This window comes from Platichthys flesus, chromosome 7 (genome assembly GCF_949316205.1).
Source record: "Platichthys flesus chromosome 7, fPlaFle2.1, whole genome shotgun sequence".
NCBI classification, from domain to species: domain Eukaryota; kingdom Metazoa; phylum Chordata; class Actinopteri; order Pleuronectiformes; family Pleuronectidae; genus Platichthys; species Platichthys flesus.
In genome coordinates this window covers 11,567,496-11,689,391 of record NC_084951.1, presented here as the reverse complement: position 1 = coordinate 11,689,391, position 121,896 = coordinate 11,567,496, and the positions used below count along the sequence as shown (strand labels likewise).

General features: G+C 40.5%; 5 protein-coding genes across 12 annotated transcripts; 3 read left to right on the top strand and 2 right to left on the bottom strand.

Annotated features, from left to right (window-relative positions):
• Positions 1 to 3,383: 3,383 nt before the first annotated feature.
• On the top strand, positions 3,384 to 13,244 carry LOC133957018 (ERBB receptor feedback inhibitor 1). The gene is made up of 4 exons (XM_062392421.1): positions 3,384 to 3,573; positions 9,120 to 9,248; positions 10,292 to 10,371; positions 11,089 to 13,244. The coding sequence occupies exons 2-4, from the start codon at positions 9,208 to 9,210 to the stop codon at positions 12,096 to 12,098; spliced, it is 1,131 nt and encodes a 376-aa protein (XP_062248405.1). The 5' UTR covers positions 3,384 to 3,573; positions 9,120 to 9,207; the 3' UTR covers positions 12,099 to 13,244.
• A 927-nt stretch (positions 13,245 to 14,171) lies between these two features.
• On the bottom strand, positions 14,172 to 24,231 carry emc1 (ER membrane protein complex subunit 1). The gene is made up of 22 exons (XM_062392420.1): positions 24,087 to 24,231; positions 23,686 to 23,813; positions 23,508 to 23,573; positions 23,341 to 23,434; positions 23,121 to 23,249; positions 22,796 to 22,922; positions 22,439 to 22,588; positions 22,127 to 22,294; positions 21,621 to 21,692; positions 21,316 to 21,414; positions 21,064 to 21,160; positions 20,352 to 20,468; positions 19,345 to 19,544; positions 18,752 to 18,901; positions 18,264 to 18,425; positions 17,885 to 18,004; positions 17,344 to 17,481; positions 16,428 to 16,601; positions 15,966 to 16,176; positions 15,778 to 15,862; positions 15,566 to 15,695; positions 14,172 to 15,374 (listed from the first exon to the last, which is right to left on the bottom strand). Exons 1-22 carry the CDS (start codon positions 24,176 to 24,178, stop codon positions 15,195 to 15,197), a joined length of 2,889 nt encoding a protein of 962 aa, XP_062248404.1. The 5' UTR covers positions 24,179 to 24,231; the 3' UTR covers positions 14,172 to 15,194.
• Positions 24,232 to 24,825: 594 nt separating this feature from the next.
• On the top strand, positions 24,826 to 70,770 carry ubr4 (ubiquitin protein ligase E3 component n-recognin 4). Of its 7 annotated transcripts, none has more exons than XM_062391783.1 (106): positions 24,826 to 24,951; positions 27,451 to 27,548; positions 27,673 to 27,776; positions 28,062 to 28,191; positions 28,471 to 28,616; positions 28,766 to 28,865; positions 28,971 to 29,112; positions 29,290 to 29,414; positions 29,543 to 29,667; positions 29,952 to 30,011; positions 30,199 to 30,389; positions 30,659 to 30,758; positions 31,083 to 31,220; positions 31,488 to 31,605; positions 33,026 to 33,064; positions 34,843 to 35,030; positions 35,217 to 35,373; positions 35,516 to 35,601; positions 35,750 to 35,919; positions 36,241 to 36,520; positions 36,931 to 37,060; positions 37,396 to 37,475; positions 37,748 to 37,876; positions 38,143 to 38,325; positions 38,563 to 38,685; positions 38,781 to 39,010; positions 39,529 to 39,647; positions 39,758 to 39,855; positions 40,305 to 40,462; positions 40,573 to 40,779; positions 41,310 to 41,411; positions 41,496 to 41,596; positions 41,789 to 42,176; positions 42,412 to 42,475; positions 42,649 to 42,840; positions 43,145 to 43,215; positions 43,712 to 43,859; positions 44,599 to 44,832; positions 44,980 to 45,150; positions 45,254 to 45,436; positions 45,683 to 45,841; positions 46,101 to 46,253; positions 46,443 to 46,670; positions 46,800 to 46,957; positions 47,066 to 47,240; positions 47,533 to 47,734; positions 48,202 to 48,365; positions 48,666 to 48,882; positions 49,364 to 49,580; positions 50,085 to 50,117; positions 50,399 to 50,462; positions 50,562 to 50,696; positions 50,939 to 51,113; positions 51,265 to 51,396; positions 51,510 to 51,631; positions 51,828 to 51,939; positions 52,207 to 52,337; positions 52,720 to 52,897; positions 53,281 to 53,385; positions 53,736 to 53,873; positions 54,206 to 54,374; positions 54,611 to 54,815; positions 54,898 to 55,011; positions 55,382 to 55,591; positions 55,691 to 55,840; positions 55,933 to 56,160; positions 56,297 to 56,375; positions 56,495 to 56,728; positions 56,879 to 57,047; positions 57,224 to 57,368; positions 57,704 to 57,789; positions 57,882 to 57,969; positions 58,391 to 58,584; positions 58,705 to 58,944; positions 59,034 to 59,172; positions 59,353 to 59,478; positions 59,741 to 59,869; positions 59,972 to 60,321; positions 60,423 to 60,513; positions 60,701 to 60,785; positions 60,997 to 61,124; positions 61,387 to 61,516; positions 61,648 to 61,808; positions 62,028 to 62,137; positions 62,446 to 62,587; positions 62,828 to 62,909; positions 63,071 to 63,244; positions 63,772 to 63,893; positions 64,016 to 64,213; positions 64,376 to 64,456; positions 64,585 to 64,672; positions 64,874 to 65,001; positions 65,456 to 65,563; positions 65,657 to 65,773; positions 65,869 to 66,059; positions 66,185 to 66,358; positions 66,450 to 66,549; positions 66,683 to 66,901; positions 67,002 to 67,115; positions 67,310 to 67,452; positions 67,547 to 67,672; positions 67,761 to 67,955; positions 68,075 to 68,299; positions 68,514 to 68,604; positions 68,923 to 69,085; positions 69,303 to 70,770. In XM_062391783.1, exons 1-106 carry the CDS (start codon positions 24,827 to 24,829, stop codon positions 69,365 to 69,367), a joined length of 15,537 nt encoding a protein of 5,178 aa, XP_062247767.1. In that variant the 5' UTR covers position 24,826; the 3' UTR covers positions 69,368 to 70,770. The 7 variants fall into 7 exon arrangements, with proteins under 7 accessions (XP_062247767.1, XP_062247764.1, XP_062247763.1 ...); XM_062391780.1 differs by having other exon boundaries at positions 43,712 to 43,904; positions 52,207 to 52,334; XM_062391779.1 differs by having other exon boundaries at positions 43,712 to 43,904.
• A 1,046-nt stretch (positions 70,771 to 71,816) lies between these two features.
• On the top strand, positions 71,817 to 78,615 carry LOC133956603 (kinesin heavy chain-like). Of its 2 annotated transcripts, none has more exons than XM_062391788.1 (12): positions 71,817 to 72,083; positions 72,356 to 72,465; positions 72,589 to 72,690; positions 73,342 to 73,402; positions 73,586 to 73,657; positions 74,061 to 74,165; positions 74,554 to 74,770; positions 74,901 to 75,075; positions 75,338 to 75,417; positions 75,618 to 75,657; positions 75,938 to 76,020; positions 76,683 to 78,615. In XM_062391788.1, exons 3-11 carry the CDS (start codon positions 72,602 to 72,604, stop codon positions 76,011 to 76,013), a joined length of 915 nt encoding a protein of 304 aa, XP_062247772.1. In that variant the 5' UTR covers positions 71,817 to 72,083; positions 72,356 to 72,465; positions 72,589 to 72,601; the 3' UTR covers positions 76,014 to 76,020; positions 76,683 to 78,615. The 2 variants fall into 2 exon arrangements, with proteins under 2 accessions (XP_062247772.1, XP_062247771.1); XM_062391787.1 differs by having other exon boundaries at positions 71,819 to 72,083; positions 75,935 to 76,020.
• A 602-nt stretch (positions 78,616 to 79,217) lies between these two features.
• On the bottom strand, positions 79,218 to 85,991 carry LOC133957034 (homeodomain-interacting protein kinase 1-like). The gene is made up of 11 exons (XM_062392457.1): positions 85,981 to 85,991; positions 85,441 to 85,674; positions 84,795 to 84,975; positions 82,017 to 82,066; positions 81,429 to 81,801; positions 81,102 to 81,283; positions 80,810 to 80,933; positions 80,455 to 80,553; positions 80,035 to 80,194; positions 79,822 to 79,876; positions 79,218 to 79,539 (listed from the first exon to the last, which is right to left on the bottom strand). The coding sequence occupies exons 1-11, from the start codon at positions 85,989 to 85,991 to the stop codon at positions 79,218 to 79,220; spliced, it is 1,791 nt and encodes a 596-aa protein (XP_062248441.1).
• Between the last annotated feature and the right edge of the window lie 35,905 nt (positions 85,992 to 121,896).

Genomic DNA, 121,896 nt, shown 5'->3' with positions numbered 1-121,896 from the left:
GACATTGTACCAGTAATGCAATTGGCTCCATTACAAAATCAGTTTTGCATTAGAATAGATTTCACATTTTCTTTGGCAGTTGCTGAGCTGTGCAACAGTTAAAGCAGCAGCAGCACTAGCACCATTCTTCAGCTCATCCTCCTCTTCCTCCCAGTGGCTGTGGCTTCTGTGATAACTGAGCTGTCTCCTCACAGGATGAGGTCAAAGGCTGCGGTGCGACGCCCACTCAGACATTTGAGGAGCACGATTCCTTCCTGACGCCTCCAACTTGTCAGACCCGACCGCATATCCATTAAATTAAAAACGATTAAATGAAGGGGTTGTTTTTCACAGCGCACACAACTCAGTAGGCAGCAGCGACACATTTATGAATGGTACTGATCCAGAACTAGACAGGTCAGAACTTGTGGAAGCCTCTTTGCCCCTTATTTAAAACACATCCTCTGTTTGGCAGTGCACTTTGAAATGAAAACGTCAAACATGACTGCTCCACGTCAGGCTGGAGGAAGTGGTGGGTGGTAACAGAGAAGCAAACATAAAGAACAAAAACGTGACGGCATAGAATCGGAGAGTTTCCTGATCATTTCTCTGGATGACAATGCCCCAGTGCCCCACCACGAGGGTTACTCATCCATTGACAAACTTCTGATTTAACAGATAGGAATTTCACTCCTTATACATGTAGCAGCTGTAACTGAGGCACTTTACCATGTGATTATTTGTTAAATGAATACATCTAACAGTATTTCAGCCTCACAGGGACAACGGCAACGCAATTAAAGAAGAAACGTGAAACTCAAACATAAGCCTGGTCGACCGTGACTTTGAAAACAGCCCCAGGCCTTGTCTGTCAAGTCTGTAACGGCGCTCTAATTGCTATTACATGTTTGTACACAGCTGGTTCCTCTATAAGAGAATTCCCTGTGTCACCATGTCAGCACACCAACCTACACAAATGCACTTACCATAGAACACATATGTTAACACCTACTTACTTCATTTCATATTCCAGCTTGAGAGGTTGTTAGATAGGTGGTGGGCAGAGATCAATCTTCAAAAATGTTTCTCATCGCAGGGATTATCTGCTGGTCACAGCGTTTTCATGGAGGGGCCGTGGAAACTGATCTGCTCCCTCTATCCAGCTTGATATTTCCTGAACTGTCACTGGTGCGTATTTCCTGCTTTGACCTTGAGGTTTCGCGTCTTTAATCAGGCTGAGCTCGTGAAAAAAAAAGAGAGCGATGATGAAAAGAGCCCCTTGATGTGAGGGACTTCCTTCAGAGCCATCCATCACATCTTTGTAAAAAGGAAAAGCACAAGGGAGGGGATGGGAGGGTGGGTGGGTGGTGGTGTTTGGGGGGGGGGGGGGGGGTACAGATGTGGGAGGTGGGCTTCTGACTGCACTGACATCTGTGAGGGACGGAGGTCTCTCAGAGCAGGAAATGACTTGACCTTCCCTGTGGGAGACTGGCCCGGCCCGACAACAACCCCCACAGCTCTGTGCATCCTGGGTCACTGCGGGCGCCCACCGAGGGCCGTGGATCACCAGCAGAGAGGCAGGGCCGAGACTCTCTGCTGGTCCAGGTGGCAACACATCAGGGTTTTTGGGATGTCACTGTCTGACTTTCAATAGAACAAATGAGCTAACTCAGACATTTAACAGGGATTGATTGTATTTGGAGCCATGTCTCAAAATCAAGACGAGAGCTGCAGCATTACCCTTTAAGGGCAAAGCCTGACGTCACACGTGACAGCAGTTACTCTTCTTTATATGTCCACACTCGACCCACATGTGCTACCAATCACTTCATTGCACAACAGGAAGTTGATCAAACTGCGTATTTGCTCAAAAGTATGAGTATTCCTTTAAGCAAACAAGTTACGGGGGATGGAGACTGGATGATTGCAGCAATATGAGCACAGCCGAACATCACACGTGATGTATTTCTTTTGTGGGTTTTTGATTTACTTTGGGTATACGCCACTCCTTGGTCCATATATGACCCTATATGGATTTTATTGGTGTATTCTGGTACGAGTTAACAGTAGGAAGGAAGGTCAAAGGGTCATTAGTTATCTCTGACACTTTTATGGGGTGGTTATATTATTCAGCACATTAAAACATTAAATATGTATTTTCCGGAAGACTTCTTCAGATTGTGGTTCCAATAAAAAGTTATGTGATAGGTTGGTGGAAGACTGTTGGCTCAGTGTGGTCTGGACTCTGTGGTCAAAACAAGAACGGCCTGCATTCACTTCCCTGTGATGTTCTGGTTAACGGCCCTCGTGCATTGTCCCTGTGCCTCTCAGCGTGAGTGAAGACAAACACAGACAGTGAACTCTGATGTGACATGCAGGCTTCATCCACCACGATCCGGCTGCTGCTCTCTATCAGTCAAATATATTGTCCTCACGCCAGAAGCCACCCACACACTCTTTCGGACTCCCACTCGGGTCAAACCAAAATTGTCTATGAAGGGCAATTTCCCATACACCCATTGGATTGAATTCTGATTCTCGAGGCGATTTTTTCATTTCACCTATATGGAGATCATTTGCATAGATGAAACATTGTTCTGGACTTGAAGTAAAGTCACATGTCTCTCGCTGATTTCAACACACTTTGGACAATTTTCTTTGCACTTATACAAACTTCTTCCACTTGAATATTGAGCTGATAACCCACCAGGCCGACAACTTCTTCTCTGATTTGAAGTGATCGAAGGTTCAGATCTTTTAAATCCATTACTAATAAAAAAATATATATTATCACGAATTGAATTATTACAAATAAAAGTACTTAGTATGCTGAATAACCCCATTCAGAGTGTAATTGGACTATAATTGTTAACACTTTTAATATCCATGTTTAATTTGAAATGTGTGGCTTAAATGGTCAATACACAATGTGGTCGATTAAGATCAGATTAAAAATGTTGGTGGGGGACTGCTTGTTTAGGAACATTTTATTTTTATGTGGCATTGATTTGTTCAACGTCTCATAAAACATATGCTATATTATCTCTCATTGTTTATACTCAATTTAAAATCAAATTTAAATTTAGATATATACGCTTACTCCACCTGGGAGCGCCCCAAAGATGAACACCACTCTACACACTTTTAATTTGAAATTATTTAACAAGATTAAACAATCGAGAGACAACTTTAGTCGGTCAAGTGTAGTGTATAAAAAATAGCCCGAAAGGTTTTCCTTAAAAAAAAAAAAAAATCAACTTTTAAGTCCACCAACAGCCCAGGATGCAGTTATCTCCCTTATATTGAGCTGAGTCTGTTTTTTCCCTGTCAGGGAGGTTTTCTGCCTCTCAGGCGGCTGCTGCTGCTGCAGGGTGGAGTTACAGTTACGTGCTCGATGCATTTATAAGGAGATGTGGAAACCCACGTCACCCTGTCATGATGAGTCTCTGCCGCTGGTGACAGGGGAGGATGTTTTGGCACATGGGTCCCATCTGACCTGGAGTCTGTACCGACACACACTGACAGAGATTACATCGCTGGACACGAGCGGCAGCAGCGGCTCTACGTGATGGAGGAGTAACCCGCTTCTTCACGGTAGGACTTCTCTTCCATTTAGCCATGGAAATAATAATACCGAGGCGAGAGAGAGGGAACTGAGTTTATAGTCTAGTGGAGTAGTGTTTTGTGAGAAGTTATTTAAACACAGAAGAAAGCCGCAGTGTTTGATTCACTGTCTCTCCGGGAACTTCAACGTAAAAAGTAACGACAGACGCGGTCAGTCTACATATCTGCATAGTGTTTTATATATTAATACACACAGTATTGTAGTTGTTTCTCTGAGGATGGTCTTTAGTTGGACTGGGTGTGGACTGGTACCGCTCGTCTACGGGTCGTTATTCAGTGAGCAGCGGGGCAGTGGGCTCCCCTGAGCCGCTGCATGTCGCCCTGATGTCCGCCCCGAGGATCCACACAGGCGGGCTGTTTGTGGGACTGTCCCCGCTGAGCCACTAGTGGGCGCTGGAGAGGGACTCTTGTCTAAGAAATGTAGCCCAAGGAGAGAGGGGGGAAATTAAGACACCTCAGAATGTTTGTTTTAATCCATCTTTATTTTATGTAAAGAAAAAAGTATTGTTATTTAACAATATACATCTTTTGGAAAGTGTAGTAGCATTAAATAGATAGTTAGGCTCCTCCAACCCTGAATGTAAAATTTCAATCAAATTGTATAAACAAACATTGTTATGCATAAGACCGAATTGCTGCTGCTTTAAGATTGTTCCCTTTCCATCACATTTATGACGGGTTAAATATTGCTCGCTCGAGTAATTACATTTTTCATATTTATTCAGTAACACATTTTTTGCTTTCTATTTCCTACTCTTTATGGAAATGTTGGGCCACATGTGTTGTAATTTATGTTGCTGATTTAGGGGGTATTTTTTGTATTTTTGTTTTCAACAAAGGTATTTTTATTTTACCTTTTAAAAAGCGTTCCAAATAAACTAAACTACACATTTTTTAAGCAAATTATTGTGATAAATGTCGCATGATCATTTCTTTTAATGACTGATTTTTGCTACTGAGTGCAGGTCATAATTTGTTACTCTTCTTGATGGGAAGAGAAACAGTTAAACATTTTTTTTAAATGATGTAAATCAATAATGTGTTACCTCCTCAATGTGTTTACTCAATACATATCCATGACATTAATATAGTCTGGACTTTAGTTGATCGTTATTGATGAAAATTGAATTGCATTCATTATTGACTGTGTTTTATTGCCAAGCCCAAGTCAAAATGACTGCCCGCAGCTGTCATTAAACTATCCTCAAGGGTAACTTCCACACCTGCCTGCTGAATCAGCCTCTACAGTCAAATATGGCTCTTAATTATCTCAACAATCTGAAAGGTAAAAATGATTCACATCATAATGAGTTGCATGAGTAAACTAACAGTATAGTTCATGAATTGAGCCGATCCCAGAGACTAATGATTCACCAGCATCAGTTGCAACGTCAGGAGGATTTAAGTGAGACTTTACTTTTCACACGGTAACACCAACCTTTCTGTAGTGTGGTATAATGAACACAGTATGAAAAACAGTAAAGAGTATGATTTTAAGGAAGAAGAATTTAAATAGAGTCAAACAGTATATTAGTATTAGCATAATACAAAATGTATTTGAAAAAAATAAAATATTAATCTATTTTATATATAATTATTATTGAAATGCTAGAGCGTATTGGTTCAGTATGGTGGCATTTAATGGCCAGGAAGATTTTGCAATTTGTACAATGTATAATAACATACATTACTCCGTAGCATCAGCACGTATTAGAGATACCACCCTTTGCACAGTGTAAAATGTCCTCATGTCATAGTTGAAAAAGAAAACTGTGAAATACTATTTTGCACACACACACACACACACACACACTAAAGATTAAGGTTGGCTCATGTGGTGTGTATCTCACAAGACCTTAAAACTTAGAGGCTGTAAATCCTGGTGTTGAAAACAGTTAATTTCTTTCTGTCACATACTACGGCACCATTTGTTGTTGAGGTGGAAGTATTTACATCAAGACCTCGGTTCAGAACATTAGGCTGCATATTATTTGGGCAATAGAGTTTAAAACAAGTTAATTAAATCCTATAGAGGTCGAGTCCATAGACTGGACGATGATGGATGATGTGTCCTGACTTCCTCCCACTTTCCAGAAATAAAGGGGGGTGTGGCCTAGTGGTTAGAGTGATGGTTCTTTAACAAGAAGGTTGCCGGTTCAAACCCCACTCTCTCCCATCTGCATGACGAATTGTCCTTGGCAAGATACTGAACCCCTAAATGGCCCCTCATGAATGTTGAGTGTACTAATTGTAAGTTGCTTTGGACAAAAGCGTCAGCCAAATGACATGTAATGTAATAATAATGTAAGGCCGAAATATCACAGATATGAAAAAACTGTCATTGTGCATTTGGAGCCCGAGTCTGTGCAGTAGTGATCGCGAGTGAGATCGCGTCGATACATGCGTTCAACTAATCGTGAGCCAGTCTGTTATGATAAGACCTAGGTGAAATGACAGAAGCCACCTTTTCAAAATGTATTTGACATGTACTTTTTAGTTTAACTGATTTCCCTGTCATTAACATGGAGGAGATGGCATCACTGAGCTATACCACAGCCAGCCACCAGGTGACAATCCAGACACTTTTGCTTCAGTTTTTGGAGAGCTGTCAGGTTCTTCATCTTTACATAAGCTGGATAAAAATTGCATCAGTGTAAAACTGTCACTTCCTGTCTCTGTCTACTGCGCCCGGCTGCTCCACCTCTCACCTGAATAAGGTAGAGGATTTGTTGCTGTTGAGAACGTGTCTGTGCAGAACCCCCCCCCCGCTGTGTTTTAACCTAGAGGTAATGTCTGGAAACGGCTTCACTTGGACATTCTCACACGCACCGCCTCCTTCCGGAACATGTGGAGGAACTGCGGAGTCCAGTGCATGTCTGAACGCAGCTATACCCTCTATGGTCCAGTCAGTGAATGGCTTCTAGCCTGGATAAAGTGAGATGGAAACAGCCAATAACAACACCTCTAGGCTTTCGCATTAGCTAAACAAACAGTGTTTTGGAGTCTTTGGTTTGTTCTTCCAACACACGGTTCTCCTGCAGGGGATTTGTGGTGCGGGCCCATACCTTGGCCCTGTCTGCTTGTCTCCATGGCGTATCTTCAGTCCTAACCTCATGGGAGAGTTCACTTGGATTTTCAGGCTTGTTTCGCTGCACACTAAAGTGACACAAAGGCCCATTCATGCCTGAGAGTGGCCCCATTCATGGAGACTGAGTAATTGCCGGTAGAATTCATAATTGTTCAGCGTCTTCCATCGCCGAGGTTCACTGGCGGATATGACGCCACAGTCGGTTGTTTTAAGGATCACATGAATATGCAAATAGATGCACGACTCACTGTGTTTTGTTTGTGGAGTGTTTCTTTTTTGTTGTTGCATTATGCATGCGCGGCATTGTTCGCTTCCTACGTCAACTGTAGACCTATTAGGGACATGAGACAAAGCATGACTTTGAAGAGCAGGATGGGAGTGTGGTATAAAATGGAGACCTTTAAGGCCTCCAGGCATGTGTGTGAGTGAGTGTGTGTGGGGTAGGGTGGGTGGATTGCTAATTAGTGGTTTTGCAGGTGAGTTGCCTCAGGGTTATATAGACAGGAAAGAGATTATCAAGTGAGCAGTACCTGAAATATAATATTTTATTGTGAAATGTAGCTGTTAGTGTAGTTATCAGGGACACTAAATTGTTTTCAACCCCCCGTCAGTTGTCAGATGACGTGGTTAATCTAAGCTGCTGCTCTGGTTTTCCACTTCGATGCGAAGGGAGCGAGGCGGATGTTAGCACCTCTCGTATAAAAGCAGGATGATCCTCACCTCACCCAGAATACACATCCATCTCCAATTGGAAAAGTGAAACAGCTGGTTTCTTATCAGGAAACAAGTCATCACTCACGTACCAGTAGTTAAACATTAAAATCACGAGCATCGGAATTAAATAACATGGAGGTTGGGATTTGACTCTGTGGCTTGACTTGTCCGTATTTAGTTTCTTTTACCACTCTTAGTAGTAGGAGTAGTAAAGTTTTTCCTTGTTATTTGCTGTGTGGTGTTTTCAATGTCCATTTTCTTTAAAAGATAAATAAATGAACAAAATGGCACTTAGTAGAGCGCCTACCTCCACCGATCCCAACAACAGTCCCTTTGAATTCAATCAAGCTGCACCATATTTCACACACTCATAGATATCAGTCCCCTAAATATTTCATCATGATCCATGAATTATTCCCTGCAGAATCAGTGAAATGGCTGAAAAGCACCATATCTCCAATGTCAAGTTCACCCTAAAATTTTATGGATTATTTCTTCATTGAAATCTGTTCAGTAGTTTACATCTGACAAACAAACAAACAGACAGGGGTTAAAACATAACCTCCTTCAGTTAATCAAAGTATAGTAGGACCCACAGCCAAATTTGAATGAAATTAATGTGTGTTAATGTGTGTGTGGGTGTGAGTGTGTGTGTGTGTGTGTGTGTGTGTGTGTGTGTGTGTGTGTGTGTGTGTATGTGTGTGTATGTGTGTGTATGTGTGTGCGGTGTGCGTGGGTGCGTGCATGTGTGTGTGTGTGTATGTGTGTGAGGACTGGCAGGGTTGGTCATTCAGCATCACAGGAATTCTGCACAATTAGCCCCTGTTGTGAGGGTGGATACTGCAGGGTTTCATGGTCACCGAGAGGGAGGAGGGTGAGGAGCGCTGCCTGCTGCCCTCCCACATCTGACCCAGAGGTTGTGCAATAGCCTGCTCATCAGAGAGATGGCTTTAAGCTGGAACCACAAAGAGATACACATGGCAGCTGCCCAAGCAGACTGAAGTCATTTACTGAGCTTTTGTTGTGACTGTTGTTTTCCTGGAGGCTCACCTAAACTATGCAGCCAGTGTAATGTTGTTATTTACTGTAACCCAGCAAATAATCAGGACAAGATGACGATGTATTCGTCTTTCACAAAATGCTTTGGATGCACTATTAGAATGGAACTCAGTGGAGCATATTCCTCCACCAAGGCTCAACAGTTCCCTCATGCACAACAGTTAAATTCACTGCATTCTGATTTTTATTTGGATCCGCACCAAATGACATACACTCATAAACATTTTTCCACTACCAAGATGCGTGGTAGTTTTAGCGTAATCATGCAAACTAACAGACAAAGAAATAAGCAGAAATGGACAGAGGCTGAAAACATGACCTCATTGGCAGAGGTAATTATTCAATAGAGAAGTGATGTACGGGTCCGTGCTTTGAGAGGATCTGCCGTGACCTTTGACCTGCCTGGCAGGATAACGGCGTGCAGCTGGGTGCGCTGGATGGTGCTGTGTTCCAGATGTACACGGTTTATGTGGCCTGTTTATGAGCATTTCACACTCCAGATGAAGGTGTGACCAGAACATCTGGAAGGAGTCCTGTAATGCAAAAAACAAATGTGGAGGATTCATGTTTTTTAGAATTTAAAGCTTCATTCTGACTCACCTGATGTAACACGGTGTGGATGTTTCAGCTCTCTGTTCTCTCTCCCCCTAACCAGAATGAAGAGGTGATGGGTTGGACGAAGCTGAATTGTGCCGGAACTCTACCGATACAGACCTTGAGGATATTAAACAACACGACTGACCATGAGTCAGAAACACTGTTGGGGACAGGAGGACCTCAACAGGTACAAAACCACCCCACACTGACCAGAACAAACCATAGACCTTATATAAAGATGGACGAAAGAGCAACTCAGTAAAAGTGAAGCTAAAGCATCTTGACAGCTGACCCTGACTCGTGATTGGTTGAGCATGTTAATCGGTGGGACCTCACTTCTGCGGCTCCATCCCATGATCACTTCTGTGCAGACTCAGGCTCCAAATAAACAGGATGACACCGTTCTTATCGGGGATATTTTGGCTTCATTTCTGGATAGTGTGAGGAAGTGGCGATGCATCATCCGTCTTTATATACAGTCTATGGAACAAGCTGTGGACAGGAATCAGTTATTATTACACAGTATGAACATGTCATCGGTATGTTTACATTATCATATCAGGGGTATGATTCCAATCTACCCATTTTGTCATTGCTTTTCATATCATTTTACCTCGTTTGACGTAAGAAAAGACACAACACTAACTAATACAATTTGAAAAGTTCAGCAACTCAACAGTAAATCCTTAAGATGTTATTTAAATAAGAACACACGCTTTCATTTAAACGCCAACTGACTTTCACTTGCACTTTAAATTACCTGACATATTTCAGAATGTCAATTTTAATAGAACAAAATAATGAACTTGCCTTTACAATCTATAAACTATACAGCATCCTCTATCGTTAGACTGTTGAGTTTGATCAAAACAGACCAAAATTACTGGAGGAGGAAAAACAACAGAGGACTGATCCCTCTTCCAGGACGGATAAACAACCAGAGATTTTGTATGCATAACAAAGCCAGTGCGAGGAAAGGCAATATGAAATATAAGAAAATAAATAAACTAAATGACATCGGGTAAACAAAGTGCAAACGTACGCGAAGGACACGGTTCAGTGAAGATGCTGAGTTACATAATGTAAATAAAGATGAATGGAACATATATTCTGTTAAAGCATATGTCAAGCATGCTTTCTCACATATAATGACTTACTATGTGCAGTAATGATTTACACACACACACTCACACACACTGTATGGATTTCTCAACCTCTCTTGCTTTGCAGCGTGTGCTCGGGCCTGAGTGCTGACATGGAACAAAACCTGACGGAGCTTCAACAACAGCAAATGGACAAGGAATTAAAATGTGAGTCTTCTACACATGAATTGTGTTATATTGACATTTTTGTGATAATAAATTTAGAATGGTTATTTTTTATACATTTTCCACTAGAATCGATTTTTGTTCCAAACTTTTTTGTGGCCAGTCAAACTAGAGTGTAAACCCTGGCTGACTAATAAAACAGCATGTAGCCCGGCGAGTGTATGCGAGCTTGTCATCAGTGGACTGAGCACTGTAGCAGAGAAGCAGAGTGAAGATGGAGGGGAAGCTATCGCTCCCTGGCCACCAGCTGTTCCTTCAGTCTGGGGCACATCGGATGTTTCCACAGAGAAGGTTATGGGAAGCTCGGTTAAGATTGCGGCCTGTCCTGCAGATAATGACGATTCCTGTGTTAATCAGGGTGTTGTGGCTGATGTTCGACAAAGAGGGGGATAGGTCAAGCGGTTGTTTTCGACATATTCTTGCTCCAGTTTCCTGTACGATACCTCAATTAAAAACAAGGAGTTTTTTTCTAAGAGTGGGCAGCCCGCTCCATCTGGTATTTTTCCCTCCTACACCATCACTTCTCTCTAGTTTTCTCACTGCAAGTTGTTTTCCATGTTTCTTCCTGTGAGAGTTGTTTCCCCTCTTCAGGAAACAACAGTGATAGCAAAACCGTGTCTAGAAAACAGTGCTTTCTTGGTGTTCAAGATGTCATGAGGACATTGGTTTGATGTGTGATTCTTTTTTGCTCTTTTTCAGCCAATATCTCAGGCCCCCAGTCTCCTTTCTACTCTGATACTTATTGCCTAATGTCAAATAACTTACTGCGGACCCATGACGGAGACCAGGTCGTCCCTTCTTCCCAGAGAAGACCAGTGTCCGGGGGCTTCCAGAGAGGTCCCAAGCCCCTGCCACCTCTCCCTGACCCCGAGGAACTCATGTCGGACGAAGCAGCTGATAACGAGGTGGAGTTTTTTACCAGTGACCGATGCCGCCTTTTGCCCAAAAGCTGCCCCAAGGCCATAACCAGGGGCAGCTACAGAGAGAGTGGACAAGTGAATCATGCCTACCAGGAGAGGCTGGTGGAGCCAGTCCCAGCAGGTGGAGCTGGAATCGGCTCCATGGCTTTCTCCTGGCCTGGCAGAGAGGACAGACCAACAGGTAGAGGAGGGTTCGGAGCAAACAACTGGGCACCTGCTCCCAGCAGAGAGGAGCACCATAATGTGGCATCAGCAGCTGGGGATTCTTTGTGTAGCAAACAGTCGGATCCCCACCAGTCAGCCAGATTTCGCTTTTCCTTCTCAGGCCAAGCATTCCAGCCACACAGCAGCATCGCAACCTGCCCCACCGAAAAACCACTGATCCCTCCTCGCATCCCCATCCCGCGAAAACCTCCCGCCCTCGTAAAGACTGTGAGGGCCAACGAGGAGGACAGGCCTCCCAGGATTCCTCCGAGGGTCCCTTTAGTGCCGCCCTGCCCGCCACGCACCCCTAGCCCCAAACGCCTTCCGATCTATATCAACGGTGTGATGCCCGCCACCCAGAGTTTTGCTGCTAACCCTAAATATGTGAGCAAGGCCGTACAGAGACACCACAGTGAGAGGTCGCCCCCCGCAGCTCAGTCTACTCCCTGCATCGTTCCCATCTTGAAGGACGGGAGACAGGCCAGCGCCACCCACTACATCCTCCTGCCACCGGGCCGACCGCCGCGCACAGACCGACGGGAGAGAGTCCTCGGGGAAACGTCGCGGATGTGGCAGAACAGATAAAAGCCCTCACACTGTGAGAGTGTTAACTGAACATTTTACCAGCCAGTATTTTAGCAGCATGTTTTCCTCTGGTTCAACTCGGAAACACATCATAACATTCCAGTGATTTCACTAACAGGGGAGAAGTATTCACCTCATATTCCCTTTTTTACTTTTGTTTGCTGGGAAACTGCGTTTATCTCACAGGGAAGAAAAGCCTCTGTCAGTCACTCGCTCACATCACGAAAAGAAAGAGTTCACGACATTTCTTATATGTGAGTAAATAATTACTGTATGTATGAGCTGGGCTTGTACGTGAATTTTTATTTGACAATGCTGCTTTATATCTTAAGTATAATATTGTTGATGGATTTAATGTTTTGCTGAATCATTCTCACACCAAGATAATTATGATTCATAGTTAATTAGACAGTGAACTCATGTTATTTTGAAAACTTCATAATATAAAAACTTTATTTTATAAGGTTCAATGGATTCTAGTCAATTTCAATGCTAATTATTTTTGCCACTTTAGTGTGAGTGTGCAGTTCTCAATCCAAAAGCTGGTTTCACTTCAAACAACAAACCACATCCCGCTGCTATACACTCACATTTATAATCTCATTGATTGATTTCATATTTCATATTTCATTATTATATGATCAGTGTTTAATTTATTTAAAAGTATGTTCAGTGATCCAACTAATTTAAACTTGCCATCACACTTGATAATGATTGACAGGCCCTTTGATACACATATATAGAACAGCAGCAAGTCATTCATGTTTTTAAGATTTTACATCAGCTGTGTTTATAAACCTATTTGTATGTAAGAGGCCTTTTAAAGAAAATATTATGATCAGTTGACAAACACTAAATATTGATAATTTTAAAGCAAAATATTTAACAATGTGTATGAATTTAACTCAAATGCTGCATTCATGGTCACAAGCGTAAAGATCTGGATGAATGTCTGTGCGGAGAATAGAAATCCTGTTACATTAGTGCAGACCCACATTTACAGCCTCTGTTACACCAGTGAGTTGAAAAGTTCTCATGAAGGTTCTGTGGCTGTTGTTAGTTCATCATGTTGCCGTGTCGAAAGTGAATCATTGTAAAATTATGTTTTTAATATATTTATAGAAATAAAATAACTTATTCATTCTATGACTGGTTCATTGTGCAGTGTTTCGTTTTCTTTCTATGCCTGGATTATAACAGAAACAGATTTTCTTATAGAAAACCGAGGGAAACCAACTGTTCCTTATCTTCCCAGTTTTATTGTGTCATAGATATTTAATAAAAACTATAATTAAGGGAGTATATATGTACCTTACAAACGATGTCATTTTTAACATGTGATAACATTAAAGTTTTCCATGTCTTTGGCTGCTTCTGCTGGTTTAATGGATAAACACATTACCTTCAGCAAGGAGATAATGTTTTCACCCAAATCCAACCAAACCCCTGATTACTATGCTACTCGTTTGAAGGATTCTGTATTAGTCAGAAATTGACCCATTCAATTTTGGTTTAGATCTGCATCAGGTGGTGGATCCAGGAATTGTTGAGGGAACTGATATTTATGGGTGTTCACAATTGGTTCATATCCTAAGAAATTACAAAGCTAGTGAACATAAATGCATGTTAGATGTAAGCAAGATTACACAAAAATAACTAAAAGGATTTCCATGAAACCTGGCGGAAGGATGTGATATTAGTCAGGGAAGATCTCATAACATTTTGATGCAGTCAGAATGAGGTGCGTAATTTGTTTCCTACTTTTTCACACTATGAAACCGGATGTTTTTCAACATTTTTGTGGATTTCTCAGAGAATATTTCATGGATCTTGATAGGGGGGAAAAAAAAAGGCACATTTAGGGAATTAATATGTTAAAGTGTGGGAAATGTGGTGCAGCTTGATTGGACTAAGGAGACTGTTGGGTCTTGGTGAAGATATTTGCTCTACTGAGTCACATTCTATTTGGAAACTGCATCGCAACCTATTCATTGTAAGATCAAGTCAACACATTACATGTATAATGTCTAACCTTAATCAAACACTTCTTTTGTAGATCAAAAAAACATTAACTAGAGATCTGAAACTAATTTTAATGGAGCATCAACAACCGCGGCTTGAACACCGCTCACAAACATGAGCTGCAGGATGACTGAAACACACATTAAAGCAAATGTACTGTCGATCATTTTCCTTGGTCAACCACGTGATGGTAGACAGAGTGACAATGTCTTTGTTGGGAGTGTCTTCAAGAAAGCACAAATAACCATTTCTTGTCCATGCTACAAATCTCCTCACACCAAATATTCACAGTTCATTCGCCATCAAAACAAATGGCATTAAGATATCTCAGCAGGACAAAGGTATAAACCATGGAACTAGGGTTTTGTACCAAATCATTCTCACATGTTGCATGTCTTCTGTCTCTTTTCATCTGATCTCAACATTTATTATCACTCTCCATTAGAGCTGTCTAACAAAGCAGAAACATGACAAAACAAATCTGGAAAAAACAGGAACATCATTGCTAAACTTCACAAAAGCACTAAAGTTCAGCTGTGTGCTCTGCCTCCAAAGAAAAGGCAGTGTCTAGATTCTTCAGGACCAAGTCAGGAAAAACAGCATAGTAAAAAAACAGTTATTTATTCGGTTTGTTTTCAGCCTATTCATGGTTAATAAATTCATCTAAAAAATGTTTTGTCCTGTCTGGGTTCTAGAGAATTTAAACAAAAAAAACTAAATACACACACGTTGGACTTTCCATGATTTATTAGATCCAACAACGTTGCATTCATTTCAAATTAGTTAGGTGTTAAAAAATTTCATCAAATCGTCATGGCACAAACACAATTATTCTATTATGGAATTATTCCTTGTGGTTGCAAAATAAGTTAAAAAATTAACACATAAAACATTTTCTACCCCCTCTCGTCACCCCCACCCTCTCGTCCCCTCACCCATGCAGTTGCTTATGGGCCTTATTGAACTTGGACCTTGGTTCTTCTACAGAAACGGCCTCAGCCACCTCATCTCCTCGGGCTGAGGTCCTCCGTGCAGCCTCTGGGCTAGTCAGAGACGGGACTTCTGACGGTCACTTTACCGCCAGGCCCGGTTGAGCAGTTTGACTTCTGCCAGGCGTTTGCTGATCATGGTGGCGAAGAAAAGGGCAAAGAGTACGCTGCTGATCAACATGTAGTCGTAGTCGTCTTTCAGCACGTCAAACTGCTTCGAGGGATAGACGCGTGTCTGATAGATGTCCAGACCATACGCTACCACCTGCCAGGACAAGAGTAACAGTCCGATTTAACAGCAGACATTTGGTTCCAAAAAAAAAAAAAAAATAGGAATACAATTCTGTATGTCAACACATTTCATAATAAAGCAGGCAACTGCTTGAACCTATAGAGACATATATCTTCATAATCTGCATCTACTATGTTTCCTTGGTATTGTGATGGAGGACTCACCAGGCAGGTCGACTCAAGCCCAGAGGGGGCAGTGTGAATTCCTCGCACCCTTGACACACTCTGATTGTAGTTGATGAACCACTCAGAACGGATCAGCAATTCTGGTGCGTATGGAATCAGATTCTCTTCTCTGGAGATCAAGTGAAGAGGTTAGACAGGTAGAAAAATACGTCTAATAAATGTTTCAAGCCAAATCTGACTCAAGTACTTACCGGATTTGCTCAGACACTATTTCTGGCCGCCGAGGGTCAAGGAACATCTTGGGTAATGACAAAATCCCTCCAGATGGCAAACCAACTGTGAGATAGCAAAGAACAAGAGACATTTTGTGTTATTATTCTAACGACTGTATCTATCTGGGAAACATATAAGTGGCAAACAGGAAAACATTGAAACATACTGAGCAGATGGCGGCTGGTGATTCCCTTCTCAGTCAGAGTGGCCTCCATGGTAGAAATGGCGGAGGGGAAAATGTAAGACTGCTGAAGTACTTGAGGAGCATGTGGTCGATCCAGTGAGCTGAACACGGTGCTGTTGTACAGCTCCATTCCTTCATACAGCTCAATTACAGAGAACTCGTTCCTGCGGGACTTGGTGCTCCAGTATTCGTACTGTGGAGTCAGAGGAGACGTTCACAGGTCAGATAACACGGCTACTCGAGGCTCTGCCTGTGTTTCAAGGCAAAGTCTCTCTGTTGAATATGTTCAATGTTCAAATACAATGTGGCTGCTGAGTCATTGTTATACATCTGCCATGAGCCAACACAACATTCTTACTGTAGCCAAGCAACGCAACAACACATCTTTATTTCTCTTTTCTGCCAATAAGAGGGTAACAGACTATAGCGGTCACTGATATTTACCACCACCCAGTTCTCAGAGTGCACCACATGCACTGGTCCTTTGGCCTTTTTCTGAACCGTCTCCTGGAAGATGCGACCAGTCACACCATCGATCAACATGATCCCGATAAAGCTGCGCTCCGGATGCAAGTCTGTGCTCTCAGTCACCACCGCCAGGAGATTGGGATTCAAGTACTGTAAAAGAAAATAGTATACATTTAGCATATCTAGCTTGAAAAATGGATAAAAATACATTTAGTGAAAACCTTTAAGTCAAAGACTAAAACATACAATTCCCAAGATTCAAGCAGTAGTGTCTTTTAGTTTGCCATTTCTATACATATTGAATATGAACATCACTGATAAGCTTTGATGTATAATTGTATCTGTCTTCATCTAGTGGGAACAAATTATTTTCAAAACTACTGTCAAAGCTCAAAGAGTACATAGGAAACCAGTATGTTGTTCGTTCTATACAAGAAAGGGTGGGGGACCTTTGTATTGGGAGATTGTATGAACAGATATTCAGGCTTTTGGAGTTTGTGTTATTGTTCATTTTAAGCATGTACATGAAAGTCTGATGATAAGCGGAGATGTAGAATGATTAATATAATACGTCACAAAGATTATAAACAAGAACTATGACACACAGTGCATGAATCCTTGTGTTGATTCTTATTCCAAGTCGGTGGGAGAGAACATGATTCACTGGGGAAACAGTGATGTGACGTTCAGTGTTTCTCGGAACGATGAATTCTCCATTTACATCAGAATACAGGGAGTGACCGTCTTAGTGACTGAAGTGGGAAAGACGAGGCAGAGCACTGACCCAATCCAGTACAAATAACAGGAGTATGATTTAAAAAATAAAAAAAATTCCAACACTCTTTCCACACCACAGTGTAAGTAAATTTTAATTTAGATCAAATTATTGTACCTTATACAGGACACTGCGGTCTCCCATTACTCTGCCCTGGGAGTGCACATGCTCATTGGGTCTCTTCCCTTTGATGGAGACGATCTTCTGTACCTCGGTTGGGACGACAACCTCCCAGATCAGCTCAGTGGACAAATCCTGAGAACCCCCCAAAAAATATTCAGTTCAGTCGTGCTTGATCTAACTATCATGTAGTGGCACTTCAGAGTGAAAAGGAACAATGAACAGAGCCTCAGGATATAATTGTCATTCTAGAATATTTTGCACATTATTTGCTACATCCACTTGCTAGTCACACTTTAAGTATTGTATTGATTTCCTTCATTCCAAGTAAATACAAATTAGCTCTGTTCTATTACATTGTCATGTAAAATATATATTTTAATGTTTTGATCTTTTTTCCATTACTGTAATATGGAGGGAAATTATCACTTCAGTTCTAAACAATAAAAATATTGCAACCATCATCAGCTTTGGCAACAATCTGCCACCTGCTGGAGGCTAATACTTGAAATAATGCAGCAAAGATTTGTTGACTTGCCGTTCGTAGCCTGTAACCAGAGAGTGTTCCCTGACTGGAGTCAACCAGGTAGAAGAATATGGATGAGGCCATGTCCTGGAGCTGCTGCAGTACATTTTTTGTCGAAGGAAAGGCAGAAACCTGAGGGAAAACCAATACAAAAAATACACTTTTTACAGGATATTTCTTGATAGCCAATATCACTCACCCAATACACTTAATGTCACTATAATTCAAATTCTATATTTTTCTGTGGATAGATAGAATGAAGCTAAGAAGAACACAAGAAAGATCTGGGATGTTGCGTGGTTGCCTGATGGCTTGAAGACACCCTACACACCCTACAGTACATTTAATGGCTCATTCGTGATGTTGATCTGGTTTACAGTTTGGCACTGACCTTGTACTGGTCATCAACAAGCAGTAAAACCTTTGCGTAATCCTGGTCCATGACAGGCAGGATGAGAGACTGTAGTATTGGCTGGGGCAGTGTGGGTGGAGTGATGTGACTCTTCTTTCCAAAGATGGGGTTAAATACATGAAAAGTAGCCAGCCCTGTGTCCTGAGGAAAAAAAACAGAACAAAAATTACAAGAGAAGTGATGAGATATATTTACACTGCTTCTAAAGTTACTCAGGTTCAACCAAGTATTTTCATTAAAGTGCTGTTAACTGGTAGACAACATAAGTACTGCACTTTTACTGGGTTTATAAAGACAAGATGAGTAGCAATGCTTTTAAAGCCCCCCCACTCTTTGTGACTCACAAATCTTCCGATTTCACAGCCGAGTCATTTCGCTTTGCTCATGGTTATTTGGCCCACAAGCTAATGAAACTATATTCATAAAGTTATTAAACCACAGAGCTCAGAAGCCTTGCTATTAAATACCTTGTCTTTGATGAGCAGTGTGCACTGTGGGGGATGAGGAAAGTGAGCAGTGGTCCGCTGCACCATTAGTTTGAAGGCGGCATTAGATGGAATGTTGTCCAGGTAGTGCCTCCATAAAATAGTACCAGTTTTGCTGTCGATCCCAAAGAGCTGAACAGAAAAGAAGCAGAGGATGAAATGAAAAAGGGGAAAGTGAGTTTCACGGAAATCTCCTTAGGTATGTCCGGTAAAATAGACCCAATCAGAAACAATATACTGACCAAAACCCAAATACAAGGTTAAATATTGAAAATATTGAAATTGTAAACTTGACCTAGTTGGATGACGTGGTCAAGCTGTGTGGGATGATCGCTGATCTCACATTACATAATAAACAGCGGAAAAATAATAGTGACCAATAAAAACAGTGCAAGGAAAATACAGCTTGCTAAATGGCTGGCTTGTTTTTCCTCCGTCATACGCCCAGGTAATTGCAGCAGTGACGGGCGAAAAGTGGTAAAGTAGATGTAATGTTATTAGAAGGTGACCAAAACGAAACGTCCCGCTACCTTGATTTCTTTAAATATACATCATCAAATATTTTAGTTTCTTACTTTCCCAGATGCAGTAACCATAACCATCATCTTCTGCAGGTTGAACTCATCCCTTGAGAGGTTCTCGATGGTCACATCATTTTTGACCTGACTGCGAGGCTTCCGCGCTTCGTAGAACAGCTTCCAGAGGTGGGTTACCCAGGCCTGCAGCAAGATGATCTGAGAGGAGAGCCTCTTCAGCACCATGGACAACAATCCATCTAGTCAAAAAACAGCGAGGCAAATAAGCTGCTGAATGGCTCTCAGTGGATTCACTTCACATTATGTGAATCATGTCAGGATCAGAATTTAGAAGATCTGTGTTGTAGTGTACATATTGTCGTTGCAAGCAAATCACAAGTGAACGTCACAAAATTAAAAGGATGTATTGATCACAGAATAATTCTAAAATACAGTACAATAGTACATGCTAGGCTGCAGAATATTGTTTGAATCATTGATTAAACTGTGACTTAAACCGAGGAGGTGCAAATTTACATGCACAATCTGCAGGTGTATAATACAAGACTACTCATAAAAGTGAAATCAAGTGTTGGTAGAGGTTGACATAGAGAGGATAGAGCAGGAGACCGTGAAGTAAAGGAAATCAAGAGTTACTGAATAAGAGCAGATAAGTCTGTTACCTTGAATGGCTGAATCCAAAACGCAGCAATAAAAACAGGACAAAGCAGAAGAAGGTGAAGCCAAAAGCAACCAAGTGATTCATTATCTCGACATACTCAAGAATTATTGTTTACTGGCCACCAGCATAAAGCACCAGCATGAATTTAAAAAAAGGCAAATTTGGGGCAACTGCAATGAGGATAAAGTAAAAGCAACAATTCACAGATTTAAGTTTAACTATCAATTCTAAATCATAAATATCCTAAGAATGAAACAAGCAGGAGAATTTGAGAACTGGAAATAACAGATGAAATACTGAATACTAATCTACTGCAGGGATCAGCTGTTAATGAAGGAATCTCTGGAGTAAAATATAAAAAGGAGGGATTTTGGTTGACATTTACCGGCCTTTTTGCCGAACTCTCCTTCCAGCTCTGCCTGCGTTCCTGTGAGGGGCAGATCCACCATTTCCATTGTCACCACATCTGACAGGGCCTCTTCTCTTATCCATATCACACGCCCTGGAAAACAAGACTCATTATTGTTCTCTACTCGTTCCACACCCTGTGACAGTATGCAGTTCGTGCTGACGCTTTTTGTGAAATATGACATGACACATTTTGAATCCTCCTCGTGTCTGTGGAGGCGGCCAGGTTTGTGTGGGTATTATGAAATCTGAGAACATGTCTGACTACTCAGTGGTTGGCATAAGAAAATATACCACAGTGCTGTCACAAGGCAAAGCAAGACTCACTTGTCTCTTTGAACTTGCGAAAGATGTAATGGATCTCAAAAGTAATCACCAAGAGAGAACAACTCTTCAGAGAAATCTAAAGTTCCACCAATTTTTGATATCAACAAACCACAAGTAGAAAAATATAATGTCCAAACATAAGCATAGTTGTGGGATCTGGTCAAACTAAATTCCTGGAAAAATTCTGTCTGCTTATTTATTTATTTTTACTAAAAGAAGGATTTACTTAATTTTTTTACTTTAGCGCCTCTCAGTGGTATAATAAAAACTGGCACTGTTGCAGGCACTACAACCAATATTTCAGATGACAAACTGATAACTATTTTTAATACTGATAAAGCAGTTTGTTCTACCATCCATACCTGGCTGTTGTAGGAAAGTGAGTGTGTGGTCTTCTGTCTGCACCATGACCCTGTAGCCCACTGAGTCATCTTTCTTGAGAAATGTCTGCACATAAAGCTGGAAGACAGAATGAAAACCATGTCAAGTGGAAACCCATTGTTAACCCCAGGAAAGCTTACTCCAAGAGTAAATATTTTTCTCCGCTTCAAAGACTTTGTATAAACATCATGGTTGCCTGATGAGCCACAGACTCTGGAACAAAACAGTCATACCTTCTCTGGTTTCCCACCATTAGGATCCATATTGAAAATCAGTGTTGTGTCTAGAAGTCTGCGTCCGGTTTCTGCACTGAAGAGGTTCAGACTGGAAGCCTATAGGGAGGAACCAGACAGTTATATATTTTACACTGGTTCAAAAAGAAAGTGATATTTGTAATTGACTTTTATGTGATCATCTTAATCTGTAGAGCTTAACATCCAGTTGCTGATCTTCAGTGCAACTACTTTGATTTCTTAATCAATCAATCTCCAATGTCAGTCATGTACCAAGCCCAAGAGGGAACAAATCATTAACTCACAGTTTGATTCTTGGGTGACAACACGGCAGCAACAGTCTTCTCTCCAGTGGTAGCAAATGAAACCAGCATTGCCTATAAAACAAATAAATTGAATGCATCATCAATACTTTACACAAACTTTCTCTTAAGCGAACAACTGCAATATCACAGAATGGCAGACTGAGATTTGCGCATTATGGAAAACTTATATCTACGTATAAGGACATATTTATTATTTAGACATATAGAACATACAAAATCAATGAGAACTCTTTATATATTGGGTATACCCAAAATGTACTTCTGGAGATGCTATCCACTCATATGCTTTTGACAATCAAATTCTTGAAGCAGAAATGTAACATTTACATTTTAGGCATATAATCAAATGCTTTTATCAAGAGTGATGTACAGTACAATAATAAGGGCTCTAGAAAAGAAAACCGAAAAACAATAAGTAATTGGTTTTTAAATATCAGAATCTCATGTATGAAATGTAAGTGCAGAGTAGGGAAACGGTTATGTACCGGCTTAAAATCCCTCAGTGTAACTATCTGATCATTGCTGAGCTGAAGGAGCAGGTGGTGGTCAGGCCCGAGCTGGATGAAGAACTCCGACAGTGGTGGACGCGCTTGGTTGGGCTGAGTGGACACCAGTGTTGGATGGAAGCCAGGGGCAGCTTCCAGTCCCAGTGTCTAGTGGAAGAAATTCCAGGACGAGACAGGGAGAGACAAAGAGATATTGAGGAGATGTATGAAGACAGAAATGCACCAAACAAAAATATATTTGTTTCATCGTGCGGAACATTTGTATTATTTGTGTTAGATTTCGGTGGTTACCTGCAGGGGGATCTGGGTCATCTGGGTTTGTTCATGCAGGTCAAGCATGTACAAGGACACAGTTGCAGAGTCCACACATGTCAAAATCCCCTGGCCAACCACTGCACAGCTGGCCTGTATGTCGGACAGCCATGGAGCTTCAACTGAGATCTAGAGACAACACAAGCAGAGGCGTACCAAACATTATTTTGTGTATAAAAAATGAAGTTTCCATTTTATTTGAGTAACCAAGAATCATAGTAGTTATATATTACAAATGTATTAAGATTTGACATGGCAGGACAAAACAATAGCATAGAAGGTGTTAGCACATGGAAAGCACTAATACCATGTATGGCTACTTTTACTAAGGATTACCTGTTTGATAATCTCTCCGTCCTCCACACTGTAAACAACAATAGTAATGTGGGAATGGGAAACGACTCCCAGTGCATACACTTCACCGTTTCCACCAGAATACACAGCCTGGTAATCCACGGTTTCACTGGTAGGATTACAGACAGACAGACAGATACACAATGTTATAACAAAAACCTTTCGTTATTAAGTTTCTACACATCAAATTTTTTCATAATTTTGGATTTGTCACTTAAATATCAGCAGAAATCAGAAATGTTAAAAACAGAAAAAAGTATAATCAGCTTTTGTAATGAAATACATTCAATATATTTTTTTAATTTACCTTTCTGGAAGATTCTCTATCCATTTTTGATGACCATTGGAGAGGTAATGGAGAGAGAGGGCAGTTTTCTTCAAGACCGCCACATGTTTCACTGTGTCATGCTGTCCAACTAAACATGCTGACTGGAAACTAAAACAGACAACAAAACTCCTTAATGCCTGATCAAAATAAATGCAGTTGTTGTATATTCTCAGTCACGGCCAATCAAAGGGGTAATCACCTGCCAGAGTCCAGCACAGCCTCCCAATTCAAACCACCGACATTTATCTCCCAGGAGCGCAGCAGACGGCCGTTGCCTACGACCATCACCGCATCTAGGAAACAACTGAATGAGTCATCTGCTCCCAATAGAGGAACTAAGAGCTCAACTGCGATGACAATATTTACCTTGTCCATGCTGCAGGTAAGCGTCAATGGTTCCCTCGGGCCCCATCTTATCCACATGTCGCCATACTGTGACAAACATTGAAAAGCAGCAGTTTAAAACCATTGATATCATTGTTATTATTACGGAGCTGGCCAAATAGGACCGGGTGTTCTCGAGACGGATTAACCAAATACTCACATAACTCTCCAGTCCTGGTGTTAAGTGCAGCGAAGACGTTGTTCTCTGTTGCCAGGAGCACTTTTTTGGACGACTGCGCGTGTGTGTCGTAGTGAGAAAAACGAACTTTGCCCACATACTGTTGCCTCCTGTGAACCACAAAGGAAAGATGCTGTCAGGGGGGGATGGAGCTTCTTTATAATTATAGCTCAAGCCAATGCTTGTATTGCCACAGGATCCAAACACCAGTGTCACTTTGACAGCTGAGTGGAAAATAAATAGAAAATATTTTGGCCTGTTCTCTCGCACAGAGTCCAGCACTAGCACACCGGGTCGTAGCTAATGGCTGTGACAGGTGCTAGCATTTCCATCCCCACATTAAAAAACGTCTCTAAACAGCTGAAGAGTGCGGATCCTCTTACCAGTCAAATTTCCCCACTTGATCCTCAAACACGGCCTCGACGGTGCTGCACAAAATAAGACATTTTAGCCACAACAAAATTAGCTTCTCCATTGCAGCAGTAGCTTCGACTTGCTCTTCATGGGAAGGAGGAAGTCGGAAGTCGACGAGCCTCCTTTTTGTGTGGTGCTGCGAAAGGTGCTGCCCCCTATAGGCAAGCAAAGCACATAGCTCCATTAGCCATTATTAGGTACAACAGTCCTTCAATAAATTCTACCTCCATGACTGTTAAAATGTAAAACTTTAATTAAATAAATAGATAAATATTATCTCCTCCAATTTGAATTAAATTTTCTGGCCCTTGATACTTTGATGAATCCTACATCAAATCATAATAAAACCTCAGGGAGCTTATGGTGTAACTATAATACACCAGATTTAAATTAAATCTTTCCAATCTGCTAAACATACACTATTTTGGTAGCAATAGGTTTTATGCAATCAAACAACCATTTCCAATGGGAACAACAGAAAGGAATAAGTGACTTCTATGAGCTGTTAGTGTTATTCTTGTATGGAAAGAGTAATTATAATTTTTGCAAAATACGAACTGCGCGATCTACAACCATGGATTGTAATATTATTCGTTGGAGGCCCCTCGAAGTTCCGTTTTTGCCCCGACTCGAGAGTTGCGAGCGCCCCCTACGATTAACTCTCACAGCTTCCTCCTCCAGTGGCTGTTTTTTTCTACGGGAGTTCAAGATGGCGTCGAGCGAAGGAGATGGGGAACCCGAATGGACAGCTGCAGTACGGCCGCTTCTATCGGCGTCGTACACCGCGTTTGAAACTAAAGAGCTACCTCAGCTTGTTGGGTCTATAATCAACAGGTAACCAGTTACATGTCAGTGAATCACGGGCCTCTGTTACCTCGAATACCAGCCGTGTCCACCCAGATGTTAGCTGGCTGGCTAACTTGCTAACTTAGCTCAGGTAGTTGATTTCAATGGGAAAGAGCTACCCACTTAGCTAACTTTTACGGCTAGGAAGCTATCGCAGCTTAACTTGCACTGGCATCGAATCGGGTTTCCTGACGTTAGCTAAAATGCTAACGTCAGTCTACTTACTCCAAACGTTGAATAGTTTATGCTAATAATCTTACATGTGACGTTATTGCGATGTGAACCATATCCATGTCGCATTGTAGCGTAAAGGAAATGTGCTTCATCATTAGCTAGCTAACACAAACAAGCGAACTGATGGGCCTTCCAAACGTACAGGACAACGCAGCGTTGAAATGTCCACAGTTGTGTTTGACCACGTCAGATAACTTAGCAAAATGTGATTCGGCTGGTGTACAGAGCTTGCCACATAGTCGGGGCAGTTCCATATTCTGTTGATGCGTTAGCTGGCTAACACCCAGTTAGCGTATCGTTATGTGTGTGGTTGAGCTGGAAGAGGGCGGAGATCCTGCTCTCGCCACTCACTTTTGACGAGGTGGTGATGGATCCCTGATGTAAATGTCGCTACGCCATTAAACGTAGGGCCAGCGGTTAAATGGGAAACGCGACACTTGTGCCCCATGTCAACCTGCTGTAGTGGCTCTTACGCAGGAGGAAGGAGATGAGTTGTACAGGCAGGTAAACCTTCAGCAGGGGTCAGACTATACAGTTTGTGCACATGTCGTCCTAAGTGATTATTACGTAGCTTGATGTCAATGGGTCTGTGCGTTGGCCAGGTTGTCACTTGACTCTGTTCAGTGGTTACATCAGCTGATCCGTCCGGCATCCAAGCGAAGAGGTTGAGGCTGTGTGAATAAGTTTCGTTTTCCCGAGCAAACCCCAACCTGCCAATATGAGCACAACTACTACTACTGCTGCTGTAGGTTTCTTTTTTCAAGTTAAACAAGCAACCAGCAAGGATCAAAGGTGTTAGGGTTGTATGTGTGATTTTTTTTTTACGATCCTCTCATTAGAACTGCTTGAGTTAAAGTAGTAGTTTTTATATGAGTAATATAAAGTAAGTATTTTTATCACTAGTTTCTAGATCTTAATGAGTAGAAAAGGAAAAGTTCAACCTACACTAAAAGAAAACACCAAAAAGACATATTCTACTAATATCAGCATTGGTGGGCAGATTTGATCAGTAATTTGATATTTCCATAGGACAGGAGTGATCTTTAACTTTGTTGACAAGGAAGTAGGCTTGTGTTGGTCAAGTTATAAATGATAAACCTACACATGAGGTTTTTATTGTTTTATTCTGTGTATTACACATCATTGTTTGCTGTTAATTTTTTTATTTAATGTTTATTTACACAGGATATCTCTTGCCACATTTGCCGTCTAAAATAGGTATCAAGCAGCTACATAAACACATCAACAATTGACTGAACTTATATATAGCACTCAAGAAAAATGAAGGTATTTCCAGATTTAAGAAATTGTATTGATTGGAAGTTTATTTGAATATCACAGTGTCATACAAAAGTACTAATTGGGAGCACTAGAAAACGGGTATTACAATTCTAAAGACAGACAGCATGCAAACATGAAAACACTATCAAATTGACACAATCTTGCAGCAAACAAGTTAAAGTTAAAACTCAATAGGAGCTTAGTTTTGTAAGGAGATGGTGTTTCGTGCAAAACTCAATTCACCGGGTTGATATTTAATATACTAGCGAGGAAAAATACTGAAAGCTCCGACATCCAGGTTTTGATTGCACTGGAGGAAACGGCTGTCTTGTGACCTGAGTGATCTGGGGGGTTGATAAACTGGTCAAACTAACGCACCAAGGAGTTGAATGAAAGCTGATTGTTTTATCGATTCAGAAAGCAGAGTATTTTCACTGTAGTCATTGTTTTTTGGGAATTGATGATACTGAGGCTGTTTTTTGTATTGAACAGTGAAGTAGTTTTGCACTGTTGGGCAGATGAATGCATTGGAGGCTGCAGAGAAAGGATTTATGCAGACAGTATGTTGGCCACACAGTTTGGGCTGCAGCTTTAATGGCATCTCTCCCTCTGCATGGAAGTATGCTGATATAAGTAATTGCATATCCATATAATGATACAGGTATGACAAGTACTCTGTTCTGTGTCACATTAGCTCTCATCCATTTTTGTTTGTTTGAACTTTATTCAAATTTCCAGCTTCTATTTGTGCCAGGTGGAAGAACAGAAAGATTTTTGCTGCAAAATACGAAACGATGGATTTTTTCTGTTGTCCTAATATGTATCATCATTTTCGCATAGCCGCATTGTGAAGACAGCCTCCGTAGTTCATGTTTGAAAATTGCTTTTTATTGAACCATGATGTCTGTCTGTTCCTTCTTTGTCATCTGTTTTGATCAGAAATCAATTGATGATATTTGCTTTCATTTACAGTGAATCTGACATTCTTCACCATGACAAACAGTATGAGCCTTTCTACTCATCATTCGTGGCCCTCTCTGCACATTACATCACCACAGTATGTGGACAAAGTATGTATTTTCTAAAAAAATTTCTTTGGTGTAATAGATTTAATATGACTGCTGGGAGTCAGCTAGAGTTGGATGTTGTAAGTAAAGTTTCAGTCAGTTAATTACTTTTGCTCTTTCTCTTTAGTACCGAGAAATCAGTTGCTGTCGGTTGCTGCGGCGTGCAAAGTATTGATTGAGTTCTCCTTGCTACGCCTGGAGAACCCAGATGAGGCATGCGCCGTATCACAGGTAAGACAAATCTGCCTTCTACACTTTAGTTGTAGGATCTAGTCAGTGGATAATTGCAAGTCACTTTTAACAAGACAATATTGACATCATTCACATATAAATGCTGCTGAATTTGTCCAAGTCAGCTACATTGGCTCAATTCTTGGATATTTAATTTAGCATTTTATTACATTTACATTCTCTGTTTTTTTCCTGCTCATGTCTGCCGATTGTCTTTTTAGAAACGACATTGTATACTGCATAAACCCACCAATAAAATAAAATAATGCTGTTGCTTTTCCTCAGAAACACCTGATTCTTCTTATAAAAGGACTTTGCACTGGCTGCAGCAGACTAGATCGTACAGAGATCATTACTTTCACAGCTATGATGAAGTCTGCCAAGTTGCCTCAAACTGTCAAGACTCTTTCAGATGGTAAGTGTCCAATTTGAGATGTAAATTACAGAATGTGGCACTGAATTTACTATTTTTGACTGTAGCTATACTCTGTATTTGTCTCCATGTTAATTGAAATAAATATTCTTTAATTCTTTATTCACTGGTTTCAGATGGATGTATTGGTTTTTCAATGAAATTCACTCATGTTGGTACTTACGCAGGATCTGATAAGAGCAAAATATTCCCACCGGCCTTTGTTCAAAACAATGAAAGTTCAGAGAATGACTCACAAAATTGTCATTGTTTATTCTCTAGTGGAAGATCAGAAGGAGACACCCAGTGCTGTGAATCCAGAGCTTCGACACAAAGAAGTGCAGATGAACTTCTTCAATCAACTGACTTCAGTTTTTAACCCTGACCTTACGACCATCCTGGCCTCTCCATCAGCAGCACAAATGCAGGTAAGTGTTGTTGAACAGGCCTTTTGAATTAATAATTGATACACCAAATGTTTATATATATATTAATTGGATGTGGTCTTCAGTGATATTCACGCTCACATAATTTTCATCAATAGTTGTTGATTCTCCTAAACTTTCCCCAATCATAGGCTGAGAGTGATTGCGAAGACCAAACCACAGATCAGGCTCTTCAGGCCAAAATGAAACATGCCTTTGTATCTCAGAATGTGTCAAGCTTACAGGATCTTGGTGAGTAGCAACTTTTTGCTTTATTTTTCTGGAGTTTTTCTTGATTTTTCTTGTTTTCTCTAATATCTCCCCCCCCCCCCCCCCCCCCATGACTTGTATTTCAAGGTGGGTCTGAGAAGTTGTTGCGAGTGTGCCTCAACCTACCCTACTTTCTCCGCTACATCAACCGTTTCCAAGACGCTGTATCAGCCAACTCTTTCTTCATCATGCCTGCCACAGTGGCTGATGCCACTGCTGTCCGCAATGGGTATTTTGTTTTTTAGTTACTTAGGTCACAATTTACAATACTGTATATTATTATACTGTTATTTATTTGAAAGGGGCAACAATAATCTGTGTAAGTTTATGTATGAGATAGCTAGTGTGTACGTTTTTTTTCTTCCAGCCATTCCTCTAACTTTTTATATTTAAAACCTGTGCCCAGATTTCATTCATTGGTGATCGACGTGACCATGGCTTTGGATACACTCTCCCTGCCTGTTCTGGAACCCCTGACACCAGGGAGATTAACAGATATGACCGTGCTAGCTTTGAGCTGTCTCTATGCTGGTAGGTTGTAACTCTCTGAGGTTAAGTAAAATGACTGGGTTCTCTCCACCTACAACTGTCTCAAAAGACCATTTAACAGCGTTGAAAGTCACATTAGTAAATATAAAAACTATCTTGTACCCCTTCAGGTGTGAGTGTGGCTACTTGCATGGCCATTCTGCAGGTAGGAAGTGGCTTGCAGCTTCGATCTGCCTCCACTGGGACTAAAGAGGAGGACTATGAAAATGACGCAGCAACAATTGTCCAGAAATGTGTGAGTATTCCGAGTACAACTTTCTCAATGTTTGGTCATATGCTAAATATGACCCATGATCACCTTTGCCAGATTTATTACAAACTGGTTTTTATAGATGCATTATTTACTGATATCAAACTGTCAGAGAATTGTGTTAATGAGGGGAATTTAGTTGTTTCCTAAAAATGTCTTAACAGGTTTTGTATAACTGCATGTAAGTGATTCTTAGAGTGCATACCAAGACCAATTCTAGCACATTCAAAATATATATATAACAAGTACAACATTTGTGTTTGCAACAGCTGGAGATTTATGAAATGATTGGACAAGCTATCAGCCACTCCCGCAGAGCTGGAGGAGAGGTGAGTACCAGGACTATACTAGAATAGAAGAATAATATTATATGAGCACTGTTTCATTTCTATAGATTGTGGCACTTAATAGATTTTCTGTTTTTTAAGCCAAGTGCAGTTAAGAAATGTGTTACAGGGGTCTATGAATACATTTTTTATTGATTTATTTTCTTTTTTTACTTGTTTGTTTATACAGCACTATCAGAACTTCCAGCTGCTTGGAGCCTGGTGCCTTTTAAACAGCCTGTACCTGATTCTTAACCTGAGCCCGACTGCCCTGGCTGATAAAGGGAAGGAGAAAGATCCTCTGGCTGCCCTGCGTGTCCGGGATATTGCCGCTCGCTCCAAGGATGGCGCGGGATCGCCTAAACTTGGTCCCGGCAAAGGGTAATTTCCAGTTAATTTGAAATAAATAAATATGATCTTTCTATTTATTTGTATAAATGAAGCCTCTAAAAGGTCTTCATTTTGTACAGGAGCCCTTGTATCTGGCAGCAAAGTTCTATATTTAAAATTAGACTATTCTAGGCAAAGAGGCTCATTTGCAAATTAAATGCACCATTAAGTTATTTCAGACATATAATTTTTTACATTTTACTTTTGTCCCTTTTGAAAATTGATTTGTTGATTTTTATAATTTCTTTTTTTCTCTCAAGACACCAAGGGTTTGGAGTTCTGTCTGTTGTCCTGGCTAATCACGCCATCAGTCTTTTGACTTCGCTTTTCCAGGATCTGCAGGTTGAGGCTCTCCAACGGGTAAGTGATGCATTTATGTACTTTGTTTAATACATTTACATTCTCTTTTATAAAAATAAAAAATCTATTATAACACCACATTTTTCTTAATAATGAACTTGTGGCCAATATCCATTAAAGCACAATGGTGACTTGTGACCACTATTTTAGAGACTGTTTTGACATAGATTGACATAAACCCTCTGCTGTTGGGGACAATGTGCTTTAACACCATGTTTTTAAAATAAAAAGTATTTAGACATGTGCAAGGGAACACCTTAGGATGAATCTAGTATTCCTTGATCCCGTGTTTCTTATTCCATCCCTCCATCCCTCTACCTGCAGGGTTGGGAGAGTGACGGGCCACCAGCTGAGCTCAACATCATGGCACAGAGCACTTCCATCCAGAGAGTCCAAAGGCTCATTGACTCTGTGCCTCTGACCAATCTACTCTTCACCCTACTTTCCACTTCATACAAAAAGGTCCTATCATTTATATCCACATATCTGTATTTAGTGTAATAATGTGATGTTTTAATATTCATGTACATGTGTTAAAGTGCGATTTGAATTAACACAGGTGACATAAACACAAAAAAGGGATAACAGATGAATAATGGGCTTTGTCTATTCTCAACATTCAGTTTTTCTAACAAAGTGGTGGCTGATTGACAAACATGTGAAAAGGTGAACGAAAGATTGCAATGTGTGATCATCTTTTAAGACTGCTGTTGTCTTTGCTGCTCTCAGGCCTGTGTTCTCCAGCGACAGAGGAAGGGTTCAGTCAGCAGCGATGCCAGCGCCTCTACAGATTCAAACACCTACTATGAGGATGATTTTAGCAGTACAGAGGAGGATAGCAGTCAAGGTACTTTCTCCCTCTGGATTTTAGCTATTACACCACTACTTCAGAAAGCTCCCTTGAAATGAAAGTTCATGCTAACACATGCACCCACATAGCAGCATTAGGTTGGTCAATGTTTGGACATCAGTTTAACTTGAATGTGTAGGAACACTGATGAAATAAGAAACGGTGCACCTTTTTTTTTAAACAGCATTGATAATATGATGACATGAACATTAACTGTAAATTAAATTGAAATATTTTATTCTGAGAGAAGAAGTATAGGAGTTGGATTGTCACAATAGAGGAAATAGAAGCTTATCTAAAGTTAATTCATAATTTCTTTAGATCTCATTGTCATAAAAAAGTTTTGTAGTTACAAATCATTGAGACGGGTGTTTATTGGGGAATTTAGGTAACGTTTGATAATAAGAAAGAACTTCCTACAGTCCATTTATCCAAACGTGTCATGATCAGTTTTGTAATATTGTATATTACATCCATATACTGTGTATACTGTGTGCGTGTGTATATATACACACACACACAGATGGACATTGTGAGGTGCCATGTCCATCTCTCTGTGATGTTATATATATATATATATATACACACACACAGAGATGGACATGGCACTTCACTATCCAGAAATGAAGCCAAACTATCCCGGGAAACAAATGCTACTATATTGCTCCGGCAACTTCTTAAGGAGCCAGAGTCTGTGTGGTAGCGGGAGGGAGGATACGGCCATTCACACACTTGACAAAGTGCAAGTTTGTCTCTGCTGTCAATCATTACATTTAAAAGCAAAGATAAATGGAGACATGGACACTTGAACAAACACCCGTTTGATAAGAATTATCTAAAATGACAGGAACCATCCTGAAGAATGTATTTGACGTGTATGTTGACACTTGTATTCTTTTTTGACGAGACTTGGTTTGGCCCTGGTCCCATTCACTAACATGGAGGATGTGACATTTTTTACCCATGTTGCAGCCACCCACTATGGGGCTGTACTTTTGGGGAGCTGTCATGCCTTCCAGCTTTATAGACAGTGTATGGTTACATCGAGAAGTTTTATATAATAGACCATTAAATGAAAGTATAGTAAAAGCACAAACAATGTTTTCATCACTCAATGCCTAACCTGACCCGGAAGCCAGTATCCCAACAGCAATGTATCATGCTTTCAAGTTGCCTCAGTTTTCACAGTGGGGATGCAGGTGCTGTATACAGTCATGTGTGTGTTTGATCTCCAAGGTAGCGTCAGTGTTGAGCTGTATCTGTAAGGTTTTGAAATGCTGTCAGTGGATCAGTCAGTCAGGTTATGGCAGCTGGGAGAAGGGTAAACACGTTCTCATGCACGCAGATGAGTAAGTAACTTTGTTTGTCCCCCATCACATGATGACAGTGTAGTTGACAGTGTCTACTATTTCACCAGAGAGAAGACAGGAGAAGACAAGTGCAGCTTGTGTTTCAGGTCAGCAGTTTTCTGTCCTCAGGTCAAAGACTTGGTGTCCACTTCACTGTCCTAGATTCATTTTGTTATTGTATGTCTCACAATATAAGCTTTGAGCTGTGGTCCTAATAGCTTAGCAAATGAAAGAGCCACAGGTGAAAAGGCTTTGGCAAAAAAGCTCCTACTCTAATTCATGCCTTGTGCTGTAATTGATTTTAACTATATTTAAATTCTTTCTGCCGAAGAGATTCAGCTGTGGCTCAGTGTGGGTCAAAGGATCATACCAGTGGTGTTGACATGTGGGTGCTCATAGTCTTTACAAGCATTAATATCTTTAAAAAAAACCGGCAGGCTTCTGAATAGTAAGTCACTGATGACCAACATTGGCAGTAATCAACCAAATGTTCCCACAGTATTTTGAGTATAAGATTTCCCAGGTGCCTCTGCCTCATCTTGTAGTTGTTCTCTAAAGTCATTGCAAATAATCTAGCAGCAGACATGAGGACCATGAATATTAATGATCTCAACATGATCTTTCTGCAGATGCTTTATTGCAGACCTCAATCACAGATATCTGATAATTTGCAGACAAAAATATTGTAGCACCTACATGGAAACCTTGGTATTATTCTTAAATACAACAAATTCAACTTTTACTTGTAAACTATGGGCTTAAACACACTATGCTACGTCTTGCTGTCACCTTGATAGTTATATTTGTATGTTGCATGCAAATGTGAATATCAACCTAAAGTGATATTCTAAAAAACTTAATAGCTGTTTCTTGTTTTTGTTTTTGAATTAATTTGTGTACATTCTTCAACTGACAACGCCTGCAGTCAAATGCTTTTCTGGTCTAATCATAATGTTGGTTAAGTATTTCATTGATTCATATCCATTAAATTGAAATGGTAGCCACCACCCTTGAGGATGAGCTTGATCTGAGGGTCTGAACCCTCAGATCAAGCAACCTGAACCTGGTTGGCTATTTGGGTGTCAAATGAAGGCGGGGACCTTGCAGGACCAAAAGCTGGCTGTGAGGAGTAGCTTATATAATGCAACATCTATGATGGGGAAGGACCTAGGGCTGGTGAGGAGGTCAGGCATGATCTCTTTTTGACTTGACCTGTTCATAGAGAGATGGAGAGACAGCTGGGGAGATAGCGAGAATAAGAGATGGCTATAGAGACAGTTAGATGGAGAGACGGATAGAGAGATACACAGATGGATACATGCATAGATAATCACTTACTCACTATTTACTTACTTACATACTTACTTACTTTATTTATTTATCCAGAGGGAAATTCTGGACAGATACTTGATTTTATTGGTACTTTGAGCCTTGGGACATTATATTTTCCCATCATTCACTCATTTTCAGCCTCACAAGGTGTAAGCTGTCACAGTGATTGAAAACACACCAATGGGTGTGTCTCACATTTAGGTGTCAAAGACTCTGAGTGCCCATATTAATGATTTTTATGGCATTCTTAGTGAAACAATAAAAAGTCGATTTCTTCTCAGAAAATGAGTCAGAAGAAGAAATCGGTTGTATTCTCCTTTAAGTGGATATTCACCAACAAAACATCAGTTTATGTTCACTCTTTTACTGCAGTGATTGCCTCTTGTCCACCACCTGCACTGTGTTGTAGGTGTCATGAACTCGTTTGAAGCTTTTTACATTTTGCCTGTTTGATGACACCGCTACCACGCCACACATATCTTGTCAGTCTTTGCCAGTTTCTCATCTCCACTTAAAGAAATTCATATGTCTTATTTCGACTCTCTTGTTATAGATGATGACAGTGAACCCATCTTGGGACTTTGGTTTGAAGAGACAATTTCACCCACCAAAGACAAAGTAGCTCCCCCACCGCCGCCTCCACCCCCACCACTGGAGATCTCTCCAAGACTGAAGAGCCCCAGCAAGCAGAATCCCAGTGAGAATGGCAACATCTTAGCTGGGCGTAAAGACCCAGAGCTGGTGAGGACTCATTTGTTTGCATCAGACAATATACTGAATTAATCGGCTGCAAGTCCATATTAAGCAGTACATGTATTATTATTTTGTTATGCTTGCATACCTGTCATTAAAAACTGTTTATCCAGGTATTTATATTTAAATATGTGACAGCACTAGCAACTCCTATTTGTTTGTTTGTTCTTGTAGTTCCTCAGTTTGGCCTCCAGCATTTTGAACTTCATCACCACCTCGATGCTCAAGTCCAGGAACAACTTCATCAGAAACTACCTGAGTGTGTCTCTTACAGAGCAGCACATGGCTACACTAGCCAGTATCATCAAAGACGTGGACAAAGATGTAAAAGGTACGACTGAAGAAAATCAAAGATTGTCTATCATACCAATAATGTCACATTTTTACCCTAATTTCCCCCCCATGTCATGTAGCCAGTGATAGTTGTACCACATGCACTCCACTAGGTCTAATGCATGTTTTTTTCCATACAGGCTCCTCAGATGAAGTGTTTTCTTTAGCACTGTATCACTTCAACCACACTCTGGTAACATCAGATCTTCCATCCCCTGCCTTGCAGGTAAGAGCAATACTAAAGGTTATTTACCAATCCCTTGACAGAAAAATAGTCTTTTGAACAAACTTTTCTACAATGAACTACACTGGTAATAATGAGAAATCGTTATTCAGTGCGGGCATCTTATAATTGTACCTCTTGTCCTTCCCAGAGCACTCTTCTCCAGCAGTTAGGTGTTGCACCATTTTCGGAGGGTCCCTGGCCTCTGTACATTCATCCACAATCATTATCAGTCCTCTCAAGACTCCTCCTTATATGGCAGCACAAAGCCAGTTTGCAAGGGGAACCAGATGTGCCTGAATGTATGAAAGTCTGGGAGAGGTATGGCAACCATCGTTTCTGGCTGTTATGTTCCGCAGTTTCTATTTAATTAGTTTTGTTGCTAACTTCCCGAGCTGTTTTACTTTTTATACCAATAATTTAATTTAGCTACTTGAGCCCATAGACAATGTACTGCTTCACTTTCACATCCAGGTTAAGTTACAAGACTTTAGGCTTAAGTGTGAAATGGCATTTAGTGTAAACTACCAGTGAGCTATAGCTTGTAAAACCACACCTGATTTTTAGTACTGTTTAGACTATGTATTACTTAAAGAATATTCTATCTTACACTCACAAATTCTTTCTCCTTTATGCCGTCAGGTTTTTGGGAACATTGAAGCAGCACACCATCCAGGGTTCAGTTCAGGGTGAAGACGACCTTAATGTGGAGCACCTCCAGCTCCTACTGCTCCTTTTCCATAATCTGTCAGAGCGCGGTCGGCGGTCTGTCCTCACCCAGGTCACCCAGGCCATCACTGAGGTCGCACAGGGCAGAGAGTCTCAGCTGAAGGCTGTGCCCCTCAACCTGGCACGCCTGCTGCTGATCTTTGACTACCTGCTGCGCCATTACTCCAAGGCTCCGGTGTACCTTTTCGAACAGGTTAATGCTCATTTTCTATTCGTCAACGTCTTTGCCTGATATTAAATTGCACAGATAATCCTTGGATGTATGTATTCGATAGGTATATTTGTGATTAGATTTTTAGCTTAAACAAGTAAAATACCACTTAGAAAAAACACTGATCAATATTAAACTAATCCATAGCAAACTAAAAGAACCCTTCTGGACATGTGGTTTCAAAATAATTATATTCTTAGTAAGTTTCTTTGGCTTATGTTCGGTTTTCACCTCTTGATGGTAACACAGAGTCAGATCTGTGGTTTCCAGATTTGATACTTTTTCGTTTTGAGGGCTTTCGATTACATTAGTTACAATATGTCAGCCAAAAGTTATTGTATCGGACTATGATGACTGGAAATTTTGCTTCTCTTCTCCATGAATATTTATAGGTGCAGTACAACCTCCTAACTCCACCATCCACTGGGCCTAGTTCAATTCAGGACGGCAAACGCAGCAGTCTCCCACTTTACTATGGGTTCAAAGAGGTGGAGGAGAACTGGGCTAAACATTGTTCAGGAGGTAAAACCATTTAAGGAATTTTTGTTTTTTAGTTACTGGCAAGAACACGTCACCATCTACACAAACTCAGAAGCTACTTCGACCAGTTTTGCTTTCTACATTTTTTTATTATAAGTATTATATGATAGCATGTTGTCTTCCAACCAACTGGTAGAATAGAAAAACTGAATTAGCCACAGCGATTGCCATTATTTACATGGCTGGCAACTACCCTCTTACCCAAACCTAGTTTCAAGCTGTCTGTGATCATATTACTTATCTGTGAAGAGGGTGCTGGTGTTTTTATGGGTGTTGAATGAGAAAATAAAATGTTCATGTATTTAATCAATTTTTAGATTCAAATGGTCAGCCCAAATTCTACTGTGTTCTGTCCCCTGAGGCGTCTGAAGATGATATCAGCCGACTAGATGGCAAGGTAAGAACTTTGTAATGGTATTTGTGTTTACATATATGTTAAGTATAGTAAAGTTTCATTCAACAGCAAGAAAATACACGAGGCAGGCACAAATGCATTGATTAATCAGAATGAAAAAGTATGTGTGTATGGCATTAGGGTGGGAAGTAACAATTGTTAATAATTAATAACAATAAATAATAATTGCTTAAAAAGACACTGTGAGCATTATATGTAAATATATAAAATATATCCCTGTTCCTCACTGTGGTCAATCTCCATCATTTTCAAAGGTCTTTCCGAAGCTGTTCGGTGGAGCAGTAAAATATGAAGAACTGTATGGGTGGCTGGTCTCACTCCTGGCAGCAGGGTCCCAGTTTGACACAGCCAGAAGACAGGAGAATAAACCCATCTCTCCAATGGTGAGAAAAAACCCCACTAACTGTGCCAACAGTTTAAACAAGTTAACAAGCTCATGACACAGGTGGAATCCCAGTTAACAGATTTAATGAGCCAATCGCAGTTTCACTGTACCGACCGTGTGTACTTAGACTTGCATGGCTTAATCTTTGAGACAAGGATTTGCTAATTGTTGTTTATTAATTGAAGCTGAACAGCAGCAGACTTCAGCTCTGACAGCAATAAGTGTAGTTTGTTTAACAGTGTACATTGATATTACTCATCACAGGAGGCCTGCTCCCTTCAGTACTACTTCCTAGTTTTGTGGAGGATCCTGGGGGTTTTACCTCCCTCAAAAGCCTACATGGAGCAGCTAAAGTCTGGGTGCAGCGATCCCAGTGAGAGTGACATCCTACATACACTGCGATGGTCCTCACGTCTCCGAGTATCTACCTACGTGAACTGGATCAAGGTCTGTTGACAGCTTAAAGTAACGCAATATATCTTATAGATTTACAAAGATATTAACTTTTTTTAAATTTATTATGAATTTGTTGAAACTGGATGGGATTAATATTACCATCTTTGAATCTGTGATTTCAAATCTGCACTATTTCCTGTACGTCTGTCCTCTAATGTAATGTGTTTAATCCTTTTTCATTGGAGTTCATTTTTTGATGTCTGACTATATCTATGCTATCACTGACAGGAACACTTGGTGAAGCAGGGAATGAAAGCAGACCAAGCAGCCTCACTAGTTGAGATGACATCTGCTAAGTGCAGTACCGTGAAATATGATGTGGAGCTAGCAGAAGAGTACATTGCCAGACAGGTAATGAATACAACGTAGTTACTGATGTGTGTATCAACTGTTCTTCAAAGTTTTGAATTTCTTTATCAGTCTTTGACGACTTTATTCCATTGCAGATTTCCACTTTCTCCAGTGTAGACCCGAACTCCATTCTTCCACTTAATCAGTTACCCTCTCTACAAGCCATCTATACACTGGATGCTGTCATCTCTAAAGTCCAGGTTTCCTTAGATGAACATATGTCCAAGGTTGCCATTGAAGCAGATACCAACAAGTCTTCTGAAATCACAAAGAACCTGTTGCCTGCCACGCTACAGCTCACTGACGTTTACACAGCCTTCACAAGGTGAGAAGGACTTTAATTCTGAAAAGCTCTTTATTTTCGGCACAATTGTCTGTATATAAACAAACATTAAAACAGCCTGACTTAAAATCATTGATGTACAATAAAATGAAAAGTACCATGTTGAGCTCCTTTCCTGTTTTTCATATCTAATCATCTCTGTTTTAAGAATTTTATTTCAAATATTTATAATAAGAACTATGGAATATATGATTCCGTGGAATTGTTCAATTTAGACCTTGACTGTTTCCTCTTTTGGGTTTTCTTTTTGTAATTTCATCACTTTCATTTTGCAAGCAGCACCACATTGTAATGTGGTTACAGCACCACATTGTAATGTGGTGCTGTAATGTAACCAGGCCAAACTATTTTCAAAATTTTAAATACAATAAGCGACCAAATGTGTATTAATCATTTCATTTCAAAGAGTTAAACCTAAAACATCTGTTTTAGAAAAGTAAGGAAATCAGCCATCTGTTTGGAAATCTCTTAACCTAATCGAATAATCAAACAATGTCCAGGTCCTACCTGCTGATGAACATCCCAGAGGAAGGGGAGAACAAGCTGACGGATGCAAAGCTCCAAGGTTATGCTGCAGTTCTGTCTATTGGCTCTACTCGCTGCAAAGCCAACATTCTGGGTATGTGGAAGAATCACTCAAGAATAAATTAGTTGAGCGGAACATAAGCTTTCACAACTTTCCAGTAAACTCACTGTTTTAAACTGAACTATTCAAATGACACTTTACAGGTCAGAGCATTATGCAGAACTTGCCATCAGCAGTCCAGACAATATGCGAGACTTGGAACAACATCCACACCAATGAATTCCCCAACATTGGCTCATGGGTACGTGACTGAAGATGATACTTTTAGCTCTGTTTAACCTGTTCCATCTTTTTAAACACCTTTTAATATAGGAAATAGTGAATTTACCCACCATTTATTTTGATGATGCATTTAATGTTTCTGTACCACTCGATCCTATTTTAATCCTCTGTCTATAAATATGCCCACAACATGCTAAATCTTTATAATAGGCTATTGGCTCTGGCTAATTCATGCTCAGATTACTTGTGTTCTTTCAATATTTTTGTGTTTGTCATTTTATTTATTCATTTATTCAATTCAATATCTAAATTTATTTAATATCTAGTTGAATTTATTATAGTATCGTCATTTTGAATTGTAAATTTCACTAAGCTATTTAATACCTTAAAGCATCTAATAGATATCAATATAAAGGTAATTGTATCAGCATTGGTTAGAGTAATAATCTGGGTTGTTCTCTTTCTCAGCGCAATGCATTTGCAAATGATACCATTCCATCGGAGAGTTACATCAGTGCTATCCAAGCAGCTCACCTGGGCACACTGAGTTGTCAGTCCTTGCCTCTGGCCTCTTCTCTTAAACACATCTTACTCTCGCTGGTTCGCCTCACTGGGGACCTCATTGTGTAAGTGTTTGTCCATTCTTGTTTGAGATCCGAATCCTTTAACATATAACAAATACCATGTGATGAATAAAGTTAATTGATTTTATTTTGGTGCATGTTTGTCTCCCCAGCACAGAGGAGCTGAATCCATCGCAGGCTGTGCGCAGTCTGCTGCCCCTCCTCCTGGAGAGCAGCACAGAGAGTGTGGCTGAGATTAGTAGCACATCACTGGAGCGCATCCTCGGCCCATCGGAGTCAGACGCCTTTTTAGCTCGCATCTATGAGCGTTTGGTGACTGGGTGTTACAACATCATTGCCATTCACTCAGACCCTAGCAGGTATAGCTTGTTAAACCTGAATTAAAGTACCAGTGTGTAGGATGGAGGGGGGGTTGTGCAGAAATTGAATATAATGTCCGTAATTATCAATTCTTATCGCCTGAACCTAAGAATTATTGTGTTTTTTTTAGTTTAGAATGCATCCTGTACTGTATGTGCATATGGAGCGTGTCCTCCCTCATGGAGTCCGCCATGTTACATCTTCAAGTTTCCACTGTAGCCTACAACAAGCAAACACAGCACTGGCTCTTGGGTCTTTCACTTTTTTATGTTACCTGAAGGCCACTGTAGGTCCTACATGCATGAAAGGTGAGGGGTTTCACCTGTTTGCATTCTGCTGTCAACCACTAGAAGCTACACCCTACACATTTGTAATGATAAACATTGAATCATAACACTTTGTTGTCTGATATTGGTGTTGAAGGAGACTGTACGCACTCAGAATAATTCATCATTGTCTGGCTCTTTGTAGCTTGTTGCTCACTTTTTATGTTTACATGCTTCTAAATTTATTGTTTGTGTTTTCCTAGTGGTTTGGATGAGTCTGTTCTAGAGGAATGTCTTCAGTATCTTGAAAAACAGCTGGAGAGCAGTCAAGTCCGCAAGGCCATGGAAGAGTTCTTCTCATTCAGGTATCTGCTCATCTGATAATTCATGAAGCTTTATTACACATTTATTCATGTACCATAATAATTCTTTGCTCTTTTTTTTTCCAGTGGTGAGCTCGTCCAGATTATGATGGCAACAGCCAATGAAAGCCTGTCAGCGAAGTTCTGCAACAGGGTGCTAAAGTTCTTCACCAAGCTTTTCCAGCTCAGTAAGTCTACTGTCGTCAACTCATTTTAATCCAGAAAAGTACTCAAAAGTCTTGTGTTGATGGTAGAAAGAAATGGGGGTGGTATCCAACACACATTTAAATTGTTTAGTCAGAAATCATGACATCTGCAACATGCAGATGCATTGGATGTCTCTATAAACCTAAATCTCATCATTGTGCTGTCGTTTCCAGCGGAGAAGAGCCCAAACCCCAGCCTGTTGTGTCTGTGTGGCTCCCTGGCCCAGCTGGCCTGTGTGGAGCCCTCTCGTCTGCAGGCCTGGCTGACACGCATGACGGCTGCGCCACCAAAGGACTCGGAGCAGCTGGAAATAGTGCAGGAAAACCGACAGCTATTGCAAGTGCTCACCACTCATATTGTACGTGACAACAGCCAGGTGGGAGAGGGAGTGTGCACCGTCCTGCTCAGCACGCTCATTCCCATGGCAACAGACATGCTGGCCCATGGAGATGGTACTGGCTTTCCCGAGCTCATGGTCATAATGGCCACTCTTGCCAGTGCTGGGCAGGGGGCCGGCCACCTTCAACTACACAGGGCAGCTATCGACTGGCTGACCAGATGGTAAGAAATCAGTTTCACAGACACATAGATTGTATTTACATCAGGGAACTGCCTGCTTATTTTCAGCATCAGCACTCAATTTAAAATCTCCATGGAAATTGTTTGGTAATAGGACGTAAATATTTAGGGAGCGTCTTTTGCATTAATTTACCTTACTCCTTAACCATGATCAAGAAGAGTTCGTATATAGATTTTCAAATACATATATTTAAATTGATTTATGATTTCTCTGCAGCAAAAAGTATTTGACCCAGAAGAATGTGGTGGAAAAAGTGAGCACAAACGTGTCGCAAGGAAAGGTACGTTTTTACAGTTATCAGTTTATTGCACCCCTTTATAAATATTTCTATCTCCATCCAGGTGTAGTTGTGTTTAAAGACTAAACTTAATTGTTTTCCTTTAACTTTTCTAAATGGAGGCTTTAGCTTTTTCTCCATCTCTGTCGTGATTTGAACCTGTGCCTTTATTTCAGCACGCAAGCATGCTGGAGTGCTCATGCCATATCATCTCCTATCTGGCTGATGTGATGAATGCCTTGCGTCAGAGCAGTGGACAAGGCACCTCAGCACTGCTGATGGAGGGAGAAGAGAAGGCCATGGAAGTGGACTCAGACTGGGTGGAGGAGCTTGCAGTGGAGGAGGATGATTCCCAGGCAGAGGACTCTGTGAGAATTCAGCTGTTTAAATCTGTCCTCCTTAAACAGGGTCAAAGTTGAAATATTTGCCGTAAAGAATAAAGAATATTTATTAAGATTACTACAGAGAAAACATTTATGCAGGGTTGGCCAAGTGTACTCTTTGTAATTCGTTTTTTTTGTATTAGGAAACAGACAAATGTAGTAACACTTGTTTCAGAGAACGTATTTAGTAATCATTTTTTCTCTCAAAGCATTTTGTTGGCTGGACTGAATTTTTTCCTACAGTTGTCAAATAGAACCCTCACTTTAACAAGTTGTCATTGTTTAACAGGATGAAGACTCCTTGTGCAACAAACTCTGCACCTTCACCATCACTCAGAAGGAATTCATGAACCAGCACTGGTAAAAACAAAAGAAGTTGGTTGTTTCCTGTGATTTCAGTTTCAATCTTGAATGAGATCATGGGTCATTTTAGTCTTCTTAAACGTTGTCAAATTAAGGGGATTTTTGAAGGCAATTTATAAAAAGTAAAATCAACAAAGTGGACATTTGTTAAATCAGTGGAAACATGATTGAGCCACAGCATTTTGAAAGTGAAGAAACAACGCCCAAAATATTACTAATCAGTATGGTGTAAGTGACAGGAAGATGTAATCTATAATCAAACCTAACATGTGAGCAGCACATTTTAAGGAATTGTTAAATGTACTCGTGTTGATTTTCTTTACATCTGTCATGTACATACACAAAGGAGCTTAAGATGTGGGCATGACAAAAGTCATTTTTGTTTCCTGGTATATGTGCTTCAAGACTTAATATAGAACAAGACTGCAAATTACATTCCGTACCAAAACCAACATATTATACACAGCCTGCCATGTCCCTTTTCATTCTGCAGGTACCACTGTCACACCTGTAAAATGGTGGATGGGGTAGGTGTGTGCACAGTGTGCGCCAAGGTCTGTCACAAAGACCATGAGATCTCCTATGCCAAATATGGCTCTTTCTTCTGTGACTGCGGTGCCAAAGAGGATGGCAGCTGCCAGGTGAGACCGAATACCTCAGGTCATCATGGGAAGAGAACAACAGCGGTAACTTTGGCTTGCAAGTCATTCCCCCATTGACTTCCATCCAGTCATTTCATTTGATCAGGGTCATAGCTAGCCCACACATGTGGCCAGAAATCATGATACAAATGTATGTTGTGTAAAGAAAAGGCAAGCTTTCCTAGTTAATGTTAAATGAGAGATCTCTGAATGTGCATGTGATAAAGAACAAACCATCAACTACATATAACCTTCAGTTTAGTCTGATAAGAAGTATGTTGTATTTTGCATCTTTTTTTGTGTTTGTGATTGCAACATTTTCTTCTGTGTCATAATAGCGTGGTTCACCTTTTGTAAATCAGCTTTTTTTCACCTTACACATTATGAGTTGAACTATCCCACAAGGGCATAATGAAGTAAATTGTATTGATATTCAGAAAATACCTAGTTAATAATTGTTCCAGTGCAACCAAGGGTTTGTGATTTTAGTTTTCCTGTGAAAGCAGTTTAGATAAAATGTGTCTCCATGCAACAGAATCTTAGTAACAATCTTTATAACTTTAGACTCTGCATTGTGGAGAAGCTAGTGAAAACTAAATCAAGTAATTCCAATTGTAAAGATGTTAAACAATGATAATGCTATAATGTCAATATTATTATATAATACAATAGTATTCATCATTGTGTATGGAAAATGTTGCTCTTCTGACTTCTCTACTTTGCGTTGTATCACCTACAGGCTTTGGTTAAACGCAGCCCCAGCAGTGGCATGGGCTCCACTCTCAAAGAGTCTTCTGCGTTCCAGAGCGAGATGCGTATGCCGGAGAGCGCCATCCGCCACCAGAATGCTTCACCTTCCGACAAGGGCAAGGTCACAATCTGCGACGGCAAACCTGGTGATGAGGACAAACCTAAAAAGAGCAGTGTGTGCAAAAGCATTGAGGGCTGTCAGGAAGAGTTGCTAGCACAAGTGGTGAGAGATATTTTTCTTCTCTGTGTTAATTTCTGTTCCAATCTGTGTCTGATGTCTCTTAAAGCAGTGGCCATTCTAAGATTCCTTCTACATGCTAAGCACAGTATATTCGGTGACTCACATCTTGGCTCTTGTTTTCCACGACAGATTGGATCATCCACTGCAGCAGTCATACTGGAGATGCTCATGTTTCTCATGGAAGCCATCCAGACCAACTTCCAGCAGGCATCAGCAGTGGGAAGCAGCAGCCGGGCTCAGCAGGCTCTCAATGAACTGCACACTCAAGACAAAAACGTGGAGATGACAGATCAGTTAATGGTATGATGGTTTTCAGAGTTGGATGGAGTTATGAAAATTGCCTTGTTTTGGGAATTTTACCCCCTGTTGTTTTGTGTTAATTATCAATCGCTCTTTTTCTCAGGTACCCACACTCGGCTCTCAGGAAGGGGCTTTTGAGAATGTGAGGATGAACTACAGTGGCGACCAGGGACAGACAATACGGCAACTCATCAGTGCACACGTCCTGCGGCGTGTTGCCATGTGCGTCTTATCCTCTCCCCATGGCCGGCGCCAGCACCTTGCAGTCAGCCATGAAAAGGGAAAGGTAAGCTACACGGTCTAGTTAATGAAATCCCATTTTTAATCAATGCATCAGGCTTACAAATAATTTCTATTTCTGCCCACTTTTATGTGCAAATGTGCTTAGTTTTTTTGCTATTTAGACTTTTGTTATTAGTTCATATACAAATAAGCATTAAAGTTGATTTTTCTCAAGGTTTATCGCCAATTTGCATTGTTTTCCCTTTTGCAACACCCCAAAATGTATTTATCTGTATTTCCAATTTGACAGATCACAGTTCTGCAGCTGTCCACTCTCCTGAAGCAAGCTGACTCGAGCAAGAGGAAGCTAACACTGACCCGTCTGGCCTCTGCCCCAGTCCCGTTCACTGTCCTCAGTCTTACAGGCAACCCCTGTAATGAAGATTACTTGGCTGTGTGTGGCCTCAAGGTCAGAAGTGGATTTAATTGTTGTCTCAAGTATTATTATTTAATCAGGGTTAATTTCTACACAGAATTGGAAAGCATACAAACAAAGGAACAGTGTAGGTGTGGTTTTGCAGAGAAGAAGAATCCTTAATAATTGTAGATTCCATCGTAGATGGACATGTAGGTTATGCAAGAATATCAAATACAGTATTTTGTATTTGTGTGACTGCCTAAGAGACCTGGTGTTTGACTTTCTTGTCTTTGTTATTTTTTTACTCCAGGACTGCCATGTGTTAACTTTCAGTAGCACAGGATCTGTGTCGGACCATCTGGTGCTGCACCCACAACTGGCTACTGGCAACTTTATCATCAAAGCTGTCTGGTTACCAGGATCGCAGACAGAACTTGCCATCATCACCGCTGACTTTGTAAAGGTATGTTTTAAGAGAAAAGGCAAGTGTTTACTTGTAATGAGCTGTTGGTATTATCGTTGATGTGTTTTTCAAATGTACTGTTGAGTTGGAAATGATCACTATTGTTAAACTTGATGACTACATCATACTGATTTTGCAGGATAAGAAAAATCCTACTTTCTTGATATAAATGTCTCTGTTGCTTCACAGATATACGACCTGTCAGTGGATGCCCTGAGTCCAATGTACTACTTCCTGCTTCCAAGTTCCAAGATCCGTGATGCTACATTCCTTTTCAATGAAGAGGGGAAGAACATTATCGTCATTATGTCTTCAGCCGGTTATCTGTACACACAGATCATGGACGAATCAAGCAGTGCCCAACACGGGCCTTTCTACGTCACAAATGTTTTGGAGATCAACCACGAAGACTTGAAGGTAAGTTGGCCAAGAAATTGTACATTCAAAATTATAAGATGTTCTGAATGTTGTCAAATCAGTAGCTGAAGATATCACTGTGCGATAAAAGGATCTTCAGCAATATATTTTCTTTCTGTGTGACTCCAGGATAGCAACGGGCAGGTCGCTGGGGGCGGTGTGTCAGTCTACTACTCCCATGTGCTTCAGATGCTTTTCTTCAGCTACAGTCAGGGAAAGTCCTTCGCTGCCACGGTGAGCCGCAGCACATCCGAGGTGCAGAGGCTTTTCACCATCAACGTCAAAGGGTAGCTACTCTTCTTCACAAAACACAGTCTCATGCTATTGCACTGGATATGGATATTGTAATTGGCAAGTATGTAACCATATCTGTCTTTTCCTCCTGTCCTCTTAAGCTCTAACGGTGGTAGCAGTAAGATGTCACCGGCTCTGTGCCAATGGTCCGAGGTCATGAACCACCCAGGTCTGGTGTGCTGTGTGCAGCAGACGACAGGCATACCGCTGGTGATCATGGTCAAACCGGACACTTTCCTCATCCAAGAGATCAAAACTCTGCCAGCCAAAGCTAAGGTAATGTGAAATGGGCTGTGCTTGCATGGAACTGTCACTAGCAGTTTAAAACATCATCGTAAGAGAGTGATATAATAGAAGAAGGAAAGAACCTGTTTTTCTGAACTAAGTGGTCCAATTCTGTTAGCTTTTTATATCTGCTTCATACTATGAAGTACATAAAGTTTTGGCAAACTGGTAATATTTAACTTAGACGTTGATAAAACAATGTACCAATAAGTGATAAATGGTAAGTAATTGTGAAACTATTTGTATTTTTCCCAAAAATGTATTTATTCCCTGTCTTCACCAGATTCAAGACATGGTAGCTATTCGACACACAGCCAGTAACGAGCAGCAGCGCACAACCATGATCCTTCTCTGTGAAGATGGAAGCCTGCGAATCTACATGGCCAATGTGGACAACACCTCTCACTGGCTCCAGCCCTCCCTGCAGCCCAGCTGTGGCATCAGTATTATGAAGCCGGTCCGCAAGCGCAAAGCAGCTGCTACCAGTGAGTCTGAGAGCAATGAAGAACAATTCTTGTTATTCATCGGAATCATAAGCAAATTGATCTCAACAGTGGAGAATAACACACAGAACGTTTATCAGAATCAGAATAAGTCCTCATCACAAACAGACAATGTCTGATTAATTGCTAAAATGCCACTGCTGCCATTTATATGTGAACTCTAACCCACAACTCAGCTCAATAATGTATTAGTCTGTTGTTATGATTGCGCTTCTTTTTCCCCCCAAACAATCCATATAAATCAAAGGAGCTATTATGATTGAAAGTTTTATAAATACATATATTGCTTTTCTCAGTGTACCCAGTAGACAGCCTGATGCTTAAGTGTTGTTTCAAAAAACAGCTGATAGACAGTTGAGGGCTTGTTGTCGCAAGAAAAGGCTAACTTACATAATGTCTGCTGTGTCCCTGGAAAATGTTCATATTTTATTGTAATGGTTTACTTTCAGCCACCCGGACTTCCAGTCAGGTGACATTTCCAGTGGACTTCTTTGAACACAACCAGCAGCTGACAGAGGTGGAATTTGGGGGCAATGACTTGCTGCAGGTCTACAATGGACAGCAGATCAAACACAGGCTCAACTCCACTGGGATGTATGTGGCCAACACAAAGGTAACAACGTCTTACGATTCTGTCTTAGAAAAACTGAAAGAGAATGCTTGTTTCTTATGGAGTGAATTACTACCGTCAGTTATCTGTGTGCTACATTTTTGCTATTTTTAAATAAAGCCACAGATAATATGCTGCAAGTAAAAACATTTACAGCATCAATTTTAGGTAAACTAAATAAATAACAAATGTTAACCTCTATTTCACAGTGGGGCTGTGAAGAATGAGGTGTCATGCGTGCTTGGATAGAATCATTAGCTGCACTTAAACAGGTTGTCTTAAAACTGTTTTTTTCTCTTTTAGCCTGGGGGATTTACAGTGGAAGCTGTCAACAACAACACTTCAATGGTGATGACAGGCATGCGGGTGCAATTGGGCACCCAGGCCATTGAGAGGGCTCCCTCCTACGTGGAGGTCTTTGGCCGCACCATGCAGATAAACCTGACAAGAGCCCGATGGTTTGACTTCCCCTTCATTAGAGAGGAGGCCCTGCAGGCGGACAAAAAGCTGTCCATCTTTAGTAAGTGCAAGACTGGGCTGGGACGATGATATCTTTCTGCCACTTGTATAGACTCATTCATATGCACTGCCTGTTACTCCAGAGATTATTTTAGTCATTTTTGCAGCTTCTTGACGCAGGTTACAAGCATTTCACAAATAAACTAGAAGGTTACCTTACTGTGAATGTTAGTATTTTATCACATGTCTGTGTTCTTTACATTTCTTTACATATGATTTTGTGTGATACTTGGACTATATTTACGACTCCATTGATTTACCTTAAAATATGCTGTATTTGTACTTTCCTCCTTCCTTGGCTTCCCTCAAAAAAGAGCAAAATGTAAAATGAAAAGTTATTTCTTATTTGTCCAAAAAGAGCACATATTGTTTAAGTTATGAATCGGTTTACACCGCTGCTCCCTTGAACTTGGTCACCTTTTCTGTTGACTTTTTAGAATCCATCTATTAATTCAGATTCATCTTCCTGTGTGTTGTTACAGTTGGGGCGTCCGTTGACCCAGCTGGAGTCACCATGCTCGATTCAATCAAGATCTATGGTAAAACCAAGGAGCAGTTTGGCTGGCCTGAGGAACCACCTGAGGACTTTTCCTCTGCTTCAGTGAACAATGTCTGCAGCCCTAACCTCAACCAAGGCAATGGTGCTGCTGATGGAGACATAGCCACCCCAACTACCACTAGCGGCAGTGTGCTGGAAAGGTATGTGCTTTACATTTTAGGGTTCATAGGGTCAACCCAAACAGTTAATTTTCAGATCTCAATACCCTGTCGTTCAGTTAATCAGCTAATCATGATCTGTTGAGAGATTTTTTTTTTGATTTTATAATAAACACATTTTTCACTTTTAAACTACGGTTAGTCTACAGATTTTGATATATCGTATATACGTCTGTCCTTTGTCTGTCTTGTGGCTGTATAAGCTGTACTGATGTGTTTATAATATATATGAATGTTGCGATTAAAACATTTGTATTGTTCATACCGACCACTATTTCTTTACCCTTCATGGGTGCAGTTATGTGGGGCAGGAGTTGTTGTGGATGAGCAGGTGTTAGTTGTATTTAGTGCATGGCTATCGTGATGTCATCTTTTCTTGCATGCTTCTCTTTTGTTCAACTGAATCATTTAATTTCACTTGTTTCTTTCTGTGAACCTCACACTTTTTTGTTCTTTTTCTTTTGCTCCCAAAAATACAATAAAAAGTTGTGAAACTGAGTCCTTATCAACCTTGGACCGGTTAGTAACTGCCCTTTCTCTGCTTGTTTGTCTGGTTTTGTGCATGTGTGCCAGTTTGTGTGTCCTTGCCTGAGACTGTGAACATGCCACGCACCATCTCCATGCTTGTACAACAAAAAACTTTTTTTTGGCCTTAAAGCTTTTATTCTTGCATTCAGTGTTGTTGTGGCATTTAGAATAGCACAGACTGCAGCAAGTTGAGATTTTGATTTTGTTTGATTGTTAGGTCATTTAAGGTAAAACCATCAGGAGCCGTCTGTTGATCTTGCTTCTTGTTTCAGGTTGGTGGTCAGTTCCCTGGAGTCTTTGGAAAGTTGCTTTGCAGTAGGTTCCTCCAGCGAAAAGGTAAACGTATGAAGATTGTAATAGCATTTTTGAAAGAAATCTGTAAATCTGTCTTGTGCTGAATTGCTAAATGCAAGTATTGTTGTTGCCTCTTTGTAGGAGAAGAATAAGGCTGCAGCTTTGGAGTTAGCCACTCTGCTCCTGTCCATGCCGACCCCTGCAGGGGTGCAGCAGCAGACCAAGGGACTTCTTGCCAGCCTGCACACCAGTCGAACTGCTTACCACAACCACAAGGTGTATACATAATCACTTTGTATAATTACACACATTAATTATCATTCTGAATAATATTTGAATCAATGCTTGTTCATAATTTATCAACAATTCATCCTTAAAATCTATAAACAGTTTGTTCAGACACCACACTCTCAGAAGTCTGTTGTGATGCACTGAAGTATTTCGTGGGGATTTAACTGCCTATCCTCTAAATCACTTGTGAAGAATTATTGTAATGCTTGCATGCTTCTTTCCATCAGGACCAATCCTTGTTGAGTAACGCAGTGCAATGCCTAAATGGCTGCAGTCGCGAGGGGAGGGAGCTCGACCCTGATGTCTTCCAGAGGCTTGTAATCACTGCCCGCTCCATTGCAATCATGAGACCCAACAACTTGGTGCATTTTACTGAAACAAAGTCATTACACCATGACTCTGGTAAGATAATATTCAGCTGATGACAAATGTTGCCCAATATTAAGGAATAGCAATGTAGTGTAAGCTGCTAGTTAAATGGTTGTGTAGTAGGAGACTAAGTTATCCAAAAGTGCCCAATAAGTCATTCACTTTTCTCTTTTTCCTAATCCAGAAGTGACTGAAGATGGACAAAAACGTGTGGATGGTGAAAGCTGTAGTTTCATCACGCAGCTCATGAATAATTTCTGGAAGCTTCATGCCCTCAAACCAAAGAACGCCTTCCTTGCCCCTGCGTGTCTCCCTGGTAAATGCAAACATTTATACACCAACGTTTTTTGTTTTTGTTATAAATAAGTAATGAGACAATAATGTGTAGACCGTTGCAAGATCGTAAACAGGTTTTCTTCTCCTACAAAGGCCTCACTCATGTGGACGCAACGGTAAATGCCTTGGTGGACATAATCCATGCGTACTGCACATGTGAATTGGATTACATCAACGTTGCCTCCAAAATCTACATGCAGATGTTACTATGTCCAGTAAGTACCAAACTTTTATCTGTGGAATTATGATTTGAAGGAAAGAAAAACACCAAAGTTGCAGTTGCGCCTCACAGATATAAAACTGAATTTACTTTCTTATTAACATTTTTGTTTAGAATAAGGATAGTAAGTGTTCAAAGCACTATGGACCGATTATCATCAGGTAACTTATGTGTATTTAAACCTATTCCAGGACACCTCTGTCAGCTTTGCTTGTAAGCAGGCTCTGATCCGAGTGCTTAGACCAAGAAATAAACGCCGACATGTGACCCTCCCGTCTCCCCCACGCTCCAACACACCCATCGGTAAGTTTGCACATTGTTTTATAGAAACATCAATTAACAATATCAACTGAAAATTACTAGATGTGAGTGAAGGCATTTTTGTGGAGTAAAGTGTTACAATTTTGCAGTTTTTCTGGTATCGATATTACAAGGTACAAGATATGTTCAGTAAAAAACAAATCTGTATTCTCATTTCATACCAATAATAAAACAAATTATCTGCTGATGCTCCTATTATCACATATGGAGTCAATTCAGTAAAACTTTTTGGATTATTTATTTTACCAGGAGACAAGGATGATGATGACGATGATGATGCAGATGACAAAATGCAGTCATCAGTGCTGACCGGAGGAGAAGAAGGTAGACAGGAGAGTCAGGAGCAGCATGAAGTGGACCACGGAGACTTCGAGATGGTGGTGAGGGGCATTTTATTCTGTGGGTTGTGTCCGACATGACTCCTGCATTGTTTTCACTGTGTGAGGAATCTGATTTGCACTTGAGTCTTCACACAGAGGAAAATACATAATTTGGAATATAGAGCCAAGTAGACCTTTTTGGAATTGTCATTTAGTCAGTAGGGATGCAACATCAGGTTTTAATTTATTAAACCTGATTGAACAACAATGTCCATGAACAGCCATGTCGGCCTTAATGACATAAATCAACCAGCTGCATCCCTGTTGTCTGGTTTATGAGTTTATTGTATCTTAAGATATACATCTTAGTTACAAAAATGTTTTTGTTGAGAAACATGGCACAGAAACAAATGCTACAATGTTTGTTGTTCTACCTCTTTAGTCTGAGTCCATGGTCCTGGACACAGCGGAGAATGTCAACAATGGAAATCCCTCTCCTCTGGAGGCTCTGCTGGCTGGAGCCGAGGGTTTCCCCCCCATGCTGGACATCCCCCCTGATGCAGATGACGAAACTATGGTAGAGCTCGCCATTGCTCTCAGCCTTCAGCAGGACCAACAAGGTACGAGGCCACACATGTCAATGAACAATTTCAGTTTTAACCAGACCGTCTGGTAGTCCCACTTCACATTCAACACACTGCACTACATGGGTGTGTGGTCGTCAGTCATTTTGGCTGAGTTTGGAGGATCCTATAGCTGTTACTAATATGGACCTTGAAATAAAGCTAAATAAGGATAATAGTGCATAATAATAACAATTTAGCACTTGCCACGCAACTAAAGCTGTGAAATCTTTAGATTTAACCATAGCTTACTTAGATTTCTTGAACTTGGGTTAAACTGAATTCCTGACATTTGATGTAGGTCACATATTTCCAAAGTGACTTATTATCTTTGAGATTGGTATGTTGGATAAGCTTTTCTATCTTTTGACATTTTTTAGGCAGTAGCAGCAGTGCCCTCGGCCTGCAGAGCCTTGGCCTGTCTGGCCAGGCTCCAAGCTCCTCTTCACTTGATGCTGGCACTCTTTCAGACACCACTGCATCAGGTAATAAGACCATCTCTCTGATCGTATGTGATCATATGCAAATATTTTATACCAGTAAGCTCACAGTGGCGAGGAATTCCTGACCACAAGATGCCTACTTTTATTGTCTTGGATACAATTCTATGTATAAAAGGACAAAGTGCAACTGAATGTGAATGGCCACTGTTCACATCCAAACTTAACCCTCATAATCTGAATCTGTTGCACAGGTTGTGATCTTAGTAATTTTTACCGTTTACACTCAGCTATAGTTTCCCTAGAAAAGTGGCTTTTTCTTGTAAGTGCACAAGCGTAAACAAAGATCATGTATCCTGGCGAGATGAGCTAAAAAGCTGTTGTTTTGATTTCAGCCCCGGCATCAGATGACGAGGGCAGCACAGCTGCTACTGACGGTTCCACACTGCGGACCTCCCCAGCAGAGCACGGGGGCAGTGTGGGCTCAGAGAGTGGAGGGTCTGCAATAGACTCTGTTGCAGGGGAGCACAGCGGTGGGTGTTTTAATTGCAAACATAAATTAATGCAAGATACAGTTTTTCTTGATGTCCGACTTATATTGAAAATGTTATCTAGAATGAGTTGAGGACTATTTAATCTCTATAGACTAGTTTTCAGACCTTGCCCTAACAATCTTATCAATACAGTCTTTAGTTTACTTATCATTACACATGGTACCTCCCACTCACCTCCTTTTCCCAGTACCCAGTAACCTCAGTTTGAGGTTATGGCATCCCCATAATCTGGCATGAAGCTTATGACTTACGTGTTATATTCAACTATGTTTCCAGTTAACTAAGCTGCATTTGTGCATGCATTTGTTCAGTGTCAGGACGCAGCAGTGCATATGGTGACACGACAGTGGAGGGCCATCCTGCCGGTCCAGGCAGTGTGAGTTCCAGCACTGGAGCCATCAGTACCACCACAGCCCAGCAGGAAGGCGAAGGCTCTGAGGGAGAAGGGGAAACCGAGGGAGACATCCACACAAGCAACAGGTAAGATATCCCAAACGTAAATAAGGAGTTATGACTAAATAGAAAGGTTCAATCTCTGCTGGCAGCCAACCTCTGCCTGCTTAAGTGTAAAGAGACATCCTCTCAACATTGATGGGTATCAATAGGTTTGAGGGTAGGAAAGAGATGTCAGATTATCTATTAGCGTTTGATAAAAAGATCAACATGGTATATTCAGACGCAAAACTGTTTTCCCCTTTTGTTTTCTTTTTCATTAGGCTGCACATGGTTCGTCTTATGCTCCTGGAGCGCTTGCTTCAGCAACTTTCTCAGCTCCACAATGTGGGTGGAGTCCAAGCAATACCTTACATGCAGGTCATCCTCATGTTGACCTCTGACCTGGATGGCGAGGATGAGAAGGATAAGGGCGCCTTGGATGACCTGCTTGCACAGCTCATTGCCGAGCTTGGCATGCACAAGAAGGTAACCAAGGTCTTATTATGAAGAATCTGTTTATGATGAATTTGTTTTTCTGTTTTACTGAATCCATGTTATTCTTCTGCAGGACGTGTCCAAGAAGAATGAGCGTAGTTCCATCAATGAAGTTCACCTGGTCATCATGAGACTGCTCAGCGTCTTTATGTCTCGAACCAAGTCTGGATCTAAATCTTCCTCTGAGGTGAGTTTATTTCCTTAGAACTGAATAACCAATTAAATATATTATTTTAAACCAGTATCAGCTCAGTACCGAAATAAACTGGATTCAGATGTGAGTTACAGCAATTGCTTTGGTCTCCTGGACTCGTCACTACACTTTGCATAATGGAAACACCAGCCAATAGAAAAGAAAAAACATACCCACACGTATCAATTCAGGTGGTGTTTCTTAAGAATACCTACTGTTGTAGTTGCAGATTACAATACTCGAATGTAGTTTTCTTTGGGCAACAATTTGTGCTTAACACACACAGTTTCCTGGTTATTTAGAATAAAGTTTATAGCACTGCTTGTATTTTGACAGCTGCTGTATACCCCTCTCTCTCTTCTAGTCATCCTCCCTGATTTCCAACGCCACAGCGACGGCCTTGCTTAGCCTGGGTTCCATTGACTACTGTCTCCATGTGCTGAAGTCGCTCCTGGAGTTCTGGAAGAGCCAACAGGGCGAAGAGGAGCCTGTGACCGCCAGCCAGCTCCTCCGCCCACACACAGCTTCCTCTCCTCCAGACATGAGCCCTTTCTTTCTACGCCAATATGTCAAGGTATCAAGCCACAGGAATCCTTTTAATCACAATGACTTAAAAGCTTATTGGTTTGTACGTTAAGTTGATGTAAACTAACTGTGTTGTTCTTGCCACCAGGGTCATGCTGCTGATGTGTTTGAAGCCTACTCTCAACTGTTGACGGAAATGGTGCTGCGGCTGCCATATCAGATCAAAAAGATTGCAGACACCAACCCTCGTATCCCTCCTCCCGTCTTTGACCACTCCTGGTTCTACTATCTGTCTGAAGTAAGTTATGGAATGTTTTACTCAAATTTTCCTTTCAGTGTCTGTCGTCAGATAAGAAATATACCTTTAACTCTCTGACCTTTTTTCCTCAGTATCTGATGATCCAGCAGACTCCATTTGTCAGAAGGCAAGTGAGAAAGCTGTTGCTTTTCATTTGTGGATCCAAGGAAAAATATCGTCAGCTGCGAGATCTGCACACTCTTGACTCCCACGTGCGCAGCATCAAGAAGCTTCTGGAGGAACAGGGCATCTTCCTTCGGGCCGGCGTGGTCACAGCCACGTCTGGCTCAGCTCTGCAGTACGACACTCTAATCAATCTGGTGAGTGTCCTGTGAACAGTTGTTAGAAAAACTTGGGAAGAGCTGCTTTTTGATTCTATGCTCGTTAATACTCCCCTTAGACTGTTATTAGAACTGGGATTCTCATCTTAAATGTAATATGTTTCTCTTGTTTCAGATGGAACATCTGAAAGCTTGCGCTGAAATTGCCACTCAGAGGACAATCAACTGGCAGAAGTTCTGCATGAAGGACGACTGTAAGTTCTTTCAAATCAGTTTTGATACTGGAAACAAACAAATGTTTAAGGACAGTACTGTTAACATTGTTTGTCTCTTTTCTCTCTTTTCATCTGTTACCCTTCTCTTCTTTGTCCAGCTGTTCTGTACTTCCTGCTCCAGGTCAGCTTCCTTGTGGATGAGGGAGTTTCCCCAGTACTTCTGCAGCTGCTCTCATGTGCCCTGTGTGGCAGTAAGGTGGTGGCCAATTCCTCCTCTTCATCATTCGCTGGAGGTTCCAGTAATGCTGGACAGACAGGAGGGTCTCAGTCCTCTCAGAGCAAGTCCTCCAGTAAAAAGAGCAAAAAAGAAGACAAGGAGAAGGACAAAGAGGGTGAATGCTCATACTACATCCTGCTTGTTAACATGTGGCACACTGAAGGCTGAGGCTCAAGCCATATTCTGAACCTGCATAGGATATTTAAAAAATGGTCAATAGATGCTAGTGTCCTGACTGTGTTGTATCTTTGTGGCCTGACCACAGGTGATGGTGTTGGCAGCCAGGAGGATCAGCTGTGTATGGGTCTAGTCAGTCAGCTGAACAAGTTTGCAGACAAGGAGACACTCATCCAGTTCTTGCGCTGCTTTCTGTTGGAGTCAAACTCATCTGCTGTGCGCTGGCAGGCTCACTGCCTGGCTCTTCACATCTACAGGTACTGTTAAAACACATGACAGACAGCCTTATTGAATTTTCTCTCTTAAATGTTGACTAGTTTAACTACAATACAAAGGTTAAAGCACCCATAAATATACGTTTAATATGCATGAATAAATTACTAAATATTTGAATCATAACCTGGGCCGCTGTCTGAAATCTGAATCTCTGCAGGAATTCCAATAAATCTCAGCAAGAGCTTCTGCTGGAACTGACCTGGGCCATCTGGCCTGAGCTCCCTGCATATGGCCGGAAAGCTGCCCAGTTTGTCGACCTGCTCGGATACTTCTCGCTCAAAACTCCTCAGACAGAAAAAAAGGTTTGTTTAAAGGTCTCACAAGCTGGATATTATTTTCAGATCATATCATTTTAAATTGTAACCACCTGACAGCAGTCACATAGCCATTTGGTTAAACTGTTTATTAAAGTGTATTGTCTCTGCTAAATAAACCCCTTCGATAACATGGACTATGTTTCTTCACGTTGCCTTAGTGTAATTTTTTCGAAAATGTAATTTTCAAGCCTTGTTTTGCCCACAATTAATTGAACCGGTTAATTGTTACAAAGCCAGATTGTGGACATGGTTGTGTTTCGTAATGTACAGGTTAAAGTAAATGTGTTTTCATAATTTTTTTAATAATTTCCCTGTTCCAGCTGAAGGAATATTCCCAGAAAGCTGTTGAGATTCTGAGGACGCAGAACCATATCCTGACAAATCACCCCAACTCCAACATCTACAAGTATGTCTATACAAACTATCTATCTTGAATAAAACAATATCAAGCAGTGGACATCTACACAAATCTCTTTTGTATTGTGTTCTCTCCTATAGCACTCTGTCAGGTTTAGTGGAGTTTGATGGTTTTTTCCTGGAGAGTGACCCCTGCTTGGTGTGCAACAATCCAGAGGTTCCCTTCTCGGTATGTTCAACACAACTTCCTCTAGTGGACTCGATGTGTTTTAAAACTTTTTCACAACAGGTCTTGTTAAAAGAATCCTAATGCAAGTTTCTACATACTTGTAAATATGCATTGCTTTTGCACTGTTTCTTGGCTTAGTAATTTGAGCAGCTAATATACAGTGTGGCAGGTTTATGATGCTAATTTCTCTATCTATAATAATAAACTTTATTGGTACAGCACTATTCATGTATAAAATGCAACACAAAGAAAAGAACATATAAAAGCTACTTGTTAGATTAAATAATTACTACAACTTAAATGATTATATGGAAAGAAAAAAGACAAGAGGGAAAAAAGGCCATCTAAGATTAGACTCTACTTTCATAATCACAGTTTATTATAGTTTTCAAAGTTTGTGTGTTTTGTATTCTTCCTCTAGAATATAAAACTGTCATCGATCAAAGTGGACACCCGCTACACCACCACACAGCAAGTGGTCAAGCTCATTGGTAGCCACACCATCAGCAAAGTCACCGTGAAGATCGGTGACCTCAAGCGCACCAAAATGGTCCGCACCATCAATCTGTACTACAACAACCGAACTGTACAGGCTATCGTAGAGCTGAAGAACAAGTATGTTGCAACAAAGAACTGCTGGTCTTATCGAGCAATGACATTAACATACTAAGATTCCACAATAACTGCACTCACGTTAACAATATAAAATGAACGCTCTCTGCTGTGTATTTGTAGGCCTGCTCGTTGGCACAAAGCCAAGAAAGTCCAACTGACACCGGGACAAACAGAGGTGAAGATCGACCTCCCCTTACCCATTGTTGCTTCCAACCTGATGATTGAGTTCTCGGACTTTTACGAGAACTACCAAGCCTCCACTGAGACCCTGCAGTGTCCCCGCTGCAGTGCTTCTGTGCCCGCCAACCCCGGGGTGTGTGGCAACTGCGGTGAGAACGTGTATCAGTGCCACAAGTGCAGGTGAGTGACGCGTTTCCTTTGGTGTTCTGAAAAGATAATTGGAGAAAGTGAAGTTAAATTATTTTAACTTGCTGGTTGTCTCCGATTAGGTCCATCAACTACGATGAAAAAGATCCCTTCTTGTGCAATGCCTGTGGTTTCTGCAAATATGCCCGATTTGACTTCATGCTTTATGCTAAGCCATGCTGTGCTGTGGATCCCATCGAGAACGAGGAAGACAGGAAAAAGGTAAGCAGTTATTTGCTGAGAAAGACATGAAAGTGATAAAGAAAGGAGGCAAAACCATTCCAAAACACCAGTTTACATGCCAGAGTCCCCATTTATTTATTGAGGAAAGATGAGTGAAGTACAATTTGCCTTCATCTTTTACTGCCCCCATTCATTATTGTGTCTTTGTTGTTTCTGTAGGCTGTGACCAACATCAACACTCTGCTGGACAAAGCTGACAGGGTCTACCACCAGCTGATGGGACACCGTCCCCAGTTAGAAAGCCTCCTGTCTAAAGTCAATGAAGCAGCACCAGAAAAGCCACAGGTAGGTCCTCACATGGAGAGCATGAATAGCTCATGTGCTTATTCCAACTTATGATAGATGTTGTATCAAAGGGGCCATGAGTATTATTTAGGCCACTTGGCAAACATTGGAAATAACTGAGCTATTTTTGTGTTTTAATTTTTTTAAAACATCCCATTTCCTTTGTAATACATGGTAGTGAATGAAAAATATTTGAAGACCTTTCAGTAGAAAATAAAGTTAACAGCCTGTTTTTTAATGTTAACAATTTGAATCCTTCCAGGATGACACAGGAGCAGGTGCAGGACTTGGTGCGTCCTCTGCTAATGTCAACCGGTACATTCAGCAGCTGGCTCAAGAATACAGCGGAGACTGCAAGACATCATTTGATGAACTCTCAAAGATTATACAGGTTAGAGAGGAAAACATTTATTCAGTAACTGGTTTCATTTGTTTTTACCTTTTTATTTTCTTCTCCTGCTCACATGCAACTCCATGTTCTCCATGTTTACAGAAAGTGCTTGCATCTCGTAAAGAGCTCCTAGAGTACGATCTGCAGCAAAGAGAGGCCGCTACCAAGTCATCTCGAAGCAGTAGCAGCCACCAGCCAACCTTCACCGCCAGTCAGTACCGCGCCCTCTCTGTGCTGGGCTGCGGCCACACGTCCTCTAACAAGTGCTATGGCTGTGCCTCAGCTGTCACGGGTCACTGTATCACGCTGCTCCGCGCACTGGCCACTAACCCGGCACTTCGGCAGATCCTGGTCCTCCAGGGGCTCATCAGGGAGCTTTTTGAATATAACCTGCGACGTGGTACAGCATCCATGAGGGAGGAAGTGCGCCAGCTGGTCTGTCTCCTCACCAGGTATGTCCCTCCCTCACATGTCCAGTTATAGAACAAGATTTTAGTGATGGAGTGATTAATTGAATGTTTTTCTCTGTTTCTTTGATGTTTTTCTGCTTCAGAGATCATCCGGAGGCCACTCAGCAGATGAATGACCTCATCATTGCTAAGGTGTCATCAGCCCTCAAAGGTCACTGGGCGAATCCTGACCTGGTATGTCCTCTTAGTGTCTCAATATATAGACTGAAGAAATTAATCTAAAGATACCGTATGATTTTGTTCCTGAAAGAACTATATCTGGCTTTAATTTTTTGAAGATCACACATTCCAGAGCCTCTGGGTTGAGCATTTAAGAAATTTCAGTTTTCATATGTACATCAACATCTTGTTTTCCCAACAGGTTAGCAATCTTCAGTATGAGATGCTGCTACTGACGGACTCAATTTCAAAAGAGGGAGGATGCTGGGAGTTGCGGTTACGTTGTGGTAAGCTTACTTTATTAACGCACCTGGACTTTTTTAACTGACTTTGAACTCGCAACTTTCTTCTACATGATTCCCTGATGTGAAAAAATATATCTGGAACAATCTATTATTCAAGTTTTATTTAACCGTATTTGAACTCCGCTGTCCTACAGCCTGCACTGTGTTTGGAATCGTGCTTACTCATCAAAACTAATGTTTTTTTTGTTCACAGCTCTCAGTCTGTTCCTCATGTCGGTGAATATAAAGACACCTGTCGTGGTGGAGAACATCACCCTCATGTGTCTGAGAATCCTGCAAAAGCTGATCAAGCCCCCTGTCCCCACTAGCAAGAAGAACAAGGTATTATTTGAATTATTTTATTTAATTCACTCCTTTCTTGTGGTTTTAATCTTCCTATACATGATTTTGGTGGCAGCTGTGTAGTTTAGATTAGAAGATGATAGTTTGAGGACATTCTGATCACACAGCAGACATAAGGACAAAAATAATCATGTAGCCCATTTTGTAGGCTAATAATAATTATAAATTAATAATATTTTATTTATGACTGTTGGTTATTTCATGTTCCCTTACACAATACTTTGTTTGCTTTTCTTCAAAGGATGCTGCTACTGAGTCCCTGACCACAGTCAGGCCCTACAGTAATGAAATCCATGCCCAGGCCCAACTCTGGCTCAAGAAGGACCCTAAAGCGTCTTATGAGGCCTGGAAAAAATGCCTCCCAGCCAGATGTAAGCACTGTGTCCCAACAAAAAAGCAACCTATATCATTGTTGCAAAATGCTCATATTTATATTTGCTAAGAAATTATGAAAACTTGTGATCTCAATCTTTTCCTTTTTAATGTATCTTGATGCCAAAAGGCCAAGAGTCTGGGTCCAAACCTCAAGGGAAGGCTGAGTTGCGGAAGCAGTATCTGCTTGAGAAGTATGCGTGGAAATGGAAGCAATTCATGAGGTCCAGAAAAGGGGAAGGCCTTTTCCCTCGCCTGCTCAAACTGAGTCACAACAACTGGCTGCGACAGGTAAAAAAAACTGTTAATGTAGTGTTTCGAATGTCGTATTGTTGTTATTGCTATATCGGTAATTGGTCACAAAAAGTCATGTGAAGATACTTTCGAATTTTTCACATTACATATTTTCAAACTGGGCAATACTAATTAAGTTTTGGGGTGCTTGTTATTTCATTAACTTAACAATTGTATTTTAAGTGGATGCATTAATAACTGTTATTTCTGTTGCAGGTCCTTTTCACACCTGCCACTCAGGCAGCGAGACAGGCTGCCTGCACTATTGTGGAGGCTCTTACAACAATCCCCAGTCGCAAGCAGCAGGTCTTGGATCTGCTCACCAGGTAATGAGCCTCAAACAGTAAAACAAATGATAATTTTGTGTGACATTTATTATGTAAGTAAGTAGATAACAATAAGACTTCCTCAGTAGAAAAAGTTGAATTTTTATGTGATAGTAAATATACAACTCTATGTAGCTTTAATAAGTGTCAACAATGATAGTAAAAGGTCACAGGAATTAATATGCAGCTGTACAAAAAGTGCTACTCGTACCAACAAGTGGAAAATGTGGTTAGGAGACTGAAAATAGGTTTTAACGCAAATTTCGGCTGTAAACTTGAAAGTTACCTTTTTGCTGTGTGTCTGTCAGTTATCTGGATGAGTTGAGTGTAGCTGGAGAGTGTGCAGCAGAGTATCTGGGTCTGTACCAGAAGCTGATCAAACCTACGCATTGGAAAGTCTACCTGGCTGCCCGGGGAGTCCTGCCCTACATCGGTAACCTGATCACCAAGGTAACCCTCTCAAGTTCAAGAACATCTGTATGTGCCACCAGTTTCCTTGAACTAAAATAAACTGTGATTTAATTGGATACAGTGAAATACATCAGCAGTTGCCATTCTGGAAAACCACATTTTTCTTTGAAATGTATTATTGCTTTTAAAACATATCATTTCTATACTGGTAATAAAAATGTACTAGTATTCCTACTTATACTGTGATAGTGAAACGTAATCTCTTAATCCTCTGTTTAGGAAATAGCCAATCTGCTTTCTCTGGAGGAGGCTACACTGAGCACAGACCTGCAACAAGGCTACGCCCTCAAGAGCTTGACTGGTATGTTTGTTGTAGCACAACTGTTGATCTGACAAAGTAGTGTGGACTGCAAAGTAAACTTTAATATCAAATACACTAACAATGCTGTATTTTTATTTTGTTACTAGGTCTGTTTCAAGTACTTAAATGATTTGTTTAATTGTTTTTGTTTGTCATGGCAGGATTGCTCTCATCTTTCGTGGAGGTGGAGTCTATTAAGCGGCATTTTAAAAGTAGATTGGTCGGCACAGTGCTCAACGGTTATCTGTGTCTGAGAAAGCTGGTGGTGCAGCGCACCAAACTCATCGATGAGACTCAGGACATGCTGCTTGAGATGCTGGAGGACATGACGACAGGTGTGCACCCGCAACTTTGATCCAATCATTTTTAAGAAGAGATTGAATTGCTTGCAGTCATTTAAATCTTTCTTTACCCGTTTCAGCACTGAAATATAGTTATAACACAAAGTATAAGTTCTAAATCTACCTCTGCTATCGGCAGAATTAATAACCCACCAACATTTTCACGGAGCAACAAAGGTTGCAGACCAAAAAGCAAATTAATCGGATGTTACATTTTAAAATTATACTCTGACCAAATACCATCTGTTGTAAGGCAAACACACCTTCACAACAAGCTTATTTCAGACAGGTTATATTGTCCAGTTTGTTTAATACTGTCACATCTCTCCACATTGGCAGCAGCCGTCTTGGTTGTTGAAAGGCTTCAGTCACAGCCCTCTTTCTTCATTAACCCATTTTAGATAAATAGTTGTGATTGCCCTGGACAGTTTCAGATGTTATGGTCTGGTTTCCAGGCAGAGGTTGTTTTATTTTGTTGAATTGTTTAAAACACTTTGTAAATCTTGTTGCATTGTTTGTAGGTACTGAGTCTGAAACCAAAGCCTTCATGGCAGTGTGCATAGAGACTGCAAAACGATACAACCTGGATGACTACAGGACACCCGTGTTCATTTTTGAGAGACTGTGCAGCATCATCTATCCAGTGAGTGAACCTTGACCCTTATTTATTTCATGTACATGTACTACATGCTTTATTGTTATAAAAGTCAGTGTAGCTGTGAGTTGGTCTTCATCTGTAACTTGTGATTCATCCTCTGTGTCTAGGAGGAGAACGAGGTGACAGAGTTCTTTGTGACCCTCGAGAAGGATCCCCAGCAGGAGGACTTCCTGCAGGGCCGCATGCCAGGAAACCCCTACAGCAGCAACGAGCCTGGCATCGGCCCACTCATGAGGGACATCAAGAACAAGATCTGTCAAGACTGCGACCTGGTGGCACTTCTTGAAGATGACAGTGGCATGGAGGTAAAGTGACCCTGGACTTCCGCCACACTCTTATTCTGAAGTTTTCATCCACTTAGTTCATTTTATAATAATTTTTTAATCAATCCCTTCTCTGTTTCTCATGGAATTCTGAACACTGACTTGTTAGAAGTTATTGATTTAATGCCGCCCTGTTCCCTTTAGCTTCTGGTAAACAACAAAATCATCAGCTTGGATCTGTCAGTGGCCGAGGTCTACAAGAAGGTGTGGTGCCCGACGAACGAGGTGAGAGTCCTCTTCAGTTTGAATGAGTAACACTTTGGAAGACATTTGACATTGGGCCATTAAACTGTCATTAAATGGTGGCCGGACTCTGAAGATCCACAAGTAACAAGCTTCCTTTCTTTTTCAAGGGAGAACCAATGAGAATCATCTATCGAATGAGAGGCCTGCTGGGGGACGCAACTGAGGAGTTCATAGAGTCACTGGACTCAACCACAGGTTTGATATACTATAAATATACTTATTGTTCGTGATTCTGAACCATTTAATCAAAACTTATATCACGTTTATTAGAGCTGGTCACTTATACTTGAGCCATTTTATTTGTACATACCATTGCACTTGTAATCAGTACATTCCTGGAAGAAGTGGAAAAGATGTATCTTATCTCTATTGACAAAACATTTTTCCATTTTACAGATGAAGAGGAGGATGATGAGGAAGTTTACAAGATGGCAGGAGTGATGGCACAGTGCGGAGGACTGGAGTGTATGCTCAGCCGGCTGTCTGGAATCAAAGATTTCAAACAAGGAAGGCATCTGCTCACTGTAAGATGATAGTTTTTTTACTTTAAGATTTTTAATTTTTAACCCAGTTAAATAGCTACAACTGTATTAATTCTTGACTAATCAGCTGGTTATTTTCTCAGTTTGGTATATAAAACATCAGAAAAAATACGAATCACAATTTCCCATGAACACTTGATGATGCCTCTTGTCTGACCCAGTAGTGCAAACGCTAAACAATTCAGATTTCTTTTTAGATCCACACTTAAGAACCCCCAAATCATACAATTTTGCCTCAAAAGTAAACAAATCATTTTTTCTCATTTAATGTTTTTAAGCCTTAAAGAAAAACATTGATACTGTCTTTTTTTAACATAATATAAACATACCTTTACTTTTAAAGGTCTCGTTATTCTGATAACAGTAAAACCACAGCAACCACTCTACAGAAATGCCAAAGCTGCATAATTGACCAGTGTGTATGTGTCTTTTTCAGGTTTTACTGAAGCTGTTCAGTTATTGTGTGAAGGTCAAGATCAACCGACAGCAGTTGGTCAAACCAGAAATGAACACGCTCAACGTCATGCTGGGAACTCTAAACCTGGTGAGTGCTCCTCTGACAGTGTAACATGGTGCTGTGTCGTCTGGTTTGTGGGCAGGAGAGTGAAAATTCATCAACTATTTTATATCACTTCAGGCTCTAGTGGCGGAACAAGAGAGTAAGGACAGTGGAGGAGCCTCCATAGCAGAGCAGGTCCTGAGCATCATGGAAATCATTCTGGATGAAGCCAACGCAGAGATCTCTGAGGACAAGGTAAGAATTCTAATTTCAGGGACAATGTTATAAAACCTCGACCTCAGGAAGTCTTAATGTTTAAATTTAAATGGGAATTGTTTTGTCTTTTGCAGGGTAACCTGCTGCTCACAGGAGACAAAGATCAGCTGGTCATGTTATTAGACCAGATCAACACCCCGTTTGTGCGCTCCAACCCCAGCGTGCTGCAGGGTCTTCTACGCATCATCCCATATCTGTCCTTTGGTGAACTGGAGAAGATGAGGATCCTGGTGGAACGCTTCAAACCCTGTTGCAGCTTTGACAAGTTGGCATCTATTATCTTTTACTTGCAAATAAACTTTTTAATTCTGTCATTACAGTTGTTAAATTCTTAAACCAATCAAGAAGACCCTTTTACATGCAAACTTACCACTTCATTTGTTTCCTAAGGTATGACGAGGAGCATAGTGCAGACGACAGAGTGTTTCTGGATTGCTTCTGCAAAATCGCTTCTGGTATCAAAAATAACAGCAACGGCCATCAGCTGAAAGATCTTATTCTTCAAAAGGGAATCCCACAGAGTGCTCTAGACTACATGAAGAAACATATCCCAAATGCCAAAAAGTAGGGGTCTCAGAGTCAAAACTTTTCATATACTGGAGTGTTTGCTATTAATTGCTCTTTAACAATTTTCTTTGTGTTATGAACTCTTCAGTCTGGATGCAGATGTCTGGAAGAAGTTCCTCTCCAGACCAGCTTTACCCTTCATTCTCAGATTGCTTCGTGGTTTGGCTACACAGCATCCCCCCACACAGGTACTAAAAACTAAAAGCAATCTGAGCTGCCTACAACCCAACTATGGAAAACTAATTAACGCTATTTGGCTCTGCTTGCAAACTCAGCATCAACTTTGTTACACAACTGAATTAGCTCTTATCTTCTGTGCAGGTGCTGATAGGCACAGATTCTATAACCAACTTGCACAAGCTGGAGCAGGTATCCAGCGATGAAGGCATCGGCACCCTGGCAGAGAACCTTCTGGAGGCGCTGAGGGAGCACAGTGACGTCAACCTGAAGATTGAAGCAGCCCGCAGGGAGACCAGATCTGAGAAGAAGCGCATGGCGATGGCCATGAGGCAAAAGGCCCTGGGAACACTGGGCATGACGGTACGCATCTCTTATTTCATCTAACATCTTTTTTTCATCTTTGTCACTGTGTTTCACCATGTCAGTAACATTGTTGTTGATTCTTGTGTTTTCCTTTCAGACCAATGAGAAGGGTCAGGTGGTGACGAAGACCTCACTGTTGAAGCAAATGGAGGAGTTGATAGAAGAGCCAGGCTTAACCTGCTGTATCTGTCGAGAAGGTTATAAGTTCCAGGTACAACAACACACTATGAAGTAATTTAGTGCTAAACGAGTCAAATTTCGGAAAGTAGTACAAACTGTATGTATATATGATTTATTTTTGTTTTATGTTTGTGACTGTACTGCAGAAAAACTTAGGCCGACTTCTTGTGTATCAAACCGATTTGTGGGGTTTAAAGTAACATTTCCGTTTGTGTCTGATCGTAGCCAACCAAAGTCCTGGGTATTTACACTTTCACAAAACGTGTGGCCTTGGAGGACTTCGAGAACAAGCCTCGTAAGCAGCAGGGCTACAGCACTGTGTCGCACTTTAACATAGTCCACTATGACTGCCATCTGGCTGCTGTCAGGTAACAATGAATATCTTATTCTTGCTGATATTTACAGAACAGCCAATTTGTCACTGTTAATCTGAGCTTTTCATTTCCCCTCTTCCCGTGGCAGATTGGCACGAGGGCGAGAGGAGTGGGAGAGTGCTGCTCTCCAGAACGCCAACACCAAGTGCAATGGGCTGCTTCCTGTTTGGGGGCCACATGTTCCAGAATCAGCCTTTGCTACATGCTTAGCAAGGTAAATTGATGCATCAGCACGCACACAGCAAAAGTTTCACTTCATAAGGCAGACGATGACTCACAACCCACGTCTCTCTGCTGCACAGGCACAACACATATCTGCAGGAGTGCACAGGCCAGCGGGAGCCCACGTACCAACTCAACATCCACGACACCAAACTGCTGTTCCTCCGCTTTGCTACTGAGCAGTCGTTCAGCGTGGACACGGGAGGAGGAGGCCGAGAGAGCAACATCCACCTCATCCCCTACATCATCCACACTGTGCTCTACGTCCTCAACACGTATGTACCCTTCAGAAGTTACCCATCAGTGATGAGGTGTAGCTATTACAAGATTCAGAAGGAATGTCACATGTATTTCTCACCCTCATCTCACTTTACTGTGCAAACTGTCACTGCAGTACAAGGGCTACGTCTCGGGAGGAGAAGAATCTGCAGAGTTTCCAGGAGCAGCCATGTGAGAAATGGGTGGAGAGCTCATACGACGTTGAAGGACCACACTATTTCACCAGCTTGGCCATGCACATCATGCCACCCGAACGCTGGAGGAGCTCACGTATCTACTTCCTACGAAGACTCCTGGTCACCGCACATGCCCGGAAGGTCTCGGCAGTCTGCGCCAACAAGTACGGCACTTATCCACTTTTTCTATTTTCTGTCTCATTTCGCAGCTGATACCTGGTTAAATCATTAAGATCTAAATCCCCTCAGCTTGGCGTCAACTGATCTTGTTCAGAATTTCTAATATACTGATTAAGAAAACCATCTAAAATTGTGTGTGCTATATTCAAGAGTTTAATCTAGGTTTTAAAGTTTCTGTTTCCTCCGTTTTATTTTCAGACTCACAGACAAAGCACCAAAGGAATATGCAGTCTATCGCTCGCCTCTACTCTTCTGGGGCCTGGTGGATCTGGTCTATGACATGTTCATGGTAAATGGGTTGGATCTAAACCTCTGTTCATATTGGTGCTTTAACCCAATGATATTCTGCTTTGTGTGTTGTGCAATTTCGCTGGATGCTTTGAGTGACACTGATCAGTTTCAGTCTGAAGATGCAGAGGCATAATTTCATCAAACTTAAGTTTGTTTGAAACTGAAACAACCAAATCAAAAAGCACTAAAACCTTTTTAATGCCTCTTTTCTTCAACATTGTTACTTATATCTTTACCATATAATGCAATTCTGAGACTTAAACTTGAGCGACTGACCTGACTCTCTCTTTTATCTCTCCTCTGCCCGGCCTTACAGAAAGTACCCACCAGTAACACAGAGGGGGGCTGGTCCTTCTCGCTGGCAGAATATGTCCGTCACAACGACATGCCCATCTACGAGGCATCGGAGCGCGTGCTCAGGGCCTTCCAGGACGAACTCATGCCCGCTGAGTCCTTGTCTGAGTTCTTTGATGTTCTAGGTCAGTAAACATCCAAACCCGATTAACTTCACCATGGCCCTCTTAAAGTTAAATCATTTAAAAGTTGGCAGAAACCCAGCATAAGTGGGACAATCTTCTGTGTTGCAGCTTGACATTTTTTGAACAGATCTGACCCTTGGCTTTATGTTCCAACCTTGAATACATTTGAAACTGCGATGTGAAGTTTATATTAACACAGAACACGTTTCTTTCCCAGGTCTCCTCTCTGAAATCCCAGACCCAGACCTCTTTCTGCGGGATCTGTTGAACTCTTTGCCCTGATGGCAAACCTCAACCCACACCCCTGCAACACACAACAGCTCTGCAAATTACATGGAGACGCCTACAGACTGACACACACGCAGAGTACACACAACCACACACACATCCAGTATACGTCAAGCTTCCTGCTCACCCCCTCTCCCCCACACGTCATCTTCAATTTAACTTAAAGCTGAATCTATGTGCAGTCTAAAAAAAATCCTCTGCCGAAAATCTCTGTAATGTTTAACACACACACACACACACACACACACACACGTGTAAAGGGGCGGGGCGCTCACACACTAAAACTGAATTTTTTCGTGTTGCCCTTCTGACTCAAACTGCTTCAATTTAGAGTTGAGGATGTAATTTATTTTCTCGCTGAGCTCAAGACAAGAGATCAATGAATCTGTTGATTATTAAACCAGGTACGTTGTTTTTTTTCTGGTTATCGACTGTTGCTGCCAAAAAAACTGAAGCTTCAATGTTGCTCAATTTTTTGGCCGCAGAATGGTAATCTGAGAGAATCTGGTGATTCGTATTCAAAGATTGAAAAAACGTCTGGTTCAAGGGCATAACTCAAAAGTTCTGTTTTAGTGTGGATGTCGATTAACCCTCCTCCTAATATTGGGGTGCAATGTTAGGATTACAAAAAAAAAAATTGGGATTCGACCCACCATGTATTATGAGTGGCATTTGATTTTATCTTGTTTTCTTTTTTATTTGTTTGGTTTTTGTTTGTTGTTGGTCAGGGTTTTTTTTAATGGAAGGTTTCAGTGTCACAAGGTTTAGCGCAGAACCTGCTCTTTCTTCCAGACTTTTGCTGTTTGGTCTTCATATAGGTTCTAACTGGAATTTGAATGATGGACAGAAAAAGTGTTTTTTTGTTTTTGTGTGTGTATGGATTTCTTTTATCAATCTCTCAAGTGAAATGAAGAAAATAGTTTTTTTTAGTTTTTTGTGACTTGGTGACAAAGTGAATTTTGGACTTGTGAAAGATTCCATCTGTTGCAGTGAAATAGCAGACCTGTCTAAATTAATAATAAAACAGACCTACATTATATCCTTTAAAACTTTTCTTTGACTGATTGTTTTTTTGTTGGTTTTTATTTCTGCACCAGCAGCAGTTTCTCTCCTCTGCTCTCTGTCCCTGAAATCACTGGCAGCACACTGGTGTCAATTCCAACAACAGATTTCTTAAAAGCAAAGATCGGCCAAGTTTTATCCTCAGTTACTGATCAACTATTAACGTTGACATTTGAAAAGGTGTCCTTGTACTCCAGAGTTGAATGCGTGGTGTAGAGTTCGCCCAGTTTCTTGTTTATTCGCATATTCCCGCTGCTACAATGTTCAACTGTTGCTGAATGTCTGCTTTTTGAATTTAGCGTACGATTAATAAAGCCGTAATTATTCCAATCTGACCCAGGGTAACCTCTTCTGTTCCCCGCTGCTGTTTACATTCTTAAAAAAGATGAATAACCAACTGTGTCCAGCAAAAACAACATATTATATTCATATCCTGTGAAAAGCTCAGAACAGAAACACTACCAACCCAATGGAATAGGTTGTGGTAGGTAGTGCAGGTGGGTCGTCCGCCTCCGCCTCTAGGCGCTGCTCTTTGGTACAGCTGGTTGTAAAATTGTATTTATTATTGAACATTAGACATGTTGACTTAAACGCGTCAGCAGCTTGTGATGACGCTAAAGGTCTGAATCTGTGAATAAACTGAATAAAGACGGGTCTCACCACTGAGAGAGGCTGTTCTGGTTCACCTGAAACAGCTGGATGCTGGTCCTGCTTGGGAGCGGGACATCAGGTGGATCCTGGGTGTTAGACAGGTCGTAAGAGTCCTTTTTTTTTTAATTCTACTGCTTTACTTTACGTTATATTTCTTACGAAACCTGGCTGAACACAGCCTGGTCAGGATATGGCAGAACCCAGGCCACAGTCCTAGATGTCGAAGCGCTGTCCTTATCCAAACTTTCTGATGAGAAGAACAGCTCCAGTACTTTGTATCCTGATCTGGTGTCTGAGCCGGTGGGGGCATTCAACAGCAGGAAGCTCAGCTGAGGGAATAACAGTGTTGTGCATGAACAAACGCAAAAGAACACGCTCATTGAACGCGTCCACTTTTATGAGAACGATGAACTGAACGCAACTCAATGACAAATAATGAATTTGAACGGTGAACGCGTTCATATTGTAGCGTCCTCGCGTATAGACAACAGGAAACCTCTCTTAGTCTCTTTATGTGTAACTTTATTCAAGTCCAGCGAACAGGACACACTTCTTGTTCGTAACTCCGACACTCCTATCATCCACCACTGTATTCTTCACTCCCCTTCCTCATTCACCCTTGATACGCCAACTCATCAGCCAATGGGAGCCTGGCATCCCACAAAACCCTACAGCCATTGGCCTAGAACTGTCACGTGCCCCACCCCTACCTGTTCACTGACCCTCGGGACATTTCAATACTTTCTCCTCAGTGGAGACGCTGTCTAAATCGAATGCTTTCACCATATCGTTGCTCAGTGCCCGTAAAATGTCCGCGATTTAGCCTAACCGAAACCAACTAACTCGGCTTCGCACTACGTTACCCATCACTCATGGCACACATATGCAGACCAAACAAGCAACGTATTCCAAGTGTTTCCTTCTCTGGCCAGTGTCTCGGCTCCGAACCATACAACTTGGTAGAAGGAAGCTTCAAGGATCAGAGATCTGTTGAGCCGTATGTATCATGTGATTTTATGCTCAGCAAATAAGCAAAAGCTGTAATATAATAAATGTACATGTTATCTTTTATAGTTCTTTATTTCTCTAGATTGTCTGTAAATGTGTAATATGTACTTGTTCTTCACATCACATTTTTTCTTGTCTGATGTCCTTCCTCCTATTCAGCGTGCTTTCTCCCGACATGGTCAAACAGATTTAGTTGATTTTAAATGTTAGTGTATTAGAACTTTCTGAGAGACTTTGTGCATGAGCTCTTTTCAAATGCAGAAGACTGTCCGTCAGCAGGGAGATTCCCACCGCGGCAGCCATCACCAGCAGGTGACCGGCCTGCGGGACGAGATCAGTGAGAAGCAGAGGGTCATCGATGAGCTCAATGAGTCCGTGACCATCTTTATTCATTATTTCTATCTTTACACAAAGATTATCATTAGGGTTCATAATTTGCTCATATTCATTTGCTTTATCCTCCTGAACGTGTGTGTGTGTGTTCTCTCCTCCAGTCGTAACTCTAAGATGGAGCTGGAGCTGGCTCAGGTTCGGGCGGACTTTGAGCGTCTGAAGAGTCAGGACAACTCCAAGAGCGAGCGCCTGGAGGAGCTCTCGTAAGTGTCAGGGAAATCCTGGACTCATGAGAGTCAGTACATGTTGATGATTGGGGGCATATTGATCAACACCTCTATAGAGGATGTTAAATATTAGAGGAGTGATTGGACACAGTCCAGTCTACCTCAAAGATGCTGAAAGTTAGGGGGCTTCAGCATCACCTACTGGTGAGGGAGAGCAACAACAAGGCAATACAGTTTTCTAAAATCAATTAAATAATCTTTAATTAGATTTTCTACAGTAACCTTTTGACAGTAGCATAGTAGCAGACCGAAAATTCTGCCATTATTTTATTATATTTAAATCCATTTTTAACACATTCAGTATATTTTCTATGGCACAGATGAGTCATAGTTGACGTTAGACGTAAACTGATGTGTATTTTCTTATTTTGGAAATAGACCCTTAAGCTAAGTTAGCTGATTGTTTGCTTCTGAGCATCAAATGTTGCACTTTCAAATCAATAAGAATAATCACTGTCTAGACTTCATCTTACACCCTCAACACTGACAGACTTCCAGCGTCCCTGGTTTATCTCCTCATTAGATTCAAGAACAGGAAACTCAAAGCTCAAAACAAAATACTACAATGTTCGGACATATAAACAAATATTGTCATGTTTAAAATGAGAGTTTTGTTGTTTCTGTCAGATTCCTGCATGAACGTCATGAGCAGACCAAACAGGACTTGAGGGGTCTGGAGGAGACTGTCGTGAGTAAAATATAACTACTTCATCTTTCTGCCTGCGTCTGCTCTGAAACATTGTCCCCTGCTGTGTCTCTCTCTTTCTGTCCTTGTACCGTTCAGTCATGTCTTACCTCAGTCTGTCTCTCCTTTCCTTCATATTAAACTATGTTAAACAACTAACCTTGTCTCATTCTGTCTGTTCTTCAGGCCCGCGAACTCCAGACCCTCCACAACCTGCGCAAGCTGTTCGTTCAAGACCTCACGTCGAGGGTTAAAAAAGTAAGCAGCTGGTAAACAGGAGGCCGCGACTCTGGATGTTTTTGGTTTTCATTATAAGAGGGCTTTAAGGCATCTTTGACCTTAATTCTGCTCCCGGATCAACCTATAACTAAAAACAACATCCATAATCCCTCTCATCCTTTTGACCTTTAGATAGGATGTATGAGACACAAGAAATTTACTTTAAATATAGAATAGTGGAATAAACTGAGGAAGTATCCAGAGGCCCAAAGACATTATATCGCACCATGCAAAATACTAGATGATTAACTAGTAACTTTGGGCATTTGACCTTTCCTTTTTTTCCTACTTGCAATGTTGTGGTCTATCCCCGAGCTGTAAGCTCACCACCTTACTTTCTATTTTATTTTTTCATCTTTTTGCTCCGCTGTCTCTCCGGCAGAGTTCCGAAATGGAACCTGATGATAGTGGGGGGTCTTGCACCCAGAAGCAGAAGATTTCCTTTCTTGAGAATAACCTGGACCAACTTACAAAGGTTCACAAACAGGTAAGACACACATCAAGAGCCTGAAACTTCACCTGTAACTTTCACTGATGTAAACACGGCTCGCAGGTTGCACTGCTTTTATATCCTTATAGTACATTAGACTGGGAGACTGGTGTTTTCATTCCAAGAGACACAGCAGTAATTTGCTCATTATTTGTAAAAATTAATTTACTTAACATCAGTTAAACATGTTTTAAGTAAATCGAAAATGAATTTAAGTGGCTGGAGAAGTCGCGAATAGATTTGAATCAATTATCTTCTCACATTACACATTATTGGAACTGGGGGCCTTTTATTTAATTCAACCAGCAACTTGAAGCTGCACTACATTTTTCTGTCCTCTCTCGAGAGTCGTTCTTTCTCTCTCATCTGTCTCTCTCCCGTCCAGCTGGTTCGTGACAATGCAGATCTGCGCTGTGAGCTTCCAAAGCTGGAGAAACGGCTTCGGTCTACTGCTGAGAGAGTTAAGGCCCTGGAGACTGCACTGAGGGACGCCAAGGAGGGCGCCATGATGGACCGCCGCCGCTATCAGCAGGAGGTCGACCGCATCAAGGACGCCATGAGAGCCAAGAACGCCATGCGTCGCCCCCACGCAGCACAGATCGGTACTGCACTTCGGTCAAATCGTTTGACTGATTATTTTGTTGTTAATAATTAATTAATTAATAATGGGAAATAGATTTACATTTTACAATGACACAGCTGAACCCTAACATCACTCTTTCATCCCGACAGCCAAGCCGGTGAGACCGAAGCAGCTGCCAAGTTGCTCTCCCACAAATCCGTTCTACACCTACATCCGTGCCACTGAACACGCCAACACCTACAGCAACGCCCTCTTCCAAGGAAGCGCAACACAGCAGAGCGCCGCCAGCACCACCTGCAGCCCCAACTCTGTCCAGAGCAACACGTGAGTGTGACCTGTTCTGCCTCTGCCTGATGTTACCCAGTGTTAATGTCAGGTCCATGGTTAGGCCGGTTCATCGCTAGTCCATCAGAGATCCATTAAACAGGCACGTCTTTATATAAAGAGAGCAAACCAACTGTATCATATGGACACACTATGTACATGATTATCTACTTTTGTTATTTTCAAATGATTAAGGATCTTCATTTGTAACTTCACATACTGTGCCAGGGTTTTAATTTGTTCTCTCCTGTGTTCTACGCAGAGTTTCCACAGCACTGGGCTACAGAGCAGGCAAATATAATGGAGACATCCTGGAGTCCTTCCCACTCAACATTGACAATGGTACCTGTATGCAGTATAATGATCAATAATGTATTTGACAATAATACTATGTACATGATGATGTATTTGATCACACAATGGGTTTTAATATGTCATTGTATCAATTAATATCAATTAATTCAAGTCATTTGTATTACTAAAGAAGTATTAGTATGGACCGTTTCGATAAATAAATAAATCCAACCACTCTTTTGTTACAGGTAACAACCTCAGTGGAACGAGAGACATCAATGACAACAGGTGAGGACTTGAGCTGCTTCTTGTTTCTGGTCACTTGAACTGTTTGAATATAAACTCTATTCTAGATTAAACAGTGATTTTACTCCTAAATAATAATTTATTATTTTCTGTTGGAGAATTGATGTGAAAGGAAAATGTTAAATACTGGTCAGTTTGGCTGCTGGTCTTCATTGAGCTGATACTTAATGCGTCGTCCAGTAAGAGTTGTTTGCAGTAAATTATAATGACAGAGTTGGTTGTGCACTGAGTGTGAAGTTTGTGCGTCCTTTGCATTAAGGAGTGATGTTCACTGTGGCAGCGAGGTGGATGATACAAACAGGCACTACATCGTTGAGCAGGAGACAGCTGCGAGTTAATCCCAGGGTAACTAACCACAAACACACGCACACACACACAAACACTCAAACACACACACACACGCACACACGCACGCACACACACACACACACACACACACACACACACACACACACACACACACACACACAGGAGGCTTTGGTTGGTAAACAGGAGACAAAAGAGGCGGAACACATTGACCGAAATGCAGCAGCTTTTAAATGTATCTACATTAATATACAGATAGGTACAGATATTTGCTGTTTACACCGGAGGCCCCGAAATATTGGCCATTGCCTCGCGAGGCTGATTCTTCCACATAGGCTCCGAGATTGCATTATCAAAACTTCATGAGGTGATGAGAAAAAAAATATTTGAACTGAAACGAAAGCATAAACCCATAAAAGCTTGTTTTCACTGACCTCCAGCCATTGCACTTCTCGTTCTCCCTCAGTGATGTCACAGGTGTACTCCAGGACCCTGTGACATCACTGCCGGCTGCATAACAATTTCAACTAAGCACATTTCTGTCGGCAGCTAAATGCACTCCTCGAAGTGTACGTAGCCAAACTCTGGGGGGGGGTTCAATTTCATCAGTTTTATCAATTACAAATGATTAATATGATGTGTCCAAATCAATCTTTCCAAATGATGACAACCTCTTATTCTCTCTCTCTCTCTCTCTCCAGATTTGTGACCAAACACTGTTTCCAACCATGGACCCTCCCCTCCCATCTGCATGCAGCCCGTCCCCCTGTCCCTCCACTGCATCACTGATGAAGACGAAGATGAGGATCTGTAGCCCTGTATTGTAATTACTAGCTGAAGCCCCCCCCCTACTCTTATGGTGACCACCCTCATCGTCAGGTTTGGGATCGGTCCACTCCAGTTCAGTCAGTGCAAGTAATACATCAAATCAGATGTTTTTATAGTTACAGAATAACCACAACGAATTTGACCACAATTTGCAAGAAGATGCCTTTGATGCTGATTAACCCCCCGAGGTGTTTGAACTGAGGTGGGTCTGACTCCATCCCTGAACACCTAGTACACACATGTTGTAAATAATAGTGCTGTATACTCCAGTAGAGGTTTTCGACCAGCAACTGTTTGTGGGAGCGCACAGCCTCCACCGTCCCCCGCACACGTCTCCTGTAGGGCATCACGTGGACGACATACAGTAGGCACACACAGGGCCGGTCTTTCCTACAGGCGACATAGGCGGTTGCCTAGGGCGCCACTCAGAGGGGGGCGCCAAAAACTGGGCCGAGCAAAAGAAAAATCTAAAAAATATATTTTTTCAGGTAGTTTCATTAGAGAAATCAGTAATGGCAGCAGCACTCAAGAGGAACGTTTGGCACAGGAGCATTTGCATCCCGTCCTGTCTCTTTGGGGGTTCCGCCCACCTGCCAGATACCAGTCTGGATGAGGAACTGAATGCTTCTTTCTTTATTGCGGCTGCATTCATCCTGTATTCTACAGGTTAGTAGTGGGTGAGAGTCACCTACGTTAGCTCCTAAAGCCTCGCTTGATCACCACGGGTGTCATTGAGACATGTTGATGTTGTTTTGATTGTCTACTTAGAGTTAGACTGGTAATAACTTAGAAACTCTGCTTGGCAGTGAGGACAGACACGCGCACTAGGTGGGCGGGGCTACATTCTCGTGTATTGGTGTTTGTTTTACCTGCGCGTCGTCTTGCAGGCGGGTCGCGATAGTATATTGTTTACTTAACAGTGTGTAGTTCAGCTCCGACAGACACAGACTCTGTAATTAATGTATTGTTATTGTGCATTATAAAGACCAGTTATAATCTTATGTTCAATAGGTCTATATTGTAAATGTTTATATTTCTTTATGAGTGATAATGTATATTAAGATGTTTGGAGGAAAGAGACACCATAATAATTTAATGTATGTTTTATGCACTTTAAAATGCAGTTACACTCAAAGAAATGCTTGTACTAGAAATTGTGTTTAATTTGAATAAGATGCAGTCTGGATGTGGAACTGAAGGCTCCGTGTCCTTACTGCTGCTGCATTGCGGTTGTATTCTACAGATATACTTTGTTGCTGTGGTATCAATTTTGGGACCCATAACATATATCTCCAACAAATATTTTGACATGAATTTTTTTTATCTGACATAAGGGTAAAATGAGGCAAAAATGTAGGTACGTACCTCCTTGGTGTTGTCAGAACATGATAGCACATTGAGGCGTATGGTTAGAGTGTGTATGTCCAAGCAACTTCGACGAAGAAAGAAATAATTTTATATTAAGTTTTCGTGGAAAATCGTTTTGAAAAATTATTTTTTGTGGGGAGGGGGGGGAGGGGGGGGCGCCAGGAGTGAAGCCTGCCTAGAGCGCCAAATGTGCTAGGGCCGGCCCTGACTCCATAAGTTACAGAATTCATTACTTGGGTTAAATGCAGTTTCCTAAATTTTCTGCCACAGTTTGTTCTTTTTTCCCTTCACCTTGGTGAACTCCTCGAGCTCTTCTGTGTAATGGTTCTTCAACATATGAGATTGCTGACATTGTCCCGCGATTTGGGTTAAGATGGTGAAAATGGATGTTCACCTGTACAATTTTTAATTATTAAAAAACCATGGAAGGCAAAACCAGGTGGCTTAATGTGATCCTTTTTTCCACTCGTTTTGGGTCAAGACAATAGAACTTTGGCAGTGAAAATTACTCTAGATGTTTTCAGCTTCATTGTTTTATAGGAAAGTAAATGACTTGACATGACCCAATGTCAAAAGAGAAACTAGAGAAATCGCAAAGTTTCTCTCACTAAGAGAAATCGCAAAGTTAATGTGGCAATTACGGTATAAGGAAGGAACAAGAAGGGAACACTTAGGTAAAAGTAAATTAAGTATAATATAATGAATAAGAAATATTTTTAAGAAAACAGAAATAAAACACTGAACATTTGGAAGGGTAGTATGGTTCTCAGCAAGCTCAAGCTTTCCTATTAATTTGGCGGGAGTTTCATCTAATAATACCGCAGTTATTAATGTGGAAAATCTCCACGTCAGACAAATGTCTTTATTTCATATGTATTAATTCACAATCAAGCTGTGAATATGTTAATAAGGGGAGATTTAAAAAATCAATTAATCAATTAAAAAGAGCAGACAAAACATAAATTAAGATCTTCGGTCTCCTCATTCTAGTCTTTAGCTCATCAGCCTCTTTTAAACTGTTGATTTTTAAAGGGCAAGTTCTATCCTCTTCTCGCCATGAACCGGTTTCGTCCAACACTGTCGTCTCTCCCTCTTATCCTCTTGAGCCGGATTGGGCCCGTTTGTCCACTTGCACCTTTTCGAATGGCTGCCAGTCGTTCACTCCTTCTGACTTCGTCTTGGGAGTCTCTCATTCCATTAGGGCCCATGTGTCTCTTCTTTCTTGAGGGCTTGCCAATGGATGAGGGATCATGCCTCTCTCTCATCCTCTTGGACTGGTATGGGCCAGTTTTCCCACTTGTGCCCTTTCGAGTGGCTGCCAGTCGTTCACTCCTTCTGACCTTGGCTTGGGAGTCTTCTGGTCTGAGATGTGGATAAGAAAATAATTTAACTCTTGATCATAAAGCAGTTGGCTCCAGATCCATAGTTATGAGAGTTGTATCATTCTTTCCATTGAACTCTGAGCAAAAAAACTGAATATTTACCAAAATGTTGAACTATTCTTCTACAACATAAAATGATCCAACAGAAAGATATTTCAAACACTCTCCTGTTGCCAGACTTTGCATTCCCTTTTCTGCCCTCCTTGGCTGGGCTGGCAGTGCTGATGGAGCAGTCCTTGCTCAGGGACATTTGCAGGATCACCTGGTATCAATGTCCTCCATCCTCAGAGCTCTGATCCTGGCCATCAGATGTCCATCTGATCCTTACATGACTTCACACTGGAAGACAAAAGAAACTGCTGAGCCAAACACCATAATCACCTTATAGCTCTTATATTTTCCACCCATGTCCAACAGCACAGACTTAATCAGAACATCTAAACATAGACTTACTAGAGGCTGTTTTTGCATGAACCTTGAAGGTGACTCATGGTGATAAATGGATGCTGGAGAATTCTGGCGGGGGTAATTCTTTTATACTGACTCATCATCAGCATCTCAGTCATTAGGTCCATAAAGGACTGCAGGTCATAAAATTCCGCTTGGACGTCTTGAGACCAGGCAGGATGATTCCTCTTTAACAAGATGAGGAGAACAAACATGTTAGATGTACTCCTGTTTGGATTATGAAGGCATCGTGCTGTTATAAATTCATCCAGGCTGGTGATCTCAAACTAGAATTGAACCTATTGACTGAAATCAAGAATTGTTTCATTGAGATAGATTGCTCAAAAGGCAGTGGATGGCACAGGGAAAAGAAACACAGACTGAACGAAAGACACCTTAATTAGTGAGCTACTGGAGCCAGCTAAATGGTTGTAAAATAGTTTTATACCATAAATCTGCCTTCCAACCAAGATCTTGGCCAGAACGCATGTGGTAGGAGGTTTCCTCCTTGCCATGGATCTCTTCGTGCAAATGCAATTTTCATCATCTGTGGAAAAAACACAACATTGTGAGAGTTATTTAACTTCAAGTTTACATTGTTGATCATGTACATCAGGTTCACTTCTGTTACTGAGACATATGAATGAAGTGTCTCTTGTTTGTCTCATTAGTAGAATAGTAAAAATCAGTGAACTTCTACTTGAAACTCTTTCACTATAATAATCAAGTGTATGGATTTGAAAATACACAAACATCAAGGCAGAACTGTACGTGTTTGGTGTGTTTTAAGTGCAGATACTGACCAAATCTTCCTCATCCTTGGCACGGAACAGCGGTGTGCCCATTGACAGCTCAGCAGCAATGCAGCCGAGAGACCATACGTCGATCTTCCCGCTGAAAGAATCTAGAGACAGAATCTCAGGAGCCCTTAGGATAAGAAACACAAACATATTACTGAGGTTTAAAATTTGCTAAACTCCTTGTTACTGTCAGTTTCTGAGATATAAATCTGACATGCCAGTGTACAGGACTTGTCCAATTATTTACAGCAAACACAGCTGTCCCAGGTATACAGATATGCTGTCAGTTACTAACCTGTACCACAAGGTCTGGAGGGTTTGACCGAGCATTTCCTCAGGATCATCAAAGGATAAGCCAAAGTCAATAACTTTAACCTTGAGTGGCTGCCTGACATGATCCACCAGCATGATGTTATCTGGCTTCAAATCTGCATGAATGATCCCTGCGATGTTCAAAAAGTCCAAGGCTGTAGCTAGCTGAAATCATGAAAAGCATAATAATAATCATGAGCTACAGAGTTCATTTCATCAACAACAACTGTAACAGTCACTTTTTAGCGACCAAGTTTACCCTTCAATCTACAAAGCAGTAAGTGTAAGAGCTTGAGTTTAAAAAACAAACCTGCTGCAGAATGGGGCGAATCTGCTTCAGCTGAAGGTGTTGACCCGGGCTGATCTGTTTGAATTTCTGCAGATCCATATCCAGGAGCTCAAACACAAGACAGTAATGTTCCTTGTAGAAGAAGGACTCGTAAAATCTGACGATGTTGAACCTGTCTGAGCTGAGCTTCTTCATGTTTTGAAGGATGACCTCCTCTACTTGTGCATAGTCAATGTCCCAGAGGCTTTCGATGATTTTTAGAGCCACCGTCTCACCGGTGGTCACATTCCTGCATTGGGTGACCATTCCATATGCGCCGTTGCCAAGGTATTTTTGTGCAACGTAATGTGTTGTGGGGGAGGGGATCAGGTCTCCTTCACTGATATTTAACGCACTGTTGTGAGACATAGGGACGGAATATTTATGCTGGTGATCTTTCACACTACGAACAAAGTTAGATGCAGCCAAGTATACCAGATCCTGTCAGCCAGGTAGGTAGAGTTTATAGACCTTTCATCAAGCTCAGTACTTATAATCTTAATCTCTACAAGTAATATCTGACATTCTTTTTTTTTTAGGGTACTGATTGCAGGGATAGGTTTGACTTACCTTGAGATGGAGCTTGGTTCTCCATCTGAATTCAAAACAGTTTTCGTTTCCTGTAAAGTAAAAACAAATTCCATAAATTTGAATTGTCCAAGATTATAAAAAAATTATAAATGAATACATATCTTATAAATGAATACATATCTTATTAACTTCTCAAATCTATTTAACGTGAAACCTTACCACCGGTTTCTCTGATAGATGTTCAACTGTAGGTTTCTCACTGATTGGCTGTTCAGTGGCAGTCTTAGTGGTTGAGGGACTGTCTTTTGGGATCTGCTCTTGTAGCTTCTTCTTATATCCCTTTTTCTTTTCTTCAGCTGCTCTTGTTAAAGTTGCTTGAATATCACTTGAGTCACCTCTGCTGACAGACACAAACACACCTACTGAGTATTCTTAATCTATTATGAACAAAGTTTTGGCTGTTGATAAAATCTCTTTTTAAAAGAATAAATCCACAATTTTATACTTTTTGTGACACACTGAGCACAAAGCCTGACTATGTGGAATTGGAAACAGAAAACCCCACCAGCCCATGCAACCCTGCTAAAAAATGTGATGAAGAACTTACTCAATCGTGCTAACCTTTTTATAAAACATTTTACTGAGGTAAACCCGTAAATGTTAATGTAAGACACAGCGTGCACAGAAATATCTGACATTCTTTTTTTTAGGGTAGTGATTGCAGGGAGAGGTTTTACATACCTTGAGATGAAGCTTTGTTCTCTTTTAACTGTTTTCAAAACAGATTTTTTTCCCTGCAGAGTAAAAAAAAAAAGTCATACATTTTGATTGTCCACGATTATAAATGAATACATATCTTATTAATTTCTCAAATCTATTCAACGTGAAACCTTACCACCGGTTTCTCTGATAGATGTTCAACTGTAGGTTTCTCACTGATTGGCTGTTCAGTGGCAGTCTTAGTGGTTGAGGGACTGTCTTTTGGGATCTGCTCTTGTAGCTTCTTCTTATATCCCTTTTTCTTTTCTTCAGCTGCTCTTGTTAAAGTTGCTTGAATATCAGTTGAGTCACCACTGCTGACAGACACAAACACACCTACTGAGTATTCTTAATCTACTATGAACAAAGTTGTGGCTGTTGATAAAATCTCTTTTTAAAAGGATAAATCCACAATTTTATACTTTTTGTGACACACTGAGCACAAAGCCTGACTATGTGGAATTGGAAACAGAAAACCCCACCAGCCCATGCAACCCTGCTAAAAAATGTGATGAAGAACTTACTCAATCGTGCTAACCTTTTTATAAAACATTTTACTGAGGTAAACCCGTAAATGTTAATGTATGACACAGCGTGCACAGAAATATCTGACATTCTTTTTTTTAGGGTAGTGATTGCAGGGAGAGGTTTTACTTACCTTGAGATGAAGCTTTGTTCTCTTTTAACTGTTTTCAAAACAGACTTTTTTCCCTGCAGAGTAAAAAAAAAAGGCATACATTTTGATTGTCCACGATTATAAATGAATACATATCTTATTAACTTCTAAAATCTATTCAACGTGAAACCTTACCACTGGTTTCTTTAAGAGGTGTTTATCTGATGGTTTCTCACTGATTGGCTTTTCAGTGGCAGTCTTGGTTGTTGAGGGACTGTCCTTTGGGATCCAGTCCTGCTGCTTCTTCTTATATATCTTTTTCTTTCCTTTAGCTGCTCTTGTTGCAGCTGCTGGAATATCAGTGGAGTCACAACTGCTGACAGACAAAAACACACCTACTGATTATATTTATTCTACTGTGAAAAAAGTTGTGGCTGTTGATAAAATCTCTTTTTAAAGGGATAAATCAAACATTTTAATTGGAAACAGAAAACCCCACCAGCCCATACAACCCTGCTGAAAAATGTGTTGAAGAACTTACTCCATCGTGCTAAACTTTTTATAAAACATTTTAGTGAGGTAAACCCGTAAATGTTAATGTAAGACACAGCATGCACAGAAATGTCTGACATTCTTTTTTTTAGGGTAGTGATTGCAGGGAGAGGTTTCACTTACCTTGAGATGCAGCTTTGTTCTCTTTTAACTGTTTTCAAAACAGACTTTTTTTCCTGTAAAGTAAAAAAAAAAAAGTCATACATTTTGATTGTCCACGATTATAAAAGAATACATATCTTATTAATTTCCAAAATCTATTCAACGTGGAACCTTACCACTGGTTTCTTTAAGAGATGTTTCTCTGAAGGTTTCTCACTGATTAGATTTTCAGTGGCAGTCTTGGTTGTTGAGGGACTGTCCTTTGGGATCCAGTCTTGCTGCTTCTTCTTATATATCTTTTTCTTTCCTTTAGCTGCTCTTGTTGCAGCTGCTGGAATGTCAGTGGAGTCACCACTGCTGACAGACAAAAACACACCTACTGATTATATTTATTCTACTGTGAAAAAAGTTGTGGCTGTTGTTAAGCAGGAGTATGTGGAATTGGAAACAGAAAACCCCACCAGCCCATACAACCCTGCTGAAAAATGTGATGAAGAACTTATTCCATCGTGCTAACCTTTTTAAAAAACATTTTACTGAGGTAAACCCGTAAATGTTAATGTAAGACACAGCGTGCACAGAAATATCTGACATTCTTTTTTTTAGGTTAGTGATTGCAGGGAGAGGTTTTACTTACCTTGAGATGCAGCTTTGTTCTCTTTTAACTGTTTTCAAAACAGACTTTTTTCCCTGCAGAGTAAAAAAAAAAAGTCATACATTTTGATGCACAATCATAAAAGAATACTTATCTTATTAACTTGCAAAATCTATTCAACGTGGAACCTTACCACTGGTTTCTTTAAGAGATGTTTCTCTGAAGGTTTCTCACTGATTGGCTTTTCAGTGGCAGTCTTGGTTGTTGAGGGACTGTCCTTTGGGATCCAGTCTTGCTGCTTCTTCTTATATATCTTTTTCTTTCCTTTAGCTGCTCTTGTTGCAGCTGCTGGAATGTCAGTGGAGTCACCACTGCTGACAGACAAAAACACACCTACTGATTATATTTATTGTACTGTGAAAAAACTTGTGGCTGTTGTTAAACAGGAGTATGTGGAATTGGAAACAGTAAACACCACCAGCCCATACAACCCTGCTGAAAAATGTGATGAAGAACTTATTCCATCGTGCTAACCTTTTTATAAAACATTTTACTGAGGTAAACCCGTAAATGTTAATGTAAGACACAGCGTGCACAGAAATATCTGACATTCTTGTTTTTAGGGTAGTGATTGCAGGGAGAGGTTTTACTTACCTTGAGATGCAGCTTTGTTCTCTTTTAACTGTTTTCAAAACAGACTTTTTTCCCTGCAGAGTAAAAAAAAAAAGTCATACATTTTGATTGTCCACAAGCATAAAAGAATACATATCTTATTAACTTCTAAAATCTATTCAACGTGAAACCTTACCACTGGTTTCTTTAAGACATGTTTGTCTGACGGTTTCTCACTGATTGGCTTTTCAGTGGCAGTCTTGGTTGTTGAGGGACTGTCTTTTGAAACCCGGTCTTGCTGCTTCTTCTTATCCACCGGTTTCCCAAAGAGTCTTTCTCGTAGAGGTATCTTCCTGGTTGGCGGTTCAGCGGGAGTCTTGCCGGCTGAGGGACTGTCTTTTCTTATGCAGCCTTTCTGTCTCTTCTTGTCTGCTTTTTCTTCTCTATCAGCTGAGCTTGATCTTGACAGACACAAACACACCTACCGATTAGTCTTATTCTACTTTGAACAAAGTCAAATTTACTCAAACCAGACCCAATTTTCAGTGTTTGGAGTGAAAGCAGTCCATATTGGGTCTCAAAGCTTGAGCTTCCGTAATCTCCAACCATTTTAAAATATTTTAGCTGCTGAACCATCGGCAATACAACCATAGCACAGACATAAAGTGCCGTTCATAAATATTTTTCCATTGACGACCTGCTCTCTCCCCATTCTGACCCTGTAGACATTTTATCACTTTTATTATTTTTCCACATTTGGAGTATACCCTGAGTACATGTTCATTCCATGTGGACCAAATCCAAATTTGCTATCCACCACCATCAACAAACTCTCAAACAATCAACAATTCCCATCTCTGAAATCTTAGCCTTGCTGATGTCTCTTACTTGCATTGTTTTTCAACACAGAAATCAATTTCACTGGACTCACTGAAAAAATTCCTCTCTCCTCATCAAATCTCAATATGATCTTCAACTCCAACTTTTCATCAGCTCTCACCTGTAGTCCTCCCTCCTAACCTCTACTATCTCTCACTCTCCCGTGCATACCTCCATATTGTTATAATCTTCCTCAAAATAGACAGAAATCTGGTGGTCTGTATCTTTGTTCTGTTTCTGCATATGTTTTATACCCCTTATTCTCACGTAGTATTGACCAGCTACTGCTTTGTGAATGCTTTGAGAAGGCTTTCTTTTGATAATTCCTGTCCTCTTAAATGTATAAATGAAACGATCAAAATATGTGAGATATGTTGCACTATGCTCACCTATAACAGAAGCATTGCCCGAAAAAATTTCTCAAGGTTCGAAGTAATTTTTCCATGGTTAAAAGTTGATAGAGTGTGCTGAATTTCTCTTTCGTCTTCAATGAAGTTTGATGGTTTGCTGAAGTGGAAAATCTATATTTTTCCTGTTTGTTGCAACCTATGTTAAGATGCGTTCCCACCAGCTACTACTATATTTAATTATAGGTCAAAAGTTAAAATCATAGGCAACATGCATGCAAATTGCCTATGATTTTTAGCTGCCTTTAAACCTTATAGTGCTCTATAAGGTTTAAATGCAGCTAGTAGATCTAAAGGTGGCGATAATGCACTCTGATGTTAGTTGCCACCTGCCATTAACCAAAGACAGAAGAAGAAGGAGCCCGCCCAATATCACCATGAACTTGAGAGAATACATCATTAATCATAATGGAAAACAATAGTGGACTAATGACACTGCCCTGAGGAGTACCATTTTCCACCATTAGCTTCCTGATAAAGTTGTCCCAACTCTTACTTGAATAAACCTATCAAATAAAGTCTCCAAGTGTCCGTAAACCATAAACACTAAGCATTCCATTGTAGTAAGAGAACCATTACTATTCCACCAATGATTTGACAGTGTTCACCGTCGATCTTATTAACTCTCTGGACTCACAGGCAGCGGTTGAGCCGCAGATCACCTATGTGTCGTTTGTTTGTTGTTCACACGCCTAGTGTGTCCGCTACTCCTCATCAAATCTCAATATGATCTTCAACTCCAACTTTTCATCAGCTCTCACCTGTAGTCCTCCCTCCTAACCTCTACTATCTCTCACTCTCCCGTGCATACCTCCATATTGTTATAATCTTCCTCAAAATAGACAGAAATCTGGTGGTCTGTATCTTTGTTCTGTTTCTGCATATGTTTTATACCCCTTATTCTCACGTAGTATTGACCAGCTACTGCTTTGTGAATGCTTTGAGAAGGCTTTCTTCTGATAATTCCTGTCCTCTTAAATGTATAAATGAAACGATCAAAATATGTGAGATATGTTGCACTATGCTTACCTATAACAGAAGCATTGCCGGAAAAAATTTCTCAAGGTTCTAAGTAATTTTTTCATTGTTAAAGTTGATAGAGTGTGCTGAAGTTCTTCTTCGTCTTCAATGAAGTTTGATGGTGTGCTGAAGTGGAAATGTATTATTTTTCCTCTTTGTTGCAACCTATGTTAAGATGCATTCCCACCAGCTACTACTAGATTTCATTATAGGTGAAAAGTTAAAATCTATAATCATAGGCAACATGCATGCATGTTGCCTATGATTATAGATGTTTAGCTGCCTTTAAACCTTATAGTGCTCTATAAGGTTTAAATGCAGCTAGTAGATCTAAAGGTGGCGATAATGCACTCTGATGTTAGTTGCCACCTGCCATTAACCAAAGACAGAAGAAGAAGGAACCCGCCTAATATCACCATGAACTTGAGAGAATACATCATTAATCATAATGTAAAACAATAGTGGACTAATGACACTGCCCTGAGGAGTACCATTTTCCACTATTAGCTTCCTGATAAAGCTGTCCCAACTCTTACTTGAATAAACCTATCAAATAAAGTCTCCAAGTGTCCGTAAACTGTAAACACTAAGCATTCCATTGTAGTAAGAGAACCATTACTATTCCACCAATGAGCCCACTCGGGGGGCACCATTGAGACATTTTGCGATGCCCATTGAAAATTCCTCCAGAATACGTACATTTTCACCACTTTCTAACTCTGCCAATTTTGGTAAGAATTTGAGCATGTTAAAGCCCTCAAAAAGCAAATTCATTTGCCTGAATAATAATAATAATAAAAATAATCATTACAACTTCAATAGGGTCTCACCTGACCTTTCATGTCAGTGCTCGGGCCTAAAAACAAAGAAAGAAGTCATATATATATATATACAAATACCAGGCTTCTTTCAGTCTTCTTTAAGCTCATTCAGTGCAGAAGCTTGGTCTTCAGGAACTGTGCCTTGGACGACAACCTCTGCCCATCCAGGTTTAGGAGAATCTTCTGCAGGACTTCAAAAGTGCATTTGAGCTCTGGTTGGTAGCTCAGGTTCAGACAGTATATCAGTCCAAAGAGCAGAGCACAGGCAATTGCAATGTTACCCAAACCACTGAGGACCTTCACACCCTCAATCAGGACACCAATGTCCTCTGGCTCCTCTTCAGGCTCCGCACCCACCTTGTGTATGACATACACTCCCATCACAGTTTGCCCCATGGAAGTGTTCGCCTCAGTGTCTATGTTCTGTGAAGTAAAATATGACAATAAATACATTTGATCAGAGTATAGACAAAGTTAATTACACAGCCCCTGCGCTCCGTCACACATTCGCTCAGAGACACGGGCAGTGACTGAGACTTGAGCTCTTCACCGTGAAACAGCCAGTTAGTGACTCTGTGGAACAGTGGAAACAGTGAAAACACAGAGCTTCTCTGGTCACATCTGCTTAGAGATCAGCGGCTTCATGTTCAGAGCACAGGCTGCAGGTGGTTTGTAACGAGCTGGAGTTTCTGTTTCCTCCTTCTCCTCCCGGCTCGCTCCTTGTGCTCAGTAGAAAACGAGACGTGACGCTTACAGTCAGGACTACAGACAGCTAAATCATCCCAATAAAAAATAACCTTAACTAACCCTCTGAACTTGAACTAGTTCATTTTAAGTGTGAACTGGCTCAACGCTGCAAACAGCTACTGGACACCAGCATTGAGAGGCAGAAGTAGTAGGGCTGGATCATTACACTCCTGTGACCAATCCTGCATGAGACTGCGGTTAGGCCCGCCTTTCTCATTAGCATAAGGACACTGCAAATGAAAAGGAAATGTATCAGGGAAAAAATAAATGTTAAAATATATTTAAGACATTTCTTTTGACATTTCTTTTGGTATTAACATATTTATTTCTGTATTAATTAATGTATTTCCTTTTTTATTTATTTATTTATTTCTGTATTTATTTATACATTTATTTATTTTTACTTAAGTCATGTATGGTCCTCCATAGTGTGTGTGTGTGTGTGTGTCTGGTCCAGGTATTACCCATTTTGTTGGGACCTAAATCAAATTATTTGTTAATGTCTTCCTCATTCCCATATAACGTGAATCATAAGAACATGTTGTTAGGTTTTTTTTAGGTAGTGGCTGTTGTTCGTGTAGGGCAAGAAATAATTGGGGTAAAGGTTATAGTAAGTATGTGGAAAATCTATATAAAGTTCTCAGAAGTCATGGAGACGAGCATGTGTGTGTTGGAATAAGTTCAAGTATTTTGATATTTTCAACTTCAAATACTATCACTTTATCTTCATCTTTGACTTGTTGAATTTCCTTGAAGAATTGTTTGTTTCAGGTTCACGATTGTAATTAACATTTGAACCTTTTAAAGAAATAATATTTGTTGAGGTTTTTGGCTGTTAGTAAGTGCTTATTTATGCAACTTTAGATCTGTAAAACTTGTGGTGGACATTTGCCAATATTTTGTTATTATAGGCGAAAGCAATAAATGAAATATCTATAGATTAAAGTACAAGAATTAAGCGCTGTGGCCTTTAGCTGTTATTCCTAAAGTAGAGTGTAGCTGCTGTGTGACCTGAACTGTGAGACTTCGCTCCACTAACCAGCTGTTACTGTCTGTCTGTGTGTGTGTGGCTGCGTCTTCTCTGCTCTGAGGCTTCTTCTCTGCTGTGCGGCTGAGGTTATAAATAAAAGGCAGAAGGTTTTTATTATTTCCCCCGTGTGAGTGTGTTGTTTAACCAGCTGCTTGGGGACATTTTTTTTGTCTCCTCTAGAGTGCAGGTGTACTCTCAGGCCTCTAGATGTTGTTCACAGGCCTCAGAAGCTCTTATACCACCCGGCTTCTACCTCAGAGGTTCCAGGCTGTAGTGTGTGTTGGGTCAGCATCACCTGTCCACCTCCAATATCTGAAATGCTTTGCTGTTTGTCAAGTGTGTGTCATTCTTTGCTCTTAAAGATAAGATTAAAACCTGAACCTTCACTCGGAGCATAAATAAATAGCAATATTACATTTATCATCATAATTATCGATATCCACTATCGATATCGATAAGGTGTTTTATTTTTTTATAATTTTTTGGCAAATTACACAACCTAAATGCATACAGATAAATAGTAGTCTAAGTAGGTATCTTTATATACAGGTACTGGAAACATGACTGGTGTGTTTTAATTTGGTAGGGTTCTAATTTGTCCTATTTAATGAGATGCTAAGAGTCATTAACACCTTGAATTGAGGAGGTTTTCTTCTTTATAAAGCACATGAGCCAGAGTGCAGATACTAGAAGAGGAGAGAAAACCCAACAGAAAGAACCAGAGTTTTGAGGTTTTCAATGCTATTTCTGATCTTTGAGCGGATGAGATAAATTATGTCCTTGTGTGTGTGCACGTGTGTGTGTGATCTTGTCTAGACAGATAGAAAGAGAGAAGCATGGGAAAGTGGCCCCGGCTTTGCAGTGATAGTCGCATACAGAGATACAACGTCACCATACTCATGCTCAGCATACTGTGTTTTAGCTGAATGCTCATTCAAGCTCAACTCAAATCTTAGCATGAGACTTGATGACATTTTGCTATATCATTTTTTTAATAACTAAGTTGCAAGAGAGAACAAAACAGAATGAACTGGATTCACAAGTAACTAGAATGTCATTCAGTAAATCAGATATGCCTCCTCCAAGGTCCAACACCAAATTTCACACACACTCATAGATATGTTTATTGAATTATAATTTGATATTTTGGGAAAATACACATATTTGTGTTGCTTAGACCTAAATGAGAGGATTGTAACCACAATTGCATCTTTTCAGTAAATGTGAAGCTGAGTGAGCAGCAAAAGACTGAAAGCAGGGGAACAGCCTGTCCCTTTCCTAAAGTAATAAAACCCACCACGACAGACTAACCTATCTGTTCTCTCTGAATGTTAAACTATTCATTAACATCAGAGATTAAATTAAGAAACATTGTAGAAAAGGCCTCACTGAAAAACGTGCCTCTGCTGCAATTTGTTACGGATGTGATCTCCGGCTTCTTTTTTCTCCAGGCCGGCTGTGACCTGACATCGTCTGTCAGAGTTCCACATGCATCGTTCATATGAGCATAAGTACCAGCCCAAGGAACAAGTACTGTATGAGTCAACGTAAAGGTCTGTATAAGACCTCGCCAGCAGGCCAGAGCTGGGTCAAGGCCAAGGATGGTAATTTTCTTTATTATAGACTAGTGCAGAGCCCGTTGTTAACTTGCCTGATTAGAATGGGCCGTTAACTTGGCCTGTGGTGAAGCTGGTTGCAGTTCAGCGAAGCTCGACTCAGAACCATGAGCTGGAGAGTCAGTTGTCGTTGCCATTGTCGTGAACACATCTGTTGTCGTGATCAACAATGTTGCTTGCGTTGATGAGTCTATTAATATTGAATGTATCACATGTCCAAATCACACCAAGTTCAACACTGGACGTCCGTGGGCCCTCAACGATACAAATGACATGTGTGAAGCAGATAATATAGACAGTTCTTAATATATGTGAGCCACAAACAAACAAACACAGATATCTGGAATTATCACACAGATAGCAGCTGGTCAGTTACGTTCTGCTGGAAGATGAAGGCATATTATCAGGAATAGGATTAAAAAATAAACGTTAAACCGAGTAGTTTGCCAAATTTATAAACTGTAGGTTGTCTTTAGCATCCTGCCATTCCTTCATCGTTATTTTGTTAGTCTGCACAGCCACTGTAGGTATCACATTTCAGTCACACACACACATACATACACACACACACACACACACAAACACACACACACACACACACAGATTGGCTTCTGTGAGAACAATATGTTTAAAAAAGTCCAGTAACCACTAACAGTTCACTCTGAGTGAACCCAAAGAGCTCATGGTGATTTATGTCCACCCATGTCTGTTCCAGAACAGGGAGCTGTGAGGCGGTCTCACAGTCAGTTGGACGGCCAAAATGGACTCATCTCGTTCGCTCCTCCACTTGGTCGATTTGTCCCCCGCGACCCGGAGCTGTCGCTGTTGAATCACACAGCCTGGATCTCCTGGTTCAGCCTGTTTGTAAAAAGTAGGGTTTGTTTGTCACATTGGTGTCACTATAGTGATGGTCATCATGCCTGTCAAGCCTGTCTGCACCTTTTGTAGAGTGGGTCAGTGCTTGTATACTTTCTGCACTGTGTGTTGAATTAATTTACCTTTGTGGAGCTGGAAAACACACTCTAGTGGAGGAGAGGTGTGTTGAACAGGCTGTGATTGAAGGCTGTGGTGCTAACACATGCCTTACCTTACGTCCTCAAAGCTTTAATGTCAGACATATTTTTAAACTGTCATGAAGACATAATAGAAGAGTGACATGCACTTTTGGGATCACAGCTTGTATTGCCTTGTAGAAAGACATTTAACCTCCACTCAGGCATGTCTCTTGGGGTCAGCATCTAGTGGTTACTACAGGTACTGTATCTTAAGGCAGTCGCATTGGATGTAAGGTTCAGCTATGATGAGTGAAAACCAGTGCGGACGCAGCTTAATGCTGTTTTGCTGAAAAACCATTGGGGTTTTTTGCCAGTTGTTTTCCTTTTCCACTGACCACAGATCACAGGCAACATACACAGGAATCAGGAATGAAAAGTTTGTGGTCTGTATATTTCAGACGGACGCACAGCCAAAGTCTTTTCTTGTCATTCCTTCTTTTCTTACTTCCCATAACGTCGAAAGTTCGATTCCAGGCTCTTCTCAGTCTCCTTGCTAGCAAGACACTGAACCCCCTATGCATCTTCAGCTATGTTAACTGCTTTGCAGAATGCTAATGAGGTGCTAGCTGCCCATAAGCTCGAGCTTGGGAAGACGCATGCCTAAAGTGCTGAGGATGCTGGAGGCAAAAATAGAAGGCCAAGGCTCGAGGTGCGCATGTTTCCATCACTGGCTCAGGATTAGCAGCTTCTAAACACGCTGTTCCATTAAGGCTATTGTAACAAAGCACAATGACTTGTGAGAACACACACAGCTCTGCCTCCAAATACAATAAGAACACTATGATACACGTGTTTTATTGGCTGTTTGCTATATTTTCTGGAGCTGTTATTTTTTGCACAGCGACATTCACTGCCAGGCAAACACTACATGCAAATACTTGTTTTATTTTTATAATGTGTTTTTTCCTCTGTGAGGTGTCAGATAATAAACCTTGAGAATCTGTTTCTGAACTGATTTCCATGATGTGGTGTGTGTCAGACAAGAAGTCATTAAAGTTTGATGCTGATCCAATACAGGAGGCAGAGGCAGGAGTTACTTTCCTTTAACTATTACTTAACTTTTTTAACATTGCGAAATGGGACGTATGCTAGTTTATTCAGTAGTTTATGGATCCTGCTAAAAAAAACAAAATCCAACCTTAGGATCAGACATGGTGCGTGTAAAGATGATCATATTACTTGCTTTCTCTTTAAATTCCTGGACACTTTACAATCAACCTTTACCTCATTATGATAAATTCAAGTTAGGGTTGGTAATCCTTAAAACAACACAACCTATGCATCCCACCTCGGATCAGCCCTCTTATCAGTGCTACATCCCCAAACACATGAACGTCCGCTTGAAGCCGACTTTTCCGTGATTGCTCACTGACTTCTGGCCATCGACTCTGCTTCAGTGGTGTATGCAAGTTTTTAGTGACGGACTGTTACACCAGCCAATCATTTCACTTGGCCTTCTTAATTACAGTGCTGTGAGTAACACAGGCACCAGCTCTGTTTATTTTTTTTTCAGATAACTATTTATTGATGGCTTTTAGACGTGCAGGATTTCAACAAAAAGTTTTTTCAGAAACACATTACAAAGCCTGCCTTTGAATAGAAACACTAGACTATTGCCTGCTTGAGCATCACAGATTTCCCTAAAATTCCCTCTGGTTTCCCAGTCAGACTGAAAGACTGAGTTTTTTCAGTCTTTATTGTGCATAAGATATGATTTGGGCAAATCTGGCAGCTTGAAGTAAGGATACACAGACGAGAGTGAAAATGCAACAGCGACACTAGGAAGCATCCATACAAATTTCCATTTCACCAGTGTTCCTCATCTGGATCTCACATATGTTTACATGTGTCACACTGAAGCAGCTTTCATTCTCTGAAAGGATGAACAAACACACACACACACACACACACACACACACACACACATAAGAATGTGGATTTATTTTGAACCAGTTTGGCCGATTCTACGCATATTGAGATTTACAATGATGACCTGACAAAGAAGCACAAGAGGAGGGGCTTTTGGGATTAAAGCAAAATGTCCTCTATGTGAGAGTGACATGCAGACAGGGCAGGGGAGAGCGAGACTGGGTAAGAATGGGAATTAGAGAGAGTGAGAGAGGGACACAGAAAGATGAGGACAAGGGCGACAAAGCCCTGGCTACGACCAGTTGAATCAACAGCTTCTCTCCAGGACACGCTCGCTCTGCTCAGGCCTAATACCACAGACATGCTGACAATCGCACGCAAACACACACACACACACATACATTTGATCCTCTGTCATCCTCTTTCCTGCCTCCCCCCCCCCCCCATTCTCCCTCTCTCTGTCTTTGTGTGTCCCTTTGTGAACTGTGCATGATTTGCCCTGTCGCCCAGTGGAGTCAGTGCATTAACAGAGCCACGAGCAGGACGAGAGGGAGGAACAACCGTGATTGCGCCAGTATGTCACAACAACGAAAACAACATGAACACACATTTGTCCTCGGGCTCGTTCTCAGCTGCTTAAGTCGTGCAGAGGACACGTGACCCTCACATACATTACAAAGAATAAACAGACGCAGCTGAGATTTTCTTCTGTTCTCACCGGAGAACACTATCGCTAATATAGAATGACATGCACAGAAAATCATTTAAATATCATACATGATGAAATATATATACCCCAGTTTTAGTATTATCACTATTACTATTACTATTTGGACACGAAGTCCATAAATGGAATCAACAGCATAATGGTTCAGTCATGTATAAAGCTAAAACATAATAATAATCTCATGTCATCAAACAAAATGTCTGGATTTTGGTTCAGACAGAGAACTACATTTAATTATTCATCTTTGGCTATTGAAAGTGGCTACATCCATTAACTAATTGACGATTCTTAGTTATTTATCAACTAACTATTTTTTCCATTATTTAATCTGACTAATTATTGTATTAATCATTAGCACAATAGACAGTTATTGTTAGATGCAGCCATGGTACCATTTCTGAAACTATACCTGTTTTATACTTTTTCATTATTTTATTTCTTTTATTTACCCTAATGATGTAGGCTACATAATGATTCACAAATATTTATTGCTGAAATATTACTACTAGTTGTTAAATTACCAAACTATTATTCATCATATCCTAAAATGAATGATTAAGCTTGGTGTGTCTCTATTCCTTGCTTCATGTTATTTGTAAATTTAAGAAGAATAGTTTTGTTTGAATCTTGAGTGTGAGTTTGACAAACACTTTGCTGTCACTTTGTGGTTTCCTTTGCAGTGGTTTTGTATTGTTGAGGTTAGGGGTTATAATTTGTGGATACCCTAACTGTGGATGTTGTCAAGTTCAATTTTTGAAGTGGTATTGATGAGAAGTTGTATAAATCTGTGGAAGTTCTCGATCGGGCCCCATTTGGAAGTCGAGTGATACATGTGCGCGCACACACACACACATACTTACATAATTTACCTATAATGCTGACAGGGAACTGGATGCTTGATGCCAACAAGTCAGTGCCAGATAAAACAAAATGATCCATCGATTCAGGCTCTGTTAACGACTCTATGCCACTAATCCTTCATAGAAGTAATTATAGCTGTCATTGTTTTGTTTTCTTGCTCAGGTTAAACAAATACCTACACAGAATGATGCCAAAGAACTTTATTATCTAGTTTGATAGTCATAAATGAAAAATAACACAACAATAGACTCCATAAGTTACAGAATTCATTACTTGGGTTAAATGCAGTTTCCTAAATTTTCTGCCACAGTTTGTTCTTTTTTCCCTTCACCTTGGTGAACTCCTCGAGCTCTTCTGTGTAATGGTTCTTCAACATATGAGATTGCTGACATCGTCACGCGATTTGGGTTAACATGGTGAAAATGGATGTTCGCCTGTACAATTTTTCATTAGTAAAAAACCAAGGAAGGCAAAACCAGGTGGCTTAATGTGATCCTTTTTCCCCCTCGTTTTGGGTCAAGAGAATAGAACCACGGCAGTGAAAATGACTCTAGAGGTTTTCAGCTTCACTGTTTTATAGGAAAGTAAATGACTTGACATGACCCAATGTCAAAATACACTTGACTAGGAGAAATCGCAAAGTGTATGTGGCAATTACGGTATAAGGAAGAAACAAGAAGGGAACACTTAGGTAAAAGTAAATTAAGTATAATATAATAAATTAGAAATATTTTTAAGAAAACTGAAATAAAACACTGAACATTTGGAAGGGTAGTATGGTTCTCAGCAAGCTCAAGCTTTCCTATTAATTTGGCGGGAGTTTCATCTAATAATTACGCAGTTATTAATGTGGAAAATCTCCACGTCAGACAAATGTCTTTATTTCATATGTATTAATTCACAATCAAGCTGTGAATATGTTAATAAGGGGAGATTTAAAAAATAACACATCAATTAAAAAGAGCAGACAAAACATAAATTAAGATCTTCGGTCTCCTCATTCTATTCTTTAGTTCATCAGCCTCTTTTAAACTGTTGATTTTTAAAGGGCAAGTTCTATCCTCCTTCTCGCCATGAACCGGTTTTGTCCAACACTGTCATCTCTCCCTCTTATCCTCTTGAGCCGGATTGGGCCCATTTGTCCACTTGCACCTTTTCGAATGGCTGCCAGTCGTTCACTCCTTTTGACTTCGTCTTGGGAGTCTCTCATTCCATTAGGGCCCATGTGTCTCTTCTTTCTTGAGGGCTTGCCATTGGATGAGGGATCATGCCTCTCTCTCATCCTCTTGGACTGGTATGGGCCAGTTTTCCCACTTGTGCCCTTTCGAGTGGCTGCCAGTCGTTCACTCCTTCTGACCTTGGCTTGGGAGTCTTCTGGTCTGAGATGTGGATAAGAAAATAATTTAACTCTTGATCATAAAGCAGTTGGCTCCAGATCCATAGTTATGAGAGTTGTATCATTCTTTCCATTGAACTCTGAGCAAAAAAACTGAATATTTACCAAAATGTTGAACTATTCTTCTACAACATAAAATGATCCAACAGAAAGATATTTCAAACACTCTCCTGTTGCCAGACTTTGCATTCCCTTTTTTGCCCTCCTTGGCTGGGCAGGCAGTGCTAGAGCAGTCCTTGCTCAGGGACATTTGCAGGATCACCTGGTATCAATGTCCTCCATCCTCAGAGCTCTGATCCTGGCCATCAGATGTCCATCTGATCCTTACATGACTTCACACTGGAAGACAAAAGAAACTGCTGAGCCAAACACCATAATCACCTTATAGCTCTTATATTTTCCACCCATGTCCAACAGCACAGACTTAATCAGAACATCTAAACATAGACTTACTAGAGGCTGTTTTTGCATGAACCTTGAAGGTGGCTCATGGTGATAAATGGATGCTGGAGAATTCTGGCGGGGGTAATTCTTTTATACTGACTCATCATCAGCATCTCAGTCATTAGGTCCATAAAGGACTGCAGGTCATAAAATTCCGCTTGGACGTCTTGAGACCAGGCAGGATGATTCCTCTTTAACAAGATGAGGAGAACAAACATGTTAGATGTACTCCTGTTTGGATTATGAAGGCATCGTGCTGTTATAAATTCATCCAGGCTGGTGATCTCAAACTAGAATTGAACCTATTGACTGAAATCAAGAATTGTTTCATTGAGATAGATTGCTCAAAAGGCAGTGGATGGCACAGGGAAAAGAAACACAGACTGAACGAAAGACACCTTAATTAGTGAGCTACTGGAGCCAGCTAAATGGTTGTAAAATAGTTTTATACCATAAATCTGCCTTCCAACCAAGATCTTGGCCAGAACGCATGTGGTAGGAGGTTTCCTCCTTGCCATGGATCTCTTCGTGCAAATGCAATTTTCATCATCTGTGGAAAAAACACAACATTGTGAGAGTTATTTAACTTCAAGTTTACATTGTTGATCATGTACATCAGGTTCACTTCTGTTACTGAGACATATGAATGAAGTGTCTCTTGTTTGTCTCATTAGTAGAATAGTAAAAATCAGTGAACTTCTACTTGAAACTCTTTCACTATAATAATCAAGTGTATGGATTTGAAAATACACAAACATCAAGGCAGAACTGTACGTGTTTGGTGTGTTTTAAGTGCAGATACTGACCAAATCTTCCTCATCCTTGGCACGGAACAGCGGTGTGCCCATTGACAGCTCAGCAGCAATGCAGCCGAGAGACCATACGTCGATCTTCCCGCTGAAAGAATCTAGAGACAGAATCTCAGGAGCCCTTAGGATAAGAAACACAAACATATTACTGAGGTTTAAAATTTGCTAAACTCCTTGTTACTGTCAGTTTCTGAGATATAAATCTGACATGCCAGTGTACAGGACTTGTCCAATTATTTACAGCAAACACAGCTGTCCCAGGTATACAGATATGCTGTCAGTTACTAACCTGTACCACAAGGTCTGGAGGGTTTGACCGAGCATTTCCTCAGGATCATCAAAGGATAAGCCAAAGTCAATAACTTTAACCTTGAGTGGCTGCCTGACATGATCCACCAGCATGATGTTATCTGGCTTCAAATCTGCATGAATGATCCCTGCGATGTTCAAAAAGTCCAAGGCTGTAGCTAGCTGAAATCATGAAAAGCATAATAATAATCATGAGCTACAGAGTTCATTTCATCAACAACAACTGTAACAGTCACTTTTTAGCGACCAAGTTTACCCTTCAATCTACAAAGCAGTAAGTGTAAGAGCTTGAGTTTAAAAAACAAACCTGCTGCAGAATGGGGCGAATCTGCTTCAGCTGAAGGTGTTGCCCCGGGCTGATCTGTTTGAATTTCTGCAGATCCATATCCAGGAGCTCAAACACAAGACAGTAATGTTCCTTGTAGAAGAAGGACTCGTAAAATCTGACGATGTTGAACCTGTCTGAGCTGAGCTTCTTCATGTTTTGAAGGATGACCTCCTCTACTTGTGCATAGTCAATGTCCCAGAGGCTTTCGATGATTTTTAGAGCCACCGTCTCACCGGTGGTCACATTCCTGCATTGGGTGACCATTCCATATGCGCCGTTGCCAAGGTATTTTTGTGCAACGTAATGTGTTGTGGGGGAGGGGATCAGGTCTCCTTCACTGATATTTAACGCACTGTTGTGAGACATAGGGACGGAATATTTATGCTGGTGATCTTTCCACTACGAACAAAGTTAGATGCAGCCAAGTATACCAGATCCTGTCAGCCAGGTAGGTAGAGTTTATAGACCTTTCATCAAGCTCAGTACTTATAATCTTAATCTCTACAAGTAATATCTGACATTCTTTTTTTTTTTAGGGTACTGATTGCAGGGATAGGTTTGACTTACCTTGAGATGGAGCTTGGTTCTCCATCTGAATTCAAAACAGTTTTCGTTTCCTGTAAAGTAAAAACAAATTCCATAAATTTGAATTGTCCAAGATTATAAAAAAATTATAAATGAATACATATCTTATAAATGAATACATATCTTATTAACTTCTCAAATCTATTTAACGTGAAACCTTACCACCGGTTTCTCTGATAGATGTTCAACTGTAGGTTTCTCACTGATTGGCTGTTCAGTGGCAGTCGTAGTGGTTGAGGGACTGTCTTTTGGGATCTGCTCTTGTAGCTTCTTCTTATATCCCTTTTTCTTTTCTTCAGCTGCTCTTGTTAAAGTTGCTTGAATATCATTTGAGTCACCTCTGCTGACAGACACAAACACACCTACTGAGTATTCTTAATCTATTATGAACAAAGTTTTGGCTGTTGATAAAATCTCTTTTTAAAAGAATAAATCCACAATTTTATACTTTTTGTGACACACTGAGCACAAAGCCTGACTATGTGGAATTGGAAACAGAAAACCCCACCAACCCATGCAACCCTGCTAAAAAATGTGATGAAGAACTTACGCCATCATGCTAACCTTTTTATAAAACATTTTACTGAGGTAAACCCGTAAATGTTAATGTAAGACACAGCGTGCACAGAAATATCTGACATTCTTTTTTTTAGGGTAGTGATTGCAGGGAGAGGTTTTACATACCTTGAGATGAAGCTTTGTTCTCTTTTAACTGTTTTCAAAACAGATTTTTTTCCCTGCAGAGTAAAAAAAAAAAGTCATACATTTTGATTGTCCACGATTATAAATGAATACATATCTTATTAATTTCTCAAATCTATTCAACGTGAAACCTTACCACCGGTTTCTCTGATAGATGTTCAACTGTAGGTTTCTCACTGATTGGCTGTTCAGTGGCAGTCTTAGTGGTTGAGGGACTGTCTTTTGGGATCTGCTCTTGTAGCTTCTTCTTATATCCCTTTTTCTTTTCTTCAGCTGCTCTTGTTAAAGTTGCTTGAATATCAGTTGAGTCACCACTGCTGACAGACACAAACACACCTACTGAGTATTCTTAATCTACTATGAACAAAGTTGTGGCTGTTGATAAAATCTCTTTTTAAAAGGATAAATCCACAATTTTATACTTTTTGTGACACACTGAGCACAAAGCCTGACTATGTGGAATTGGAAACAGAAAACCCCACCAGCCCATGCAACCCTGCTAAAAAATGTGATGAAGAACTTACTCAATCGTGCTAACCTTTTTATAAAACATTTGACTGAGGTAAACCCGTAAATGTTAATGTATGACACAGCGTGCACAGAAATATCTGACATTCTTTTTTTTAGGGTAGTGATTGCAGGGAGAGGTTTTACTTACCTTGAGATGAAGCTTTGTTCTCTTTTAACTGTTTTCAAAACAGACTTTTTTCCCTGCAGAGTAAAAAAAAAAGGCATACATTTTGATTGTCCACTATTATAAATGAATACATATCTTATTAACTTCTAAAATCTATTCAACGTGAAACCTTACCACTGGTTTCTTTAAGAGGTGTTTATCTGATGGTTTCTCACTGATTGGCTTTTCAGTGGCAGTCTTGGTTGTTGAGGGACTGTCCTTTGGGATCCAGTCCTGCTGCTTCTTCTTATATATCTTTTTCTTTCCTTTAGCTGCTCTTGTTGCAGCTGCTGGAATATCAGTGGAGTCACAACTGCTGACAGACAAAAACACACCTACTGATTATATTTATTCTACTGTGAAAAAAGTTGTGGCTGTTGATAAAATCTCTTTTTAAAGGGATAAATCAAACATTTTAATTGGAAACAGAAAACCCCACCAGCCCATACAACCTTGCTGAAAAATGTGTTGAAGAACTTACTCCATCGTGCTAAACTTTTTATAAAACATTTTAGTGAGGTAAACCCGTAAATGTTAATGTAAGACACAGCATGCACAGAAATGTCTGACATTCTTTTTTTTAGGGTAGTGATTGCAGGGAGAGGTTTCACTTACCTTGAGATGCAGCTTTGTTCTCTTTTAACTGTTTTCAAAACAGACTTTTTTTCCTGTAAAGTAAAAAAAAAAAAGTCATACATTTTGATTGTCCACGATTATAAAAGAATACATATCTTATTAATTTCCAAAATCTATTCAACGTGGAACCTTACCACTGGTTTCTTTAAGAGATGTTTCTCTGAAGGTTTCTCACTGATTAGATTTTCAGTGGCAGTCTTGGTTGTTGAGGGACTGTCCTTTGGGATCCAGTCTTGCTGCTTCTTCTTATATATCTTTTTCTTTCCTTTAGCTGCTCTTGTTGCAGCTGCTGGAATGTCAGTGGAGTCACCACTGCTGACAGACAAAAACACACCTACTGATTATATTTATTCTACTGTGAAAAAAGTTGTGGCTGTTGTTAAGCAGGAGTATGTGGAATTGGAAACAGAAAACCCCACCAGCCCATACAACCCTGCTGAAAAATGTGATGAAGAACTTATTCCATCGTGCTAACCTTTTTAAAAAACATTTTACTGAGGTAAACCCGTAAATGTTAATGTAAGACACAGCGTGCACAGAAATATCTGACATTCTTTTTTTTAGGTTAGTGATTGCAGGGAGAGGTTTTACTTACCTTGAGATGCAGCTTTGTTCTCTTTTAACTGTTTTCAAAACAGACTTTTTTCCCTGCAGAGTAAAAAAAAAAAGTCATACATTTTGATGCACAATCATAAAAGAATACATATCTTATTAACTTGCAAAATCTATTCAACGTGGAACCTTACCACTGGTTTCTTTAAGAGATGTTTCTCTGAAGGTTTCTCACTGATTGGCTTTTCAGTGGCAGTCTTGGTTGTTGAGGGACTGTCCTTTGGGATCCAGTCTTGCTGCTTCTTCTTATATATCTTTTTCTTTCCTTTAGCTGCTCTTGTTGCAGCTGCTGGAATGTCAGTGGAGTCACCACTGCTGACAGACAAAAACACACCTACTGATTATATTTATTGTACTGTGAAAAAACTTGTGGCTGTTGTTAAACAGGAGTATGTGGAATTGGAAACAGAAAACACCACCAGCCCATACAACCCTGCTGAAAAATGTGATGAAGAACTTATTCCATCGTGCTAACCTTTTTATAAAACATTTTACTGAGGTAAACCCGTAAATGTTAATGTAAGACACAGCGTGCACAGAAATATCTGACATTCTTGTTTTTAGGGTAGTGATTGCAGGGAGAGGTTTTACTTACCTTGAGATGCAGCTTTGTTCTCTTTTAACTGTTTTCAAAACAGACTTTTTTCCCTGCAGAGTAAAAAAAAAAAGTCATACATTTTGATTGTCCACAAGCATAAAAGAATACATATCTTATTAACTTCTAAAATCTATTCAACGTGAAACCTTACCACTGGTTTCTTTAAGACATGTTTGTCTGACGGTTTCTCACTGATTGGCTTTTCAGTGGCAGTCTTGGTTGTTGAGGGACTGTCTTTTGAAATCCGGTCTTGCTTCTTCTTCTTATCCACCGGTTTCCCAAAGAGTCTTTCTCGTAGAGGTATCTTCCTGGTTGGCGGTTCAGCGGGAGTCTTGCCGGCTGAGGGACTGTCTTTTCTTATGCAGCCTTTCTGTCTCTTCTTGTCTGCTTTTTCTTCTCTATCAGCTGAGCTTGATCTTGACAGACACAAACACACCTACCGATTAGTCTTATTCTACTTTGAACAAAGTCAAATTTACTCAAACCAGACCCAATTTTCAGTGTTTGGAGTGAAAGCAGTCCATATTGGGTCTCAAAGCTTGAGCTTCCGTAATCTCCAACCATTTTAAAATATTTTAGCTGCTGAACCATCGGCAATACAACCATAGCACAGACATAAAGTGCCGTTCATAAATATTTTTCCATTGACGACCTGCTCTCTCCCCATTCTGACCCTGTAGACATTTTATCACTTTTATTATTTTTCCACATTTGGAGTATACCCTGAGTACATGTTCATTCCATGTGGACCAAATCCAAATTTGCTATCCACCACCATCAACAAACTCTCAAACAATCAACAATTCCCATCTCTGAAATCTTAGCCTTGCTGATGTCTCTTACTTGCATTGTTTTTCAACACAGAAATCAATTTCACTGGACTCACTGAAAAAATTCCTCTCTCCTCATCAAATCTCAATATGATCTTCAACTCCAACTTTTCATCAGCTCTCACCTGTAGTCCTCCCTCCTAACCTCTACTATCTCTCACTCTCCCGTGCATACCTCCATATTGTTATAATCTTCCTCAAAATAGACAGAAATCTGGTGGTCTGTATCTTTGTTCTGTTTCTGCATATGTTTTATACCCCTTATTCTCACGTAGTATTGACCAGCTACTGCTTTGTGAATGCTTTGAGAAGGCTTTCTTTTGATAATTCCTGTCCTCTTAAATGTATAAATGAAACGATCAAAATATGTGAGATATGTTGCACTATGCTCACCTATAACAGAAGCATTGCCCGAAAAAATTTCTCAAGGTTCGAAGTAATTTTTTCATGGTTAAAAGTTGATAGAGTGTGCTGAATTTCTCTTTCGTCTTCAATGAAGTTTGATGGTTTGCTGAAGTGGAAAATCTATATTTTTCCTGTTTGTTGCAACCTATGTTAAGATGCGTTCCCACCAGCTACTACTATATTTAATTATAGGTCAAAAGTTAAAATCATAGGCAACATGCATGCAAATTGCCTATGATTTTTAGCTGCCTTTAAACCTTATAGTGCTCTATAAGGTTTAAATGCAGCTAGTAGATCTAAAGGTGGCGATAATGCACTCTGATGTTAGTTGCCACCTGCCATTAACCAAAGACAGAAGAAGAAGGAGCCCGCCCAATATCACCATGAACTTGAGAGAATACATCATTAATCATAATGGAAAACAATAGTGGACTAATGACACTGCCCTGAGGAGTACCATTTTCCACCATTAGCTTCCTGATAAAGTTGTCCCAACTCTTACTTGAATAAACCTATCAAATAAAGTCTCCAAGTGTCCGTAAACCATAAACACTAAGCATTCCATTGTAGTAAGAGAACCATTACTATTCCACCAATGATTTGACAGTGTTCACCGTCGATCTTATTAACTCTCTGGACTCACAGGCAGCGGTTGAGCCGCAGATCACCTATGTGTCGTTTGTTTGTTGTTCACACGCCTAGTGTGTCCGCTACTCCTCATCAAATCTCAATATGATCTTCAACTCCAACTTTTCATCAGCTCTCACCTGTAGTCCTCCCTCCTAACCTCTACTATCTCTCACTCTCCCGTGCATACCTCCATATTGTTATAATCTTCCTCAAAATAGACAGAAATCTGGTGGTCTGTATCTTTGTTCTGTTTCTGCATATGTTTTATACCCCTTATTCTCACGTAGTATTGACCAGCTACTGCTTTGTGAATGCTTTGAGAAGGCTTTCTTCTGATAATTCCTGTCCTCTTAAATGTATAAATGAAACGATCAAAATATGTGAGATATGTTGCACTATGCTTACCTATAACAGAAGCATTGCCGGAAAAAATTTCTCAAGGTTCTAAGTAATTTTTTCATTGTTAAAGTTGATAGAGTGTGCTGAAGTTCTTCTTCGTCTTCAATGAAGTTTGATGGTGTGCTGAAGTGGAAATGTATTATTTTTCCTCTTTGTTGCAACCTATGTTAAGATGCATTCCCACCAGCTACTACTAGATTTCATTATAGGTGAAAAGTTAAAATCTATAATCATAGGCAACATGCATGCATGTTGCCTATGATTATAGATGTTTAGCTGCCTTTAAACCTTATAGTGCTCTATAAGGTTTAAATGCAGCTAGTAGATCTAAAGGTGGCGATAATGCACTCTGATGTTAGTTGCCACCTGCCATTAACCAAAGACAGAAGAAGAAGGAACCCGCCTAATATCACCATGAACTTGAGAGAATACATCATTAATCATAATGTAAAACAATAGTGGACTAATGACACTGCCCTGAGGAGTACCATTTTCCACTATTAGCTTCCTGATAAAGCTGTCCCAACTCTTACTTGAATAAACCTATCAAATAAAGTCTCCAAGTGTCCGTAAACTGTAAACACTAAGCATTCCATTGTAGTAAGAGAACCATTACTATTCCACCAATGAGCCCACTCGGGGGGCACCATTGAGACATTTTGCGATGCCCATTGAAAATTCCTCCAGAATACGTACATTTTCACCACTTTCTAACTCTGCCAATTTTGGTAAGAATTTGAGCATGTTAAAGCCCTCAAAAAGCAAATTCATTTGCCTGAATAATAATAATAATAAAAATAATCATTACAACTTCAATAGGGTCTCACCTGACCTTTCATGTCAGTGCTCGGGCCTAAAAACAAAGAAAGAAGTCATATATATATATATACAAATACCAGGCTTCTTTCAGTCTTCTTTAAGCTCATTCAGTGCAGAAGCTTGGTCTTCAGGAACTGTGCCTTGGACGACAACCTCTGCCCATCCAGGTTTAGGAGAATCTTCTGCAGGACTTCAAAAGTGCATTTGAGCTCTGGTTGGTAGCTCAGGTTCAGACAGTATATCAGTCCAAAGAGCAGAGCACAGGCAATTGCAATGTTACCCAAACCACTGAGGACCTTCACACCCTCAATCAGGACACCAATGTCCTCTGGCTCCTCTTCAGGCTCCGCACCCACCTTGTGTATGACATACACTCCCATCACAGTTTGCCCCATGGAAGTGTTCGCCTCAGTGTCTATGTTCTGTGAAGTAAAATATGACAATAAATACATTTGATCAGAGTATAGACAAAGTTAATTACACAGCCCCTGCGCTCCGTCACACATTCGCTCAGAGACACGGGCAGTGACTGAGACTTGAGCTCTTCACCGTGAAACAGCCAGTTAGTGACTCTGTGGAACAGTGGAAACAGTGAAAACACAGAGCTTCTCTGGTCACATCTGCTTAGAGATCAGCGGCTTCATGTTCAGAGCACAGGCTGCAGGTGGTTTGTAACGAGCTGGAGTTTCTGTTTCCTCCTTCTCCTCCCGGCTCGCTCCTTGTGCTCAGTAGAAAACGAGACGTGACGCTTACAGTCAGGACTACAGACAGCTAAATCATCCCAATAAAAAATAACCTTAACTAACCCTCTGAACTTGAACTAGTTCATTTTAAGTGTGAACTGGCTCAACGCTGCAAACAGCTACTGGACACCAGCATTGAGAGGCAGAAGTAGTAGGGCTGGATCATTACACTCCTGTGACCAATCCTGCATGAGACTGCGGTTAGGCCCGCCTTTCTCATTAGCATAAGGACACTGCAAATGAAAAGGAAATGTATCAGGGAAAAAATAAATGTTAAAATATATTTAAGACATTTCTTTTGACATTTCTTTTGGTATTAACATATTTATTTCTGTATTAATTAATGTATTTCCTTTTTTATTTATTTATTTATTTCTGTATTTATTTATACATTTATTTATTTTTACTTAAGTCATGTATGGTCCTCCATAGTGTGTGTGTGTGTGTGTCTGGTCCAGGTATTACCCATTTTGTTGGGACCTAAATCAAATTATTTGTTAATGTCTTCCTCATTCCCATATAACGTGAATCATAAGAACATGTTGTTAGGTTTTTTTTAGGTAGTGGCTGTTGTTCGTGTAGGGCAAGAAATAATTGGGGTAAAGGTTATAGTAAGTATGTGGAAAATCTATATAAAGTTCTCAGAAGTCATGGAGACGAGCATGTGTGTGTTGGAATAAGTTCAAGTATTTTGATATTTTCAACTTCAAATACTATCACTTTATCTTCATCTTTGACTTGTTGAATTTCCTTGAAGAATTGTTTGTTTCAGGTTCACGATTGTAATTAACATTTGAACCTTTTAAAGAAATAATATTTGTTGAGGTTTTTGGCTGTTAGTAAGTGCTTATTTATGCAACTTTAGATCTGTAAAACTTGTGGTGGACATTTGCCAATATTTTGTTATTATAGGCGAAAGCAATAAATGAAATATCTATAGATTAAAGTACAAGAATTAAGCGCTGTGGCCTTTAGCTGTTATTCCTAAAGTAGAGTGTAGCTGCTGTGTGACCTGAACTGTGAGACTTCGCTCCACTAACCAGCTGTTACTGTCTGTCTGTGTGTGTGTGGCTGCGTCTTCTCTGCTCTGAGGCTTCTTCTCTGCTGTGCGGCTGAGGTTATAAATAAAAGGCAGAAGGTTTTTATTATTTCCCCCGTGTGAGTGTGTTGTTTAACCAGCTGCTTGGGGACATTTTTTTTGTCTCCTCTAGAGTGCAGGTGTACTCTCAGGCCTCTAGATGTTGTTCACAGGCCTCAGAAGCTCTTATACCACCCGGCTTCTACCTCAGAGGTTCCAGGCTGTAGTGTGTGTTGGGTCAGCATCACCTGTCCACCTCCAATATCTGAAATGCTTTGCTGTTTGTCAAGTGTGTGTCATTCTTTGCTCTTAAAGATAAGATTAAAACCTGAACCTTCACTCGGAGCATAAATAAATAGCAATATTACATTTATCATCATAATTATCGATATCCACTATCGATATCGATAAGGTGTTTTATTTTTTTATAATTTTTTGGCAAATTACACAACCTAAATGCATACAGATAAATAGTAGTCTAAGTAGGTATCTTTATATACAGGTACTGGAAACATGACTGGTGTGTTTTAATTTGGTAGGGTTCTAATTTGTCCTATTTAATGAGATGCTAAGAGTCATTAACACCTTGAATTGAGGAGGTTTTCTTCTTTATAAAGCACATGAGCCAGAGTGCAGATACTAGAAGAGGAGAGAAAACCCAACAGAAAGAACCAGAGTTTTGAGGTTTTCAATGCTATTTCTGATCTTTGAGCGGATGAGATAAATTATGTCCTTGTGTGTGTGCACGTGTGTGTGTGATCTTGTCTAGACAGATAGAAAGAGAGAAGCATGGGAAAGTGGCCCCGGCTTTGCAGTGATAGTCGCATACAGAGATACAACGTCACCATACTCATGCTCAGCATACTGTGTTTTAGCTGAATGCTCATTCAAGCTCAACTCAAATCTTAGCATGAGACTTGATGACATTTTGCTATATCATTTTTTTAATAACTAAGTTGCAAGAGAGAACAAAACAGAATGAACTGGATTCACAAGTAACTAGAATGTCATTCAGTAAATCAGATATGCCTCCTCCAAGGTCCAACACCAAATTTCACACACACTCATAGATATGTTTATTGAATTATAATTTGATATTTTGGGAAAATACACATATTTGTGTTGCTTAGACCTAAATGAGAGGATTGTAACCACAATTGCATCTTTTCAGTAAATGTGAAGCTGAGTGAGCAGCAAAAGACTGAAAGCAGGGGAACAGCCTGTCCCTTTCCTAAAGTAATAAAACCCACCACGACAGACTAACCTATCTGTTCTCTCTGAATGTTAAACTATTCATTAACATCAGAGATTAAATTAAGAAACATTGTAGAAAAGGCCTCACTGAAAAACGTGCCTCTGCTGCAATTTGTTACGGATGTGATCTCCGGCTTCTTTTTTCTCCAGGCCGGCTGTGACCTGACATCGTCTGTCAGAGTTCCACATGCATCGTTCATATGAGCATAAGTACCAGCCCAAGGAACAAGTACTGTATGAGTCAACGTAAAGGTCTGTATAAGACCTCGCCAGCAGGCCAGAGCTGGGTCAAGGCCAAGGATGGTAATTTTCTTTATTATAGACTAGTGCAGAGCCCGTTGTTAACTTGCCTGATTAGAATGGGCCGTTAACTTGGCCTGTGGTGAAGCTGGTTGCAGTTCAGCGAAGCTCGACTCAGAACCATGAGCTGGAGAGTCAGTTGTCGTTGCCATTGTCGTGAACACATCTGTTGTCGTGATCAACAATGTTGCTTGCGTTGATGAGTCTATTAATATTGAATGTATCACATGTCCAAATCACACCAAGTTCAACACTGGACGTCCGTGGGCCCTCAACGATACAAATGACATGTGTGAAGCAGATAATATAGACAGTTCTTAATATATGTGAGCCACAAACAAACAAACACAGATATCTGGAATTATCACACAGATAGCAGCTGGTCAGTTACGTTCTGCTGGAAGATGAAGGCATATTATCAGGAATAGGATTAAAAAATAAACGTTAAACCCAGTAGTTTGCCAAATTTATAAACTGTAGGTTGTCTTTAGCATCCTGCCATTCCTTCATCGTTATTTTGTTAGTCTGCACAGCCACTGTAGGTATCACATTTCAGTCACACACACACATACATACACACACACACACACACACAAACACACACACACACACACACAGATTGGCTTCTGTGAGAACAATATGTTTAAAAAAGTCCAGTAACCACTAACAGTTCACTCTGAGTGAACCCAAAGAGCTCATGGTGATTTATGTCCACCCATGTCTGTTCCAGAACAGGGAGCTGTGAGGCGGTCTCACAGTCAGTTGGACGGCCAAAATGGACTCATCTCGTTCGCTCCTCCACTTGGTCGATTTGTCCCCCGCGACCCGGAGCTGTCGCTGTTGAATCACACAGCCTGGATCTCCTGGTTCAGCCTGTTTGTAAAAAGTAGGGTTTGTTTGTCACATTGGTGTCACTATAGTGATGGTCATCATGCCTGTCAAGCCTGTCTGCACCTTTTGTAGAGTGGGTCAGTGCTTGTATACTTTCTGCACTGTGTGTTGAATTAATTTACCTTTGTGGAGCTGGAAAACACACTCTAGTGGAGGAGAGGTGTGTTGAACAGGCTGTGATTGAAGGCTGTGGTGCTAACACATGCCTTACCTTACGTCCTCAAAGCTTTAATGTCAGACATATTTTTAAACTGTCATGAAGACATAATAGAAGAGTGACATGCACTTTTGGGATCACAGCTTGTATTGCCTTGTAGAAAGACATTTAACCTCCACTCAGGCATGTCTCTTGGGGTCAGCATCTAGTGGTTACTACAGGTACTGTATCTTAAGGCAGTCGCATTGGATGTAAGGTTCAGCTATGATGAGTGAAAACCAGTGCGGACGCAGCTTAATGCTGTTTTGCTGAAAAACCATTGGGGTTTTTTGCCAGTTGTTTTCCTTTTCCACTGACCACAGATCACAGGCAACATACACAGGAATCAGGAATGAAAAGTTTGTGGTCTGTATATTTCAGACGGACGCACAGCCAAAGTCTTTTCTTGTCATTCCTTCTTTTCTTACTTCCCATAACGTCGAAAGTTCGATTCCAGGCTCTTCTCAGTCTCCTTGCTAGCAAGACACTGAACCCCCTATGCATCTTCAGCTATGTTAACTGCTTTGCAGAATGCTAATGAGGTGCTAGCTGCCCATAAGCTCGAGCTTGGGAAGACGCATGCCTAAAGTGCTGAGGATGCTGGAGGCAAAAATAGAAGGCCAAGGCTCGAGGTGCGCATGTTTCCATCACTGGCTCAGGATTAGCAGCTTCTAAACACGCTGTTCCATTAAGGCTATTGTAACAAAGCACAATGACTTGTGAGAACACACACAGCTCTGCCTCCAAATACAATAAGAACACTATGATACACGTGTTTTATTGGCTGTTTGCTATATTTTCTGGAGCTGTTATTTTTTGCACAGCGACATTCACTGCCAGGCAAACACTACATGCAAATACTTGTTTTATTTTTATAATGTGTTTTTTCCTCTGTGAGGTGTCAGATAATAAACCTTGAGAATCTGTTTCTGAACTGATTTCCATGATGTGGTGTGTGTCAGACAAGAAGTCATTAAAGTTTGATGCTGATCCAATACAGGAGGCAGAGGCAGGAGTTACTTTCCTTTAACTATTACTTAACTTTTTTAACATTGCGAAATGGGACGTATGCTAGTTTATTCAGTAGTTTATGGATCCTGCTAAAAAAAACAAAATCCAACCTTAGGATCAGACATGGTGCGTGTAAAGATGATCATATTACTTGCTTTCTCTTTAAATTCCTGGACACTTTACAATCAACCTTTACCTCATTATGATAAATTCAAGTTAGGGTTGGTAATCCTTAAAACAACACAACCTATGCATCCCACCTCGGATCAGCCCTCTTATCAGTGCTACATCCCCAAACACATGAACGTCCGCTTGAAGCCGACTTTTCCGTGATTGCTCACTGACTTCTGGCCATCGACTCTGCTTCAGTGGTGTATGCAAGTTTTTAGTGACGGACTGTTACACCAGCCAATCATTTCACTTGGCCTTCTTAATTACAGTGCTGTGAGTAACACAGGCACCAGCTCTGTTTATTTTTTTTTCAGATAACTATTTATTGATGGCTTTTAGACGTGCAGGATTTCAACAAAAAGTTTTTTCAGAAACACATTACAAAGCCTGCCTTTGAATAGAAACACTAGACTATTGCCTGCTTGAGCATCACAGATTTCCCTAAAATTCCCTCTGGTTTCCCAGTCAGACTGAAAGACTGAGTTTTTTCAGTCTTTATTGTGCATAAGATATGATTTGGGCAAATCTGGCAGCTTGAAGTAAGGATACACAGACGAGAGTGAAAATGCAACAGCGACACTAGGAAGCATCCATACAAATTTCCATTTCACCAGTGTTCCTCATCTGGATCTCACATATGTTTACATGTGTCACACTGAAGCAGCTTTCATTCTCTGAAAGGATGAACAAACACACACACACACACACACACACACACACACACACATAAGAATGTGGATTTATTTTGAACCAGTTTGGCCGATTCTACGCATATTGAGATTTACAATGATGACCTGACAAAGAAGCACAAGAGGAGGGGCTTTTGGGATTAAAGCAAAATGTCCTCTATGTGAGAGTGACATGCAGACAGGGCAGGGGAGAGCGAGACTGGGTAAGAATGGGAATTAGAGAGAGTGAGAGAGGGACACAGAAAGATGAGGACAAGGGCGACAAAGCCCTGGCTACGACCAGTTGAATCAACAGCTTCTCTCCAGGACACGCTCGCTCTGCTCAGGCCTAATACCACAGACATGCTGACAATCGCACGCAAACACACACACACACACATACATTTGATCCTCTGTCATCCTCTTTCCTGCCTCCCCCCCCCCCCCATTCTCCCTCTCTCTGTCTTTGTGTGTCCCTTTGTGAACTGTGCATGATTTGCCCTGTCGCCCAGTGGAGTCAGTGCATTAACAGAGCCACGAGCAGGACGAGAGGGAGGAACAACCGTGATTGCGCCAGTATGTCACAACAACGAAAACAACATGAACACACATTTGTCCTCGGGCTCGTTCTCAGCTGCTTAAGTCGTGCAGAGGACACGTGACCCTCACATACATTACAAAGAATAAACAGACGCAGCTGAGATTTTCTTCTGTTCTCACCGGAGAACACTATCGCTAATATAGAATGACATGCACAGAAAATCATTTAAATATCATACATGATGAAATATATATACCCCAGTTTTAGTATTATCACTATTACTATTACTATTTGGACACGAAGTCCATAAATGGAATCAACAGCATAATGGTTCAGTCATGTATAAAGCTAAAACATAATAATAATCTCATGTCATCAAACAAAATGTCTGGATTTTGGTTCAGACAGAGAACTACATTTAATTATTCATCTTTGGCTATTGAAAGTGGCTACATCCATTAACTAATTGACGATTCTTAGTTATTTATCAACTAACTATTTTTTCCATTATTTAATCTGACTAATTATTGTATTAATCATTAGCACAATAGACAGTTATTGTTAGATGCAGCCATGGTACCATTTCTGAAACTATACCTGTTTTATACTTTTTCATTATTTTATTTCTTTTATTTACCCTAATGATGTAGGCTACATAATGATTCACAAATATTTATTGCTGAAATATTACTACTAGTTGTTAAATTACCAAACTATTATTCATCATATCCTAAAATGAATGATTAAGCTTGGTGTGTCTCTATTCCTTGCTTCATGTTATTTGTAAATTTAAGAAGAATAGTTTTGTTTGAATCTTGAGTGTGAGTTTGACAAACACTTTGCTGTCACTTTGTGGTTTCCTTTGCAGTGGTTTTGTATTGTTGAGGTTAGGGGTTATAATTTGTGGATACCCTAACTGTGGATGTTGTCAAGTTCAATTTTTGAAGTGGTATTGATGAGAAGTTGTATAAATCTGTGGAAGTTCTCGATCGGGCCCCATTTGGAAGTCGAGTGATACATGTGCGCGCACACACACACACATACTTACATAATTTACCTATAATGCTGACAGGGAACTGGATGCTTGATGCCAACAAGTCAGTGCCAGATAAAACAAAATGATCCATCGATTCAGGCTCTGTTAACGACTCTATGCCACTAATCCTTCATAGAAGTAATTATAGCTGTCATTGTTTTGTTTTCTTGCTCAGGTTAAACAAATACCTACACAGAATGATGCCAAAGAACTTTATTATCTAGTTTGATAGTCATAAATGAAAAATAACACAACAATAGACTCCATAAGTTACAGAATTCATTACTTGGGTTAAATGCAGTTTCCTAAATTTTCTGCCACAGTTTGTTCTTTTTTCCCTTCACCTTGGTGAACTCCTCGAGCTCTTCTGTGTAATGGTTCTTCAACATATGAGATTGCTGACATCGTCACGCGATTTGGGTTAACATGGTGAAAATGGATGTTCGCCTGTACAATTTTTCATTAGTAAAAAACCAAGGAAGGCAAAACCAGGTGGCTTAATGTGATCCTTTTTCCCCCTCGTTTTGGGTCAAGAGAATAGAACCACGGCAGTGAAAATGACTCTAGAGGTTTTCAGCTTCACTGTTTTATAGGAAAGTAAATGACTTGACATGACCCAATGTCAAAATACACTTGACTAGGAGAAATCGCAAAGTGTATGTGGCAATTACGGTATAAGGAAGAAACAAGAAGGGAACACTTAGGTAAAAGTAAATTAAGTATAATATAATAAATTAGAAATATTTTTAAGAAAACTGAAATAAAACACTGAACATTTGGAAGGGTAGTATGGTTCTCAGCAAGCTCAAGCTTTCCTATTAATTTGGCGGGAGTTTCATCTAATAATTACGCAGTTATTAATGTGGAAAATCTCCACGTCAGACAAATGTCTTTATTTCATATGTATTAATTCACAATCAAGCTGTGAATATGTTAATAAGGGGAGATTTAAAAAATAACACATCAATTAAAAAGAGCAGACAAAACATAAATTAAGATCTTCGGTCTCCTCATTCTATTCTTTAGTTCATCAGCCTCTTTTAAACTGTTGATTTTTAAAGGGCAAGTTCTATCCTCCTTCTCGCCATGAACCGGTTTTGTCCAACACTGTCATCTCTCCCTCTTATCCTCTTGAGCCGGATTGGGCCCATTTGTCCACTTGCACCTTTTCGAATGGCTGCCAGTCGTTCACTCCTTTTGACTTCGTCTTGGGAGTCTCTCATTCCATTAGGGCCCATGTGTCTCTTCTTTCTTGAGGGCTTGCCATTGGATGAGGGATCATGCCTCTCTCTCATCCTCTTGGACTGGTATGGGCCAGTTTTCCCACTTGTGCCCTTTCGAGTGGCTGCCAGTCGTTCACTCCTTCTGACCTTGGCTTGGGAGTCTTCTGGTCTGAGATGTGGATAAGAAAATAATTTAACTCTTGATCATAAAGCAGTTGGCTCCAGATCCATAGTTATGAGAGTTGTATCATTCTTTCCATTGAACTCTGAGCAAAAAAACTGAATATTTACCAAAATGTTGAACTATTCTTCTACAACATAAAATGATCCAACAGAAAGATATTTCAAACACTCTCCTGTTGCCAGACTTTGCATTCCCTTTTTTGCCCTCCTTGGCTGGGCAGGCAGTGCTAGAGCAGTCCTTGCTCAGGGACATTTGCAGGATCACCTGGTATCAATGTCCTCCATCCTCAGAGCTCTGATCCTGGCCATCAGATGTCCATCTGATCCTTACATGACTTCACACTGGAAGACAAAAGAAACTGCTGAGCCAAACACCATAATCACCTTATAGCTCTTATATTTTCCACCCATGTCCAACAGCACAGACTTAATCAGAACATCTAAACATAGACTTACTAGAGGCTGTTTTTGCATGAACCTTGAAGGTGGCTCATGGTGATAAATGGATGCTGGAGAATTCTGGCGGGGGTAATTCTTTTATACTGACTCATCATCAGCATCTCAGTCATTAGGTCCATAAAGGACTGCAGGTCATAAAATTCCGCTTGGACGTCTTGAGACCAGGCAGGATGATTCCTCTTTAACAAGATGAGGAGAACAAACATGTTAGATGTACTCCTGTTTGGATTATGAAGGCATCGTGCTGTTATAAATTCATCCAGGCTGGTGATCTCAAACTAGAATTGAACCTATTGACTGAAATCAAGAATTGTTTCATTGAGATAGATTGCTCAAAAGGCAGTGGATGGCACAGGGAAAAGAAACACAGACTGAACGAAAGACACCTTAATTAGTGAGCTACTGGAGCCAGCTAAATGGTTGTAAAATAGTTTTATACCATAAATCTGCCTTCCAACCAAGATCTTGGCCAGAACGCATGTGGTAGGAGGTTTCCTCCTTGCCATGGATCTCTTCGTGCAAATGCAATTTTCATCATCTGTGGAAAAAACACAACATTGTGAGAGTTATTTAACTTCAAGTTTACATTGTTGATCATGTACATCAGGTTCACTTCTGTTACTGAGACATATGAATGAAGTGTCTCTTGTTTGTCTCATTAGTAGAATAGTAAAAATCAGTGAACTTCTACTTGAAACTCTTTCACTATAATAATCAAGTGTATGGATTTGAAAATACACAAACATCAAGGCAGAACTGTACGTGTTTGGTGTGTTTTAAGTGCAGATACTGACCAAATCTTCCTCATCCTTGGCACGGAACAGCGGTGTGCCCATTGACAGCTCAGCAGCAATGCAGCCGAGAGACCATACGTCGATCTTCCCGCTGAAAGAATCTAGAGACAGAATCTCAGGAGCCCTTAGGATAAGAAACACAAACATATTACTGAGGTTTAAAATTTGCTAAACTCCTTGTTACTGTCAGTTTCTGAGATATAAATCTGACATGCCAGTGTACAGGACTTGTCCAATTATTTACAGCAAACACAGCTGTCCCAGGTATACAGATATGCTGTCAGTTACTAACCTGTACCACAAGGTCTGGAGGGTTTGACCGAGCATTTCCTCAGGATCATCAAAGGATAAGCCAAAGTCAATAACTTTAACCTTGAGTGGCTGCCTGACATGATCCACCAGCATGATGTTATCTGGCTTCAAATCTGCATGAATGATCCCTGCGATGTTCAAAAAGTCCAAGGCTGTAGCTAGCTGAAATCATGAAAAGCATAATAATAATCATGAGCTACAGAGTTCATTTCATCAACAACAACTGTAACAGTCACTTTTTAGCGACCAAGTTTACCCTTCAATCTACAAAGCAGTAAGTGTAAGAGCTTGAGTTTAAAAAACAAACCTGCTGCAGAATGGGGCGAATCTGCTTCAGCTGAAGGTGTTGCCCCGGGCTGATCTGTTTGAATTTCTGCAGATCCATATCCAGGAGCTCAAACACAAGACAGTAATGTTCCTTGTAGAAGAAGGACTCGTAAAATCTGACGATGTTGAACCTGTCTGAGCTGAGCTTCTTCATGTTTTGAAGGATGACCTCCTCTACTTGTGCATAGTCAATGTCCCAGAGGCTTTCGATGATTTTTAGAGCCACCGTCTCACCGGTGGTCACATTCCTGCATTGGGTGACCATTCCATATGCGCCGTTGCCAAGGTATTTTTGTGCAACGTAATGTGTTGTGGGGGAGGGGATCAGGTCTCCTTCACTGATATTTAACGCACTGTTGTGAGACATAGGGACGGAATATTTATGCTGGTGATCTTTCCACTACGAACAAAGTTAGATGCAGCCAAGTATACCAGATCCTGTCAGCCAGGTAGGTAGAGTTTATAGACCTTTCATCAAGCTCAGTACTTATAATCTTAATCTCTACAAGTAATATCTGACATTCTTTTTTTTTTTAGGGTACTGATTGCAGGGATAGGTTTGACTTACCTTGAGATGGAGCTTGGTTCTCCATCTGAATTCAAAACAGTTTTCGTTTCCTGTAAAGTAAAAACAAATTCCATAAATTTGAATTGTCCAAGATTATAAAAAAATTATAAATGAATACATATCTTATAAATGAATACATATCTTATTAACTTCTCAAATCTATTTAACGTGAAACCTTACCACCGGTTTCTCTGATAGATGTTCAACTGTAGGTTTCTCACTGATTGGCTGTTCAGTGGCAGTCGTAGTGGTTGAGGGACTGTCTTTTGGGATCTGCTCTTGTAGCTTCTTCTTATATCCCTTTTTCTTTTCTTCAGCTGCTCTTGTTAAAGTTGCTTGAATATCATTTGAGTCACCTCTGCTGACAGACACAAACACACCTACTGAGTATTCTTAATCTATTATGAACAAAGTTTTGGCTGTTGATAAAATCTCTTTTTAAAAGAATAAATCCACAATTTTATACTTTTTGTGACACACTGAGCACAAAGCCTGACTATGTGGAATTGGAAACAGAAAACCCCACCAACCCATGCAACCCTGCTAAAAAATGTGATGAAGAACTTACGCCATCATGCTAACCTTTTTATAAAACATTTTACTGAGGTAAACCCGTAAATGTTAATGTAAGACACAGCGTGCACAGAAATATCTGACATTCTTTTTTTTAGGGTAGTGATTGCAGGGAGAGGTTTTACATACCTTGAGATGAAGCTTTGTTCTCTTTTAACTGTTTTCAAAACAGATTTTTTTCCCTGCAGAGTAAAAAAAAAAAGTCATACATTTTGATTGTCCACGATTATAAATGAATACATATCTTATTAATTTCTCAAATCTATTCAACGTGAAACCTTACCACCGGTTTCTCTGATAGATGTTCAACTGTAGGTTTCTCACTGATTGGCTGTTCAGTGGCAGTCTTAGTGGTTGAGGGACTGTCTTTTGGGATCTGCTCTTGTAGCTTCTTCTTATATCCCTTTTTCTTTTCTTCAGCTGCTCTTGTTAAAGTTGCTTGAATATCAGTTGAGTCACCACTGCTGACAGACACAAACACACCTACTGAGTATTCTTAATCTACTATGAACAAAGTTGTGGCTGTTGATAAAATCTCTTTTTAAAAGGATAAATCCACAATTTTATACTTTTTGTGACACACTGAGCACAAAGCCTGACTATGTGGAATTGGAAACAGAAAACCCCACCAGCCCATGCAACCCTGCTAAAAAATGTGATGAAGAACTTACTCAATCGTGCTAACCTTTTTATAAAACATTTTACTGAGGTAAACCCGTAAATGTTAATGTATGACACAGCGTGCACAGAAATATCTGACATTCTTTTTTTTAGGGTAGTGATTGCAGGGAGAGGTTTTACTTACCTTGAGATGAAGCTTTGTTCTCTTTTAACTGTTTTCAAAACAGACTTTTTTCCCTGCAGAGTAAAAAAAAAAGGCATACATTTTGATTGTCCACTATTATAAATGAATACATATCTTATTAACTTCTAAAATCTATTCAACGTGAAACCTTACCACTGGTTTCTTTAAGAGGTGTTTATCTGATGGTTTCTCACTGATTGGCTTTTCAGTGGCAGTCTTGGTTGTTGAGGGACTGTCCTTTGGGATCCAGTCCTGCTGCTTCTTCTTATATATCTTTTTCTTTCCTTTAGCTGCTCTTGTTGCAGCTGCTGGAATATCAGTGGAGTCACAACTGCTGACAGACAAAAACACACCTACTGATTATATTTATTCTACTGTGAAAAAAGTTGTGGCTGTTGATAAAATCTCTTTTTAAAGGGATAAATCAAACATTTTAATTGGAAACAGAAAACCCCACCAGCCCATACAACCTTGCTGAAAAATGTGTTGAAGAACTTACTCCATCGTGCTAAACTTTTTATAAAACATTTTAGTGAGGTAAACCCGTAAATGTTAATGTAAGACACAGCATGCACAGAAATGTCTGACATTCTTTTTTTTAGGGTAGTGATTGCAGGGAGAGGTTTCACTTACCTTGAGATGCAGCTTTGTTCTCTTTTAACTGTTTTCAAAACAGACTTTTTTTCCTGTAAAGTAAAAAAAAAAAAGTCATACATTTTGATTGTCCACGATTATAAAAGAATACATATCTTATTAATTTCCAAAATCTATTCAACGTGGAACCTTACCACTGGTTTCTTTAAGAGATGTTTCTCTGAAGGTTTCTCACTGATTAGATTTTCAGTGGCAGTCTTGGTTGTTGAGGGACTGTCCTTTGGGATCCAGTCTTGCTGCTTCTTCTTATATATCTTTTTCTTTCCTTTAGCTGCTCTTGTTGCAGCTGCTGGAATGTCAGTGGAGTCACCACTGCTGACAGACAAAAACACACCTACTGATTATATTTATTCTACTGTGAAAAAAGTTGTGGCTGTTGTTAAGCAGGAGTATGTGGAATTGGAAACAGTAAACACCACCAGCCCATACAACCCTGCTGAAAAATGTGATGAAGAACTTATTCCATCGTGCTAACCTTTTTAAAAAACATTTTACTGAGGTAAACCCGTAAATGTTAATGTAAGACACAGCGTGCACAGAAATATCTGACATTCTTTTTTTTAGGTTAGTGATTGCAGGGAGAGGTTTTACTTACCTTGAGATGCAGCTTTGTTCTCTTTTAACTGTTTTCAAAACAGACTTTTTTCCCTGCAGAGTAAAAAAAAAAAGTCATACATTTTGATGCACAATCATAAAAGAATACATATCTTATTAACTTGCAAAATCTATTCAACGTGGAACCTTACCACTGGTTTCTTTAAGAGATGTTTCTCTGAAGGTTTCTCACTGATTGGCTTTTCAGTGGCAGTCTTGGTTGTTGAGGGACTGTCCTTTGGGATCCAGTCTTGCTGCTTCTTCTTATATATCTTTTTCTTTCCTTTAGCTGCTCTTGTTGCAGCTGCTGGAATGTCAGTGGAGTCACCACTGCTGACAGACAAAAACACACCTACTGATTATATTTATTGTACTGTGAAAAAACTTGTGGCTGTTGTTAAACAGGAGTATGTGGAATTGGAAACAGAAAACACCACCAGCCCATACAACCCTGCTGAAAAATGTGATGAAGAACTTATTCCATCGTGCTAACCTTTTTATAAAACATTTTACTGAGGTAAACCCGTAAATGTTAATGTAAGACACAGCGTGCACAGAAATATCTGACATTCTTGTTTTTAGGGTAGTGATTGCAGGGAGAGGTTTTACTTACCTTGAGATGCAGCTTTGTTCTCTTTTAACTGTTTTCAAAACAGACTTTTTTCCCTGCAGAGTAAAAAAAAAAAGTCATACATTTTGATTGTCCACAAGCATAAAAGAATACATATCTTATTAACTTCTAAAATCTATTCAACGTGAAACCTTACCACTGGTTTCTTTAAGACATGTTTGTCTGACGGTTTCTCACTGATTGGCTTTTCAGTGGCAGTCTTGGTTGTTGAGGGACTGTCTTTTGAAATCCGGTCTTGCTTCTTCTTCTTATCCACCGGTTTCCCAAAGAGTCTTTCTCGTAGAGGTATCTTCCTGGTTGGCGGTTCAGCGGGAGTCTTGCCGGCTGAGGGACTGTCTTTTCTTATGCAGCCTTTCTGTCTCTTCTTGTCTGCTTTTTCTTCTCTATCAGCTGAGCTTGATCTTGACAGACACAAACACACCTACCGATTAGTCTTATTCTACTTTGAACAAAGTCAAATT

What these genes read in the sequence shown, in the direction of transcription:
- LOC133957018 (XM_062392421.1), top strand. Translation starts at nt 9,208, where the DNA reads ATGAGTCAGAAACACTGTTGGGGACAGGAGGACCTCAACAG. An exon ending in GGACAGGAGGACCTCAACAG is followed by an intron (nt 9,249 to 10,291) that starts GTACAAAACCAC and finishes CTTGCTTTGCAG; the next exon opens with CGTGTGCTCGGGCCTGAGTG. An exon ending in AATGGACAAGGAATTAAAAT is followed by an intron (nt 10,372 to 11,088) that starts GTGAGTCTTCTA and finishes GCTCTTTTTCAG; the next exon opens with CCAATATCTCAGGCCCCCAG.
- emc1 (XM_062392420.1), bottom strand. Translation starts at nt 24,178, where the DNA reads ATGGAGAAGCTAATTTTGTTGTGGCTAAAATGTCTTATTTTGTGCAGC. An exon ending in TTACCTGCAGCATGGACAAG is followed by an intron (nt 23,435 to 23,507) that starts GTAAATATTGTC and finishes GTTGTTTCCTAG; the next exon opens with ATGCGGTGATGGTCGTAGGC. An exon ending in GCTGTGCTGGACTCTGGCAG is followed by an intron (nt 23,250 to 23,340) that starts GTGATTACCCCT and finishes TGTCTGTTTTAG; the next exon opens with TTTCCAGTCAGCATGTTTAG.
- ubr4 (XM_062391779.1), top strand. Translation starts at nt 24,827, where the DNA reads ATGGCGTCGAGCGAAGGAGATGGGGAACCCGAATGGACAGCTGCAGTA. An exon ending in GTCATTACACCATGACTCTG is followed by an intron (nt 51,114 to 51,264) that starts GTAAGATAATAT and finishes TTCCTAATCCAG; the next exon opens with AAGTGACTGAAGATGGACAA. An exon ending in CTGGTCTGTCTCCTCACCAG is followed by an intron (nt 60,322 to 60,422) that starts GTATGTCCCTCC and finishes TTTCTGCTTCAG; the next exon opens with AGATCATCCGGAGGCCACTC.
- LOC133956603 (XM_062391787.1), top strand. Translation starts at nt 72,602, where the DNA reads ATGGAGCTGGAGCTGGCTCAGGTTCGGGCGGACTTTGAGCGTCTGAAG. An exon ending in CCCCCACGCAGCACAGATCG is followed by an intron (nt 74,771 to 74,900) that starts GTACTGCACTTC and finishes TCATCCCGACAG; the next exon opens with CCAAGCCGGTGAGACCGAAG. An exon ending in AACTCTGTCCAGAGCAACAC is followed by an intron (nt 75,076 to 75,337) that starts GTGAGTGTGACC and finishes TGTTCTACGCAG; the next exon opens with AGTTTCCACAGCACTGGGCT.
- LOC133957034 (XM_062392457.1), bottom strand. An exon ending in GAACCAAGCTCCATCTCAAG is followed by an intron (nt 81,802 to 82,016) that starts GTAAGTCAAACC and finishes GTCTCACAACAG; the next exon opens with TGCGTTAAATATCAGTGAAG. An exon ending in TTCGCCCCATTCTGCAGCAG is followed by an intron (nt 81,284 to 81,428) that starts GTTTGTTTTTTA and finishes TCATGATTTCAG; the next exon opens with CTAGCTACAGCCTTGGACTT.